Source organism: Nelumbo lutea, chromosome 3 (genome assembly GCF_056320005.1).
Source record: "Nelumbo lutea isolate HS-2025 chromosome 3, American lotus-T2T, whole genome shotgun sequence".
NCBI classification, from domain to species: domain Eukaryota; kingdom Viridiplantae; phylum Streptophyta; class Magnoliopsida; order Proteales; family Nelumbonaceae; genus Nelumbo; species Nelumbo lutea.
In genome coordinates, this window is record NC_142686.1 from 115690748 (window position 1) to 115828587 (window position 137840).

General features: G+C 38.9%; 6 protein-coding genes across 11 annotated transcripts; 3 read left to right on the forward strand and 3 right to left on the reverse strand.

Annotated features, from left to right (window-relative positions):
* Positions 1–8040: 8040 nt before the first annotated feature.
* LOC148867858 (uncharacterized) lies at positions 8041–20612 on the forward strand. Its single transcript, XM_088978992.1, has 8 exons — positions 8041–8390; positions 8495–8666; positions 9246–9548; positions 17425–17633; positions 17732–17780; positions 17868–17957; positions 18134–18196; positions 18418–20612. Exons 2-8 carry the CDS (start codon positions 8499–8501, stop codon positions 20179–20181), a joined length of 2646 nt encoding a protein of 881 aa, XP_088835118.1. The 5' UTR covers positions 8041–8390; positions 8495–8498; the 3' UTR covers positions 20182–20612.
* Positions 20613–25469: 4857 nt separating this feature from the next.
* Positions 25470–41224, reverse strand: LOC148867859 (autophagy-related protein 8i-like). Its single transcript, XM_088978123.1, has 5 exons — positions 40855–41224; positions 40715–40770; positions 39814–39866; positions 25857–25975; positions 25470–25735 (listed from the first exon to the last, which is right to left on the reverse strand). The coding sequence occupies exons 1-5, from the start codon at positions 40892–40894 to the stop codon at positions 25608–25610; spliced, it is 396 nt and encodes a 131-aa protein (XP_088834249.1). The 5' UTR covers positions 40895–41224; the 3' UTR covers positions 25470–25607.
* A 2631-nt stretch (positions 41225–43855) lies between these two features.
* Positions 43856–45717, reverse strand: LOC148867860 (peroxidase 5-like). Its single transcript, XM_088978124.1, has 2 exons — positions 45508–45717; positions 43856–44690 (listed from the first exon to the last, which is right to left on the reverse strand). Exons 1-2 carry the CDS (start codon positions 45715–45717, stop codon positions 43863–43865), a joined length of 1038 nt encoding a protein of 345 aa, XP_088834250.1. The 3' UTR covers positions 43856–43862.
* A 9102-nt stretch (positions 45718–54819) lies between these two features.
* On the forward strand, positions 54820–97016 carry LOC148867861 (Transducin family protein / WD-40 repeat family protein). Of its 5 annotated transcripts, none has more exons than XM_088981670.1 (20): positions 54820–55063; positions 61863–62155; positions 62270–62387; positions 63636–63718; positions 65935–66158; positions 66269–66401; positions 70181–70263; positions 79444–79656; positions 80495–80851; positions 81607–81778; positions 89508–89699; positions 91685–91894; positions 91985–92077; positions 92463–92674; positions 92884–93408; positions 93523–93603; positions 93781–93866; positions 94735–95478; positions 96275–96428; positions 96538–96929. In XM_088981670.1, the coding sequence occupies exons 1-20, from the start codon at positions 54943–54945 to the stop codon at positions 96641–96643; spliced, it is 4200 nt and encodes a 1399-aa protein (XP_088837796.1). In that variant the 5' UTR covers positions 54820–54942; the 3' UTR covers positions 96644–96929. The 5 variants fall into 5 exon arrangements, 4 of the variants coding, with proteins under 4 accessions (XP_088837796.1, XP_088837795.1, XP_088837797.1 ...); XR_016110930.1 differs by having other exon boundaries at positions 54825–55063; positions 80483–80851; positions 94739–95478; positions 96538–97016; XM_088981669.1 differs by having other exon boundaries at positions 54828–55063; positions 80483–80851.
* Positions 97017–110926: 13910 nt separating this feature from the next.
* Positions 110927–114309, forward strand: LOC148867862 (S-adenosylmethionine synthase 5-like). Of its 2 annotated transcripts, none has more exons than XM_088977189.1 (2): positions 110927–111028; positions 112715–114309. In XM_088977189.1, exon 2 carries the CDS (start codon positions 112723–112725, stop codon positions 113902–113904), a length of 1182 nt encoding a protein of 393 aa, XP_088833315.1. In that variant the 5' UTR covers positions 110927–111028; positions 112715–112722; the 3' UTR covers positions 113905–114309. The 2 variants fall into 2 exon arrangements, with proteins under 2 accessions (XP_088833315.1, XP_088833316.1); XM_088977190.1 differs by having other exon boundaries at positions 112720–114309.
* Positions 114310–114881: 572 nt separating this feature from the next.
* CAF2 (RNA-binding CRS1 / YhbY (CRM) domain-containing protein) lies at positions 114882–126377 on the reverse strand. Its single transcript, XM_088977188.1, has 6 exons — positions 125427–126377; positions 125151–125278; positions 123889–124114; positions 122628–122755; positions 116071–116200; positions 114882–115504 (listed from the first exon to the last, which is right to left on the reverse strand). Exons 1-6 carry the CDS (start codon positions 126097–126099, stop codon positions 115143–115145), a joined length of 1647 nt encoding a protein of 548 aa, XP_088833314.1. The 5' UTR covers positions 126100–126377; the 3' UTR covers positions 114882–115142.
* Positions 126378–137840: the final 11463 nt, after the last annotated feature.

A 137840-nucleotide genomic window follows, 5' to 3' on the forward strand; every position in this document is an offset into this window, starting at 1 on the left:
CGCAAAGAAACGCAACCAAGGGTTGTGGTGGAATAAGGTCAATCAATGTATATTTTCACTCTTCGGTGTAGGGTATGATGTCCTATTGTGTCTAGGCCGATCTTGGATAAAGAAAAACATTTTAGGCCATTGGCCAGTGGCATTAATTGGTTTTCAAGGCTGTGTTTGGAAAGTTGGATTAGTTTTGTATTGACAAATTTACTTTATCCAACAACTTTCAGTTGTAATGAATGCAAATACAAATTCGGATAAAGTAATATTCCTTTTCTAACAAAAGCCTACTTTCAATGCAAATTTACTTCTTTTTTATTGATGTAAAAATAACATCTCATGTTCCATGTAAACATGGCAGTTGAGAATGTCAGCCTGGGCCATGATTTTTGCATCGGAACTCTAGATTTAACCATGCATGGTTTTTCATGGACTTTAAAATTATTTATTGAATCAATAGTAACCACGATGAGCTTGTCCAATTTGATTGCAACCTAGTTATAACCAATTCGAATCAGATAGGCACAACGTTGTAAGCACGTTCAATGAATACTTGAAATTTTGTTGACACCTGCCCCTTAAAATACCTTCACCCCACTCTTGAAAAAGATTAAAACCCACTTTTAATAGTTGTTAAAATACTTATCAAATGCTCATTTAACGTCTCTACTTTTGTTGTGCCTACTAGATCCGGTCCCAGTTATAACCAACATAGGATCATCAAATTTATGAAGTATAATGAATCCTTGTTCTCTCTCTCTCTCTCTCTCTCTCTCTCTCACACACACACACACACATCTTCTTTAAAACCTCTACTTTGACTCAAACGATTCATTCTGTAAAGAACCATTGGTGATTCAACCTTAGAGCTTAAGTTATTAGGTGAGGTCCTTAAATAGTTTTTTTTCCCTAACACCTCTTTCACATAAAGGCTTATTGCACTTGAAGCATTGACAATTTCAAACCCATTCATATGCCTTGTGCTAAATTTAATTAATCATAATGGCAATGTCAATGATCAAACACTAGACCAACTATAACTACACTCTAATACCATGTCAATTAGGAATTGTTCAATATGTTTTTAATTATCTAACAAACCTCCCAGCGTAAGAGTTATGAAACTAGAATCTACCATGACAAGCTATATTGATAGATGGTCTTCTCAGTTTTTGTATAGCCGAAAGATGGAAGTTTCTAAAAAAACATGGGTAGTGGTTCTAGTTTTCTAATTCAAAATGACACTGACTTTTTTTAAAAGTTAGTTACGTTGTGGCTCTTGTAAGGTGATATTGGCCGAATATGCTGAAACTTTTACTATTAAATCTTGTTGTTTTACTACTAAGGTGGTTGGTATTGGGAATCTGTTAGTCCTAAGTGATTCTCTTACCTTGATTAAAGCTCTTGCCTCTCAATCTTTGATTGTCAACCTACTGGTTGGCCTATTTTATCTAGAATTAATGCATATCTAATCTTGATGGAATTATTCTGAAACTTTGATTTGTTAAAAGAAAGTTTATTTCACAAGCTCACTCCTTGCTTCAAGTTTGAACAACAAAATAATTAAGAATTAATAGAAACAAAATTGAATATGAATTAGTTGATAATACATCAACCGTGAGTTTGCTTTGTACTTATAGTAGTCTAAGACTTTGAGTCATAGAATGAGTCAATATATAGAGTTTAGGATAAACATGAACACTACCAAGATTATCTACAAGGATAAGCTTATAGAGATAAGTTTATCAAGATGAATTCAGAATTCTTATCATAAATCAGATCTGGATACGTATGTTCTATCAGCCCCCTAAGTTGAGTGTGGTAACATGAAGCTTCGACCGAAGAGTGGTGAACCGAGCAGAGGAGAGGGATTTAGTAAAAATGTCAGCAATTGTATCTATTGAGGGAATACATCAGATGAATAATTTCTTGCTAAGAGAGAGATCTTGAAGAAAATGAAAGTCAACCTCAACGTGCTTCGTTTGAGTGTGAAAAACCGGAGTAGAAGCTAAGTAAGTTGCACCAATATTGTCGCACCAGAGAACTAGAGGGGGAGAGGCATAGCCGAAATCTTTGAGAAGAGATTGTAGCCAGAGTAATTTAGTGACAGTATTGGCAAGAGAGCGAAACTCCGACTTAGTACTTAAACGAGCAACCGTTGGTTGTTTGTTGGAGCTCTAGGAGATGAGGTTGGGGCCTAGATGAATGGCATAACCGCTAGTGGAGCACCTATCATTTGGGTAGTTGGCCCAGTTAGCATCAGTGTAGCCAGTGAACCGAAGAGATGGTGATGAGGAGAAACAAAGACCATGAGTAATTGTAGACTTCAAGTACCATAGGATGCACTTAATGATAGACCAGTGTTCATCAATTGGTGAATGTAGAAACTGGCAGACCTTATTCACTATAAAGGAAATGTCAGGGTGTGTAATGGTGACATACTGTTAGGCACCAACAATGCTCCTGTGTTCTAAAGGGTCAGACAATGGAGTACTAGAGGTATGAGACAACTTCAAAGAAGCAGCCATAGGAGAGGAGACCGGTTTAGCACCATCAAGCTTGGTACTAGTGAGCAGATCCAAGATGTATCGTTCCTAAGAAAGAACTAAGCAGTTGGCAGTAGAACATGCTTTGATCCCGAAAAAATTATGAAGGAACCCCAAATCTTTAAGTGGAAAGATTGAGGACAAAGATGCGAGAAGTTGATCAATAGGCGCCTTTGAGTTTCCTGTTACCAAGATATCATCCACGTAGATAAGCATGAAGAGAGTCACTATGTCATTGTGAAGATGAAAAGAGATGGATCAACAGTCGAATTCCGAAAACCAAGACCAAGAAGAACAACAATAAGTAGTGAATACCAGGCTCGATGAGCTTGGTGTAAGCCATATAAAGCCTTCCAGAGACAACAAACATGGTGAGGACAAGATGGCTCTTCAAAACCCTTGGGTTGTTTAACATAGATGTCTTCATCAATAGAGCCATGAAGAAAGTCATTGCTGATGTCTAGTTGCCAAATGGGCCAGGATTGAGAGACTGCCAAGGCAAGGATAGTGAGTACAATTACAGGTTTGATAATGAGACTGTAAATGTCAAAGAAATCCAACCTGGGTATTTGATGAAAACCATGTGCAACCAAACATGCTTTATAGCAGGCTAGAATACCATCAACCTTTGTTTTGACTTTGTATACCCATTTCATCCCAATGACATTTTTGCTTCCATGAACATATGAGGTTCAGTCTTATCATTAGAGAGCAAAAAAAAAAAAAAGAAGAGTAGATGGGAGAGGATACCGAATTGCAGTAAGAGACCTCGAAGGAAGAGTACTATCCATGGATCTTGTTCGTATGGAGTGTGTACAAATAACTGGAGGTGGCACAACCAGTGCACGAGCAAGAACATCTTCAATACTACGATATCGTGTAGGAGGCAGAGATGATTCAGATAAGGAGGTGGCCATCATAGCTGGTTCACAAGTGGAGGAAACTGAAGGAAGAGGTGAAGATGGTGCGGATTCCTATTGTTGTGATGTCTTAGAGATATAAACCCTTGGCTAGGTAGGTATGGATACATAGAGCCCTAAGGATGGTGGTGATGCCACTGATGAAGGTGTGGGAATCGCAAGAAATAGTCCTTCATCAAATACAACATGTTGAGCAACAAAGATTTTGCTAGTGGGAGCATGTAGGCATTTATAACCTTTGTGCATATTGTTGTACCTAATGAATATGCAGCGAGATGAGCGAAATGTGAGCTTGTTCCTGTTGTACAAGCGAAGTAGCGGGTAACAAGCACAACCAAAGCAGTGGAGCATGGAGTAGTCAGGACTTCTATGAAAGAGCTTTTCATAAGGCGACACACCATTGAGTGTGAGAGTTGGAAGTCGATTAATAAGTATACCACAGTTTCTACTGCATCTATCCAGAAGGATAGGGGGAGATTCGAGCTGGTTAGTAGAGATAAGCTGATTTGATGACATGTTTGTGCTTCCATTCAATAGAGCCATTCTGTTCATGTGTGTGAGGGCATGCAAGATGATGAATAATTCCTTGAGAGTCAAAGTAGTTGGATAGCTTCTGATATTCGCCTCCCCAGTCAGATTGGAAGCAACAAATTTTGGCATTAAAGAGAACTTTAACACGTCTCTTAAATATATATATATATATATATATATATATATATATATATATATATATATTTATATCAAAGGCTTATAATTTTTGTGTCATAGTATACAACCAAGAGAATTTTGAGAAATCGTCCATAAATAAAATATAATAAAAATGACCACTATTAGATTTAACCGATATTGGACCCCATACATCAAAATAAATTAATTCTATAGGACTCTTTGACTGAAAAGAAGATGAAGATAAAGACAATCTATGACTCATTTCCATTTGACACGACTCACAAACTAATTGACTAGACTTATTAGAAGTATATGGGAGACCATAGTGAGAGAGAACTTATTGCACGATGTGAAACGTTGCATGCCTAAGACGTAAATGCCAACCATTAACGGATGTCCGTTCACCAACAAGAGCTTTTGGAGTTGAAGATATTGATGCCAAAGACGAGAAGCAATACAATCAATTTCTATTGACCCCTCGTAGAACTATTCTTCCCGAGTAATCATTCACAAAGCAACAATCATGATGGAATTCAAAAAACACATCATTATCATGTGTAAAGTGACCGACACATAATAAATTATTGCAAATAGATGGAACATGGCAAATATCTTTTAATGTAAAAGCATATTGATCAAATAAAAGAGAAGATGAACCAATGTGATGTATGCGCAAACCTTGCCCGTTACCGATTTTACCTTGATATGATCCTCCATACTCAGATTGATTCTATAAATTGTCCAATTCTAGTGTCATGTGATGAGTGACACCCGAGTCCAGATACAATGTTGGATCAAATGCAGGAGTATTGCCAAAATTGGAATTCCCAAATTGCATTGGAGGAGAGCTAACACCTCCATGAAAAGCTATTGATTCACTATAGGAATCATTATGAAAATTGAAAACATAGCGTACATGACGGCAGTGAAGGGCACTATGGCCTACCTTGTTACAAATTTGACAAATAATGCTAGAGTTCTTACCTCCACGACCTCCTCCATTAAACTATTGTTGTTGATTAGGAAAATTATTTTGAAAAATATTCTAAAAGAATTGGGGATTGTATTGAGGATTGTACTGACCGTTGCCGTGTCCACGACCATGACCATGATTACCCCCATTATTAGGGTAAAATTGTTGTTGTTGTTGTTTATTGTGTCAAGAATTGTTATTTCCTTTGCCTTTAACTCCAACAAAGTTAGCATTAGGAGATTCAGAGGATTGAGCCTGATCTTCAAGCCATGATTCATTATTAAGTAAAGAGCCAAGCACCTCTGAGATGGTGAGATCAACCGCATCTGGATGGTTGGTGAGAAAAGTCACTATTGATTCATACTCGCTTCCCAAGCTAGAAAGGATATAGAGAACAAGCTCAGAGCTTGAAACTGGTTCTGAGATGGTGTAGAGACTGTCCGCAATGGATTTATCATGTTGGGTGTAGTCTAAAATAGACAACAATCTCTTCTTAAGATTTTGGAATTGCCTCTTCATTTGAAGTACTCTTGACTGAGAGTGGGTTGAGTAAATCTGAGTCAAGGCACACCAAACTTCTGCTGATGATGTTAGACCTACAATTTGTCCCATTACACTTTCGGTGAGAGAGAAGTTTAACCAGATAAGAACAAGTTGATCAAGGTCCATCCACTTATCGAATTATAGGTTTTGAATGCTCCTTGAACTAGTGGGATTAGGAAGTTCCGCTAGTGGTGGTTTCATTTTGCCTTCACGAATTTAACCAGGTGATGATGACGAAGAATAGGTAAGACTTGTGCCTTCCATAGTAGATAGTTGTCTGCTGTCAACTTGATTGGCAGGTAGTGCATTACGTTCTGTATAGTTGGTACCGAACTCATCGGAGAACTGAATTCCCGGCCTTGAGCATTTGAAGACGTGTGTAGAGTTGTTGTTGTTCAAACTAGTCAACATGGCTCTGATACAAAGTTTGAACAGCAAAATAATTAAGAAATAACATAAACAAAATTGAAAATGAATTGGTTGATAATACATCAATCGTGAGTTTGCTTTGTATTTATAGTTGTCTAATTGAATCATACAATGAGTCAATATACAGAGTTTAGGATAAGCATGAACACTGCCAAGATTATCTACAAGGATAAGCTTATAGAGATAATCTTATTAAGATGAAATCGGAATTCTTATCATGATCCAGAATCAGATCTGGATACATATGTTCTTTCACTTCAAAAGGTTCAGCTGGTTTAGTATCTTCTTGGTTATCTCCTCCAGTATGGTTGGTGGAGGCTGAGTATGCTTTATTAGGCTCTGGGTTTGATAGAGCCCCATAGTTTGCTTTTCATGTTTTCTTTGGTAGTGTTCCCTTACTTTTTTTTTATGTTGTTTTTTTTCTCTGTTTACCAAAAAAAAAAAGACAAATTCTGGCACCGGTCTTCTCTATAAGACTATATAATAAGAAGGGAGTTTAGTCTTACCACAAGCTATATATACCTAGGGTTTACAGCACCGCTCTCTCAGAGAGGAAAAGCTATACATAGGGTTTAATTAAGCCTCACAACCCTTTAGCTATATATTGGGAAATAAAAGATACAAATATGGAAATGGACGGCTAAAAAGGATGTAAGGACGGTATGAGCAAAGTTTTGTGAGGACTAAATCTGTCTCATTTCTAATGAAGGGTGACGTGGCATCGATACATGATATAGACTCTTTCACGTGAGTTCAGATTGGCTCTCTTTTGAGTGCACCTACAACACACCTAAGTGTGCATTGGGAACACCTAACATACTCATGGAGGGATAGTTGTTCACAATACACTATTGAAATGTATTAGTACTATGCGGTGCTACGTGGGGAACCAATGCAAATTCATTTCATGCACTTGGCCTGAGTATTATTCTTAGACAAACTCGGATTTAGGCCTAACAAAATCATTCTCACAACCTTTTTATAGTTGTGCATTAGGAATATCTTTGCACTTGTATATTTTTATTTATGGGGAGATATTCCGTGCACTACTGTAAGGACCTGTGAGAATGTCGTGACTTGTGATGATGATGCTGTGAGGAACAGGTGAACAGCCCCCTTATATATAAAAGGTAGTATTTTCCAATTTATATGAAATATTTAGAAATTGACGATACCAATTACCATCGTAGGCCATGTTTGGGAGTGCTTAAAAATAAGTGCTCATTCAAAATATGTGCTTATTTAGGTCGGGACCACACCATTAAGTGCTAGTTTAAAAATAAGGGCTTATTTTTTAGGCCCAAATTTCCAACTTTGTATAAGCACTTATTAATTTTTTTTCAAAATTATCCCTAGTCGATTTTTATAAAAGTGCTTTTATAAAAGTACTTTCGTGAAAGTGTTTATTAAAATGCTTTCATAAAAGTGATTTCATAAAAGCACTTTCATAAAAACTTTCATAAATATTCTTTTATTAAAATACTTTTATAAAAACATTTTAAAAAAAGTGCAAAGTACAATTTTAAATGCTTTTATAAAATTTGAAAGAAAATGAAGGACAAAATAATCACAAAGCTTATTTAAGTGCTTATTGAAAAAAAAAAAAACTACCAACAAATGCCCAATATAACATAAACACTTAAAAAAATTAGGTGCCAAACACAAATAAATTACTTATTTATTCGAATAAGCACTTATTTTTTTAACATAAATAATCCCGTAGTATCAACTGTAGCATCCCCCTTCAAAGGTGTTGGAATCGTATTTCTGTGCTTTGTTAGACCTGTGAGCTCGATTGCAATTGTTGGACCTTGCTGGAAACAAAATTATCACTAACACGGGCCAAACTGAGTAATGGGCCCATTTTGGCCCATTGGATTGTGTACGCATTGTTCTTCTGTCTTCACGTCCACTGGTCTGTGAAGTTTCCATCGAGATTATAATCTGATATTGTACGATCCTTTGACGTGGGATCATATCATTGGTTGGTATTAGGAAAGACTCGTATAGTTGTTTGAGCTAAAGAGAACCTAGCGAGAAGCGACTGGGGCCGTGGGGCGTCCTTCCTAACCTCCGGAATTTGTTAAATTCCATTTCTCTCCAAAAGAAGAAAGGAGGAAGGAAAGAACTCAAAGAAGAACGCTCAATTTTTTGGTTTTTGACAGGCACCATCAAAATTATTTGACCGATCGAATTCAAAAGAGAAAAAAAAAAGAGAAAGAAACCAGAATCCTTTTTATCACTTCCGCAGTTATCTTTGAATTCAATTTCTCCCATAAAGCCTTGCATCTCAAGTTCGACAAACCCTAGCATCACCAGGTGATCTAACTTATATTGTTTTCGTTCTCTGAAACCCTAGATCTTCTTCATCTTCAGCCTCTGGTTTGGGATTTTGGTGTTGATTTGATTTCTTCGTGTTCCAGAGAGATGGATGACAGCTGTGCCGTCTGCGCTGAACACCTCGAATGGGTTGCGTACGGACCATGCGGCCACCGCGAGGTCTGCTCAACCTGCGTCGCTCGTCTACGTTTCATCTGCGACGATAACCGTTGCTGCATCTGCAAAACCGAGTCCAAAGTCGTCTTCGTCACGAAGGTTTGGGGGTTTGATCTTTATTTGTTTTCATGGCTGCGGATGCTTCTTTTTCGTCTTATTGGAGTTTAGGGGCTTATTGTGTCTGTAGTTGTTTCCTCTTATATATGAACTTTTGGTGAGTGTTCTTTGTTTATGCAGTTGTTTCTTTCGACGCTACGTTTGGATTAATGGTGTGATAGTTTCGATTTCGATATTATTGATTTTACATCAAATGTCGCTTAACGGTGATTGGAAAATTGAAGATTGTTCTAAAACAATAATCAGGGAGTTATTTATTTATCAAAAAAAAAAAGACAATAATCAGGGAGTTCTTAGCTTTATTTTGATCCTTTAACCTCACCACTCTTTGTGCTATTGTCTATTTGAGGACGGTTTTAACTGCTCCTTGGCAGGGTTGAGAGTAAGACTTGGTACTTTGCATGCCACTGCACATAGTTAAATTTCTTTAACTGCAAATGTCCATTCTTATTCTTAACGTTTTTTATACATGTTAGTGTTGTTAACGTTGTTGTTGTTGTTTAGATTACATAGTTTTTTGTTGGTTTCTTAGCACGTGTGGCTCTTTCTTGGTTTTCTCAGGCTTTGGGAGACTATACAAGGCTGATAAATGACTTTTCAGTCTTTCCGTCCAATTCAACAGAGGGTCAAGTTGGGTCGTTCTGGTACCATGAGGACACACAAGCTTACTTTGATGATATAGACCACTATAAGATGATCAAAGCAATGTGTAGGCTTTCGTGTAGTGTCTGTGATAAGATGGAGAATCAAGGAAATGATGGCTCTAAACGAAGAGGGAAATTTAAGAGCATTGAGCAGTTGAAGGGTCATTTGTACCACCAGCATAGATTATTCATGTGTAATCTGTGTTTAGAAGGAAGGAAGGTAAGATTTGTTTACTTTCAAAAATGAAAAAGACCATTGGCTTATTTGTGCTTTTCTTTCTCTCACTCTGATTTTGAAAACATTAACTTGGATGCAAGAGCAATGAGTGTTTATTGTTTTTCTATCTTCAGTCATCTGTTTATTGATCTTCTTTCCATTTCATATGCAAGAAAAGTGGAAAAACTTATTTGCTGCAAGATAAATGGCTAATCGGGTCATACTTCATACTATATTTCTTCCCTAGGATAGGACATTTTACTTGCGTCTATACCTCATGGTTTTTTTTTTTATCGCAACATTAGGTCAATAATACTAAGTACTACAGGTTGTTTTAATAAAATTTCTTTTATTTTATCTTAAGATAATTCTTTTTTTTTCTTTTTCTTGTGTTGAAGATTAATACAATAAGCTACATGGTTTAAGATAAGAATGCTAGACTTTGAGGTATTGCAAACTAAGAAATTATTGTTTGAGAAATGGTGAAGATTTCATTAATGATCATGAAGAGCATGCTGTTGATGGAGAGGTTTCCTCAACAGCTACAAAGCAAGAAAGAAAAACTCCGAGATAAACAGAAACATAACTAAATCATCATCCCACAATATATTGCTCCATTGATTGTTAAACTGCCGGAATTGCACACCACGAAAAAAGGCTACTAACTGAAGCCCACTTGACAGAATTCTTTCAAACTTTTCACACAATTTTCAGCAGATAAAGATAGATCTTCAAACAGTCACCCGTTACTTTCTTTCCAGAGACACTGGCAGACCACCTGTGTAGTTACATTCCTAAGAAAAGAATGCCCCTTTTACTGAAAGCCTTCAGACACCAAGAAGAAATCAGGGAAGCCAAGTCTGGAGGGGTTACTCAATTCATTCAAACAACTTTAGTGCATGAGACCACATGGCCACTGAGAAAACACAGTGAATTAAGAGATGTTGAATCATGCCCTTTCTTCTCAGCACGTCAATGGTGGAAATCCTGCCTTTGATTGCGACCCACACAGAAAACACCACTTTGATTGCAAACTAAGTGATTTTTTGATGTAAACTTACTATATGCCATAAAATTGCATGTTATACCATCTAATGCATGAAAGCATGAATTACATTTTTAACAATGCCTTCTAAGAGACAAGGTTCTGTTTTTCATGATTAAGGCATGCCAGCACCAGATGCTAGCATGTTCTCCTTCTGCACATATTTTTAGCAGATATTTGCATTGAATAGTCATCTATTCTTTTAGATCGAAGCTGAGTGCAACCCTTCTTAACTCTGTTGTTGGTTGCTGTGAAATACATTTTTGTGCCTAAAAGACCAAACAAGGCTGTACAGCCTGTAATAATGCTGAATGCATGGATAGCTATGATACTTGTATATGTAAAATGGTGTGCATTAACAAATTATACCGTAAAAAGATCTGTACATGTTAAAATTTTAATTAAATTTGGCAAGACACAAGTCTTGAACATGACATGTATCTGTAATCTGCATAAAATAGATACAAACACATGTTATGATCATATTACATGGGATATCTGTAACTGTATTTGTATGTATTTTAGGAAATAGAAAATATTATCCCGATTTGTCATATACGGTCTGTAATTGTATCCATATATGGGCATCATAGATTGCTATAATAAGAAATCGAAATTTGTATTTGCACTTTAAACTGTGGAGCTTGCTCCCTTTTGCATTAGTTTTCTATTTTAAGGGAAGCTCTCCCTCAGTTTTTCCTTTATTAATACAATATCGTAATTCATAAAAAAACAGAAATGAATCATTTAATTTCAACTCAAGTAGAACACTGAGTTGTGATGTACAAGAAAACAATTGAAATTTTCTCCTCATATTCAATCAATAATATAATGAGGAATTGAATGAGGTAGTGGAGACTTCTACAATTAAAACCTTAAAGCTTAACCTTGATGACAGCAGCTTGGGAAACCCGGGGCAATCCAAATTCTGAGGAGTCGGTATCTATTTATGCCTAATTGCTCCAGATATAGTCCCTCGAACCGCATTTTCTAAACGAACCAGAGCCAATCCGAATTGAAATAAATTCAAATTAAATTAAATTTAAATAGAGTAGAGTAGGGTTCTGTTGTTCCAGAAATGTCTGCGATCGAGTAAATAGCTCTACGAACGAATGGATCGGATCGAATTGGGAGTGGGAGGGGATTTCAGAGAGGAGAAGGGTAATGTAGTTGCTATGTATTCAGGGCTGATTGGGGCTGGGGACTCATTGAGGGCAGAAGTGATGGCTGTAGTGGGAGGGGATTCAAAGGTGTCAATAAGATGATTCTAAGTTATAACTATGTTGAAGCTCTATGGACATTTAGAAATGAAATGAAAGGCATTAAATGGCTGACAAGGTGTATGACAATAGAAGTATAGTGGGTGCAAAGATCAGCTAATCATTTGGCTGATACTTTAGCCAAGCAATGGACTATGAGATATCAATGTTTTTAGGCTATCTTGTGATATAAATGAAAATGTGTGTGGAGAGGTTTAAGCCTCTTTAAAAACAGAATATAAATTTGTACATTAAGTTTACATATTAATGAAATTCCTGTTACTTGTGAAAAAAGGAAGGGTTTGACTATGATACCGGAAAAACTTATAGCCAATCAACTGGTCTCATAAAAGAGTTGACTAATCAGGTGGTATTCCTCGAAATTCATGGCTCGTGCTTTGATTGGTCAAAGTTCTTCCAGTACCATGTCTTTATGGTATCATGGATTTTCCCAAAAAATAATATGTTATTCGTTAAAAAAGGAGTTACCATAAAAATTTACATGCTCTTTATCAATAACCACATGATCAAATAAGGATAGTATTAATTATAAAAAGGAGAGAGAACCCTGTTGTTAGGTCTAACAAACAGGGGCTAGATGAAGTAATACAATAAAAACAGCAAAGTGCTGACCCAAGCCATAGATGGAAAGGAACGATTAAATGAAAATAAATGTATAACTATAAATTTGATGACTTAGCCTTCCTGATTCATACCTGGGCCTGGTACCCCTCAACCCCAAGTAAAAGTTGTCATTTGATGGAGAAAATAATTACATAATACAATATTCAATAATTAAATAAAAGTTGTCATTCAGTTCAGCCATTTCAGCTGTTATAAATGTCCCCTAAGGGCATATTTGGTAATGGATGAAGTTGCTAAACTTAGCAACCTATTTCTTTGCCTTTTACTGTATAAAATAATTAAATAATAAAATGTTAAAAGGTGAGGCTGTTGATGAGGGGGGTGCCTTGTCGCCTAGCCACCTAGGTGGGCGGCTAGGTGCTTACTAGGCAATGGATGTTTTTTTAGACCATGAATCCTAGGGTAATTTCCTAGGTTCCATAGCAACCAGCAATCATCTTTTACTAGTAATTATCTATAATCTTCATAAAAAAAGTATAAACTTCATATTAAAACATAGAAAATGAACATATTCATGAGAAGAAAGAAAAGAAACTTAGAAACTGGGAGAAGAAGAAGAAATCGAGAATTAATTATTTGTCCCTAGAAGGAAGAATCATGTTAACCAAATCTACTTCGGCCAACTTATCTCTTTACTACTTGCCAATGTTTAGAATACCAATTGGGGTAAGTAGAAGCATGGAGAATTCGTCAAAAAAAAGTAGAAGCATGGAGAAGTCGATGAGGGATTTTTTTTTTTTTTGTGGGAGCAAGGGGAGGAAAAGAAGGATCACAATGTAAGTTGGGAGGTGGTTTGTAGAAGTAAGAAAGTCGAGGGTTAGGGCTTGGGAACATCCAAGAAAGGAACATGTCACTATTGGGGAAATGGTTGTGGAGATTGCATGTGGATAGGGATAAGTTGCGGGCAAGGTTGATAGTTTGCATTCTTGGTCTTGTAGTTGATGGTTGGTCGGGGTTTTGGAACTGTGGCTAGGCCACTAGGGCTACTAGAGTTTCTCCTTGGAAGTCCATTTGTGATATTCTACCTTTCCTCGTGTTTTAAAAAGTGCAAGGCGCAAGGGCCAATTTGCGCTCAAGATGCAAGGCACAAGGCAAGGCGTGCACCTTTTTGAAGCAAGGCGCAAAAATTCCAAAAAAAAGCTAAAAAATAAAAAAAAATGTCAGAAAATTCAAAAAAGCCAAAAAAAATAAAAAATGTAAATAAAATATTAAACATAATAATAAAAAAATATAAACTTAAATTTTAAAGTTAATGTTAAAAAAAACTATTATCTAAAATTGAAATACATAAACATGTAAAGAGTGTTCAAATGAAGATTTAAAAATAAAATCAAACATATAAAACATTTTCAAGCATGTAAACCCACAATCTCTTTTTTCCCTCAATTGCATTACTTCAAGTAGCTAATGTGATGTAAAACATATTACATTCTTGATTCTACGAGCCGCCTTTGTGCCATGTCCCTTGAGGCAAGCCCGAACAAGTCCATGTTAGGTCAGGGTCAAATTCTTAGTTCTCACACAAAAAATATTGATTTTATAATTTTAATTGCTGTTTAAGAAGATGTTTTATTAGGATGAATGAATGAGCAACATTGGCAAATAGGGGGTCCTCGGGGCTTTGGTGAGCAAGTGAAGGGAGCGAAATAAATAGTGTGATAAACCTATTACAAACATCGGAAAGGGTGTGTCTGGAAGTTGGTAAAGGGGATGGGAGAATTTGGACCATGTCTCCCTCAGGTACCTTCACATGTGGCTCCTTTTTTTCAGCCCTCATTCAACCGAGTGAAATCCAGGGGTTTTCCTTTCCATTTGGGGAGATTTGGAGTAAACCTGTGCTGCTTAGGGTGGGTAGTTTGTGTGTATTTGGAAAGAATTAATACTTGTGAGCTACTCCAAAGATAGAAGACCTAATTGGTGCCTTTTTCCCCACCGGTGCTTCATCTGCAAGGTTAATGGTGCCTTTTCTTTGTTCGGGTGCAGGTGGAGCCCTCATGTACAAAACTTATTTGCCACTACCTTCATAAGTTGGTCAAAGAAGAGGGGAAGACTGCTATGGAAGTAAATAAGGGCAGCGGTGTGTTGGACAATTTGGGAAGAGGAACTAGAGAATTTTTCTTGGAAAAGAAAGAAGCAGAGAAACTATCGCTGAAGCTATTACCATCAAGGTGGTTGGTTCACTGGGTTAAGTCATTGGATCTCTTTAAGGATATTCCTAGCAATGAGGTGGTTTATTGAAGGGAACTCAAAGATTGTTGTAAACTGGCTGAAGAAGGGGGAAGGAGAAATACGGAAGCTAAGGAATGAGCTCAGGTGCTTCAAGCAGATATCTAAAGACATGTTGATTCAAATTAGATGGGTTTGGAGATAAGCTAACAGCATGGCTGATGGACTAGCTAAACAAGGGGTTCAAAGACAACCTATGTTCTTGGCTGGTTTGTAATTAGTGTTTTTTTTTTTTTTTCCTTTTGGGCTTCTTTTTCAAAATGAGGTGATGAGAAAGTCGAGAGAGGATGCTGCTTCTGTCTCCCATATGGAGGTGGTTAGGCCTGTTTGGTCCCCACCCTCTAGAGGTCTTATTAATCTCAACTTTGATGTTAGTAGTGAAGGAAATTTGGGTCCGTCTTCCATAGGAGTAGTTTTCAGGGATAGGGAGGGGAATGCCATTGTATTATACTCGGGTCCAATTGGAATTGGGGACTCATTATGGGCTGAAATTAAGGCTGTTATAGAAGGGATTCAAAAGTAAGCTGAATCCAAAAAGAGGACAAGGCTGGATGATGGTGCTATATATATGAAAAGAGGAAAGCAATCAAACTGCTACAAGGGATAGAGGTGACTTGTAATTGGGTCAGAAGAGACGCAAATGCCTTTGCTGATACACTTGCTAAGCAAGGGGTGACAAGGAATATTGTACTGAATTTCTTCTTAATTAATGGAACTGATTATGTTATTGATCCAAAAAAAAAAAAGAAAAAGAAATCGAGGGTTCAAGATAGCATACACCAACATGTGTGTTGACCGAATCCTAACAAATAAGAAAATAATAAAAAGAAACTAGTATATAAACCTATAAAAAGAGTAATTTAGTTCAACAATACTTGTAAAAAAAGGTTTAACAATGTCTGTTTTATTATTATATCTAAAAAAGAATATAAAATTATTTCTTGGTACCATGTGTTGAATAGCTAGATGCTCAAGTGAGGCACTCTCCATGGATGCCTTTAGGGATGCTATTGGATTGGATTCAGATTTAATCCCCATCCAACTTATTGTGCTTAAAATGACGAAGAAAAAGTAAAAAAAAACTGCTTACTTTTACCTTATATATGTATAATAAATTATATAATATAAAGATTAAATTTAACAGCTGTAAACTTATTATTATTGTATATAATAGCTATATATATACACATAGTTATACTACATATATACATTAAATGATAATAGTTAATCAGATATGATTTTAATAGGATCAAATGGAGTTAACTCCACATCTGATCCAATTATTAATCGAATGTCAGTTCTAACATCTAAATCTGGGATAACCAAATGGGTTAATTACTTATATATACCCTGAACTTTTAAAAACAGCTTATATGTACCTTATTAACCTTTCCAAGGTTAAGTATAACAGATAAAATTGGACCAAAATACCGTTAAGTGTTCATTAAAATTTCAAAATATGTCATTTTTTTATTAAATCTTCAAAATGTACCATCCCTCTCAAAGTTTATGATTTCACCACGGAGGCAAAAAAACAGAGGAACATAGGAAGAATATGTAGAAGAAGAAACAATGCCTCTGGTTCGGCGCCAAGTGAGGAATGACCGCACGAGTATGGTTTGGGCACTCTAGAGCTCTACAAGGGTGCAAACAAGAACGATCCAAATACTATTCTTGATGTGGTAGCAGTTTCAGGACTTGTTGGGATCTTAAGACAACTGGTGATCTGCCTTTTCTTGCAGCGCTGATGAACCGAATTTCACCATTCAACATGTTCTCAACAAGCTCATGCACACACTCGAGAGAATACCATAGATGAGAAATGGCCAATATTCTCTGTAACTCATGTCTAAATTAAGGTAACAACTAGCAACGGTCAACAGAAATGGAGGATTTCAACTCTCAGCAAAGCAAATGGAGCTAAGCAATTTATGAATCTTAATTGTTTTCAGTCTTAGGGAACTTGGAAAAGTCATTGAATTCTTGCAAATCTTGAGTTTTCCTCTTTGGAAGTTTTAACTTTTGCTGTTTTGTCAGATGCTCTGTATGGCTTCCGTTATCTGTGAAGCAAAACTGGAACTTTAGTTTAGCTTCAACCCTCAAATTCATCTGCAGCTTAAATTCTTTAGTGATCAGAGAGAGAGAGAGAGAGAGAGAGTTAGCGGTGCATTAATGGTGGCCCTATAGACTTTTGGAGTTCATTGACAGCCCCTTGGCACCATGTCACATCAGTTTTATGTGACAGCTATGTCTACCCAAATTCAGTTTAAGCCATTAAGGAGCCTACAACCTCTAAAAACTTATTCATCAAGAGACAAAGCAGTAAAACTTCGTGTGGGTAGGATACTAGCCTACAAAAAAGGGTTGCCTTGCACATTTATGATGTACAATATTCTTTTGAAGTTCTAATAAAATCTTGATTGTTCATGGAAAAAACATGACAAATCTATAAAATTTTCAGTTTGACCACTTCAGCTGTTATCAAACCACTCCTAAGCTTCAGTTCAGCCCTATTTTTTTCAGCTATTTTTCTGATTCTGGGTTTTACATATTACCTGCTTAGTGTTGGAGTTTTGTTTTATTTTCAAGGGCTTAGGGCCCACTATGCCCTAAGACGAATTCCTCCCTTTTAATATTTCAACATTTTTTTGTTGGCTTAATGAGCATAATGATGTTACTGACGTTAGTTGAGATTTTGAACCAGATATTTATTTGTGAACAAAAGCTATATACTAGAGCACAGTTAAATCAACATACAAACACAGGTGATTCAGAGGTGGATGGTAGTGAGAGTGAAAGAGGTGGCTTCATGGGTCATCCTATGTGTGAATTCTGCAGAACTCCATTTTATGGAGATAATGAGCTCTACTCACATATGTCTACTGAACATTATACCTGTCATATATGCCAAAGGTAGACTCTGTTTTCTATTATTATGACATAATGCTGGTGGTCTTGCAATTCAAAATAACCAAACCATGCATTGGACCATTATATTCTGTTCAATGCAGGCAGCATCCAGGACAATATGAATACTACAAAGATTATGATGACTTGGAGGTGATATCTCATAACTTGTAATACATTACACTTTCCGATTTCCATGCTTTCTTAGGATTTTGTTTATGTTAAGTTTCTCTTTTACAGATCCATTTCCGCCGAGAGCATTTCCTATGTGAGGATGAGGCCTGCCTTGCTAAAAAATTCATTGTTTTTGCATCCGAATCCAATTTGAAGGTGACTTTATTATGTGAACCTGTACTTGGCAAATGTGTTCTTTACTGTGACATTTTTCTGATTCACATCATGGATTTCTTGAATGCTGTTTTATATCTGACTTCTAGCTCTTTCATATGCTACTCCCCTCTACATGTTCCAGTATTTCTGACTATATATCCTTCATGTTATTATAGAGGCATGATGCTATTGAACATGGGGGACACATGTCTCGTTCTCAGCGGAATGCTGCACTTAGGGTATGTGAAATATCTTTCTAATTTCTCCCTGTGGTATGCTGTTCTTATCTTTGTGCAGTATCGTTCTGTCTACGATTTCCTTTATTTGGTAAAGACCAAGGAGGTAGATGATGACCATTTTTCTTGCATAAAAGAAAGCTCTGTTTGGTTGTGCATCTCATGGTTCTATGCATGTTTATTGTTGTGATTATTTCATGATATTTGTTCCTTTTGTGTACCAGATACCGATTAGTTTTCGATACCGGCGAAACAATGAACAAGAGTTTCGCTGTGGAAGGGGAAGGGGACGAGGGCGTGGACGAGGATTTCGTCTTGATTCCTCAGAAGATCAACTCTCACTGGCCATTCAAGCCAGTTTTGAAACGGCCAATGCAGAAATGTCAGCCCATGATCCATCCTCCAGTGGGCAAGATATTTCTGATCGTAGAGAGAGGATTGAAATGGATGCCATTGTTGAGCCATTTGAATTAATAACTACAATTGAATCTGAGCCATCTTCAAGATACCTCCAGGCACTTGGCCAAAGCTCTAGGAACACAGCTCTGGAAGAATCCTCCTTTCCTCCTCTTTCCACAGCACCAGGAAGTAGTCACCAGACACTAGGACAGACCTCTAGGAATGCAGCTATGGAAGAATCCTCCTTTCCTCCACTTTCTGTGGCACCAGTAAGTAGTCAGCAGAAAGTCAGACATGAATCAGAAGGATTAGCCAACACCACCATGGCTGCACGCCTCCGTCGCCGTAGTAATGGAACTGTGACTGTTCTCAATTCACCTCAAGTTCGGCCACCGACTAGTCGTGGTCCTGCAACATCATCTAGTAGTTATGTGCAATCTAGATCTACAAATTATGTAGTTGCATCATCTTCTGGTTCTACCAGTTCTACCCAGAATAAGCAGGTGATGGCTAATGGGACAACGGTACCTAGTTACGCAAGCTTTGCTCAGTCCAGGCCAGCAACGGTTCACGGACTTGCTTCAACTAGTTCTGCTAGTTCTTCATGGAACTCAAGTAGTGCAAGTAGGGTCAGCCATTCTTCTTCATCCCCTAATCTTGTGGGGACAGCATCTCTGGACTCTTCTATGTCTGATTTTCCTCCTGTTTCTGCAACACAGAAGCCCAAGCTTGCTTCAAATTCCCAGTCCTTACCTAATGTGGAAGATGTTCATACTGCAAACAAGACTTTGGTTGAAAGGATCCGTTCTGCTTTAGAATTTGACGAGAACAAGTATGCTTCTTTTAAAGAGATATCTGCAGAGTATCGTCAAGGTGTAATTGGCACAGGTGAATATCTGTCTTACACTGAGCAGTTTGGCCTGTCACATCTTGTTCCTGAGCTAGCAAGACTCTGCCCTGATGCCCAGAAGCAGAAAGAGTTGTTTGACACTTACAATGCCAATTTGTTGAGTTCTATAGGGGAGAATGCTCGAGGCAAAAGCAGAACTCGTTCAAAAGATTGTAATGAAGCCGGTAAAGGTAAAGGGAAATGCAAGGATGATGCTGATATTAGCCCGAAAGAAACCTTGGCAGATAGTATCATTAGCACTGTTAGGAAGCTTCAGCTAAATTCTAAGCCTTCAGAAGAACAGGTGGAGGTATTGACAAAGGATGGGTATCGAGCTTCAAAAGGAAAATCAAAGGTATCAGTTGATAATCAGGTAGGGTTGAGTTCTGCCAATTGGCAGCCTTCTGATTCAAGAGGCCAGAATGGTTCTCAATCAGCTCCTGGTACCAACCAAAACTTGGGGGGTGGAGGCGGCAATAAGCAACGGAAGAAAACTTCAAAATTCCATAGGGTCCGTCTAGGTGATGGCTCAGCAGCATCAATTTTGGGCCTTAGAAATCCTGATCCCGGACCGGACCAGGAGGAAGAAACAACAGAAGATGGGAAGAACCCTTTGGAAGGTATGCCAGTTCGTGGTGTATGGCGGAAGGGTGGAGGTCAGAGACTGGTAGCAATGACTCAGAGAGACCCAACAAAGTGACAATTTTGTCCGCGGATCTGTTGGATGGTGCTAGGTTTTTGGGTAGCCGCAATCCATAGAATTGATATATAGTGGAGCTAATTTCTTTTTTGCCCCATGAACATGTTTATATTTTGGGATTAGTTCCCATGCAACCGGCCACCGGGTTTACTAGTATAATTTGATGGGTATAGACGTATAGTCGTATCACTGGAGAAAAAAAATGTAGATTTGAGGTTTTCAACTTTTGGGCTGTATTTGCTTCGTCATGAATTCGATTTGTCTGGTTTTGGATTTTGTTTTAATGGATTTCTGCACTTGGAGTCAGGCGTACATGTAGAAGTGCCTGACAAATTCTGTTCTTGGTGGTTATTGGTTAATGGTTATACATTGTTTTGGGCGGAAAGTCGGAAACTACTGTTATATACAATTTCCCATTTTTTTCAGGTAAATGCTTGTGTCATTGTTATCATTTATCCATTTATCCTTGCTGTGTGCTGCGTAGCCTTGCTAATGTATTACTACATGCGATTTGACATGTGCATTTCAATTTGGGTATTTACACACAAGGTTCAAAGCATCCGGTATCGGGGTACCGTATCTAGACCCACGGGTGCAAGTCGGGCGGCTAGGCTGGGTTTTTGTTTAATCCAGGTCCTATCCTAAGAATTCTGTCATATTTCAATGGCCAATCCCAAATTATTCAACTTGGCCCAGCCTGCACCGAAATTCTTTGATATAAACGTATATTTATATGTATGCATGAATGCGTATACGTATATAGTCTGGTTGGGCTTGGCTCTGGTTCGAATTATCTAAAGATTAGGTCTAGTCCTAGCTTGAGCACCAAAAACCCAAACCCTGCCAATGAAAAATTGTGGGCTATGTTGGTTTGAGCTTGGGTTGGGCATCCCAAGTTGCACCTCCATCTAGACCTATGCTATGCATGGGCTGGGCCTTACCAATTTTAATCAAAAGGATAATGTTGGGCCTGGTTTGAGCAATCTAAAGGTTAGGCCTGGACCCTGGCCAGAAAAAAAAAAAAAAAAAAAATCTTTTGGACCCATGCCTACTCTGAGAATAAAAAAAACCCAGTTCTAGCTTGTGTGAAATTGCGGTAAAAAAAACCCAGTTCTAGCTTGTGTAAAATTGCGGTCTAAGTTGGTCCGGGCTTGAGTTGGGCCTACCCAATTTACACCCCTATGTAGATCTATGCATCGATTGGGTTAGGGCTGGGCTTTACCAGTTATTAATAAAAAAAAAAAAAAAAAGTCCAGGCTCAAGCCTAAGCCTGGTTTGATCATCAAGCCTATTCTTCGACCCGAGCTCAATTCTAATATAAAGCCCAAAGTGTGCGATATGCATTATGCAATATCTTTGTTCTATCTTCTATTTCATATATTTTAACTTATTCCAATCCAATCACATTTTGCACATCAACAACATTGCTGCCAAGGTAGAATTATACAGCTAAGTTTAAATAAAAAAAATCACACAAAATACAAATAACAAATTAAATACATATATATATATTACAATATTATTGGGTTGACCTTCGGTTTGAGTTGAGCTTATTTAAAATGTCCAAGCCTTGTCTGAAAAATAATAAGGCCTTATACTTATAGCTCGACCCCGAGCCATCGGACCTAGAATAAGTTAGACAAGCCCGCCATGCTACCTGACATAGGAGCAGGTCTAATCGTGTCGATAAGCTTGTGTATAGATTTGTATCACAACATGCTTTGGATGCATATAAATACATTGGGCAAATTCTTACAAATACATCTATAACAATAAATCTAAAGTTGAAATGACTATTAATTAGATAAAACACATAAAAATGCGAATTTTGATAGCTTATATGAAGAGATACATTACAATTAATAATAACGGGAGTTTAGAATACATACAAATCATATAATAACTTCATTAATTATACATCAAAAAATGTTTGAGCCTCCAATATATATACACTAAAATACCTCATCTCTAAGATTTGAATTAGAGAAGGAGCAATGGTAAATATGTAGTTTTCTTTTCTCATTTAATGCTTATTACTAAAACGACACAAAACTCCATTCTTTTTGTTCATGATTAAACAAATCAATGGCAAAAATGTTATTTAGCACTCCCATTTAATGCTTGTTAAATGGTAATTGTTGAAACCATGGTAATTGCTGAAACCTCCCTTGAAGTTTTGACCATTGTCCAAACCTCCCCTAAAGTTTGATAATTGCAATCACCTCCCCTAAACTTCTTGACACAGTTGCAAGTAGGCCCCCTTTATAAAATCCTCTAATAAGAGGCATGACAATGTCTACAATACCTATGTAATTATTATTAAGGTCGGTTTATACATAAAAAACAATATAAATGTTATGAACAACAAAAAATGAGTTTAAAGTTGCAATTTTACCTTTGAATAATTGATATGAAGGGCAAATTTGGAAAATAAATCAATTCCGAAGAAAAGATCAGAAGGGATTGAGGTAGTAATTGATATGAAGAAAAAAATTAGAAAATAAACATTTTGGTCAAAAGTAACTACATGGGTATTTTGGACATTTTTGTGCTTTTTGTTAGAAGATTCTAATAGAGGGTCTATTTGCAATTATGTCAAAAAGTTTATGGGAGGTGATTGCATTTACCAAACTTTAGGAGGGGCATTCAGCAATGATCAACAATTTTACAAGAGCTTTTAGCAATTTTCTCTTTCATTTATTTAAATTAAAAAAAAAAAACTTAAAATACATCTTATGTTCTCAATAGCCAATGTTGGGCCACATTAACCATCATGAAGAGATTTTCAACTTGCAAATGGACGATCAATTTATTCTTTAAACTATTTATTGTTTTTTTAAATATTTTTACCCAGTCTTCATTGGTCCAATTCTTGATCATTAAGGTAGCATATGATTTTCTCTTCTTTATTCCCATTATATGGTGGGTTAATTTTTCATTTCCATTATCTTAAAGCCCACATCATTGGATGACAAATATCTAATTGAGTAAGTGATATTTTTATAGTAGTTAATTGTAAGGTTTTCAACAGTTGAAGGTACCGTAGGGGTGAGCATTATTCGGTTAAAACTGAATTATCGAATCGAAAATTTTGGTTTCGGTTTTTTCAGTTTTTGGGTAATTCGGTTCGGTTAATTCAGTTTTTAGTAATTTCGATTTTGGTTTTCAAATTTAGAAATTTGGTTAACCAAAAAAAACCAAATTAATTAAAATTCATTATATAATATATAATATATAATTTATAATATATAATATTTAATATATTAATTAAATTCAATTTTTAACCAAAATAACCAAAAACCAAACCAAAAATTTTGATTCAGTTTTTTCAGTTTTTTGTAATTCGGTTTCGGTTTTCAATTTTTTAGTTCGATTTTAAAAATTTTGGTTTATTCGGTTCTGTTTTTAACCGAATAAACCGAATGCTCACCCCTAGTTGAAGGGGATAAAGTTGGATTTGTCATATAGAAGTTAATTCTTGCAAAGGTAATGAGAATTCAAATGAAATTTTGACAAAGGTAACTAATAAAAAATATTAATTTTATTAATGAACCATAATAAATGAGAATAATAAGAATTTTATTAGTGATAAATAAGAATAATAAGAATTTTATTAAGTCTCATTACCTTTGCAAGAATTTTATTTGGACATATCCTTATATAAATGAACCATAATAAATGTGATAAATAAAAATAATTTTTATAGATGTAGAAATATATAAAAAAATTGCAAAAAAATGGAAATATATTATATATTATCATCATCACAAAATTTGTAATGTTTATACAAATACTAGTACTATTAAAAGTGTGAGTAATATTGTAAAACATTTTTTTGACTAAAATACCCCAACTTTTGAATTTAGTCCTCTAATTATAAGGATAGAAATATAATTTGAATGGAAATGATTTGGTTTGTCGCTCAAGTTCATGGGTGAAGGAGGAATTGAAATTCACTATAGAAAACAACAATGGAAATTACAAAGTTCTATAAACACTCTCTCACAGAAACCCTAAACCCCAATACACCTAATCTATCATGCTCACTTCTTTTCCAAGCCAAAATATACAAGGAAAGGAAAACCTCCAAACAAAACAACGTAACACATCTGATTTGGACCCATAAGTTGAAAATGGATAGGATTGATACAGTTGTGAAGGTTTTATCCCTACACCTACGACACAAGCCCTATACTTCCACCACAAATTACTATAAAATTTTGCCTTCAGGTTTTTGTTTTTTCAACTTAATTCCAGGTAGGTCATTAGGCAAGTTGCATTAAAGAATTCAAGGCACAAAATGCATCAATGCTGCTAACCTACTATAACCTAAGGATTCCTTCTTTATGTTTGGACCTCCAACATAAAAACATTGGTGGATGCTGAGAATTTATAGTTGTCCCTAATTGAAGATTCAAGGAGTCATTAAAAGAATGACAACAACAAATGTAGGTTGTGTTTGATACCTTTTTTATATGCCAAAAAAAACATTGTGTTTGATACCATTACTACTTTGCAATGTTTGAAGTTAAATACAAATTTTTAACAAATTGTCTAGTCACATCACACCAGATAATCAATTCCACTAAAAAATATGGGCATTGGATTTGGTGTTACCACTTATAGTAAAAACATCAGTGGTACCAAATGTTGTAATTTGTATTGATAACTCAAATCATGTTACGGTAAAAAAAAATTATATTCTCATAAAATTTATATTAACCAACTTAAAATGTTAAAAGTAAAAGTGGCAATGGTACCAAACATAACCGTATAGTCTACATTCTGATATTGGCCATTGTCCTCTCCAAAGAATATTTACAGCATCTTTGAGTGCTACCTGCAATGAAATATTTTGTGTTGTTTTTCTTTGTCCTATTGCTCTATTTGTATTTGTACTTCTTCCAGACCAAAGTTTTTAAAACCAAACTAGACAACGAACCATTCAGGAGTCAAGTTCACAGGTTGAATGGTTCAACCATTAAAACCGAACAAATAGCTCATTTTAACAATAAAATTCAAAGAAAAATGGCCAAAAACCATTGGACAATTCAACTACCCAGGTCAACGGTTTGTTGACCAAATCAACGGTTTTTTACCAAAAGACAATTATGGGATAAAGTGGAACCAGTTAGGTGATCGGTTCCCAATTTTTCTGGTCCGGCCCGGTCCGGTCTGGTTTTGAAAACATTGTTCCAAACTGAGCTGAAGTGAAAATTAATCCATTTTAGATCAAAATGTCGTGGGTGACGGGGATTTGAAGTCATGACAAAAATAGAATGAAATCATTTGAGCAACATTGGAATATATTTGCTGACTTGTTGTCTTGTCAAGTTTTAAGCATTATCACATCTAAAATTTCATATCGATAAATGCTAGTTTATACAGATCTTGATTCATTTACAGGAATGACTTTACAGCAACATCTATGTCCCGATTTTACATTCACGGAACATATCGCTGAACTGACCAAAAGTTTTCTCGCTGCTGTAGCACATGTATAGAAACCCATCCTCATCCTTAAAAGATTCATAGACAGAGTCCATGAGATTGGCTGTCGATAATGAGCAAAAAGGACACGTTAGCAGATTCCTCCATGATTAGACAAAGATGTGCAGCAAGAGTAGCTTTTCAAAACATGAGATGCTTGTGTGCTAATAGTATGTTAACTATACCTGTCTGAGGTAAGGTATTTTTCACAAATACAAAGAGCGCTTTTCCAGGAGGCAGATGCAGCCTGATGCTCAATATGTGGATAAACTGTCCAATGGACATGTCTCGGGGAACCAGGTATCTGTAGTAGGAATAAAAAGGAACATAAATAAAAATATGTTCAAATTAATTGGTCACTTTCTAAAAAAAAACAAAATAAAAATAAAAATAATTGGAAATAATGAAATAAAATCTAATGAAGCCAGTGCAACTGAAGATCTATCATCCATAAAGACTGCCCTATGTTCACTTAAGAGAAACAAAATCAAATATTTGGTTTCTTTCTACAAAAATAAAAATTTAACTGGAAACAGAGAAACAAAATCAACTGAAGCCAGTGCGACTGAAAATCTATCCATCATAGAGACTGTCATATCTTCACTTTAGAAAATACAATGGAATAACATACCTGGGGGAGGGAGCAGGTAGGATTTTCCATCCGTCTATTGAAGTGTCAACACAAAAAGGGATACAAATCAACTTGTACCAGAGCAAAAATCACTTACCAATTTTGCCTCAAAATTTGTACTATAAATGACCAAGTAAAGCAAATATTTCTCTTTATAATTTGAAGGTTCTTACAAGTAATGTTCAATGAATTCTACCAGCATTTTGGATTGCTTATCGAGAAGTTCATTTTTCTTTCTTTCACCGATCAAGCATGTGGAAAAAGTAGGCAGATCTATAGATAAGTTAATTTTTAATCCTTCAAGAAGACCTGCCTCTCTGTTTAACCAACCAATCCACTATGAACTCCATCTACTGGAGGATGGTCAAAATTCTTGAAAGCTAATGTCAAAGAAAATGCCAAGCATACATTGCTTGCAAATCAATGTACACGGAAAATATTTTGTTCCAAAAGTCCATATTTACCAAAGTCACACCAGGACATCTCTTCTTGATGATAACTGAACAAGCACATATTCCATTCCAAAAATTTCATCTCTTCAAACATCTTCAAGAATATGAATGGAGTAAGCACAAGAATCATGAGCTTTTTGTTTTGCAGATTCTGCAAACAAGGTTTCCAGTAAGATACATCCATACTAGTCCCCACAAATATTTCCTCAAATGCAAGTAATACCAGATTGCACAAGGTGCAACTTCCTGGTTGGTAAGGTCTCCTGCTGGTTGTAGCAGAGACTTGGGATTGAACCCCACCTGCATCAGGGTTGGGGGGGGGGTATGGGTCTTGGGGATGGGTACCCCCTGTGCGTAGCCCCTTGGAGTAGAAAAAAAAAAAAGTAATACCAAATCTATGTGAAGGGAGACTGAAACACCAAGAGCCCAATTACCTTTCTGGAGTTCTCATCTCTTTAGGCAATATACTTCAAGAAATCTGTTTATGGGTTTATTTTGATAAGCAAATCAAGATTTACCTCATCCCACACCACAAAATCTACATCATCATGGATGCCATCTGTTGCTGGAACAAGTTCATTTCTTGCTTTTAAACAGTTTAATGCAACTCCTGACATGCTTGGGAGTCATTAAGCACTCTACCTGATGATTCCAGAGTTTTACCTTTCTCAATGTTCATGTGCACCAAATTTTAAGCACATTCCACCTTGGTCGTTCATTTTACTGACTCTACTCTCCATGCAGGTCCAAAACATTGGCTAGATCAAAGCATATTTCCTAATTGAGAACCATGTGCATTGCCACACAGAGTGATAACATGTGGAGGCAGTTGTTTCATACTTGTTGGTGTTATCCATCTTAACCATTCAATTTATGAATTTGACTTCTCCGTTGACGTTTAGTAAGTTTAGGGTCACCTGAAGTATGTCCTTGATGTTTACAGAAAATGAAAACTGCTTCTAATTTGACTAACATAATGATACTAATGAAGTATTTGTTTATAATCAAATCTCTAAGATGATTTGATTAGACTGGAATATTTTAGCAAGATCGTCTACTTCATCACCTACCATACAAGCAGTTTGGTCCCCTCCTTTGCAGTGTCATGTCAAACTGAACTTTGATGGCAGCTCTATTGGGAACCCCGGACCTTCTGGAATAGGGGGTGTGTTTAGAGATGCAGAAGGAAAAATCCTAGCTCTGTATTCTGGCCCAATAGGTGTGGGGGACTCGCTTAGAGCTGAAGTTTTGGCTCTCCTCCAGGGGCTCAGATGGGCCAAGAAATTGGGTTTCCAACAGTTGGAAGTGGAGGGGGATTCAAAATTAGTAGTAGGATGACTGCAATCAAACAGTTTGGGAACGTGGTCCCTTAGACAACAGGTAATTATTGAGCCTCACAAGGGAGCTGGATGCAAAAGTGTATTGGTCTAGGAGGTCAGCAAATTCTTTAGCTGACTACCTAGCAAAACAGGGGGTGAATCGGGAGTTTTTGTTTTGTGCAGTGTTGTAAGATTTTTGTTATTCAGGGGTCACCTTTTACTTTGGAAGGTGACAGTTGTTTCTTATGGTTTTATCTAATGAAAGTTACCGTTTCCTATATATATATGATCCTTTGGTGAACCATATTATAGTTCATTTTTTTACTAATACCTAAATGAAGAACATTTTTCAATAGTCAAAAGGTGATGATCAATTGCTCTGCAACCCCAGCTTATGTATTAACCTTGTTGATGGTTTTATGTGTCTTCAGACTCTTCACCAACATCTAGACCATTAACTAACATTCATTATATCAATATATAAATTAAAGTTTCCTTGATGTTTACAGAAACTTAAAACTGCTTGTAATTTAACTAATATAATGATACTAAATTTGGATTTTTTTTCTTACCTATTAACATCATCCTGTGGTGAACCATTTGGCAGAAAGCATAGTTGATTTTTTTTTTCACTCACGACTAAATGAATTTTCAATAATCAAAGGTGATGTTCACTTGCTCTTGCAACCCCAGCTTCTGTATAAACCTTGTTGGTGGATTTGTGTCTTCACCAACATCTTGACCATTAACTAACATTCATTAGATCAATATATAGACTAAGGTTTCTGATGGAGCACGATCCGGCCGGTCTTAGCTGTCCGCTGCCTTGCTTCCGAACAGGGTAGCAGGGAACCTGAAACGGAGGAGATGGGAAAGCTCCGGGGGGAACCCGGTGTAGAGGCTCCGAAGCTCAAGTTAGAATCTTTCAAAAGCAAGGTAATACCAAATAGCGCAAAGTTTGCATACCTCCGTTGTCGGGGGGCAGGGGGCTCTTATAGTCACTTCGTGTACTCGTCCCGAGGTCCTTGTCAGATCGGGTATGATTACCCTTGCGCTTGTCAACTCGGCCGTCGTCCCTTCTGTTGAGACAGAACCGTCACTGCCTAACCGTCTAACTGGAGATGGCGGCGTCAGTGGCGGTGGCAGGTGGCCGTTTAGAGTGCTGCTGCCAAACGTCAGATCCCAAGTCAGTCAGGCGTGGCGTCCTCGGGCACAGACTTCCCTGGTGTCAGGCATGGTACGACTTGTTTGGCTTTGGTGCCTAGAAGATGATGCGAAGTGCTAAGCGAGGCGGTCTTGAGCTCGGAGGTATCCCGAACTGTTACAAGGTGGGTCAGTTCGGCAAAGTGTCCCGAACTGTTACAAGGTGGGTCAGTTCGGCGAAGTGTCCCGAGCTGTTACAAGGTGGGTCAGTTCGGCGAAGTGTCCCGAGCTGTTACAAGGTGGGTCAGTTCGGCGAAGTGTCCCGAGCTGTTACAAGGTGGGTCAGTTCGGCGAAGTGTCCCGAGCTGTTACAAGGTGGGTCAGTTCGGCGAAGTGTCCCGAGCTGTTTACAAGGTGGGTCAGTTCGGCGGAGTGTATCCCGAGCTGTTACAAGGTGGGTCAGTTCGGCAAAGTCTATCCCGAGCTGTTACAAGGTCAGTTCGGCAAAGTCTATCCCGAGCTGTTACAAGGTGGGTCAGTTCGGCGGTGTGTCCCCTTGTCCCCGCCTAGGCTTGGCCCCTTCTGCCGAGCTGTCGTTTCTGCCACGTGTCACATAATGAAGAGGTCGGGCCAAATCTTCCTTCATCAATTGCCCCCCACTCCTTGCGCCAAGGGTCTTGCCATGGTGCGGGGAGTTTTCGCGAGGTAGCTGGTGGATTTGTCCCGTCCTTCAAACCTTCACTGTACGAGACGCTTTTGCTAGGGTTCTTTCGGTTTCCGAGGAGGCTGGGAACGTGCTTACTCAAGAACGCCGGTGGTTGTGACCGCGCGTTTTAAATTTCAAACCAACTCGCGCCGCTGGGACGTGACAGCGGGTCATTTCAAAAAGGCACGCCACTGCTGTACGTGTGCGGTCGACAGTCAGGGAGACGTGCGGCGCGTCAGTTTCGAAAAGACGCGTGTCGAAGCGACGTCGGTTTCAAAAGGACGCGCTGACGTTTTGCTTTTTTCGGAAAGACGTGCACCAATCACGTCTCGACCTTAAGGGTTGTGCGGCCGGTAAGAACGTGGGCCGTCGGATCGTCTTCGGTCTGCACGGTCGATTCTTGGTTACTGTATCTATAAATAGTGGGGGACCCCGGTTGTTTGTCACTTCTGCGGTTTGTCTACTGAGCTCGCGTCCAACCTTTCAGCTTACGTCCAAGTCTTTTCCAGCTCGCGTCAAGGCTGTTTACACAGTTCACGGTTCTTTAGTTTTTCTTCAAACTTTCCGGTGAGTACTTTCTTGAATTCATCTTTTCCCCAATGTCTAGCTTTGATAGCTCAGACGACTCTTCGAGTAGGGCCGATGTAGGTTCCACCAACCGAGCCGTATCCCCAGACTGCCTCAGTGATCCTGAGGTGGAGTTTGAGGACTACGAACCAGTAGGTCGAGTCGCTTCAGGCAGTTTGGCGTCTACCTCCCGCCGAGGTCGGATGCTAGACCGGTTTGGCCCTTCGACCATGACGCCTGAGGGGCTTCAATCCATACTTCTGTCTTATAATCTTCCCGGGGGGTACACATACGCCAGAGGATCTGCCCAGGGAGCCCGAAGTGACTCCATCGGTGCACGAGACTGCCGAGGCGCCTTTCGCTGAAACCATTCATACGGGCGCTCCTGCGTACTCAAGTGCTCCTGCTCACTCCGGGTCTGCTCATACGCGGGCTGGGCCCTCAGGCTCGGGAGCTCAAGGGGAGTTTAGGAGCGTGTTGATGCCGAACTACGCTCTTCAGAAGAGTAGGGACGCTACTTTACCCGAGGAGGTCGCGGTGTGGACCGATCTTCCCTTGAATCAGGTCGCTTGTCGTGCCGTAACGCATGCCATGGTGGTAAGTTAGATTCTGTGTCCCTTTTTTATTCTGTTGCTTCTGCTGTCATTTTGCTCACTTGTTTCTTTTGGTAGGTGAATTCTTCGATTCATGCCTCGGCGGCCCAAGTGGAGAGGAGCTCGCGACAGGCGCGAGCTGCTGAGGCTGCCGCTCATGCTGCTGAAGAAGCCTTCCGTGCTACAGAGGCAAATATCCAGGCTGCTGAGGCGGCTGCTTATGCTGCTGAAAAGGCTGCTCGCATCGCGATGGCCAGACAGGCGAGGTCTCAGCGTGACGCCGAGGCCATGGGGGTAGTTGTCAAGCATATGGCGGACTTGAAGTTGGATTTGCAGCATCGAGTCGAGTATCTTCAGGAGGACATTAGGGAGAGAACACAGATTTTTTCCCAAGGCATTGAAGACGCCAAGAAGAAGGCAGTTGAAGACTACATTGCCTCCCCGCGTTTTGACGATCTGATGGTGGACTCTTACAGGAGGGGGTTCAAGTTGAGCCGGTGGATGATTCGGAATACATACCCCGACCTCGATGTAAGTGCCATAACCACTTCGCGCATAACTCAGGAGATGGCCAATGCTGCCGATGGCGAGCCGGACTCTGAAGGAGAGGCAGGGCCTTCGGGTGTTGTTGAAGTGCCTTCCGATGGCGAAGAAGTGGCTCCGGGCATGTAAATATTTTTTTTTTGCCAGTGTATTGTTTCTTGCAATGGAGTGTCTTTTTCCTCTTGCTCATCTTCCCCGAGCTGTTTCTTTGTCGGGTTTTTAAATTTCCGTGGCCTTTTATGCCGCGAACTGATTTTTGCCGAGCTGATAATGTGTTGAAGTTCCTCGGCTTGCCTTGTGGCACATGGCTTGATTTCGTCCACTTCGCTAGGTGGTTTATAGGTAGTATCGCCTCAAGTTCACGATGTTCCACGTTCGGGGTACTCGTTTGCCCTCCAAGGTTTCGAGTTCGTATGCGCCCCCGAGCGCTGTTTTTACTTTATAGGGCCCTTCCCAATTAGGTCCAAGCTTGCCGACGCCGGGTTCGGGCACCATAATCTTACGGAGGACCAGGTCGCCGACTCGGAAGCTTCGTTGCTTTACTCTGCTATTGTAGTAGCGAGCTACCTGCTGCTGGTATGCCGCTGTTCGGATGTGCGCGAGGTCCCTTACCTCGTCCAGTAGGTCAAGGTTGGTGCGTAACTCGTCTCCGTTGGTCCGATCGTCATATGTTTCTAATCGCAACGTCGGTATTTCGATTTCCGTCGGGATCACCGCTTCAGTGCCGTAGGTGAGGTTGAAGGGGGTTTCTCCCGTATCTGCTTTTTCGGTCATTCGGTGAGCCCATAAGACACTTGGTAGCTCTTCGGCCCACAATCCCTTAGCACGATCCAGACGTGCTTTCAGTCCGCGCAGGATGGCTCTGTTCATCACTTCCGTCTGGCCGTTTGCCTGTGGGTGCGCGACTGACGTGAAATTTTGCCGAATCCCCATGTCTTGGCACCACTCTCGGAACTTGATATCCTCGAATTGTTTGCCGTTGTCGGAGATTAGAACCCGAGGTAATCCAAACCGACATACTATGTTCTTCCAAAAGAAGTTCTGTATGTTTCGGGCCATAACAGTTGCCAGAGGTTCGGCTTCTATCCACTTCGTAAAGTAATCTACTGCAACTAAGAATTTTCTTCCGCCTGTTGCTGGTGGGAATGGCCCTAGGAGGTCGATGCCCCATTGTGCAAAGGGCCACGGGCTGGCGAGGTATTTGAGGTCGGAGGCAGGTTGATGGTGGATGTTAGCGTGCTTCTGACACTTGTCGCATTTTCTGATGAGCTCGACAGCTTCTGCCTTCATCGTTGGCCAGTAGTATCCTTGTCGAAGTGCCTTTTGGGCGAGTGCTCTGCCCCCCAAGTGTCCGCCGCACAGGCCTTCATGAGTGTCGCGGAGTACAAACTCGGCTTCGGTAGGTCGCAGGCACCGCAAATGGGGGAGCGTGTACGACCGTCGGTATAACCATTCGTCTATTATGACATATTTGGCCGCCTGGCGCTGCACCCTCTTGGTCGCATTGCGTTCTGCAGGGAGGGTTCCGTCTATTAGGAACCTTGCGAGTGGATCGATCCAGCTCGGCTCTGCTTCTAAGATGGGAGCGACCTCCTCTGTCCCCCCGAGAATGCTAGGCCGAGGTAAGTCCTCTATGTACACAGTTCTCATATTGTTGTGACTCGTGCTGGCTAACCGGGACAGGGCGTCGGCCTCAGTGTTTTCGGACCTCGGGATTTGCCTGATGATGTGTGACCGGAAGTTGAGCAGGGCTTCTTTTACTTTGGCCAAATATGCAATCATGGAGAGATTGCGTGCTTCGTATTCGCCGGTAACTTGGTTTACCACGAGCTGAGAATCGCTGCAGATGACCAAGTGTTTCGCCTTAACCTTTCGCGCTAGGTCCAGCCCGACGATCAGTGCTTCGTACTCTGCCTCGTTGTTGGATGCTGCGAACTCAAAGCGTAGTGCGTACTCTACTTTTGTGCCGCTCGGGCCGCACAAGACTATTCCAGCTCCGCTGCCCTGCCGGTTCGAGGAACCATCCACGTGAAGGATCCAGGGCTCCTCATTCCAATTCGCTCTTCGCCTGATCAGGAGAGATGCCACACTGGGTGCTACTTCACGGGGTTCGAACTCTATGGGCTCAGGAGCTCCGGGTTCGCCGCAAATGGAGACCTCGGGCTTGACCTGTGGAGCTTCGTGGCTGAAAGTGCACTCGGCGATAAAATCTGCCAAAGCTTGGGCCTTGATAGCGGTTCTCGGTTTGTACTGGAGGTCGTACTCGCTGAGTTCGATGGCCCATTTCGTCAGTCGACCGGAGACTTCGGGTTTGAGTAAAACTTGTCTAAGAGGTTTGTCAGTTAGGACAATGACGGTGTGAGCCTGGAAGTACGGGCAGAGTTTCCGAGCTGCTATTACTAGGGCGTATGCCAGTTTTTCTATCTCCGGGTACCTTGCCTCTGCTCCCTGCAAAATTTTACTAACATAATATATGCGTCGTTGGACCCGGTCTGTTTCCTTTATTAGTACCGAACTGACCGCCTCGTCGCTCGCCGAGAGGTACAGTTGTAAGACCTCGCCCACCTCGGGCCGGGCTAAGGTTGGCACACTAGCGAGGTAACCTTTTAGTTCGTCGAACGCGAACTGGCAGTCCTGGGTCCATTCGAACCCTTTGCCTTTGACTGCCTTGAAGAAGGGTAGGCAACGGTCTGCTGACTTAGATAAGAAGCGGCTTAGAGCGGCTATGCGGCCGTTTAGCCTCTGAACCTCTTTTACTTTCCGAGGAGGTTTCATATCTAGAATGGCTTTTATTTTGTCCGGGTTGGCCTCAATACCGCACCGATTGACAATGTAGCCTAGGAACTTGCCCGAGGTGACGCCGAAGACACACTTGTTGGGATTCAACTTCATGCTAAACTGACGCAGGATTTGGAAAACAGAATCTAAGTCTTGTATTAACTCTTGTGAAAACTGAGTCTTGACGACCATGTCGTCTACATAGCACTCTATCTTCATGCCAATCAGGGGCCGAAATAGCTTATTTACAAGTCTTTGGAAAGTTGCCCCGGCATTTTTTAGTCCGAAGGGCATGACTTTGTAGCAATACAGGCCGAACTCGGTAATGAAGTTGGTTTTTTCCTCATCGGATGGGTCCATCCTAACTTGGTTGTAGCCCGAGTAGGCGTCCAAGAAGCTTAGTAACTCGTTTCCCAAGGTCGCGTCCACTAGGCGGTCAATTCTGGGGAGGGGGAAGCAATCTTTCGGGCAAGCTCGGTTCAGGTCGGTATAGTCGACGCACATGCGCCACTTGCCGCTTGCCTATTTTACCAACACCGGGTTGGCCACCCAGCTCGGGTAGTGGACTTCCCTTATGAAGTTTGTTGCGATGAGCTTCTCAACCTCCTCGTCGACCGCTCTCCAGCGTTCTGGGGCTAGGTTGCATTTCTTCTGTCTAACGGGTCTGACTACAGGGTCAGTATTAAGTTTGTGAGTTATCAGTCTAGGGCTAATGCTGGGGATGTCGGCCGCGGACCAGGCAAAAATATCTAAATTTTGAATTAAAAAACTCACAAGTTCGGCTCGTAGGGGGTCTTCGATGGAAGCTCCGATGCTTAGTGTGCGAGCTGGGTCCGTAGCTGAAGTCGGGATTGCGACTGTTTCCCCCGAGGGCGAAGCTCGCTCCTCACCTTGCTCCGCCGGCCGCTCCAGCTCGAGGTCGTCGGCCGCCTTGGTTTTTCCCTTTAGGGCGGCAACGTAGCACTTGCGGGACTCGAGCTGGTCGCCCTGCGCTACCCCTATACCGAAGTCCATAGGGAACTTCATGGCCAAATAGTAGGTGGAGACCGCCGCCCGTAGGACATGCGTGACCGGCCGCCCTATTATGGCATTGTATGGGGAGGGGGTCGCGACTACCAGGAAATCATGGTTGAGTCTGACCGCACAAGGCCATGTGCCGACTTCCACAGGGACAGCTACTTTTCCGAGGGGCCTAACTTCCTCTCCGCTGAAACCTGCCATGGGAGTGTTCGCGGGCTTCAGCTCGCTCCTCTTTAACTGCAGCTGGTCAAATGCCGATTTGAAGAGGATGTCCGCTGAGCTGCCCGAATCTACGAGTACGCGCCTGACCTCGAAGTCGCTGATCCTTAGCTTAATGACAAGCGCGCCATCATGGGGGTAGTGCACTCCTCGCGCGTCATCCTCCGTGAAAAAAATTGGTTCTTCGGTCTTTGGTCTCTTTGGGGGGTTCCTTTCTTCGAGGGCTGCTTCGCGAACTGAAGTCCGGGCTGCTGCCGAGGTACACCCCGCTACCACGGATCCTCCCACTATTACATGGATGGTTCCCCGAACTGGCCTCTCTTCCGGAGGCTGCTTCTGCAACGGTTCGGCAGGTCTGTTGCTAGACTCAGATGCATCATTTTCTTGCTCCCCTTGCCGACCTGCTTTATTGTTATTGTTGTGTTGTACAAAATTTCTCAAGTATCCGCGACGGATGAGTCCCTCTATCTCGTCCCGGAGGTTATTACACTGTTCGATGCTATGACCATGGTCTCTATGGAAACTACAATACAAATTCTTGTTTCTATCGTTCGGATTTCCCTTCAGGCGAGGTGGCCACTTAACGTACGGAGCATCTTTGATCGTCATTAAGATCTCTATCCGCCTCGTGTTTAAGGCGTGTAGTCCGTCCGAACTGCTAGGGGGGCCCGGAAGGACTGGTTCGGCTTCGGCTCCCGGGTCGGGTTTTTTCTATTCACCGGGTTGGAGAGGTCGCCTTCTCTCTTTCTTTTCTCATTCCCGCCTTCGGTTCGTTGGTTGATTTCTTCCTCTGTCCTCATGAACTTATCCGGGAGTTTGAGGAATTCGGCCATGGTCGCGGGCTGGTTGGCCACCATGTGCCACTTGAACTCTTTGTGCGTCACCCCTCTTTTGGCCGCCGCGAGCTGCACTGCGGGGTCCAACCGCGGTATTTGCAAGCATGCTTCGTTGAACCGCTTGATGTAGCCTCGAATAGATTCTCCTTCTCTTTGGACCACTCCGAAGATGCTTTCCTCTGTTTTGGGGCACCGTTGGCTGGTGACGAAGTGTGTGGTGAAGACTTGCACGAACTGAGCCCAGCACTTTATCGACCCGGGGGCCAGGTTCCTGTACCAAGTGCGGGCTACCCCCCTGAGGGTGGTGGTAAAGGCCACGCACATGCACGATTCGCTGGCCCTGGCGAGGTGCATTTGCGACTGAAAGGCGTCAACGTGGTCGTTGGGGTCGAAGGACCCGTCGTACTTGTCCAGAGGTGGGAGCTTGAAGTCTCTGGGTAAGGGGACCGCCAGGAGTTCCGATGCGAGGGGGGAAGGAACGGAGAGAGCCGGGGTAGCCCCTACCTCGTCCGAGCTCGTGGCTTTGCCTCTGAATTCCGACAAGGCGCAGGTGGCGGTTTGGCGACTTCGCCGTTGAGCGGGCCTTGTGCTGGCGCTGCTGGCCTCCGTGTTATCGAGCTCGATGGGCCCGGAGTGCTGGTGGTCTGCCGCCAGGGCGCTGAATCGGTTTTCGGTGAGCAAGAGATCGAGCTGGGAGCGCCGGAGTGCCGACCTCACGGGCGAGGTTCTCGACCCGCCTGCGGGTTGCGAGGCGGGGATGACACTCTTCTCTCTTCGGCCTGGGGACGAGGCCTGGTTGTTGGGGTGGTTCTGGGGCCAGGAGGCCTTCGCCTGGCGGGGGCGCCCATCCTGCGGGGAGGCCTTGACCGGCCTCGGAGCGGGGTGGCGAGGTGGAAGTAGTGGTTGGTTCAGTGGCAGTTGGGGGAACTGCTGTTGATAGTGATACTGGGAGATGTTGTGCAGCACTTGGTGCTGGTGAAGCTGGTGTTGTTGGAACTGTTGCATTTGGGCTTGCATTGCCCACATGCACTGCATCAGGTCCTCCAATCGGTCTTGGCTAGCTGCCAGGGGGACGGCAGTTGGTTCAGTGAAGGTTGTCTCAATGGGGAGAGGAAAGGGGACGTTTGTGGTAGGAGGGTTTACGGGTGCCACTGCCTGTGGCGTGTTCAGGATGGGGATCCCATCCGCCGAAAGGGGGATGGTGAACTGTCCAACGCACACTACGGGGACCTGAAGTTGCTCCCCGGTGGCATTTGTCTCCGTGCCACGTCCGATGTTGCTGGAGGAGGCCATGAGTGTTGGGTTTTTTGAAGAAAAAAGGGGGTATCGAAGTTTGGAGGGAGGCTTTTTGAAGCGTTTCCCACAGACGGCGCCAATTGATGGAGCGCGATCCGGCCGGTCTTAGCTGTCCGCTGCCTTGCTTCCGAACGGAGTAGCAGGGAACCTGAAACGGAGGAGATGGGAAAGCTCCGGGGGGAACCCGGTGTAGAGGCTCCGAAGCTCAAGTTAGAATCTTTCAAAAGCAAGGTAATACCAGATAGCGCAAAGTTTGCATACCTCCGTTCTCGGGGGGCAGGGGGCTCTTATAGTCACTTCGTGTACTCGTCCCGAGGCCCTTGTCAGATTGGGTATGATTACCCTTGCGCTTGTCAACTCGGCCGTCGTCCCTTCTGTTGAGACAGAACCGTCACTGCCTAACCGTCTAACTGGAGATGGCGGCGTCAGTGGCGGTGGCAGGTGGCCGTTTAGAGTGTTGCTGCCAAACGTCAGATCCCAAGTCAGTCAGGCGTGGCGTCCTCGGGCACGGACTTCCCTGGTGTCAGGCATGGTACGACTTGTTTGGCTTTGGTGCCTAGAAGATGATGTGAAGTGCTGAGCGAGGCGGTCTTGAGCTCGGAGGTATCCCGAACTGTTACAAGGTGGGTCAGTTCGGCGAAGTGTCCCGAACTGTTACAAGGTGGGTCAGTTCGGCGAAGTGTCCCGAGCTGTTTACAAGGTGGGTCAGTTCGGCGGAGTGTATCCCGAGCTGTTACAAGGTGGGTCAGTTCAGCGAAGTCTATCCCGAGCTGTTATAAGGTTGGTCAGTTCGGCGGTGTGTCCCCTTGTCCCCGCGTAGGCTTGGCCCCTTCTGCCGAGCTGTCGTTTCTGCCACGTGTCACATAATGAAGAGGTCGGGCCAAATCTTCCTTCATCAGTTTCCTTGACAACTCTGTCTTGCCAAGATAAACATCCCAGTTGGTTACCTTATCTATTCCTTTCTAGAGGTCTGGAGTATACTGATATACGTAACAGAAACCAAATATCATTACAATATAGAGATAATTCATGAAAGCTTCGATTTGACATGTTTATTTCTAATAAAAAATGGCCATATATTCCATCAAGCCTTTAGATGAATATGCTTCTTAAAATACAGTGATCTAGATATATGGAGTAACAAGGTTTTTTATAACTAGTTTATTTGCATTTTATTGATCTTTTACATTTTAACCTGTTCTAGTTAAAAATGGGTATATATTCACAGTTTTAAATCCTACCTTTTGGGATCATCAACCATATCTTTGTAGCTGTCCTTTTCTAACCAGTTAACCACCACAACAGCACAACCATTTCCACTATGATACAATTGTTTATGGTACCATTCAAATCCCAACAGCTTCAAATATAATCTAAGACTCCCTGTTCTCCACTTAATAAAATCAAGTAAAAGAAAGAAAAAGCTTTGAAAGAATATTGTAACAAAAGAATTTGGTGGGATTCTGGCGAATTTTTACACTCAGTACCATATTTTTAATATTTACCAACCAGAACATGTCCTACAATAGAAGCTTGTAGTTAGAAAGGAGCATTCCTTGATGTAATCTATTAGAAAATTTGTAAGCTCTCTGGCTCCTTTGGTGGAGCAAAGTTGATAGTTATATAATTTCTAATATGCAAATACAATATCACCAAGAAAACAAGACTATGTTAGAAACTAAATTTTAAGACTCCAGAGATTTAGAAAAAAATTCAAAGATATACCCCCTCTTTCTTTGAGGAAGACAATATAAGTTGAATCAGAAGATTGTACAAAAAAATCAACTCAGAAAACATGGCAAAATTTTCAAGAGAAAACAACTCACTTTCAGGATATCTACATATATGCAAGCATATACAGGGAATGCAAGGAATGTCACAGTGATTCACCACAAATTGATCTGAGCTTCAAAATCCAATCTCAGATGCATCAACAAATAACCAATTTCATTGTAAACGTCAATTTATTATTGTGCTTTAAAGATACAACAAAAAAAGTACCAATTTTCTGGAGACCCAAAGTCGAGGCTTAAACTTACTTTTTCTTTTCCATCTCTGGAAGATCAGCCTTTGAATATCTTTCAACAACCACCTATAAAAGTACCAATTTGCCTGTAATAAGCACACTTTCACACTCCTTAAATAAATTGTCTTTTGGTCATCGTAGTTCAATTATAGATGCGTTTCTTTTTTGTTGGCAAATGCACGAAATTATGCTAATACAGTAGCAAAGATGTCTACTGTGTCCAATGAGGAGAACCAGCTATGAGTTCCTAAGTCATAACGTTCATTACATCATTGAGGGAATTTTAAATACCGAATCTAAAGCCTGCAGTTGTCCAATTTTAGAAATGAACATAACTTAGATAGGCATATAAATAAAAAATCAGACTACAAAACATAGAATAGTTATCATCCTTCAGTGACTGCCCATATGTCTTGTGAAATTTCTTGTTTAGGTTCAGCCAATAAAGAACTGGATAGTTTATTTATAGTACCTTCCAACCGTGATGGAGAACCCAGGATGCTAGTAAACAGTGATATGGTCGACATAAAATTAAAGCCGAAGCTCCCTTTTCCTCACTTTTAGGGTGAAAGTAAAAAAAAAAAAAAAAAAAAATCGCCCTAGAAATTTCTCGTCCAAGTTCCAACAACTTTCAGGGCTTCCACGAGCCATGGCGGACAAATAGAGAAATCAGAACTTTCATCTTGAAAGTGAATTCTCTTTAGAAATCCACGATAATTGGGTATCAAAAGATAAAATCAAAAAGAAAAGGAAGGGAAGAAATTCTCTAATTCCCACCCAAGCTGAGTTTCGATTTGCTTCTCCCCAAAATGTTCTCAACTATACCAAATAAAGTTCAATTCACACCCGTAAACTCATGAAAGGGATAATTACATCTGAAGTAAAAAAAGAGGAACAGAAAATGGTAAACTTACAGGCACTCGATCAGGATATTTGGCGAGGATGTCCCGTGATTCCTGAAATCTCTCATCTGCAGCAAATCGAACAGATAAAACGAAATTGTAAAGGAAAAGAAAGGACTAAGGGTGAATGAAAACAAAGGATAGAAACGAACCGAATGTAAATTCATCTCTAAAAGATCTGATCTTCCCCATGAATGTTCTTACAGAAAGAAACAAATGCGAAAATGATCAAAGAATTTCTGTTTGCTTGCTTAAAACTGAAAACTTGTACGAGAACGGGATGTTTACTTGTTCTTGCTATTAACACAAACGGCCAACGTTACACCGCTTCTTCTCTTTTCTGGTGGGCCTACATTACCAGTTAGACAGATTTCGATGAAAAAGATGGTCATTTAGATTACGTGAACGACTCGCGATTTGGACCATGATATCAGGTCGAGCTTGCATATTACACTATAGCGTATAGGATCAATTTTGTCCACCGACTAAACGGTCCTGATGAAATTATGGGTTGTGAACTCCAGTCGTCTTCTCTAGCCCAACTCGAGAAAAGCCCAAAGCGTATAGGATCAATTTGGTTCCGTGGATGTTTTCTGAGAGGCGTTTTTTTTTTTATATGAAAAACGCTACTTGTGTTTGGTTACGTGGGCGCCACTTCAGCACTTCACCTTTTATTTTTTAAAGATTCTACAAACGGTTAAGTTGATATGGAGCTTAATTATCATAAATGGTTGTAATTATTATCTTTTTCAATTTTGTAAGCAAATAAAATACAAACATTAAATGAAAAATTGTAAACTAAACCAAACACATACTACATGTTTTTTGTTTTTTCTATTTGATTAGATGTTTTATAGGCATTTCAAGTAACACACTATCAAGTTGCTTTCCATCTTAGATAAAGTGCACCATATCAGCATTTCATTTCAAGAAATGCCCAGGTATTGGGGGAAACATGAATTTAATGTTTCCCCAAATGCCCCATGCACATAATCAAATCATTTTAGTTTTATAAACGGTGAAACCAAATAGTAGTTTCATATGTAGTAAACACCAACACCTATGCAGATGTGGTGGCGTTTTTTCAATAAATGCCCACAAACCAAACATAGTATAATTAGTTGGATTTTTGAGTTTGTAGTGGAATAATTTTCAAAATTAACTAAGTTTGAAGGCCCGGCCCACAATTTACCAGGCATGGATGTCCCCTATGGCTCTTATATTGTTAGTTCTTATCAAAACTAGCCCCTGTGTTCAAATTTCCTACGCATTAACTCTTCCCACATCCCTTGTTATTTATAAGGAGATGTTTTCAATAGACGTTATAGTGGGTAAGGATGTGGGAAAAGTTTGTGGAGAGGCAAGAGTGCTGAATCTAAGTTGTCCAACCCTTACCAACATGAAATTTGAAAACCATCTTTAAAATCCATTCGTTGGACAATAAGTTACTTACATGAGTAAATGCATTTACTTGGATAAGTATTATTTGAAAAAATGTTATTTGAGTAAATACATTTATACATGTTATTTTATATGGGTAAGTGAGCGAATTTCTTAAAGGATCTTTTGTCTTTTGTTTTTTGTTTTTCCCTTTTTTTTTTATAGGGATATTTTAGTTTTATATAGTTTGGCCAATTTCCCCTCTCCATGGGTAAATAGCTTAACTCATTGGTGAGCAATTAAAACTTTCCTTAATAAATTACCAAAAACTTGTGCTAAGAGGAAAACTTTGTTTTCATGGGACCTATATTTCACTAATAAAAGAATATAGGAAAGTTGGTCAATCTCCCAACTCTCCAAAGTTGCCTCCAAATAAACAAGGCCGAAGAATTATTTGCTATAGTAGTTGCAGGTTTCAAGCCTTGGCATCACTTGTTTTTGTGTTTCCAATATTATTATCAAGGATTTTAACATAATATATAGTAATATACAATATCATAAAGTATTGGTAAATCTGCCAAACCCCAAATAAGGAGTGTTTTGGATTTTGACCAGTTTTAGGGGTACCCCAAAGAAATTTTGGGGAAAAAAACTAAAAAGAGAGTTATTAGGTACTGAAACATCTGATATGGGGTATATTATTAGTTTGTTTGGAATATAAATGTAAATATATATGATTCAGTTTTGAAAATGTATAAATACAAATACAGGTTTGGAAATACAAAATACAAAGCTTTGCATTACACATTTTCTCTTTGCAACCTGAGTAACACATTGCCCCTCCTAGTTCATTAATACAAAATTCAGGGTTGAAAACCCAATTTGTATTCTTGTTTGTTTCCTATTCATACAAAAATAAATGCATTTTTGCAAACATTCAAAAGTTTGCATCGGTGCAAACATTAATACCCACATGTGCTCCGCAAGGCCATAGTTAAAATTGTTCATGAGTTGGGTCGGGCCGGGCTTTCATTCTGCATTAACAGATTTTTTTAAGGCTTGAACCTGAATCCGACCCAACCATCGGATCTATAATTTAGGCTATTTTGAACCTGAGGTCAGGCCCACGAACCTAATTACATGTCCAAGCCCGACTGAAATGCGGGCCGAGCCAGACAGGGCCGTCGGGCTACTTGGCCCATGATATCCAGTAGCCACAGCTAGTTGCCGTTGTATAGGATATGGATATTTCCACTCACACGTATGTTCTACTCACTTTCTTTACCCACGCCCTATTCATGGTGATACACTTAGTCGCACATCTAACATGGCGATGTGCGGCTGCAACCTGCAATTCAAGGTTGCGGGCAGGAAATACAGATTGAAAAGAAAGTGCACGGAAAAGTGAAGGGGAAGAAATTAATATGAGAGATCCGAGTTCAGATCTCTTATCCATACAAATCCACCTCGACCCACATAACATCAGGATAGTAGTGTTGTGGTTAAACGATGAACAGAGTTCTGGTGGGAGGTGAACCGGAGTCGGGAGATCCGGAGGCCAACGTCATATCATCATCATCGATGATCGATTTAATTCAGTTTTAATTTATTTCATTAATTTTTATAGCCCAAAGTCCAAATTAATATGAATTTGCAACCAACACCCGGACTAGAAAATGCAGCCTAATAGACTAAAAAGACTATATACATTAGTAGTTATAAGTTTCAATAATATATAACATTATGGCCATATTACTTCACTATCTACTCAGAACCCATCTTAGCTTAGACATGCAGAATCTGGAAAGAGTTTATCGGGGAAAAGTTCAGAGTCGTCACCACCATTAACGACCCTGCAGTTCTTCCTTATCTCTCCGTCGCTGCCAGTCAAGACCTCGATGCCTCCCATTTTAACCATGGCTTTAGCAAATTTCCAGTCCCAAACTTTTCCGTAGTAAGCATTCAAATCAACCAAATCCTTAAGGGAAGTCTCCGTGAGCAAAGCCTGATCCGAGGTTAGCAGTCCACGGTTTAGTTGAAGCCCCACGTAGTACATATTGTCGAGTACTGCAGGCGTTAAGGAGTCGAGTAAAACCACAGTTGGGTCCGTAGATGTGACGTTCGAAGGACACTTGCTCCTGAGGATGCTGGCGTAGATTGGGTCGAGAGTTGGATCTATGTCATCGGTGTCACTGAAGTTGTATAGCCTGTTGATGAATGAGCTGCAGTGCGCCACTCCGACGGAATGCGCCCCAGAAAGTGTAACCATATCCGCTGTAGTTAGGTTCTTGGCTGCAAAGCTGCCGACGAGCTCCGTGGCATTGAGTAATGGAGAGGGGATGTTGGTAATTACCTCGCTCTCTATGGAAACTAGGCCATCCCTTCGTCCAGCCGGGACTCGGTAGTGTATTTTCCCGGCGAGGGTCGCACTGTCTCGGGCGGCAAAGGCGAGGATATCGGCACAGGATACAACACCTGGACACTGAGCTTCCACCATGGCCTTTGCGTCGTCGATCACTTGGAAACCGTGCAGGCTTCTGTTGGGCTCTGCCTCTTTTTCTGAGGAATTTCCCAGAGTGGAGTCCAGTAGCACAGATCCATCACAACCCTGTGATGTGAATAAAATGATCAGCTTCTTCAAATCCTTGGTAATTAGTGATTGAAACTATTTGATCATGTTAAAAAATGTGGACCGAAAGTCTTTATAACGATTTTTTTTATCTGAATTAAGAAATTGAATTACAAAGATTAATCTGGATTTGAAATGGGTAGTTTTATTTTTAAAGTTAATTATCATTTTTTAGAGTGAATAGTTACTCTTAATATTCTTTTTTGAGAAAGGTAGGTTTATACTCTCTTAATATCTATCTTCTAGAAAAAGAGTATTAAGAGAATAACTATTTTACTCTCAAATTAAGCTGCATTTTTCCCTGACATATGTATATAATCCCTTAAAAAAAAGTGAGATAGCAATTAATTCCACTCTAAAAAATGATAATTAATTACTCTAAATATGTTGGTACCTAGCTATCAAATAAAAGTACTACCCACTTCAAAAGATGTATAATTAATCCATATTAATCTTTTTAATTTAAATAAAATAACTTATTATAAATACTTTTAATGATATCGATCCCATTCTTTTAGATGAAATGAATTGTAAATTACAAAATAGACTCAAATTCAACATACCAGATAAGTGGTGAATCTCAAATAAAATAGATTATTGTTTACAAATAAAATCTAAATTAATCTCTTAACTGAAATGAAAAAACTATATATATAAAGATTTCTTGTTTGTAACATACTTCATGCCGACACTGAAGCGCATTTTTAACCGTATATCAAACTGTTAAATAATGGTAGAAAATTTTATGATAACTAAACAATGGTATAGAAATTTGGGGTACCAAAGTTTTACGTACCCTTACAAAGCAATCATGAAAATGCATGCGGATGAGTCCAGGGGCTATTCTCGGGTCGCTGGCATATGCACCGGCCACTACCTGCCGAACGGTTTCTTCAGCGGACGGACACGACTTATCGTAAAAGCCAATCTCCAAGTCCACACCATGAGCCATCTGCAGCAGAATGGCAACCAAATACATGACCACAGCCTTCACCTCATTAGGCATGGTGCCAGCAGCTAGCAGCTACCGCCGGCCGATAGCAAATTATCTGTTGCAGAGGCCAGAGGGTTCTTATTTGGAAACTCTCTGCATGGAATATATGGATGAGAACCTAATTAATTTGCTTATATAGAGAGAACTAACGGTGCCATATGCACAAGATTTGTTAAGCCAAAGCTAAATAATAAAAATCATCATTTGCTAAAATACTCTTTATAGTTTCATGAATTTACTAAAATCCACCATATAGTTAGTATTTTATTAAAGCACCACTTTTAATTTGCAATGGATTTAGTCAATCTTTCATTAAATGAAATTGAAAAAGTGGGAAACTTCTCATATTTCTTAGTCTAAAATGTTTTATATCATAAATCTAATTTTTAAATTTATTTTTTTAATAATTGCACTATAATTTTTAAAATTAAATTAAATTTTTAAGTTTAAATTTTTTGGACCAACTGACCAAAACAAAAAAGTTTACCCAAACCGATACAACTTGAGTGGGTCAGTTTTCACAAAAGGTCAATCGGTTTAATTGACCAATTCCCCAACCTGACTAGGTTAGTTTGGTTGGCCAAATAGCCTATAACCGAACCGAACCAGCTCATGAACACTCATAATTTCTGATAAATTAATAGTCTCATCTCTAATAAATAACAATAGTTTAATCTCCAATAATTATTGAAAATTTATAGCGAAAACACACAATTATTAAAAATATATTAATAATATATATATATATATATATATATATATATATAATTACAAAAAATATGATATGTACTAAAAATATATTAACTTTCTCAATAAATAGTATAATCTCAAATAATAGTTTAATCTCTAATAAATAATAATCAATAAGTTATAACAAAAATGCAATAAATACAATAAATTAAATTTAAAATTTAAATAATAGTAGTTTATTCTCCAATAATTATTGAAAGTTTTCTATTAAATAACAAAACAAAATAAGTTTATACATAATCATTCAAAATACATTTTAAAATTATTATTAATAAATATTAATTTTTTTGAAAGTCATTTTCTTGAGTTATTACTTGATATAAGTGAAATTAGTTATTTACAATATTATGTAAAAATATTAAATTATTATTAATTTCTATATTATGTTATAATTATTTTTCTACTTTTCATATTTTTTTAAATTTATTACATAATTTCTTTATTTTAACTATTTAAAATCTAGTTATGTTAAATAGTTAAATATTTTAACAATTTAAAATATTTAGTTATTTAAATACTTAAATAATATGTAAAATATTTAAATTTTCAATGTTATTTTGTATTGAATTTAATTATCTATAAAATCCTAATTTATATTATTATTACACAATTTCATCATTAATTTTGTAATATATTAAATTATTCTTAATGTCAATATTATGTTATAATTATTTTTCTACTTTGAATAAATTTTTTAAATTTATTACATAATTTCGTTATTTTAACTATTTAAAATCTAATTATGATAAATATTTAATTATTTAAATATTTAAATAATCTATAACATATTAATTTTTTTTTGTTATTTGAATTATATTTATTTAAAGCTATTACATATTATTAAATATTTTAAAAACATTTAAATTGGTAATCTAGAAAAACGTAATTTAAATTGTTAGTACATAATTTTGTGATATATTTTGTATAAATTTAAAATTATTTTTTGTATTTTTAATAAATATTTTAAATTTATTACATAATTTTGTTAGAATATTTAAATAATTATTAATTTTTTAATCCAAATTATTTAGATAGATATAAATAGAAAGTAGGGGACACTATAAATTGGAATTAGAGATAATTTAGGAAAGAAACTCTCTGCTAAATTAGAGATCATTTTGGAGATAAATAGGAATTAGAGTTAATTTAGAAGATAAATAGGAATTAGATATAATTTTGGAGAAAGTGGGGAAGGTAGTTTAGGAGAAATTTTAAGAGAAGAGATTATTTAGGGTATTTGGAAAGTGCATCTCATTGGTCCTTTAAAAAATGACATGGAATAATAAAAAATAAAAAATGAGAAAAAATGAGAAAATTTCTTGACTGCTTTGTTTTAATAAATAGATAGATAGATAGATGGCTTGTAGCAAGGGGTTATCATTTCAACCCGGGCCCACATCAGGCCCGTAAATTTTAAGTCTGGGCTTGGGCTTAATACTTTAAGCCCTGACCTGCATATATTTAAACTTACACATTTTTTGTATTATGTATGCATATGTGTAAATGTTATTTTACATTAGATTATATATTTTATATATAAATATTATAGCATGATTGTATAATTTATATTATGTGTAATATTTTATATTATATAATGTATAAAACAATTTTATATGCATGTTATGTCATTTAATATAAAATATTATAGATATGTAATGTTTTATATAAGAAAGACATTGGCCCAAAATCAGGCCCGGCCCGGCTCAGGCCCATATAGACCTGGGCTAGGGCTTATGTTTCAAGCCCAGAACCCCGGACCTGGGCCTAAGCTATAGCCCTTACCATAAGTGCAAAGCCCGGCCCGTGATCACTCATACTTATAGCATGGTTTTAAAGACCAGGTTAGATGGTCATACTGGTTTACCTAGGAACCAGTCATGTAACTAGTTTTGTTTCATCCTAAAACTACTCTTATGAACCAAAAACCGTTGATATGGTCAATGACCCACTAATTCAAGTGATTGAAACATCAACCCATCGATCCAAGCAACAGTTTTTTATTTATTTATTTTAAATAAGAACAAATTATCCAATTGAACTGAATAGTCAAACCATTTGACCTACAACTAGTGGCTAAAGCGGTTACGTATCCGATCCAAATTTTAAAAATTAGCATCAATTCTGACACCTATCCAATTCTGACACCTATCCAACTATAATTTACGCCATTAAATTCTGGAACGTCATTTTCCCAATTTTAAAACCTTCGGTTGTAGGTTTGACCGGTAGGAATCCGAATTCACTCTCCTTGTGTTAATTTGCATCTCCATCACACCAACAATAACACCATCTAATACTGGGATTCCGTTTCCCTGATGCTTTTGTCAGAATAGTGCAGTCGGAGGTAATGAAAGCTCATTATTTGTACTCACTTTATAATAAAATAAATGATAGTTAATCTTAGCCGACAAGGCAATAGGATATAGATCATACGGAAGTAGCTAAAACAGTAATGATTTCCATGAATGAAGGGCTAAGCTCGTACCGGGAAAGAGTTATTGGGCACCTCGTTTTGGTATATATATATATATATATATATTTATTTTGTATGTAGCATCGCTGGTTAACATATTCTGGAAAAGAATAGGAGAATGAAGCAACCATTTTACCAGCTTGAAAGTAATAGATATTGCAGAAAAAAGTGTTAGATATATTGCCATGGTTAATTAATGAGTCTAACCCAGATTAGGTTTGGATAGAATAATGGCTAATGTCAAAAAAAAAAAAAAAAACTGGCCCGTGTTCTTAGACCCAAGCTTTTGCCTTTGAAATTTTTGCATTTTAGGCTGTGTTTGGAAGGACTACAAATATAAATATGTACAACATAAATATATACAAAATACAAGATTTTATATTATTTTGTATGTATTTGTATTGTACATATTTGCATTTATACTCTTTTCAAATTGAGCCTTAGATTTCCATTTATTTGCAGTGTGATTTTCATAATATAGAATATGATTTATACTTAATATGACAAGTAAGGCTCAAAGTATTGGAAACACAAAAACAAAGTATCATAAAAAGAAGTTTTAACAGATGCACTGATATGCTTTTGAATATGTATGAAAGGGCAGAAATTGTAATTAAAATAATACTATTAAGTGCATTCAATTATCTCTCATTATGCCTCACATTTAAGTTATTAAATAAATCACATTCTCTCTCATTAAATCCAACATTTATACTTTTGTTTATCATCATTAAATTCCACCAATAAATCCATACACAATAATTATTAATAGAATGAAACTTTATATTTTTAAAATAAACATAGAAATGAAAACATATTTTTCATCTAGGTGGTGGGTAATTAGTTCAGCCATTTGGGTCAAATGGATAATTCCATGATGTCATAAATAAATAATACAACTTTAGAAATATAAAAAATACTTTTGTTTATCATCATTAAATTCCACTAATAAATCTATACACAATAATTATTAATAGAGTGAAGTTTTATATTTTAAAATAAATCTAGAAATTAAATCATATTTTCCATTTAGGTCATGGGTAAGTACTTCAACCATTTGTGTCAATTGGATAATTTCATGATGTCATAAATAAACAATACAATTTAAAAAATAGAAAAAAATATAGAAAAAATACATTTTGAAAAAAAAATGGACGTGTTGCTATTATTATATATTTGTAATATTAAAAAATAACTATGATAAAATAGACATAATTTTATTAATGATGGACATCAAATATACAACTTAAAACCGATGGGAAATAAAACCATCTTCCTTTCTAGGGGGTGGGTTAGCGATTCAACCTTTCAGTTCAAATAGGCTAACCCATGATGTATAATTAAAAGTAATTTTTTTAAAATAGGATAGTACAAAAAAATATGAAACAATTTTGTGCACAACTATAATATTATAAACAAAAAAGTATGATAAATAATAATTATTTTATCAATGATATAAATGAAATGCAAAATTTAAAACAACTTTGAAAATGAAACAATTTCCATATCTAGATGGTAGGTAGGTCAATGATCTAACATTCCGAGTCAAATGGGTAAATCTATGATGCATAACCTCAAAAAAATATAAGCTTTGCATAAAGCATTTTGATACAATTCTATTGTTATATATTCATCATATTAAACAAAAAAAATATAAAAATAACAATTACTTTTATCGATGATACAAATGGAATTCATGATTTAAAATTAACCAAAAAAAAAGCAAAATGGTTTTTCAATCCAAGTGGTGGGTTAGTGGTTAAACTATCAATGTCAAATGGATTTTATTATTAAATAATAAAATACATAAAATTATAGAGAATGTATAAATTTTTCGGTAATTTTGGGTACATTCTATAATATTATATATTCATCATATAAAAAAGTGTGATTAATGATAATTATTTTTATTAATGTAGAAGTAGTGGGATAAAAATTAGGTAAAAAATAAAGAGCATTAATATCTAACACATGACCCGACTAACCATTTCAGATCAGATTTGAATTAGGGTATATTCAAATATGATCTAATCCAAAGATTCGACCGGGTTTCATAAATATTGATTTGAATCCAAATCCAATCAAGATGTCAAATATTCAAATATGATACAATCTAATTTATTTTTTAAGTAATAAATTATTAAAAGAAAAATAAAAATATAATAGTTGAAATAAAAAAACAAAAAAAAAAGTATTTTTTCAACTATTTTCATCATATAAAAAGTTTACAAAAATGCAATATAAATAACACATTTATAAAAAAATAATAAATAACATATATATTATATATAAATAATATATACTATATATATAAATAATTGATTTGACCACAATATTAAAAACCAATGTTCAAACAATATATTGGAATTGCATTTCCTCTTGGTAGATAAGTAATTTTTATTGTCTCATAAATTAAATAATAAAAAATAAAAATATAGAATTTTTTTATAAATTTTATAAAAAATCTAAACATACATTAATATTATATATTCTTCGTATTAAACAAAAATATGCTTGAAAAAATGAGAATTATTATTAGTAAAAATAGAAGTGGCTAAAATACAAAGAAAATAATTAATTAAATGTCTTAATCATAGTCTATTTTCTTGGTTAAATAGGTTAATGGTTTAACTAATAAGTTCATTTGGTTGCTGATTATTATCATCATCATTATTTGATATTGCCACGTGCAAAAATAAATGCGAAAATAAGGTTTACTTTTATTGATAATGAAAATGTAATACATGATTTAAAATCAACCGAAAAAGAAAAATTGGTTTTTCCATCCAAATGGTGGGTTAGTAGTTCAAGTATCAATGTTAAATGGATCAACACATGATATTATTATTAAATAATAAAATACATAAAATTTTAGAAAATGTATAAATTTGTAGATAATTGTGGATACATTATATAATATTATATATTCATCATATAAAAAAGTTTGATTAATGAGATTTATTTTCATTAATGATAGAAATGGGATAAAAATTATGATAAAAAATACAAAGCATTAATGTCTAACACATGACCTCACTAACCATGTCAAATGGACCAATGATTTAATTAGATAGATCATTGTAGGCAAATGGTTTGGTAGGGATGCAAACAAATCGGATTTGAATCAGGGTATATTCAAATTCGATTCAATTCAAAGATTTGATCAGATCTCATAAATATTGATTTGAATCTGAATCCGATCAAGATGTTGGATATTTGAATATGATACAATCCAATTTAATTTTAAAAAATAAATTATTAAAAGGAAAAGAAAGTATAATAGTTAAAATAAATAAAAACAAAAATATAAGTATTTTTTTCAACTATTTTCATCATATAAAAAGTTTACAAAATGTAGTATAAATAACATATTTATAAATAAATAATAAATAACAAATATATTATATATAAATAATTGACTTGACCACAACACTAAAAACTAATATTCAAACAACATATTGAAATTGCATTTCCTCTTGGTAAATAAGTAATTTTTATTATCTCATAAATTAAATAATAATTAATAATTAATAAAAAAATATATTTTTTATAAATTTGATAGAAAATTTGGAATATGAATTAATATTATATATTCTTTATATTAAACAAAAATATGTTTGAAAGATAATAATTATTGTTAGTAAAGATAGCAATGGCTAAAATACAAATAAAAAATGAATTAATGTATTAATCATAGTCCATTTTCTTGGTTAAATAGGTTAATGGTTCAACCAGTAAGGTCATTTTGTTGCTAATTATTATCATCACCATCATTTGATATTGTCATGTGTAACATGTGTACACTTTTACTAGTAAATATAAAGTTGTATATACTTTGGACTGTTTGGCTCATAAACCGTCTATATGTATGCAACATTTACATATATACACATATATATGTATAAATGTATATAATTGGGCCAAGCTCGGGTCGGGTTCAGGCTACTTAAGGGCTAGGCCCGCCCAAGCTCGGCCTGGAAAAAAAAATAAAAACTGACTTCTTGGGCTCGAGCCCAACACGAGGACAAAAAATCCAAGCCCAGCCCATGTAAAATTTCGGGTTGGGCTGGTTCGGGCTCAGGGTGGGCTTGCCCAAGATGCACCCATACCAAAAACCATTGAATTGGTCAGTGACCGGCTGACTTGGGTGGTCAATGGACCTGTTCATGGGCCGGGCCGGTCTCGGGTTGGGCTTTCACTCAATATTAACAAATTTTTCTAAGGCCCGAGCTCGAGCCTGACCCGACCATCGAGCCTACAACTTGGGCTCGAGCCCGACCCTCATAAAAAGCCCGAAGCCCGATCCTGGGCCCGAGCTCGAAATTTAGCCCATACTGTTACTATTGCTGAAGTGACTGAATAGAGAGAGAGAGAGAGAGAGAGAGAGAGAGAGAGAGAGAGAGAGAGAGAGAGAGAGAGAGAGAGAGAGAGATTATAAAGAAAAGAATAAAAAATGTATATATTAAATTATAAATATATATTTCAATAAATATTATATTATTTATATATTATATATTTTATAGAATATATAATGCTGAGTCGGGCTGGGCCAGGCTCGGGTCAAGATTTTTTGACAAATACCGAGCCTGGCCCAAAACACAGTTGGGCTTACTGTGTTAGGCCTGAGGTCAAGCCTGCGGCTCTAATTACATGACCAAGCCCGACCGAGGTGCAGGCCGGGCCATCGGGCTACCCGGCCCATGAACAGGTCTAGTGGTCAAACCGTTAACCTGTTTAATGGTTTTGGTCATTTTTTATTTTTTATTTTTTTGTTTCATTGGAATGGACCATATGTTCGAACTGAATGGTAAACCATCAACCCGAAAAATCAGTGGCCTAAACGGTTCCGATTCTGGATTGGTTTTTTAAGCCTTGTGATTTATGAATGTTGAAAAATGATACAAGAACTGAAATATGAATTAATATAGGTTGTGTTAGTATTTATAGATTTTACTAAGTCAATTTTTTATGTTTAGCGACAAAAATTTATTAGGAAGAGAAAAACCAAAAAATTCCCAATATAATGCGTAAGTGTAGGAGATCCAAACTTACTTTCCTCAATTTGCACACATAGTTGATGGATTAAAATTCCGTTTGGGGATCCAAGTTTTCTTGAAGCAGGATCTTAGGGGGCATTGGGGGGGGGGGGGCATTTGTAAGCCTCGAACAAATAAGCTAATTGGAGAGCTTTTGCTATATTTCTAAACAATAAAGCAGGAAATATTGTACAGACCAATAAGGATATCTCATCCAGTACTTATCATTATCATTTGAACTTTTCCTAACTATATTAGTTGGCTATATGATTCTTGTTTGGCCATTCCATTTTTGTTTAGTGCCATGTTAATTGCTATTTTTTGGTATTTTATTCATTATTAAATTAATTCTTATTATTTTTACCCAAGTCCTTAATTTGTCTCTAGCTCCTCTACTTTTTTAGGCCTTGTATTTAGATAAATGCATTTATTCGAGTAAATTTAACTTCAAAAAATGTTATCCGATTAATTACATTTGCCCATACCTCCGTGAACCTCTCTTTCATCGGATCTTCAAGTGAACCCGGTTCATTATTTACAACAAAACAAAATTTAAGGGGTGAAAATTAAAGTTTTTTCCTGCAAAATTTCAGTTTAAAAAATTTTACGTCTTTTTGGTGAAAGAAACGCAGCCTAAGGTTTTGTATGGATTGATGGTAAATAAGAAAGAAATGGACGGTTGAGAGGAAGTTATTAAGAAAGTTGAAAAAAATTCCTTTGTCTTCCATCAATTTTCTGTATCTCTTTTATTTTCTTTCAAACCAAACATAACTGTGGGGGCTAAGCCCGCCTGCTTGCCTGGGCTTCTCAATTGTTAAAAACCACCATGGGCTTGAATTGGGCTTATTAGGGATACTGGGAGCCACTGAGTCAGAGGGAGAGTCTGATTTATGAAGGCAAATCAACCTACTAATTTAACTCAAACGCAAAACAGCGGAGACATCAGACAGACACGGAGACGGAGTCGGAGACGAAGCCATGGCGGAGCAGGAGCTGAGTAAATGGCGTCTGGAGAGCCGCCAATACCTGGGAGAGATTTCAGCTCTCTGTTTTCTCCACCTACCTCCCCAACTCTGTTCCCTTCCTTTTATTCTCGCTGGTAAGGAGTATTATCCCGTCAGTAGCCCCTCTGTCCCCCCCTCTTCACTTGATACTGCAGCAGGAATTTTTATTTCGAATTAGCTGAGTATGTTTATTTTCCTGGATTTGCTTTCGTTTACTTTTCTCCTTAATATGCTTCCTTCCTTTCCTCATGGTCTCCTGAATTCGAGAATGGAACTTGTGGAGATGCAAATACGAATATATCTGTGTATCATAACACTAGTGATATGATTATAGGTTATAAAGGACATAATTTTAATCAGGCAGACCAAGAGTGACGAAGGGACGCGCTAAATGTGCTCCATGCTTTTAGTTAACTCCTCTGCCTTCAGAAGGTGGGCCGGGTACCGTCCCTATTATCAATGGTGGCACCAAATTGGCGTCCTTCAATAGCATTTTTCAGGAGTTTGCTACTCATTGATCTCGCAATGAATTGAGCAAACCATTTTTTATTTTTTATTTTTTGGGAACTAGAACTTGGTAGCTAGCATTATTGGACTTCATGAAGTGAAAGAGAATTTAATCATAGTTAATTTCAACAAGAATTCAAATGGAAGTTGTTGGTTTCTATGAAAAAATGGTCCATGTTCATATTTTCAAATTAGGGAGCAGACTACTATAAGACAATGCTTAGATCAGAAAAAGTACCATTACAGTCATGGAGTCGTGGCACATTAAGTTATTGAAAACAATGTTTATCCTGTTATTTATATCCTGTCTTTTTCCTCCAGAAGATTTGTTGGGAATGTGGAGGATATAAGGAGAATTGCTTAGTTACACAATGGTTGTACATACATATGTGGTTGCAAACGCTATGCTGACAAAGAGGGGAACAAATATAACAAGAATACAGCATTGAATTGTTGAAGAATATCAAGAACATTGGCTAGGTAAATGGTTTGTGTCGTTGCTGCAAACTGGTTGATGGTATATTCAATGAGAGAGAGTTCTGCTGTTTTGAAAATACTCTGAGGTTAATCAGAAGGTCAGAACTTTAGGCAAGGAAAAAGATAAAAAAAGAGTGGAAAAAATCACTATAAAATATTTGCCTCAAACTGGTCTGCTAACCATAAAGTGAAAGAAAATACTGTATATTGTATAAAAAACATGAAGAAACATTTTGACAAATAACTGGTGGTGGTCTAGTGGAATCATGTCAATGAAGGTCTCCTTTTCTTTATGTAGCCGTGCTACAATTTAGTTGAAGACTTGAAGTTTTGTCAAATTTAGGATCCTACCAAGCAGTTTCTTCAAAGCAGATCTGAATTGGAAAGTCCTAAGGGGTAGGATTTAAATCGAATCAGGATTCAAGCCGTAAATCATAAGATTCAATCTAAGTCTTTGAATGAATTATTAAAATATTATAAAAGACATAAAATTAAAAATAGAATAATCAATTATACAATGAGTTTCACGGATAATCATTAAGTAATAATAAAATAAGGAGCATTTCCACTCTACATGTCTGTGCCAAATCAAGAAAAATGATGTCGTTGCCAAATTCAGTTATTCTTATTCATATCATGTATCATAATGTGAAGTCATAGATAAAAAAATCATTACTAATGACCCAAAAAATCAACCTAAGCTTGAAAAAACTAATGACCTAAAAAAAGTAGCCATGAATTCTGTATATTGCTCAATGCCCATGACCAACCTAAGCTTTACAAAAATAAATTCTGACCTAAAAAAGATTGGTCATGAGTTCTGTATATTGCTCAATGCCCATGAAACTGAAATTCAACTTTGATAGGTGCACTGTTGGCAACCTGGGTCCATCGGGTATAGGCGGTGTGGTAAGAGACCATCTGGGGAATCTTATAATGAGCTTTGTAGGACTAATTGGTGTAGAGAACTCTTTAAAGGCTGAGATCATTGCCTTATAAAAGGATTAAACTTAGCGCAATCTCAAGGATGGTCAGATCTGATGATTGAAGGAGGCTGTAAGGTGGTCCTGGGGTACCTGGAGAACTAAGATGAGGAGCCTTGGGGGCTGCTGCAGATGATCAGAGGAGCCATTCTTTGGCAGCCAATCTGAGTTGTTTGTTCAGATGGATCCCTTTTTCAACTAACTCTGTAGTTGATGCTTTAATTAAATCTGGAGTGAATAGGGAACAATTTTTTGTAGGGAATTCTAGGGCCTGGTATTGATGTAAATCTGTCTTAAATGGTTTCTGCTTATTGACAGCATATGCTGCTTGTACAGTTTCTGTGTGTCCTTTTGGATACTCTATTTTTTAATGCAAATTTTCATTCTTGATCATAAAAAAATTATATTGCTCAATGTCTAACCTGAAATATGGACAAGCTCATGTATACAAATCAAAATGCAAAGTGGTAAACACCAAGACTCACTCAAGTCTTCTTCTTCACCCAAAGTCATTCTCATTATTATTATTATTATTTTTTAATTTCAAGGGGAAAATCTTCTTCTCCTTCACTCTTTGATGATGATATGGAAATGTATTGTCGTATTCCTCTTTAAGAGGTAAAACAAGTTCTTTTCTAAATTAACTACTTAATTAAAACATTAATGAAATAAAAGGGGACTCCTAACATACACTGCTGTTTCTTCAGATTTTTTTTTGATGCCTAAACCTTCAACATATTGGAAGCACTCATTTAGATCAAGTCATGCTGCATCCTCAGGAAAAACTGGATATTCCTCTCTATGGTCCATTTATCATCAAACTCCATAAACATATCAGACCATATGTCTTATTCATTCTTTTCTTATGTCATTGCTTGAGTTGTAAGCTGTATTGGACACAGACAAGATTGTTAAACCTCTTTTGCTTCAACCTATTCCTTTTCTTTGAGTGTATCTAATTACAAGTATATATTTCTATCAATTACTATGTCCCTACTTTTGTAGTTAACATTTTGTAAATCAAGATTAAAAAGCATAATTAAAACATGCTCCAGTTACGCTCATATCAAGAAGAGCTACATGTGAGGCTTAATATCCATATTGAATAGCTCTGAAAATTTAGAACACCATCCCTATAGGTATCCCGCTAAAAGGTATAGTGCAATGTGTACTTGTAATGATGGGCAAATCAATTTAATATGACAACTTAAATATCAAAGAAAAAATTAGGATTTAAAATTAATAATTGGTTACCGAGCTGTTTCGTTTTCCTTGTTATCTTTGTTGTACCCCATCCAATAAGCCTCCTCTTTTGAACAAGGCCATTTGCTCACATTCTTCACCTTATCTTTTGAAGATAGCACCATACTCTCAAAACAGTCCAACAGTCAGTCCTTTTTTTACTTAAATGTCAGCCTTGAAATTGTGATCATATTGAATGTATGGGTTCAATAAATAACCCACCACATGTAGAGTCATATGTAATTTAAGTTCCAGATAGGGCGGTCATTGGGTCAGATTTGGGTTTGATCCAGCCACATTTGAGTTCAACCTGACTATCAAGCCTTATACATATAGAGCAATTACTCTTTGACTTGTTGGATAAATTTATCATTATCATCATCATCATCATGATCTAAGCCTTGTGCCAACCATATTGGGTCAACTACATGAATCCTGTTTTGCCGTAGTTCTGTTCAGTGCCATATCTACTTTTAGATTATGATCCCTTAAATCATTTCTTATTACCTCAATTTTTCCCATAAATCTTCTACCTAGAGTTGTAAATTGGGCTGTGCTGCCCACGGCTCAACGCGATTTTGTATTGGCATGGCACAACAGCATGTGGGCCATGCCAGGCACGGTATGATCATGTGGTCCGTGCTGGGCCAGGGGTTTCAATTCCATGGTCCAGCATTGCACGACACGATTGTGCGTGTTGTGCCACCTGTTGCCCATGTGCCGGCACGACCCAACCCGCAGCACAACACAGAATGGCCTGATCCGTAGGCCCGCAATGGGCCAAGTGCAGTTTGTTTGAGAAAACTAGCCATTAGGGCTGGCCCTTGGGGGACCCCCAAATGGCTACTTTAATATTTTTAGGGGTTTTTATAGAAATACCCCTCAATCAACAACTATAAGCCTATAAATAGCTTTATAGGTGGTATTTTGGCTTTAGGGGGAAGAAAAAGACAATAATGCCTCTCCAACAACTATATCCTATACAACTACTTTGGGACTTTGGGGGCATTCGGGTAAAGTGATAAATGACTTTATAATAAATACCCCTCCCAACAATTAAAAAACAACTAGTTTTTAGGGTATTTTGGGCAAATGAATTATTTTCAATTCCTATAAATAGCCTTATCCTCCACCATTCTCATCACACCAATTTAACAATTCTGAATTCTCTTCTCAATTCTTTATTCTCATTATCTCATACTCTCTTAACCTCTCATCTCATACTATCATAGTGTCATACACTTAGCAATTTAAGAGGCTCTGGCCTTTTGAGGCTTCCACTGTTAAAATCAAGTTGAGATTCTGAACTAGTAATCCAACCACAACCATCTGGGTAAGTGCAATTAAATTAATTTTTAGTTTTTTAGAATTAAAAAAAGGCCGACTCCTCCTCCTGAAACCAATTCCCCAATAGTAAGTTCCCTAGCTCAATTTGGAAAGTATTTAAAATAGAGGAGGTTGAGGGGAAGGGAAAAAGAGTCGTTTGTCAAAAATGTAGGATTGACTTTAGCTTTAGTAGCAAGGGTGGTATTGGCCACTTGGGCAGACATTTTCTCTTCCATGAGAAACAAGAAAAAGATATCTACTTTAAAGATTTGCTGGATGTTGAGGATAAATTACAAGACAAAGAAGGGCATAACACTACCACACCTGATGAAGCAGATGATTGAAGTCAAGGAAATGGAGTAGTTTTTTAAATTTTATTTAAATTATTTGTTATTTTTTCAACAATGTAATTTTTATATTTTAAATGAAATAAAATTTCTATTTTTCCCAATTTGTTGTCCATTTTGTATTTTGGTAAGTATTTTTTTTCATTTATTTGTTAGAATTTTTTTTTCAATTTGTTTCCAAAGGAAAATCAAGCATTTTAGTTTTACTTAGCAAAAACTTAAAAAAATTAAAATGTCAAAAAAAACAACAAAAAAGGTTTGGGCCTTTTTGGTCCGATTCGACCTAGGCCCAAGGCCCAACCCAAGTCCACAACACAACTTGCAACCCGCCTGGCCCAGACTTGCAGCATGGCTCAGGCCCGCGCGGGCTCAGGCCATGGGCCATGCCAGGTCAACCCCCCAAAATATCCTAGGGGAGGGAGGCATGGCCTGCGGGTTGGCACCACACGGCCCACACTTTGCGCAGGCCACAAATGGGCCATGTCGGTTCAGCACGGCCCGTTTTACAGCTCTACTTCTACCCCCTTCAACTTGTAATACATCACTTCTTATGGGTGCTGTAGATGGTCTTCTCTAAATATGAAACACTGAATTTATTAATTATTAAACTTTATATGTATACATATATATTTTAATATTACATAAAATTTATTCGGACTTGGAATTTAATTGGATTGGATCTCAGAACTGGTATTGAACTTTCAGAGTCCATTGACAACTCTTGATCCAAATGAACATCAATTATCTTCCAATCTGGCATATATTTCATCTTTACATTGTTCGGTTGTTTTGGCAATGACATGGCTTCTTTTGCTTTATTCATTGTTTCATAAATTCCCCATGGGGGTTTTTCCTCATAATCAACCAAGCAAAGGACCTTAGTTAACATTGATATATTGATAAAAACTATTTGATTTCTTTCTAAAATCTATCATTATCCAAAACAATATACTTGACTTTTGCTCTATCATACTTCTTTGTCATTCTTTAGAAGAAAACATGGTTATACTAGAAGCTAATTTGTAAGAAAACTCTTCATTGTCAAGAAGCAAGTATCAAATCTATAATAGTTGGTTGTAGCAATTCATGTCCCTTAGCATATATCAAGCATTAAACCAAGACAATGGGTTGAACAAAATGACTTAAATAATTTAATTCTCTTTTCCATCAATATTTTTCCAACATTAACATATGCTTGGACCACTCAACAACTGAACCAATAAACTCAAAAAGTCTCAACAGGCAACCTTTTGACCAAGAATTTGACCAGTGTCCTACTGCATATATTAATCCAACCATCTATCATAGTTCTAAATCTTGTCTTAACCTGTTTTTCTTTAAGCTCCTTGGTCATATTTTTTTTTGGATAGGTAACCATAAAGTTCTATTAATTATGAAAAAGATGTACAAGATGTACATACAGCCATTACATCAGGTGGTTACTACCACCTTTCCCATACTATTTAATTTACACTTCATCCAACAACATCTGATTTCTGCCCACCCCTTGTTTTTTGTTTTTTTAATTCATCATCCAAAGAGTTAGCTGATCATTGTACCCATTGAAGTTATTGAAAGTTTCTGATCAACCATCTAAACCTTTTAATTTCATTCCCATAGTTCCACACAACTCCCTCATTATTCAGCAACCACATTATCACCACCTTTGAATCACCTCCAATGATTAATTTATTCCAGTTGAGATCTTTTTCCCTCTGCACACCGCTAACATTTCTTCCTTTAGAGAGTCACTCCAATTGGGCCAGAAAAAATAGCAACAACTTGACCATCTTTATTCCTAATGAGTAATAACACCTCCCACTCCCGAAGGCCTTGGATTTCCCTTGCTGCTTCCATCAAAGTTGAGTTTTATGAAACCGTTTCTCGTTGTGCCCAATTTATTTGAGTTTTGAGTTTCTGAAATCATTTTAAAATGGAAAGTTTTCCAAACTTTAACCTTTTGATATTCAAAGCTTCTACTACTTTCTCATGGTCTTGATCCATGCAAACAGGAACTGGGTCGCAAATACTGCTATATAGTATGGAAGCAGGAAAGCTATTGAATTCATTTAATGTATTTGAAGGTATCCGTGTGCATGGAATTTCCTGTAGCATTCATGATTCTACAGAAGATGGGCCATCCTCAAGACTTGCTTTCAATATTGCTGTATTTGGAGAGAAGAGGATTAAACTATTTAACTTGTTCATTCAGATAGCATCAGTAGAACAATGCCAGTCAGAATTGATTTTAATTCATGTAATGCCAAAATTTAGTCACTGGATTTTGGACATTTGCTTCTTGAAGGTACAAAATTTTTAATACTGCCTTTCCCCTTTTTGGTTGTTATTTAATTATATACTCTGATTACATTCCTTTTCCATAATATTTTGTTCTTTATTGGTGGTGGGTTGTTAGTAGGACAGTATGCTTTCTCAGCATGGTGGTGACAGTCATCTTGCTATAGGACTCGGTGACAATTCTATCTGTATATGGGATATTGCAAATTCCAATGTGGTCCTTGAAGTAAAATGTCCAGGTTTGTTCCACTGAGTCTTAAACAAGAATCTATTTTTCTTTGTTCCAATTGTTTAAGGTCCAGCATCACAAATAAAGCTGAAAAACCAGGCACTGAGTCTGCAAAGGGTAGAATGTAGAATTCCCTTTTACTTCCTAATGCAAATAATTTGTGTCCATAAATGGGAGCCAAACTTCTACTTAAAATATTTGGATGTAAGGTCTTTCTCATAGTACTATTAAAACAATAATGAGTTTCGAGCCGTGTAACAAGGGAAGTGACACAGATATGACATATGAGTTGTTTGAGACAGTTTCTTTGTAACATTTCCACTCATAGCATGCCTGTCAGTAGACTATAAATGGGTCGGATTTGATTGGATTCAACTACATCCAAGTCTGATCCAATTAATGAAAATCTAAATCCAAATTTGATCTGAAATCGGATCTTGTCTAAGGTTTCAGATCCTATCAGATGTTCAGATTAAACTGAGTCTGTTTCACCATCTTTATAATATTATCATGACCATCATCTAAGCCTTGTCCTAACCAAGGTCCAAAATATCAATACACCCCAATACGCTGAAATGTGTGTATCGGGGGGTTGACCAATGTGTGTGCTTCCTTTTAGTCTTTTTTTTTTATAAATTTTACAGGGGGAGGGTGGGGTGGTCTTAGCAAGGCCTACCCCCTGAAAACATTAAATTTTAAAATATTTAATATTTCACGTATTGGGGTGGGGCTGGTATGATACTATCCGATACACCCCAATATGTGATGAAAATTTGAACCTTGGTCTTAACTATATGTGGTCATCTACATGTGTCCTGCTTTTCCATTTCATTCTGTTCAGTGCCATATCCATCATCAAATTTTGGGTGCTTAAATCATTTCTTACTACTTTCATCAAATTCCTTTTTGATTAAGGGAGAGCTAAGAGAGTTTATCTTTCCCTATCTTCATCCTGTACTTCCTTGCTTTCAAATTTATTGACATTATTTCAGTTATTGATAAAAAATGGATGCAATTTTAAAATCTGGATCTGATCTGTTTATGTAAAGGGATCAATCTTCAGAAAATGTGATTCATTGATAGCCCTATCCTTCAGCCAATTTTCAGAAAATGTGTTTCTTTGTTAAATAAGCATTGAGTTTCAATTTGGTTTTTTGCCTCCTGAAATATTTCCAGGCTTAAATAAAAGCATTTACCTAATGTTCTCTTTTTTGCTATATTATCTTCTTCTGACATTTGAATTGTTTTTCAATTGTAGAGAGGTGCCTTCTGTATTCAATGCGTTTATGGGGCAGCAAGCTAGATGCTCTTCATGTGGCATGTGGTACTATATATAATGAGGTGACCTATCTCTTCCTTTGGTTCCTATTTGGAGTTTTCACCTTTCCTGTATTTCTGCAAACTTAGAAGTTTTCACCTTCTATCTAGCTCTGATTAAAAACCATCTGGGGGAAGAGAGTTGTAAGGGTGTGTGGGGTAATCCTGTTCCACCTAGGGTCGAGGCATCTGTGTGGTTGGTGGCTATGGATAGTGTTCTTACTACTAACCATCTGAAGTCAAGAGGCTTTCACATGGCAAACATTTGCCATATGTGCAAAGAAAGTGAGGAAACAGTACTTCATTTGTCCTTGTGCTCAATGGCTGAGGCGTGCTGGAGGTTATTATTCAGAGCTGTTTGGCATGCAGCTGTTCCTCCCTGAGTCTCCGGCGGGAATCTTTTCCAAATGGCCCTCCTACAAGGGCAGCAAAAAATCCAGAATTGTGTGGAGCTGTATTCCTTTTGCTGTGTGTTGGTGAATTTGGAGAGAAAGGAACAGAAGAGTATTGGAGGATAGTCAACGAGAGTTAGAGAAGGTGGTGGAGTCTATTGGAAGGGCTATCTATGGCTGGGTGCTCATCCTTTCAGATTTTGCTCAAAACTCTGTATCAGATTTTGGGTCCTCCTTTTGGAATGCTCTTGAGATCCAAGAATGTTATCTGGATTAGCTTTTTGTAATGCCTGATGGTGTAACCTCTACACCTTGATGTAATTTGTGGTTTTTCTTAATAAATCTTTCTTTTACGTTACTATAAAAAAACTTCATTTTTCCTTATTCACTCAAATCAGCCTTTTTGGTAAAAGAGTTGAACCTCATTTCCAATTTTTAGAAAATGTTTACTTTTATTCAACAAGTGAAGGATGTACAAAAGTAGCCCAGGCTCTAAAAGGCAAATAAGAGAAAAAAGAGCCCACCCAAGAATTACGAAGGCAAAGAGCTAGTGCTATAAAAAAATTCCCTTCCTGATCCAGATTTGGCTAAATAATCTGCAGATTGGTTCAATTCCTTAGAGATCCATCTGAAAGTAGAATGCTGAGTTGCGGGAACCTCTTTTATCTCATTTAGAAGGTTAGCAAGCCTCCATGGACGAGACTCTGCTCTAGATATCCACCCAAACTTGTTCTTAGGTTCACTTTCCACCATGATTGAACTGATCTGAGTGGACTTGGCAATAATTAAGCCCTAAAGAACAGCAGGAACCTCTGCTTCTGAAGCAGTTGTAGCAATAATTGGTTCACTGTAGGCTCAAACTAGAGACCCCTCAAAGGTCAAAACAGCACCCTCAATCCTTACAACCAAGGGCTGATCAGGATTTCTTCTGAAACTACCATCAAACTGCAGAATGAAGGCTGCCTTTGGAATGGGTATGAACGTGGGTCTGAGACAAGGAACATTGGGTGAGAAGTATATGATCTCCAAGAGACTTCTGTCAAGGTCCCCATCACCAAGGGCCTAAATGGATTGGATTCAAATTCGGATTCGGATCCAAATATAAATGAATCAAATTTGGATATGCCTATATCTGATTTGATCCAACCTGTTTGCAGCCCCAAGGGACCAACAACCAGTTGTTGGAAGTAGGATTTTGGTAGTGAAATGCTATTAGGAATGAGAGGCCAGATTTGTTTGTGATATAACAAATTGATATGCTTTCAGAATAGAATCTATACTAGAACCTTGGTGGTCTGTTTGGATGACAAGCAGGGACTGGTATACAACATTTTGTGAGTCCTCTAAGAATGGCTACACAGTAAAAGTCTAATGGGATGGATGGTATTATTCATGTTTATCATTCAATTTCTCCTTTTCTTCTTAGGGTGGGTGGAGCATTCTCATCTTTATTCTTATGAGAAAAATAGATTTTTTTTTTGATAACTGAAAATGATTTCATTAATCAAGAGTAATAAAACTTATGAGAAAAATAGAATTAACCTGTTAGTTAGAGGCATGAATTTGAGCCTACTGGGTGAGGCCATGTAAAACACCCACCACTGCACGAAATCTGTGTCTATGCCATTTATGTACTGTTTTGCAATCTACCTGGTGCTATTTTACATTGTCTTTATTTTTAATCATATTACTAACCATTGCGATATTTACTCATAATGTTGTTTCTGTTTTGCATTTACAGTTGCTTGTGTAATATATCCTAGTGTTAAACCAGGATCTGTTGCATTGAACTTCCAATTTTGATTATTTTAACTATATGATTTATTGAAGCTGAACTGCATTTGGCAGATTATTGTTTGGAAGGTGGTTCCTCAGAACAATGTACCACCATCAAGAAGGTCAATAAAAGATCCCAATGGTTTATGTGGTTCTTTCTGCAATAATGTCCAGCTTCATGATCGACAATATGAAGCTATTTATTTGCATAGACTCACTGGACATGAAGGTTCAATCTTCCACATAGCATGGTCCTCTGATGGATCAAAACTGATATCTGTTTCTGATGATCGTAGGTGGATAATCTGCTTGGCTATTTGTATTTTTGTTATTTTTTTTTTATAAATTTTAAAGAAAGCCAGAGCTTGTTCTATGTAATGTTGTTTTGCTTTTCTAAATGCTGCAGTGCTCGTGTCTGGACACTTAATGCTGAGAGAAAAGATTCCACTGGTACAAGGGGGGTTGGAGATCCCACTTCTACTGATCTCTCACTATTTGGCCACAATGCAAGGGTTTGGGATTGCCATATCTCTGATTCTGTAAGCTTTGATCTCCATTGGAAATTGAAAGTATTTTTTCAACTATACTTCTAATTTGTCTATATATTTCCCAACATTGTTGAAATTTGAGTGTTCATTATTCTTTTTGAAGATTTCTTGAAAATAAGCTGGTAAAGTTGCATAAAATTATATGGTGATATCTTTTTCTGTTCTTTTTTTTCTCTTTTGCCATAATTTGTCTGCATATATACATGCTTTTCTCTTGTGCAAAAAATCAAAATCAGGCATTCCTTCACCATGATATCAATGGATGCTTTTCATTTCATATATGCAGAGATTGGGTTAGCATCAAATGCTTCTCACATTTAGGGCATATGGTCCAAAGCAAAGATGGTAAATTTGCAAAGATATAAGCTCCATATGATTCTACCTAGGTAAATTATTAAGGAGTAATTTAATGAGTAAGATTGAGGTTCACTTATTATCCATTTGGTATTTGTCTCTGTTTGTCTGCAGTGGGTAAATTACAACCGGAGAATGTGTCTGTACGTGGGCCCTACTTGTTTATCCCATATGTGGGTCCCATGTGTTCTGGAGTTAGTATAATATTTATTTGATGAATTCTTTTTGGAAAGTCCTGAGCAATTCTTTCACTTAGTTTAAGTAAAATGGTGGTCCCACATGTAAACTCTATCCAAATAGCGCCTAATCATGCTGGCCTGCAAAATTTTAGAAGGTATCAATTATGGTTACAGGAACCTCATTGGAGACCTTTTGGAGATCCTCCAATCTTTACATTTTGTGCCCCACACAGGATCAACCATTAATCCCTGTCCTCACATTAATTCAAACTTCAGTTTGATGGTAGCTGCATGGGGATACCAAGTTCCATAAGTGCAGCAGGTATTGGTGGAATCATCTTCAAGTTAGAAGGTGAAATCGTTGAGCTTACAGTGAGCCAATAGGACATGCTGATTTACAGAAGCAGTTCTGCCTGTGGGTATCCAAATGACTTCCTTCTAGTTAAGGAGACTCAAGAAATGTTATTTTATGGTTTCGATGTTCAGGCAATGGTCCTTGGAATGATCTTATTTTCACAGTGGAATTAGAAAAATCTCTACAAGCTGAATAGCTAGATTAGATGGATTGCAAGGGAATTAAATTATATGGCCAATGGATCAACTGAGGCAGGTAAGGAAGGGCATATTTGTAAAGCAGAAACACTTTGACCATGTAAATTTTGTTTGGGCTGTATTTTTTTTTTTCTTTTTTTCCTTTTGTCTTGACTGTACATCCTCTCATGTATGTTCCTTTTCCCTTGGTTTTAAATGAAATTTACTCTTAAAAAAAAAGTAATACTCTTCATGCTATACCTAGTAAAGTGTTGAACAAAATGATGCAACTGGATTGGAGGTAAATGTGCATTTCCCTCCATTTTTCTTAAAAATAAATTGAGCTATAATTTTGAACAAGGAAACCTTTTCCATGTTAACTGAGTGTTGATACATGTTGATTTGCACAGCTGTAAATAGGTGATAAATTATTAGTAAACATGTTGCTTTCTGTTGTTGCCAATGAAGAAAGAAGCTGTTGGTAATGACCATATTATGTTTTGCATACATATAATTACCCATAGTGGAATTTTGGTTGTTGCTCAGTGTTTGTTGGGTGAGTTTGGATCTGCTGACCACAACACATTGCTGGCCATGTTCACCCAGCCACACATTGGGAACATCTCTTGTACTTTATATCACTGATATTCCCAATGTGTGGCTGGGTGAACGTGGCCAGAAGATCTGGACTCTTGTTGGGTAAGGTGGGTCCTTTTGTGTTATTTATCAAAGAAAAAGATGGGTCCTTTTGTGTAGAGTGGGGTAGGTGGTATGCGCCTTCTACTGCTCTGCAGCACTTTTTTTTTCTTGGGGTGGGGGGTGTTGGGTGGTTGAATCTTTTGTATATCCTTGAATTATAGGTCTTTCTTTGGGTGGACGAATTAAGGGGTCTTTTTATCTTTTTCCTTGCCCCTGTACCCAGTGTATATTTACCCTTTCTTTATAGTTTGTTTAATGTTACTCTTTAGTGGTAATGAATTGGCAGTTTCCTCTATGCTTTGGAGTTATGACTGACATTAACTACAGGGGGCTCTGTGGCAGTCAACTGAAACTTTATTCTAAATGCAACTCCATGCAACTCCAATGTTTTACAACAACTTTCGTTGTGCTTTAGTGCAAGATGGGCTTGGAATTTTTTTGTGATGAGGATGGTTGTGACCTGTTCTGATGCTGGACACCTGGACCAGTTGCTTTTTAAATTTTAGGGCCTGTTTGTTTTTTGGATTTTGAGAGGGGGAAAGTTGGTCAATGAGATTTTGGTTCCCATTGACCAAGATACCTATGTTCTTTTTCAGATTTATGTGGGGTTCATGGAAAATTTATTTTCCCTGGGTATCACGTACTTGGGTAAGTGATACCCATCTCCTAGGTGGGTAAGTAACTTTCCCACCTAGGGGAAAGTTGCCAACACTTGGATGGGACAAAATTGCCCCTTTTAATAATGGCTTTTTATGGCTAAAATGGTCATTGTCTTATTTAATTGGGAAATAAAAGAACATGGGTAAATGCACTCACCCGGGTAAGTATTTCCGGGAAACACTTACCCAAGTAAGTGCATTTACCTGGGTAAGTAACTTCCTGAAAAGCAAACAGGGCCTTAATGGCCAAATAGAAGTGCTATTACCTGTGATACAGCCATACAGGTTGTTTACACTGGATACATTTGTGTAGTAGATAGAGGATATGATCTTCAAGGGGCTATTACTTTGTGTAATGGTAAAGCCTCAGACTGGCAAGTGTGGAGAATGTGGGTTTGAGTCTGAGAGGCCATTTTGTGCAAAAAAATGCCAAAGGTTAGGACTATATCCAGTCTACCCCTCCCATGACTCCAGATAGCTAGGACCAACATTGGGATTGGGTAATGGCCTTCTCTATAGAGGACAAGATCTTCATATTATGAGCTGGTGTTAATCCAATTTCCACCATTTTGAGAGGCATGGATTACCATACAAGTTGAGGGGTTATCGCAGGTGCAGAATTTCAAATACACCCTTACTGATTTACATCTAGTGCTGTCAATTGGTTGGGTCTAGTCTGGGTTAGGTAGACCTCGGCCTGGCCTAATAAGTAAATGTGCAAAACCTGTTCCGGTAATTGGGACTATTGGATCTGTTAGAGAATAAAAACCTATTCAGGGACCTAACAACTTAAGCTTTTAGGTTGAAAGATTCCTTGAGAGGATCTCACCCAATAAGACCTAATTATAATTGTCTGCTATGCTTTTAACCTCTAGTTTGACAACAAACCTACTTATTTGTTAAAATGACACATTTGAACATCAGGATATGATAATATTACAAGTATATCATGGGAAAATGTTTATGCTTTATGGTGAAAGAGAAAAATAAGTATATAACATATATATATATATATATATATATATATATATATATATAATAAGTATAATATAATACTTGTATGTATCTATGTTGGTTTGGAACAGCCAAAACGGATTCCAACCCTATCATAATTGGAACGCATAATACCGACCCAGATCCTATATAAGTGGATCAGTTCAATTGGGGCCTGTCTGGTCTGCTCAGCCCATTGACAAACCTATTTACATCATTCTTCCAAAGATGATTTCAGAATTAATGCATAATTTTCTGCTATTTCATGCCTTAAGTTCTGTCATTTGTTTACTTTGTCACAGATGGATACCTTCTTCTGAAAATGACTTGTCTTTTCATATGATGTCCCTTTTAGTTAATTGTCACTGCTGGTGAGGATTGTAGCTGCCACGTGTGGGGAATAGATGGGAGCCAACTTAAGGTGATCAAGGAACATACGTAAGTTGTGAATCGAAGTTCCATGTTGTTTAAATTCAGGAAATTTGCTGTCTTTGCTGCTCACATAACTTTTGTTCCATAAGTATGGCACTTAATGGTTGAACTCTGTCTGGTAATGACTATTTTTATTCTAGAGGGGTATGCGTACATGGCATGACATATACTGCATACCCATGTGGTTCTACTAATCATTCTAGAAAACCTTGTCTGTCCTGTTCTTTATATCTGTTAACCACTTATACTGTAGACCTTTGAAACATCGATGCTCAAATATGTATTACTGATTCTTATTATTACTTTATATTCTACATCCATTTGAAAGAGTGCAAATGTGTAGGAGTTGGAAACTGGTCTATCAAAATGCCACTGTTCTGTCTATTTTGCACAATTATGTCATTCACATGTGGCATTTTCTCATAAGTTGAAATTTCAGATACAGATGCACTATTCTAGGTCTTGTGGGACTCATGTAATTGACAATCCAGCCTGGAAGATAAACATGGTATAATATTGCAAAAGTTCTACATACATGCAGTAATTGCCGAGTAGAGTTTGAGCAATCTAATGGATGAGCTTGTCATGGAAAAGAATACTCTGGTTTTTCAATCTTATATTCCAAATTCTATAGCATAGCAACCACACAAGATTGGGATAGGGGATATGCTAGTTGATTGGATTGGCTTGGAACAATAAGAATGTATTCTGTTGCTCTTGCAGGTTGGAACTTTATTCAGCTTGAGAACAGTCTTGAAATCTGGTTGAGCTGTAGTATTGGAAGATGGGAAGGAAATGTCTAGACTTATTAGAGGCTTGATTGGTTGGTAGGTTTATATAATCTCTCCTGGAAAAGAGAGGTTGCTGAATAGGCAACAAAGGAATGACAAGCCTCTCAACCAGTAGAGGTTAGACTGCTGGTAGGGTATTTTTCTCTGTGTTCTTCCAAAAGAGAGGAAGCAGAAATTATTCTGCAATTGGAATCATTAGTCGTTTTCAATCCTGAGCTTTGACTAGATTGATAGAATTCTTTGGTGGTTAGTTTGTGTTATGTGTATTCCAATTGATGCCTGGAGTTTGCCTACTGTTAGAAGTTTAATCTGTTATTCTGTCTTTTATTTATGCTTTGTATTGGATTTATAGGGGCAAAGTTGTCTATTCAGTTTTGTTTCTTGGTGGGGGAATTGTTTTTTATTCAATTTATTACTTAAGTAGGGGGTGTCATTGTAACTTTTTTCTATTAAGAAATTATTTTATCAAAAGGCTTGGCAGATTGGCTATTTATTCTGAGAGGGTACAGCCATATAGAATTTTTTTGCATTTGAGCAGTACTATTCTGAGATGATGGGTTTATATGAAAAGCTTAATATCTATCAGCCAATTACTTCTGATACATAAATTTTTTGCATTTGGCACTGCATGGGGTAAATTTATCTTTAATTGGATCAGAGAAATATTACTTTGCAAATTTTGCAGGTCAACTGTACAAGATGAGGGTCATTAGTGAAGGAGATATTTGCTTATTAAAAACCACTCACAAGTTCAACACCATATCCAAGTATAAAGTGAGGGAGATTATAGAGACCATTGATAAGAATCTGGTTTTGGTAGAAACCCAAAAGGTAGAAGATGATGGAGTGGAAGGGAGGTAGTTTGGTTTTTCGATTCAAAAAATAAAGACATGAGTCGAAGGGGTAAAGAATCTGGTTCAGAATAGTAGGGTCCGCATGTTTGAATTGGAACCGTTTTATGAATAAATAAAGGGGTATAAAGGACTTGGAAAATGAAAATTGGAGGTCCAACAGATTTATTTGATGGACCTGGTGGAGTTTAATTTTCCAATGCCCTCTTGATATGAGAATCAGGAAATTAAGAAGGAACTCTGGTTTTAGAGGGGCTGAAGGACAATTTGGGATTATAAATGGGGAAGTTAGACTTGCTAATAAGGGATTAAAGGGTGTGAATTATGATGGACATCATATGGCTAAATGTTGGTATTTTATTATCTTTGTGAGTCTGAAAAGTTGAAGAGGACAAGTTTGGATTCTTTTAATTTTTTTTTTGAGGATGGTGAGGGTGTTGAATTTTGGCTGGAATTGAAAGGGGTTCATGGAAGTTTTGGGGTTACCTTGGTATTTAGGGAATTTTAATGTGATAAGAAGGCTTGGCAAGATGAAAGGATGTCAAGATAAAGAATTCACAGCTGAAGGGGTCTAATTTTCTTGGTTCAGCACGTGGCTTTTCAGACATCAGCTAAGGGAAATCTCAAGCTTAGCAAGGGAGATTGGGGTGAGGTTTATTTGGGCAAGAAGATCAGATAATGGTATGGCTGATGCTTTAGCAAAGCAAGGAGTCAATAGGCAAGAGTTGTTTTGGGCCTGTTTATGAGACAGTTTGTATCAAAGGGTTCTCCATCTGGCCCTTGGATGGTGGCAGTTGTAATTTTTATCCATTATATTAATGAAAGTTACCGCTTCCCATAAAAAAATGCTGAAGAGATTGGATGGTCCTCAAATTCATGCAAAGAGAGTCAACCAGATACAATCCAGGATCTTTTGATGAGTGCAGTGGTGAATTGAAGCATGTTTAGTTGTATGGATGTTCAGTTATTAGTTTGTAGAGTTCTTGTTGTTTACTTTTTTCCTTCTTTGGTTCTTGTTGGTGAAATCTCTTCACTTGGTCTTATAATTCCTTTTTTCCTTCAGTGAAAAGTTTCCCTATTATATAAAATAATTCTTGTTGCCATGCATGACGTCCCTATATGTAGCATATACTGTTTATTAGTTCTAGTATTCTTTTTTCTTTTGTCATCTAGTACAGCTGGCAGTGTCACCTTACCAAATGGTGAAATATTCTAGGGAACAACCATGTAATAGATCTATTACAAAAATATTACTATATATATATATTTAACGATGGGAAATTTGGAAAGCCAAGTGCCAGAACATCATATGGAGGCATCACTGCTTATGTGGCCTCTAGAAGTCACAACTACCAAGTGTTGACATCTTTTGTTGAAATCAGTTTAGAGCATCATAAGCATGTTCTGAGGACTGCCATGCCATGGTACTATGTTCTGCATGGCTAGAACATTAGAAACTTTTGTTTTCCAACTGTCATGGTAACACTGATATGGGACTGTGGATGATAGATTTAGATGTAGTAGAAGATCAAGACTGTAATCAGTCTTGAATCCTAATAGGTTTTAGGTTTACAAAACAGAAGAAAAGTGAGAGAAAGGAGAAGGAATAGAAGAGAAACAGGAGAACACAAGGGATTGAAAGGAGGGACATATTCTAACAGATCTGCCGCCGCTACTCTCTTATTATTTATAGGTTATGTTCAGTATATAATGGAAAGGACACATCTGCCCTTAGTACTTACATGATAAATAAAGTAAATAAAAACTGAATAAATAACAACTGAATTAACAAACTGACTCAAACTGACACTACTATAACTGAAACAAATAACTACACATGCTGTCCTACAAACACAGTGGGGACCACTGCTGTGGGGCCCACATCAGTGTTCCCTACACTCCCCCTCAAGTTGGGAGTAGATATCTATCATTCCCAACTTGGATAGGTCTGTCTCTAACTTCTTCCTTGGTACAACCTTGGTGAGGATATCCGCGAGCTGCATATTAGATGTGATATACGGAAGACACTTCTTGTGATGTGACCCTCTCTCGCACAAAATGTTGATCAACTTCGATATGTTTAGTTCTGTCATGCTGCACTGGGTTGTGGGCTATATTAATAGCTGCCTGATGATCACAATACAACATTAAGGGCTTTTCATAGTCAATACCCAACTCTTCAAGTAGTGACCTCAGCCATAAGATTTCAGCCACTCCGTTAGCCATTGACCTGTATTCCGCTTAAGCACTGGAGCGGGAAACAACACTCTGCTTCTTACTCCTCCAAGAGACAAGGTTACCTCCCACAAGGGCACAATATCCAGAGGTAGACTTTCTGTCATCAACACTCCCAGCCCAATCGGCATCTGTATAGACTTCTACCCTCATGTGATTATTGTTCTTGAGCAATATACCTCTACCCGAGCATCTCTTCAAGTATGCTAATATTCTCTCTACCGAAAGAAGATGAGAAGTTCTAGGGGAGTGCATGTACTGGCTAACAACACTAACTGCATAGCTGATATCTGGCCGAGTGAGGCAGAGATATAGGAGCTTTCCAACCAACCGTTGGAACATAACTTTGTCTTCAAGAGGCTCCCCGCCCTCTGCACTAATCTTGTGATTTTGTTCGATGGATGTATCGGCCGGATTAACACCCAACTTTCCAGTTTTCGCCAACAGATCTAGAACATATTTTCTCTGAGAGATAAAAATCCTCTGCTTGGATCTAGCAACCTCAATACCCAAAAAGTACCGTAGTGCACCAAGATCTTTCACCTCAAACCTTTGATGAAGGAGCTGTTTGAGGGACTCAATCTCATGGCTGTCATTTCCTGTCACCACAATATCATCAACATATACTGCAAGTAGTGTCAGAGAGGACTCCACCCTCTTGATGAATAGTGTATGATCTGATTGGGCCTGTACATAACCAAACTTTCCAAGGGCTAATCTGAACCAATCAAACTAGGTTCTAGGTGACTGCTTCAAACCATACGATGCCTTATTCAGTTGGCAAACCTTCTTACCTGTCTCCGTATCATATAATCCAGGAGGCAACTGCATGTAGACCTCTTCCTGTAAGTCTCCATTCAGAAAGACATTTTTAACATCCATCTGAAACAAGGGCCAAGAATGATTTGCTGCAAGGGATAACAAAAATCGAATGGTGGTCATCTTGGCTATTGGGGCAAAGGTCTCCAAGTAGTCTATACTATAAGTCTGAGTGAACCCATTTGCAACCAGCCGGGCTTTGTACCTTTCAATAGAGCCATCGACATTATGCTTCACAGTGAACACCCATCTGCATCCCACCGATTTCTTTCCTTTTGGTGGGTCAACCAGTGCCCAAGTATCATTATTCTTCAACGGGGCATCCATTCTGGAACTGATAAGGCTTCTTGCACTGTTCTTGGAATAGGGAAATCGACAATGGAAGTGAGATAGGACCGGCAAGATGGAGATAGATGATCATAGGATAAGAACTGTGAGATGTTGTGAGTTGTAGAAGTGGTGCAATGTCGTTTCCCTTTGCGAATGGCAATAGGGAGATCAAGGTCATCCACAAGAGGGGAAGTGGCAACAGTGGGAGGTGTCTCAGTAGACTTTGGATCTGGAGCCGCAAAAGGAACTGGAGCTGGCTGGGACTGTCGATGACTAGGATCAACCTGCTTGCATCGCCTGTGATAGACTCTCAACTCCGGCTCCCTCTGACCACCCTCACCACTACAACCTTCATTACCCAGTGGAATAGGTAAAGGAACAACCCCACTCAAAACAGCCCCACTTCCACCAGCCCCACTTCCACTCTCACTGCTCTCCCCCTGAGGAGAAACCCTAGGATAATAGGGTGTCTCCTCAAAGAAGGTGACATCCATGGAGACAAACCTTTTCCCTAAAACCGGATCATAGCAACGATAACCCTTTTGAGTTTGTGCATAACCAAGGAAAATGCATTTGGAGGCCTTAGGTTCAAACTTGGAATGATGAGGCCCAAGAAGCTGAACGAAACAGGTACAACCAAAGGTTTTAAGGGGAACAATGAACAACTCCTCGTCTGGGTATAAAAGGGAAAAAGGGGTTTTCATATCAAGAACCCGGGAAGGAACTCGATTAATGAGCTAAACTGTCGTGAGGATAGCATCACCCCAGAAGCGAATAGGTACATTGGAGGTAAACATAATGCTTCTAGCCACCTTCAAGATATGCCTATTCTTCCTTTCGGCAACGCTGTTCTGCTGTGGTGTATAAGAGCAAGTGCTCCGGTGAATAACTCCATGGCTAAGAAGGTAGGAGGTCAATGGCTGAGCAAAGTATTCATTTGCATTATCAGATCTAAGGACTTTGATTTTGGCCCCAAACTGAGTAAGAATCATCTGATGGAAGTTTTGGGTCAGAGTAGGAACCTCATCCCAAGAACGCATAAGATAGATCCGAGAAAAGCAGGTATGGTCATCAACAAACAGTAGAAAATATCTGTACCCACCCATAGAAGAAATATGATATGGCCCCCAAACATTAGTATGCACAATATCAAAAGAGGAATTACTCCTTTTACTACTTAAAGAATAAGAGGTTCTACAATGTTTGGCAAAGTCACAACTCTCACACCTCAACTTTGATAACTCAACAAACTCAAATAAAGCAGGAAACAGACTCTTCAAAGACTTAAAAAGACAAATGACCTAATTGGTTATGCCAAAGCATAACCAAACTCACAGACTGGGAAACAAAAGACTTCTTATCCACTGACTCCTGACGAGAACTCTCTCCAAGCAGATAGATCCCGTTCGTCTCACGGCCAGTCCCAATCACCTTCCTCGTCTCCAAATCCTGAAAAACACATCGGTCAAGGAAAAAGGTTACTGAACAGTTCATGTGTTTGGTAATACTACTAACTGAAAGCATGTTAGTATCAAGCTTAGGAACATGCAAGACAGAAGATAAAGAGATAGTATCCGATAGCTTGATATCCCCCTTGCCCGAAATGGGAACAAGAGAGCCATCAACAATGGATATTCTATCTCGGCCAGAGGACAGGTGATAAGAAGTGAACAATGATGGCAAGCTAGTCATATGGTCGGATGCACCTGAATCTATTACCCAACAGTGGTCAGTATTACCTGGAGCTGAAGCATGGTAAACTGAGGCTCGAGTAACTAAATGTGCAAATGCAGATGTGGCAGGAGCTGATGGTGACTGAGATGGTTGAGCTGAACTCCCAACTTCCTTTTCCAACTGTATGAGGGCAGCCCGAACAGCAACTAAAGTCTCTAGGGATGTGCCTGATGAGGATGCTGAATTAGTGTTCACGGCCACATGAGCATTACCCTTCTTATTTCTTAGTTTTGCTAGGACCAAGTGAGGATGTAGCTTCCAACAAGTATCTTTTGTGTGCTTGGGTTTCTTGCAATGTTCACATGCCAGATCCCGTTTATCTTCCTTCTTTCGGTCCCTTTCTGGATCACCCCCTGGCTTAGGTTTAATAGCTATCAAGGCTGGGAAAGAGGGCTGAGCCTGCATCATGACTTTCCTCCTGGTCTCTTCACTATGCACCGGGGAGTATGCTTGAGAAAGGGTCACACTATCTCTTGTTAATATCTGTTGTCGCACAATGTCATATTCTGAATTCAATCCAGCAAGAAACTCAAATACCTTATTCGTCTCGACTTGTTTTGTGCGAGTCTGTGCATCTTTGGGATTCTCCCACTCAAGGGTCTCTAGATGGTCAATCTCATGCCACAAGGATTTCAAGGTAGAGAAGTAGACAGAAACTGGCTTCTCTCCTTGTTTAAGGCTGTTCACCTCACACTTCAGCTCATAGGCTCTGGCAACATTAAGGGGTTGGGAATAGGTTTCTTTCACAACATCCCATATCTCTTTGGCTGTCTTTGCCCACAAATAATTTTGGCTGATATGTGGCTGCATAGAATTACACAGCCATGCCATAACGAAATAGTTCTCTTGAACCCACTTGGTGTATGTTGGGTCCTCCTTGGAAGGTTCTTTCACATTTCCCAAGAGGTAACCCGGTTTTCCCCTTCCTTCAATAGCCATCATGGCTGATTGAGCCCACTCCAAGTAATTTGACCCATCAAATCTCATGGTTGTAATCTGAAACCCGGTTTCAGATACACTACCATAACTGTTGTTTCCAAAACTACTTTCTCCCTGACCCTTAAACTCCATCTTTCATCAAGAATCAGTGGCTACAAACTGTTAGAGCCACTATACCAGAAAATAGAGTAAAAACAAGCAGGTCTGAAATCTGATATGAAACCAACACAAATCTGATCTGATCTGATCCGAAATCTGATCTGAAACCAACCCAAATCTGATCTGAAATCAATCGCCTATCACAGTATATGCAAGAAATCAACTCAAATCTGATCTGAAATCAATCGGCATGCACAGTACCAGGCAACCTGTCAATCTGAGATGCTATTTTCTGAAATCACTACTGTGGGGCCCACTGCTGCGAGAGCAAAATTAGGGTTTCAACTGTAGGTCTGAAATAAGTGCTCAGCTGCACTCTCCAAGCAGTCCGCACAAGTGGGACTTGTCGTAGGGCAATATGAAACCCTAAAACTGATCACCTCTGAGAGGGGGGGTGTTTCGGCCCAACAGTCAAACCCTAGAAACAAACTTAAAAACAGTTCGGCCTCTCCTTCTAGATAGATCCAACCTATCTCGACTGATTGCAGTCTTTGAAACTCAATAAAAAAAAACTTACTTATGGATTTCGGTTTCCTGCCTTCCAAGGTTACCTGAACCCTAACCTTCGATGCTTCTTCCTGATTACCAACTCTCTGAAAGCCGCGACAAGTCTTCAACTGCTGCAAATCTCTCCTGGTAATCTCCAAGATTCAGCCACCGAATACTTCTTCATAAGCTTCCAGCCCTAGCTAGTCCTCATGTGGTCGGCTGGACTAGACACACATGAGAAGCCCTAGATAGGCTCTGATACCAAGTAGAAGATCAAGACTGTAATCAGTTTTGAATCCTAATAGGTTTTAGGTTTACAAAACAGAAGAAAAGTGAGAGAAAGGAGAAGGAATAGAAGAGAAACAGGAGAACACAAGGGATTGAAAGGAGGGACAGATTCTAACAGATCTGCCCCCGCCACTCTCTTATTATTTATAGGCTATGTTCAGTACATAATGGAAATGACACATCTGCCCTTAGTACTTACATGATAAATAAAGTAAATAAAAACTGAATTAACAAACTGACTCAAACTGACACTACTATAACTGAAACAAATAACTACACATGCTGTCCTACGAACACAGTGGGGACCACTGCTGTGGGGCCCACATCAGTGTTCCCTACAGATGTTAAGGTATGGGTGACTTTGTTGCTCAATCCCCAAGTTTCAGCATGATGGGGAAAGCTATATTGTTAGTAATATATTTGAATAGTTCTGATATTTTAGCTTTCTAAAATCAATCAAAAATTTATTTTAGTTTTTCAAAATTTAATTCTTAAATGCTATAGAACATCTTGCTTACTTGATATGTTGTTATCTTTTTGAAATTGTACAGAGGAAGGGGCATATGGCGATGTTTGTATGATGAAGACTCTTCTCTGCTCGTTACTGCTGGCTTTGATTCTGCAATCAAAGTACACCAGGTTCATACTTCCTTGTCCAGGAGCTCAGTGGAACAGACATGGAAAGTCAAGGAGTTTAGAGACATGACCAATGTCTTTACTATTTGTACCCCAAAATTGTCGGAAAAGCTTGGACTCATGGACAGGTAATTCTGTTCTAAAGCTGTCCATTTTTTTTTCTGGTACAAAAATTTTATTTTAATTTCTGAAGTGAAAAAAAGACTATTGTGTTCATTTTTAGAGGATATATTGGCTCCATATTCGTTTAGAGGGATGAAAATCCATGCTACCCATTTCACAGAAACATTAATCTATCAGATGATAAAAAGGGGTTGCCAGATGATTATGATTGCTTTTTTATAGGGAACAAGATTTCATTAAAATTTAAAACAAGATGTAAACAAGAAAACAAAAGTAAGAGAGAAATGAAAAGAAGCTATAGGTTCTCACAAATAAATAAATAAATAAAAACTAGGTTCCCAGGACTAGAATGAACCCCTATACAAAAAGAAAGCCCAACTGCTAAATGCTGGATCATATATTCTCCCAATCGCTTGACACATACGAAGCCAAAAAAAGGAATGAATCACCCCAAGAACATTACCTGCAGCTGCTACCACCCGATATCTAACCAAACCAAGGCCACCTGCCACCCCATCTCAATGCCAACAAAATAGAAGGATGATCATAGCAATTTTTTGTCTTTCTGTGCTCATACTAGGGCAATCTCCAGAAACAACGCATTGCACCCTAACTGGAGTGTAGTGTAGGATCATTCATTTGGATATATTACTTGGTTATAGCATTGTACTTTACCTTCAAAAGGGTTTAAAAAAATGCTGGGATATCTCAGAGATGTGCAATTTAATTTTAACCAATAGAAACTTTAATTTGGTTTCCTTGAACTATGATGCACACAACACAGTTTCTTGAAGGTTTCATTGTTAACCACTGATTCTGTTTTATGGCTAGTACTTGTCACAGCAAAAGTGAATATGTACGTTGCTTGCGATTCACACGAGAGGATACCCTTTATATTGCCACTAACCATGGACTTTTGTACCATGTTAATATATCTGACCCTGGAGATGTAAAATGGACTGAGCTTGTCCGAGTCTCTGAAGAAGTTCCAATTGTCTGTATGGATTTATTATCTATAAGCTCATCAGATTTCTCAAGAGATGATGAGGATTGGATTGCAGTTGGTGATGGTAAAGGAAATGCGACAGTTGTTAGGGTTTCTGATGGTGTATGCACTGATAGTGGCCCATCCTTTACATGGACAGCAGGATTAGAGAGACAACTCTTGGGAATTTATTGGTGCAAGTCATTGGGGTGTAGGTAATAAAATTTCATACTCCCTGTTTATGGGCATATCTGAATCACTCATTGGGTATAGACCATAAGGATGGTTTATCAATGTCCTCGTGGTACAGGTGGACTAGGACCTATTGTGCATGCCCTGCCAACTTGGGGATGTTAGAAAAAGGAAGTTGGCTTAATTGATGGCTATTGTTTGGTAGCTATCCAATTCCAATCTAGAACTTCTGTAAATAGTGCTTCACAATTTACTGTTAAATTTATTCCTGTCCAGAAGCATTAGGTGGCTATGGACCTTATGGCCATCCAATTGTTTCACTTGGCATTGAAAATCTTCATGGGATCCCTCAAACATTCTGTCAATTGATTTCATGTTGCTACCTCCTTCTCATACCATAAGAAGGTAGGTATGGCATTGCAAGAGATATGATTGATGTCATTTGTGTATGTCCTACATGTGGTCATGCCTTTTTATTGTGTATATTTGAGCCAAAGTCATATTGAACTCGTAATAATCCCTGGTTTTTAGACCCCTTACGTGTTTTGGTCTTGTCCTTTTTCCTTTGATGTCTTGAGGCAGTATTGTTTTGAACTTGGGTGTCCTTCGTATTTTCCTAATAACCCCTAATGATGGGTCCTTCTGTGCATGTGGACAACGTTTTCTATCATTCCAAAGGCAGGCACATTCTTTATTGTATACTTGAGAGGTATCTAAACATTTCCTTTTATGGTGGGCTATTATCTTTTCATTAATCTCTAGTGTTTCTATTATGCAGCCATATTTTCACTGCTGATCCTAGAGGGATTTTGAAACTGTGGAGAATCTTTGATCCCTTGCAATCTTGTACTAATAGATCTATACAGAATTATGAAGCATCTCTGGTTGCAGAATTCACATCATGTTTCGGGGCACGCATAATGTGCTTGGATGCATCATTTGATGAGGAGGTAATTGTGTTTCATCTTCCCTTCTTTGGTTTACTTTCTCTTGAATTAGCCTGCTCATTTCTATGTTGAATTCAATCATACGGAGTTAAGATGGGCTTTGGTTTACTTCATTTGTAGTCAAGTGAACATGGTAGGACTTAGTAAAATGAATTGCAACATGATGTTAGCCATTATTGTTTGCTAAAGTAGTTATAAACTTATAATTTCTCCTTATTTTGCAATAAATTCCTTCACCTCTTTCACAAAAACATAATAAATTCTGACTTTTATTTTTCAAGAGGAAGATATTTCTGTGGAGAGAGAAAAGAAGAAATAAAAACACCTGCCTTCCCTCTTATTCTTTTGGAATGAATAATAAAAAGATGTCAAATTACATAGGAAAAGTATATCTAAAACCATTGGCCTTAAGATCTATGAATCCTGATAACAATGTTGTAAGACTGGAACCAGACCGGATGGCTGAACCGTGAAAGTTGGAAAGTGGTTTCGGTTCCAGTTTTTCAAATTTCTGAAAAAAATGGCTGAATCACCAGAAACCCACGAGAACCATTGAAAACTAGCCAGGTTTTAACAACCCGTCCAGTTTTCAACAACGGACCTGGGTCACTGATTTATTACACAGCAAAGGGGTGGAGCTATATGCATTTGAGTGGGGTGGATTGACCCCACTGAAGTTAAAAAAAAGCTGGTTTTCAGCGACGGGCCTGGGTCACTGATTTATTACAAAGCACAATGGCAAAGCTATATGCATTTGAGTGGGGTGGATTGACCCCACTGAAGTTCAAAAAGAAGCATTAAATTATTGTATAATGTCAGGCTTTTCAGCCCACTTTTCCATATTGACCCTCATAAAGTTAAATGAAAATATAAGTGTGGGGTCAATTTAGGCATTTTATTGGACTTTAGACTAATTGATTTTTAGACTATGTATATAAAAGAACCTGTTTGGGAGAGCTTCTACAGTGATTGAGCTGTGTTGACAGAGCCACTTCCAAGAAGCTACCTACTATTAGCTTCACTGGGAAGTTGCCCATGAAGCCTATTTTTGGCTTTCCAGATTTTTTCCAAACAAGGTTTCATGACTTATAGGTTTCTAGGTTTTTGATAAAAAAAAGGTTTCTTGGCTGAAACATTGCCAGAAGTCGCTGCGTTAAAACCCTCCAAACACGCACAAAGGCCTCCATGATCTACGATTTGGGTGATTAATAATGCAAAAAAAAAAATAGTACTTTTTGACATTTATAAAACTTTAAGTTATTTATGACCCCACTAGAAAAATTCCTGGCTACATCATTGACAAATCATAAATTCGAAATGGTGAAATTGAGTTTGTGACCTCTCCCTTGCATAGATTAACACGATACCATTTATCCATTATAGCATTTTCACCTATTTTTGTCTCTTTAATATCTATATTAATCAAATATCTATATAAGTCTTTGAAATTTGAATAAAGTGTGAGTTAAAAGACTTGAACCCCAGAAACTTGTATCGAGAACGAAGACAAAAACCATCTGACGACAACTTATACATATATCATGTTTTCTTTCTAGAAGAGAGAGAGGAGAGAGAGGAGAGGAGAGAAGAGAGAAAAGAAGAGAAGAGGAGAGGAAGAAAAGTGTTTGAGAGTCAAGAGGTTGGGCTGGCGATGCCTAGATTTCTATTTATATTAGCATGATGTAAAATAAAAGAAAAGAGAGATTACAAATATGCTGGTAGCACACCCTAATAATAAGAACTTAAAACAAAGAAGAGGATAACAGCACTCTAACAGCAGAAATAAAAACTAAGTCTAACAACATTCCCCCTCAGGTTGGGCTGAATATATCTATCATGTCCAACTTATCACACAACTCATTATGCTGCAAGTATGGAAGCCCTTTTGTGAGAATATCGGCTAGTTGCTCCTTGGAGTTGACATAAGGAGTACAAATTTCTCCCTTTTCCAATTTTTCTCTTATGAAGTGTTTATCCACTTCAATGTGCTTTGTCCTATCATGTAGGACAGGATTGCTAACAATATTTATAGCTGCCTTATTGTCACAATAAAGAGACCATAGGATTGTGAACTGTAACCCCAAGTTCCCCTAGAAGATTCCTCACCCAAAGTACTTCAGCCACCTCATGTGCCATAGCCCTATACTCCGCTTCAGCACTTGACCTTGCAACTACACTTTGTTTTTTATTTCTCCAGGTCACTAGATTTCCTCCCACAAATGTGTAGTACCCACTTGTGGACTTTCTATCATCCACAAGACTTGTCCAATCAGCATTTGTATAGACTTCCACCTTCAGATGATTATGTTTGTTGAATAGCAAACCTATTCTTGGATACTTCTTCAAATACCTGAGAATCCTCTTTGTTGCCTTCATGTGTGGTCTCTTAGGGGAATGCATGAATTGGCTCAGGACCCCAACTAAATAAGAAAAATTTGGACGTGTCATGGACAAATAAAGCAACCTTCCCACTAACGTTTGAAATTGTTTCGCATCTTCTAGAGGTTCACCATCACAATCACTCAGTTTATGATCAATGTCCATAGGAGTGTCTGTTGGCTTTGCACCTAACTTGCCTGCGTCTTGTAACAGATCAAGGATATGCTTCCTTTGAGAAATGAAAATGTCTCTTTTTGAGCGGGCAACTTCAATTCCAAGAAAGTACTTTAGTGAACCCAAATCTTTCACTACAAATTGGGAGGCTAGGAACTCCTTCAACCTTTGTATTTCTGAGCTCCAGTTTCTTGTAATGATGATATCATCCATATACACTATCAACACAGTAACATGTTCCTGACATCTCTTCGCAAAGAGAGTGTGGTTAGATTGACATTGTTTGAATCCTACTTGCTGGACCGCTATATGAAACTTACTGAACCATGCTCTGGGAGATTGTTTTAAGCCATAGAGGGACTTTCTTAGTTTGCACACCTTATTTTCACTGCCTTTGGCACAGAAACCTGGGGGCTGAACCATGTACACCTTCTCCAGGTCACCATTTAAAAAGGGATTCTTTATATCCAGTTGATGCAATTCCAATCAAAGTTTGCAACCAATGATAAAAGGACACGAATTGAGTTCATCTAAGCTACTTGAACAAACCTCTCATCATAGTTAACACCATAGACTTGAGTGTACCCTTTTGCTACAAGCCTTGCTTTGTACCTTTCAATTGTCCCATCCGCCTTATGTTTCACTTTAAATACCCACTTACAGTCCACTGGGTCTTTCCCTCTTGAAAGATCTACCAACTTCCAAGTCTGATTCTTATGGAGGGCATTAATCTCCTCCTTCATAGCATCTATCCATTAATGGTATTTTAAGGCTTTTGCAACTAGGGGTGAGCAAAAAAAAACTGAAAAACCGAACCAATCAAAACTGAACCGAAAAATTAGTTATCGGTTTGGTGTTTTTAAAAAACTGAAGGTACTGGTTCGGTTTCGGTTAACCAATATAGAAAACCGGCGGTTAACCGAACCGACTGGTATACCTATATTTCTATATATTTTATATATATTTATGTATATTATATATTTTTACATAGTTGTCAAGGCGACAGGGTGCCCTTTGAAGCTCGCCTCGCCTAATCGCTAAGCATTTTTCTATTTCCTACTATAAAATACTTTTTTATTCATTCTTTTTTGAAACTATAATTATAAAATAGACATCGTTAAACTAAAATAATCATTTTGTGTGTTTATATACTAATTTCTTTTTATTATTTTCTTATTTCTTAGGGTTTTAATCAACACGAACATTGCTAAATGCTGTATTGAACCCTCAAAGACTTAAAAACCTGAACCAATAAGTAAGGAAGAACTTAAAATTTTATCTAATCAGCATATTTTCTTCTTCCTTATATTCTTCTTCTAGTTCTACTTCGTCTTCTTCTTCTTCTGCTACTACTACTACTACTACCAATACTTTTTATTTTCTTCTTTTCCTATAACAAAAATAAGGGTTCAGCCCCTATATTTTTTGAATTTTATTTTCCTTCTTCATTTTCTTCTCATGAATATGTTGATTTTCTATACTTTAATATGAAATTTATACTTTTCTTATGAAAATCATGAATAATTATTAAAGAAATATGGTTATGGTACCTAGGGAACTACCCTAAGGTCTATGTTTTTAACATAAAAAAATCCATCGCCTAGGCGACTAGGCAACAAGGCACCCCCCAGTTGCCTAGCCTTGCCTTGGTGCCTTGAATACTATGTATATTTTATATATTATAAATAAATAAATATGCATTATATATAAGTATATATTTATAATATATGATATATGATATATGATATATTATTTATTATTTCAAATATAATACTATATATTTATAATTTTTATTATATATTCATATATATTTTTTTATAATATATATTGTAAAAATTAAAAAACCGAAAAACCGAACCGGCGGTTAACTGATTGGCTTCGGTTCGGTTTCGGTTACTGGTTTTCCAAAAATCGGTAGTACCGGTTTGGTTACAAAAAAAGGCCCACGGTTCGGTTAACCGAACTGTGAGCACCCCTATCTACAACATTTCTATGTATTGGGGATGATGCTATCAACTACAGATAAAAAGGCACAGTGAGGTGGGGAAATGTGATCATAGGAGACATACTAGGTAGTGGGATGTTTGGTAGTGCATGACCTGACTCCCTTTCTTTTAGCAATAGGAACGTCAAGGTCATCCACAATAGAAGTGGGAGCTGGGGATAATTTGGGGGGTCGGCCTAGCATGGCCCAAGCTCATGTGGGCCCGTGCCATGTTGCGGGCTTGGGCCGGGTGGGCTGCAAGTTGTGCCGTGGGCCTGGGCCGTGCCAAGCTGGGCCACAGGTCGAGCCTTGGGCATGGGCCAAACTGGGCCAGATTGTTTTTCTTTTTTTGTTTTTTTGACATTTTTTATTTTTTTGCTAGGTAAAACTAAAATATTTAACTTTCCTTTGGGAGCTATTTGAAAAAATAAGAAATCTAACAAAGAAGTCAAAGAGACAAATACTCAAAGTGAATAATAAATTGGAGGAAAAATAGGAATTTTATTTCATTTAAATTTGAATGATACAAAGCATACAATGGTTGGATGAATGAAATATGAAAATTGGAAAATGGAATAAATTAATAAAATATAAAAATACAATATAGTTACAAATTGAAAATAAAAAATTACGTTATTAAAATATCAAGTAAATTAAATAAAATTAAAACAAAATTTGCAATATTTTGAAAAAATGCTATACAACTATTTAGTATACAAAAATATTGACTTCATCGTTTTCTCCTATTGTTCTTGACTTTGATCATTGTAGGAATTGAAAATGGTTGAGGATAAGGCTATTTATAGGAATTGTTGAATTGGTGTGAAAAGAATGGTGGAGGATAAGGATATTTATAGGAATTGAAAATAATTCAATTGCCCAAAATACCCTAAAAACTAACTATTTTTTAGTTGTTAGGAGGGGTATTTTGGTCATTGTAAGGTTATTTATCACTTTACTCGAAATGCCCCCCTAAACTAGTTATATTATATAGCTGTTAGGGGGCATTTTTGTCATTCTTTCTCCCCCAAAACCAAAATACATAAATACCCGCCTATATTGCTGTTTATAGCTGTTGGGGGGTATTTCTATAAACCCCCTACAAAAAGCTGAAACTAGCCATTGGGGACCCCCCAACAGCTAGTTCATTGTGCAGGACAAGCGCAGCCCGCTACGGGTGCTATGCCACGGGTGGGTCGTGCTGGCATGTGGTCCATGGGCGACACGACATGCATGGTCGTGCCGTACCATGCCGGTCCGTGGACTTGGAACCCTAGGCCCAGTACTGCCCAGACCATTGTGTTGGGCCTGGCACGCCATCGTGTTGTGCTGTGCCAGGCCATGCCAGGCCGTGCCAGGCCATGCCAGGCCATGGGCGGCATAGCTCGATTTACACTTCTACCCCTGTTTACAGGTTGAGGATTCAGCTTGTACCTGGTAAATCTTGGTATAGTGCCTTTGCTCAAAATAGGTGGTTTTGGCCTGTTCTCATATCTCACTAGCAGTGTCTGCCCACATAAAGTTCTTCACATCAGGTTTCATAGTTGCAAGAAGCCAAGACATCACCATTACTGTTTTCTTGGTCCCACCTATCATGTTAAGCTGTTACAGGTTGAGGATTCAGCTTGTACCTGGTAAATCTTGGCATAGTGCCTTTGCTCAGAATAGGTGGTTTTGGCCTGTTCTCATATCTCACTAGCAGTGTCTGCCCACATAAAGTTCTTCACATCAGGTTTCATGGTTGCAAGAAGCCAGGACATCACCATTACTGTTCTCTTGGTCCCACCTATCATGTTAAGCTGTCCCATCCTTGGGTTTTTTCACTCTTCCATTTATGTAGCCAGCTTTTCCCCTTGCTGTTACCTAAATTTTACACCTTTAGCCCACTCTAGGTAGTTCAGGCCATTTAAAGGGGTAATTGGCATGGGAAACATCATATTTTCTGCTCCCATACCAGCTCTACTATGGGTTGATGTAACCCCAGATGAGGCAAAATTCATCATTTGCCATTGACAGAAACAAAGGTTACATGACCACACTCAATCCACCGGTCCACAAGACCAGTCCCCACACAACTACTACCTCTCCAAGTCATAATTAGGGCACTAAACACCAAAAGATCTGCTTCTGAAATAAAGAACCCAATGCTGAAACCTACTGGCAGCACTTGAACAGTTCAAAAAACCAGTCCAAAAATAACAAACCATACTGCTGAAATCCTCTAGCATCAATTAAACCATCCAGGGAATTCATCCAAAAAAACAAAAAAGAAATAAACCATCCAGGGACAGTACAAAAATTAGAGTTCAGTCACCATTGGTCTATGCGCAACACACGCCAACCAATCACAGTACATACCTGTGACGAAAGGGGATCACACACCCCTTACAGCACATGTACGAAGGTGCAGGTCCAAGATCAAGTCTTCACAGCATTGGCCAAAGGAAAGAGAGCCTTCACAGCATCGGTCCCCTCCTACTAGGGTTACCTTGGTGCTACGACCAAGGAAGAACCCAGAAAAAACAGCGACAGTTGGTTCTGATCAGTCCGATTAGGGTTTTGTCTTCATTGTCCAAGAATCAGAGAAACTGGGTGGAATGAATGTGATTCAGAGGAGAAAAGAGCCTCCTATCGCCCAGTTATGCTCTGATACCATGTTTTCTTTCTAGAAGAGAGAGAGAAGAGAGAAAAGAAGAGAAGAGGAAGAAAGTGTTTGAGAGTCAAAATGTTGGGCTGGCGGTGCCCAGCTTTCTATTTATATTAACATGATGTAAAATAAAAGAAAAGAGAGATTACAAATATGCCCCTGGTGGCACACCTTAATAATAACAACTTAAAACAAGGAAAAGAACACTCTGACAGCATCCTAGGCTGAAGCACTCTAACAGCAGAAATAAAAACTAAGTCTAACAACATATCACAACATGAATAATATTTTTATATCGTATAAATATGACGTCAGGTGGGTTTACCCAGTGGTCGGACCATCTGATTGACCTAGCAGCCTTTACTGTTTTGTATATGGTCTGAGACTCTGAGTCTTATAACAATGCTCTAAAATGACTGGGAAATACCAAATTTTAGGAATCTTCTTGGTAGCTACTTATTTCTTCAGAAAAACGTTTATTGTAGTTTTGGTTTTTATTTGCATCTCAAGTACTACTCTGAACAGACTATTTGCTCAACTTCTTGTAGGTTCTAGTTTGTGGGGATCAACGTGGAAATTTAACTGTGTTCCCTCTGTCAAAGAACCTCTTACAGGCGACTTCCATTGCACCAGGAGTGAAGATCCCTCCATTAAACTATTTCAAAGGAGCTCATGGCATATCAAGCATTGCCAGCATTTCAATAGCTCAATTCTGTGTTAATCAAGTTGATATACGCTCAGTAAGGCCTGACCTAAGCTGATAGAGATGCCAAGCAATTTATCTTATGACTGTAAATCTGGTTTGTTTAAGTGTTTTACCATGGAATCAACAGTTTGTGGACACTCTAAAACTTTGATAACCAAAACTTGAAAAGGTTATTGACTTGGTTGTTAGATTATGAACATCAATATATGCCAGAAAATCCATGATATATTTGTAAAACAATATGAAATTTCTAGTGATAACCTAGAGTTTTTGTAATGTAGGACAGGGTAGGGGTCCTATCTGGTGGGCTTTGTGGGATAGAGGGGCTTGGATGGTAAAGAATGAAGAATAGGGATGAGGAAGCAACTAAACAGCTTACTGTTCACCAAAGAATGAGCAAAAAATTAGAAAGACGGCCTCTTGCTGTTATGGTAAACAGCAAAGAGAGAGATTTTTTTTTTTGAAAAGGTAAGGTAAATTTATTAGATTAAAATTTTAAGAGTACAAAACAGAACCTGCCAACAAGGCAAGCCTGAGAACCCCCCATTACAAGCACCAAATTGACTGATTTCTCAGTAACTGAGCTACATTTATATGTTTGAATTCTGGGGTGACTGAAATCCAGGATATCAGTTTACCAACAGCCATCTGACAAATTTCCTCAGGCCCTCTCACTCTTTGTTTAAAAATTCTGTTGTTTCTCTCAGACCAAATAGCCCAAATCACTGCTTCCGGGATGGAGGTCCTGACCAGTTTCCCTCTTTTCTTCAAATTACTGATCTTCCAGCTACAGAGCAAATCCTTAACAGATTTTGGCATGACCCAACATATCCCCACAGCCTTCAAGTGGTACCACACCTGGGCAGCAAATGGGCAGTGAATGCAGAGATGATCCGTAGACGAAGGATGATCATCACAAAGGGCACAAGACTTATCCGGGATCTGCAAGCCTCTTCTTTCAAGATTAGTTCTGGACAGACATTTATTTAAGGCCATTGTCCAGACAAAGAAATTATCTTTTGATGGGCTAACTGAATTCCAAACTTGCTCAGCAGGAAAGTCCTCCACTGCCACTCTACTACTGAGTCTACTGGCCATAGATTTTAAAGAGATAGATCACTTAGAAGAAGTGGGTGAGGTGGGAAAAAGAGAAAAATTCCTGACATCAAAATTTACCAAACCAAACTTTATTTCATCAAATCAATCCTTAATTGCAATTACAATGACCCTATTTGTAGACTCAATTTATGGACTGAGATGTCCCTTTACAGACTCCAATTTGGAGTAGAAAACTAACACAAATCAACTTCTAATTGCTTTAAAGCTAAGGAAAATCCATAGATATCCTATAGGGATACTCAAATGAGGAATGCAATTCCTAAACAACTATAATAATACTTCCTAATCCTACTAGAACTAATTTAATGTAAAGACACCAGACATCATAAAAAATGGAAAATCTTGAATTTACCATAAATAGTAATTATGGGAATCATTATAAATAGTAAGTATGAAAATTACCTCAAATAGTAGTTCCTAGTTCTCCATTTGTTTATAATGCAATTTCATTTGCACTAAGCCCAAATGCATTGGAGTATAAATGTGAAGAGTGTAAATTCTGGTTCAGTTTTGCTTTGAATTTTACATTGCTTTGCTTTAGGTTTTGTTTTCCTTCATTTACACTGCAAACAAAAATTGCATTGAAAAAAAAACTAGGCCTAAATAACAGTAAATTTCTGGAAAACATAAAACCCTATTCTTAACTCTCAAGGCACCTACAACTAGAAAATAAATTAAAAAAACTCAAACAATGCTGATATCCCAGCAGCCAAAATTTTTGAAATAAAAAACTCATATTTCTCAATGGATTCCTTGCTTCCATATCTGCATAATTTCAGGATTCTGTTAAATCTAAGGGAATATCTTTGAATATCAAACTTATAAGATGCCTTTAACACAACTTGGAAAGAGAACTTTGATACATTAGTTCAGTTGATTACCTGTTTTTGTCTTGTCCAGACTGGAGCAGATGGCTGTGTATGCTACTTTAAATATGACAGGGATTGGAAAAGTTTGGAATTTACAGGAATGAAGCAAGTGAAAGAACTAAGTTTGATCCATTCTGTTTCCAGTGATGCCAACACTGATGAAGACCTGGCATGCGGTAACTATGCAATAGGTTTTGCTTCAGCAGATTTTATAATGTGGAACTTAACAAATGAAACAAAGGTATTCCCTCTTGTTCTCTTCCAAGTTACGGTATATGTTTCATTCTCTATTATTTGTCTTTGTGGATACAAAAGGATGAATGTTGTATAGGTGGTAGAAATTCCATGTGGTGGATGGCGGCGTCCTTATTCTTATTATCTTGGTGATGCACCCGATATCCAAAACTGCTTTGCCTTTGTCAAGGTTTGAATCTACCTTCTTTTTTGAGGAAATTTTTGGTATAACTCTAAATCATATAGATTGTAAGGATGGTGAACTGATGGAATGAGGCACATTGTTTATATGGACCCATCTGGAAGTTCTAATCAAAATTTGACCTAATGTTATTATCCTACTTTATTCTCTTGGAAATCAGCATACATGTTATGAAAAATGGACAATCTTGCAGTCAGGATCATTTGATTCTGGGCTTAGAAACATGCAGAGAGGGACCTTGAGGAGTGGTATTATCTGATTCACAGGATATACGAGGATATCCTTCATGATCTTACTTGAGTAACAGAAAAGAAGTTATATTTGCGTCATTATTTATTTCACATTTCTTGTCATTTTACCTTCCGATGTTCAGGATCATGCTGTTCATATCCATAGACTCTGGGAACCAGCAAGTGAGAAGAAGTCCATTCCTCGTGTTCTGCACATGCAAACCCATGGAAGAGAGATACACTCGTTGTGTTTTGTCTCTGAAGGTACACAATTTGCAGACAGAAGCAGCAATCACTTTACTAGGTCAAGCTGGATCGCAACAGGAAGTGAGGATGGAAGTGTGAGACTGACAAGGTATGACAGTATCAAAAAATTTCTATTTAGAGATCTGACATAAGAAAATAATGAAGCAATTATACATACGACAAACACACACATCTACATACATAATTCTTGTTCATCTGTTTGCTGCTTTTTTTTTTCGTTTTTCATTTTTGGCTTGTGAGCATTGAAATGACACTGCAATTGAAGGAAGTAAGTTAACATCAGGATTCATGATATAGGTATTCTTCTGAAACTAAGGGTTGGTCTACATCCAAGTTGCTGGGGGAACATGTTGGTGGATCAGCTGTGCGATCAATTTGCTTTGTGTCAAAAACACACACAACTTTAGAATATAAATCCTACATCTCTAATGACAAGAATGGAAACAAGGTGATGCCAGATAACAGAGACAATCAGTTACTCATTTCTGTTGGGGCAAAGAGGGTCTTAACTTCCTGGCTTCTCCGAAATAGGAGGCTGGGCAATAAGGAAGAGACATTTGGTGATCCACCCATTAATAGCTTTACTCCCTCAAATAATAATTCATCAATGTCATTCCAATGGCTTTCCACTGACATGCCATCAAAGTTCTCTAGTACTCATAAAAGGGTAGAAAACACTTCTAATATGACAACAAATTCAAAATATAGATCACATACTGAAGATGGGAGGATGGAGTTGGAGTGTAAGGTTAGTGAAAAAAATGAAGATGACTGGAGATATTTGGCCGTTACTGCATTTCTTGTTAAAGGCACTGATTGCAGGTATGATGTGACAACTCCAGCCGTCTTCATTTTAATTTACTCTTTCTGTTAATTTCTCAGTTTTGACCTCCAATCTCAAATGGGTTAACAAGTTCTTCCATTGTTCCCTATCAGGTTGACAGTCTGTTTCGTTGTTGTTTCTTGTTCGGACGCCACACTTGTATTACGAGCTCTCCTTCTCCCCTATCGGCTCTGGTGCGTTTACATCAACCATTTGTTTTTTAAACATGTCCCATGGTTCGTGTTGTTTGTTTTACGCTTCATCCTTACCACCTGAGTGATGAATTCTCTTTTCACTTGTCTTATGCGGTGATTTTCTTCTTTTTTTTTTTTTTTTTTTTTTTTTTTTTTTTTTTTTTTTTTAACTTTCAGGTTTGATGTGGCTCTACTAGTTCCCTTATCATCTCCTGTTCTGTCACTGCAGCATGCGGTTATTCCTATATATGCCCCTCCTAAAGGTAAGTTTTATTTACGTTTGATTTTTCAGAGCAGGTCTATAGTGTTGAACAAGTATTGGAGTTTTCTAATAATTTTGCCCAATAAATAATCCAAATGATCGTAGTCTTATCCCAACTATATGGGGTCGGCTACATGAATCCTGCTTTGCCATCATTTTGTTTAAAGCCATATCCAGCAATAAATAGTCTAAATATGAACGATTATTTCTTTTTTAAGGATCCAATTGATTGGATGGACATTTTTAAATGGGCCCGGTGACTTCTGCAGTCTTAGTAGTCTAATTCTAAGTTTTTAACATGAAGTGACACATCAGAGATGATGCATTTCTTTATGTTATTTATGTTTTTGACGTACCATAGTACACAATAGGGATATAGCATGGATCATTTTTCATTATTTTATTATTTTATTATTTTATTTTCTTATTCTTCTTAGGTGTATTTATGTAATTGGCCATGCTTAGAAAAAAATATAATATGCAATTATATATATATAACCAAAAATATCTTTGTGTTTTTACGAGAAATAATCTGTTTTCAAAGCAGATGGTTTTGATTTACTTTTGGAACTGGCAACAAGAAAAACACTCCATGTTGGAGAACGCCCCCAAAGTCTAAGGTGTTTTCTTTATATATAAAAAATAATATTAAATCTGAAACATATTTAAATGTGTAACTTTATCCATGAGCTCCTCTCTGAGACCGGGTGCTTTTGTAATGAGAGCCTTGGGGAATTTGCCAATATTGAGAGAAATTTCTCTACATCAAATTTCCTTTTCAACCATTAGTTGTCATTTGCAGTTAGATTTTTAGCATCCTAATTGTTCTACTTTTTCAGCTTTACTGGAATTAACTTATCTATTCACAGGTAGGATTCAAATTGGAAGTGCATATATTGTTGTTGGTGGGTCCACTGATGGAAGCATTAGCTTCTGGGATCTGACTAAAAGTGTTAATGGTTTAATGCAACAAATCTCGATCCTCCAACCAGAAAAGGTCATTGACTGTCAGAAGAGGCCCAGAACAGGAAGAGGAAGCCAGGGTGGACGGTGGTGGAGATCATCAAGTAATCAGCCCTCCAAAGCAAAAAAGAGAGTTACCGTGGACGTGAATAAAAGAGGGGATACCAATGGTCATTTAGTTGATTCTGAAGGATGTGGAAGCTCATCCGACTTGAGTAATCCAAACAAATGCACTATAGATTACCCTCAAACTATTGATCCTGCCAATTCGTCTGAGTCAGATATGCACACAGATAAATCGCCATTCGAAACTTGTGAAGTGCACCCCTTGCATGTTCTGAAACATATCCACCAATCTGGTGTCAATTGTATTCATGTTTCAAATATTAGGGACTGGAGAGATGATCGGTTTGGATATGTTTACTATGTATTAAGTGGGGGAGACGACCAAGCAGTTCACTGTCTTACCTTTGACTTGGTTCTACAGCCAACAAGCCATGACGCTGAAAACAAGAAAGTTGATGATACTGCAAATCAGACAGCAGAATTATGTGACATGGGGAAGTCTTCTTTTTATGGAGAAAAGGAGTATGGGTTGAGGCTCTTATATCATGAAAGAATTGCTTCAGCTCACAGCTCTGCTGTAAAAGGTAAAAGATAGTTATTCTTGACAAATTTTATCTCAGCACTAGTTTTGCAGTAGGCAAAAGGTATTCTGTGTTGTATAGTGTGTTCTCATCAGCCTTCAGCCCCATAGACCTCCATGGTCATAAGATACCCAAATATAGCAAAGACATGCCTGGACCAGGTGTCAAACATGTAATTTACATAAAAAATTGCTTTGTTCCACCTATGGACAGTTATCCTGGTATCATGTCTGTACGCTAATAATAAAAAACATCTAAACTTTCAACTTTGACTTAGAAGATACTCAATTATTCATAAAACAAGGAGCTTATATTAGACATAATTTTTTGCGCCGAAACTTATTCTATGAATAAGGGCAAGGAGATGACCATAAAAAAGGGTTAAAGAAGGGAGAGTTTGCCAAGTGGAAGATTCCTAGGTCGCTTAATTTTCCTCTAAGGCTATGTTTAGTTTGAAGGAAGAAGTAGGGAAGCCTATACAAGGTTTGTAAAGGTTTCCCTACATTTCCCTTCCTTTCCCTACTTTTTCCTTCAAACCAAACACAGCCTAAAGGTCCCAATCAGCAAACCTGTCTCCATCTCATTTTCAAAAGAATATTTATAAAACAGGCAAAGCTTTGTCTACCTTTGTATATGTTTTCTAGATTGCTTTCACTCCTCTTGAAAGACGCTGCTTTCAAAAACCCTAGGAAAATCCACCGTATATATATGTATAACATAAATATAATATGATATAATGAGATTTGTAACCATGAAATTGGATGGAATGTGGGTTTTCACTAAAATATTCTTCGTGAAGGTGTCTGGACAGATGGGATTTGGGCGTTTTCTACCGGTCTTGATCAACGAGTTAGATGTTGGCATGTTGAGGAACATGGTGAGCTTACCGAGCATTCACATTTGATCATTAGTGTGCCAGAGCCAGAGACCATAGATGCTAGAGCCTGTGGCAGGTGAGCCAGCAGCTATCTTAATTTCCGCCCATTGGCAATTTGTGGTGACTGCTAACTGGTAACAAAGAAAGTGCTAACATAAACGATTTTTCTTGTTGATCAATTTCAGCAACCGATACTGGATTGCAGTAGGTGGAAGAGGGATACAAATGGTTGAGTTCTATTCATCAGGTGATGGTGATAAAGAACGAAATGATCCACATCTATATATCTGACACTCTGGGTGTTGACAACGTGGTACGTTATTGTTCAACCACTTGTTAATTTCTCCACATTTTTTATGAACATTGATTGATTTTCACTTATCAGTGGGAGAGTAGTAGATGGGACAGGGTGACCCGGTGAGCTCTCCGGGTCCCTGTTGTTTGAATGATTTAATCCGCCTGTTGACCCATAAAACCATGACCCAGGGAGTTTTGAAGTTCTCTGGTTTTCTATCTAGTCCGAGTCTGACAATACTGTATAAATTGACTGTAATCCATAAGTTTTTTTTTCCCTACATTTAGATGACCATTTTATTTTATTGTTTATTATCGTCATCCAACTGAAAAAGAAAAATAAAAACAAAGTACTTAGTACTGGCTACCACCACCTTGAAGTGGATAAGTGCAAATGATGATGCAGTGCACGCCTTTGGAAGCTGTAATGTAAGTCTAATATTTTAATCATCGTGTTAAAGTAATCAAGTGTTCCTCGAAAATACAAATACCAAATGATCCTATGAATGCTTAAGAATTTAAAATTAATTTTCAGCACATAATTTTATAATTTCTATCTGTAACTTAAAGTTGATCCGAGTGTTACTCCCGTCTGAGGGTTCTTCAACTTTGATGTTTTAGACCTGGATATCCTTGCAATAGCTTGCACGTTCAAACTACTTTAGCATAGATATTCTTTTAATTCATAAAATAATCTGGAATAACATGTTTGTTTCGAGCCTCCAGAGGGAAACAATATTGGTATCTCAATTGAGTTCGGATCTAGTCCCAACAACCATTGTAGCCATCCATTGGGAATATCTCCTTTGTCTTTTATAATGAGAAGTTCCCGATGTAACTATTGGGACAAGATTCGAACTTATCTTAATTGGCTTCGGTAGAACAAAAAGCAGTGGCAGCATCTTATATTGGGATTTGCTCTTCATAGAATGGTCCTTACAGCCACATCCCACTGTGCATTAAGAATATCTCCTATGACTAATAACATACAAGTATGTGAAATGTTTTTGATGTGTGTTGGGACATGCTGTAAGGTTTTGAGGAGCAATATGTGAGGGGCGGATCCAGACACCAGCTACCTATGGATGTATCATTTTTGTTCTAGTGTCAAATGGGTCATCTGTCAAAGGTACTTGCTTTAAAAGAACCGTAAGAAGGCTTTAGGCTAATTGCAGCAGACTTGGGATTGAATCCTCTCTTCATTAGTTTGGGAATTTAGGCTGATTGTAGCAGACTTGGGATTGAATCCTCTTCATTGGTTGGGAAGAGGCTGGGGTGCTTAGCCCCATTAAATGAAAACATAAGATTTTTTTTTTTGTTTAGAAAATGAAAAAGAAAAACATAAGAAAAATTGTTTGTTTGAAAAACATAACGCTGTGTTTGGTTGCGGTGCAATTTTATTTGTAATTTTGTACTATTTCAAATGCATAGGAGTGCAAATGAAAAAAATGCAAATTCTTATTTAATTTTATTTTGAGTTTTTATGTTAATTTGCTTCATTTTTTAATTACTTCATTTGTATTGTAATCGAACAAAAATAAGTCAAAATTTACACTTAAATCATTTGCATTTCCACAATTTTGCATCAGTACAAATTTATTTACATTGCAATCAAAGACAGCCTAACAAATTTTTTTTTTCTTGATAGGTGAAAAAGCGTAAGCTTTCAGTCCATCCATTTATAGTGTATGGTACAATATACAATGGTTTTTTTCGCATGCTGATTTGTTAAATAATAAGTAATAAATATCTAGCATTTAAATAATGGTAAAAGGGATTAAATACACGCGGCCTGAATAAGTGAATAGTATTTATGAAAAAAAATATATATTAAGCATATCGATGACTTTACTCTTACACGTAGACGTAGATAGAGAGATGGATGGTTATACATACAAATACAAATGGATGGTGGTGGTGGATAACTACTGGGAGGGAAAGTCTGGATTTGCTCCGCGTAGAGTGTGCCTCACACCAACCTCATAACACTTGTTCTGAGGAATATCTGAATTCTGGAAGGAATCTTAAAATCATTTTAAAAACATAAACAGAGGAGAGGTTGAAGTATTTGTTAGAAACCTCAAGAGTGGGTGAAATGGTTTTCCAAAATCCATATCTACCAGCTCACCTTGACTCTTATTATTAAAATGTTAATGGTAACGGTTGCGGTTTGATTCACTACCTCATTGGAAAATGGGAAGTACAAAACCTTTTAGAAACATGGATGCGTGGTCTTATATCATCTTTTATGATAGGGGGAAAAGTTTTTCAATTGACTCTAATATCTATAGCCTTAGGATGGATGTAGGATGTAGTAGGAGATCTCACATCCTTTGTCACAGGGCTCTTTCTGGTTTCTGCGTGACACATCAATATGACTCCATGCAACAACAGTAATGGAAATTGGAAACATGGTGATTGACAAATTAACCACGTGGAACGAGGCTGTAGCCAGCTTACGTATGAGAGAGAAAAAGAGAGTCAAAGCTTTTAATTTAGCACTAGCTACTAGCTATACATTTTGCATGGGTTTGAACAGTTATTGTCAATCTATCTACCTTCTTCCTTCTTCCCTGCTGCCTACACTCAGACCCGGCCCACGTGATTTACGCCCCCCCCAAAATGAATAGCTTACCCACGCGAGATGCAACCATGCCAATTGCATTGTCATACCAAACGCTTATGAGCCCCACAATCTCTCTCTCTCTCTCACAGCGCACCTCTGAGTGATATTTGTCATTTTGTTGTGCTGATTTACTTCAAAGTGGGATGTGATAAGGTGATAGTATCATTATAGTATATATAACTGTCTTTATCATACTTTCCCATTTTCCTTTCTGAAATAAGCATAAGCATAGCATGTGAAATTTGGGAATCCATTCCAACCCCACAAAATAATTCTACGTCTCAACCAGTGTTCTCAAAATCGGATTGGACTGGATGGTAGGATTGGAAAAATCGGGAATTAGTCATTTTCGTTTTACTTTAAAAGCCTATTTTAATAAAAAAACCATTGATTTAATCAACAAATCGCTGACCTAAGCGATTGAACTGTTAACCTGAACAATGCCTTTTAACCATTTCTTTTAATCTTTTTGTCAGAACAGACTGTCTGTTCAGACCAGAAAATTGGATCGCTCCACCCAGGAACCAAAGCCCAAAACAGTTCCCTCTCCCATCCGGTTTTAAAAACCTTGATCTCACCTCTTCTTCGTATGTATTTATATTCACATTGAGAGACGGAGACGGATAGAGTATTCTTACTCTATACATCATTAATAATCTAGGTTTGTGCTGCTTCAATTTTTTTTTTCTCATGGTAGGTTATTCTACTCTACCATTGTTTTTCTTTCGTATTTGCATAACAAAATTCGCCACTATCAACTTTTCTATAATCGGAGTTTTTGGGTTATCAAATAAAAACAAGTTTATAAAAAAAAAAAAATCCTTGTGATTTACTATTATTTTTTAATCCTAGCTTAATTTCCAGGTATGGTGGGGAGTTTGGTTGGGTGAGAACTGACAACTTGTCTTTTAGCAAGAGCATGAAGAGGGCCATTTGCAGTTGGGGGTGGCACATGCCTACATCTTCTTAATTAATTATTATTTCTTATTATATGTATATATAGAGAGTAGAGAGTCAACTAACTATTCATAAAACTCCAAACTTGGCCTCTATGTTAATGTTAATTGCTCTAATACATACAATTAATATACCTACCTATATATAAGAGATACAAATCATCCATCATCTATTCAATCATTCCTTCTTTTAATGAAAAACATGAGTACTTACCATTACTTAAACAAAATTATATCATGGTTCTTCCTTTTCCCCTTGTCTTATACTATATTTAACGTGGAATCCAACATCACATGAACGTGGGATGCACCCATTCATCATACCTTCTAAACGAAAATGTCTAAGCATGATTAATTTGTTAATGTATTAGCCAATAATCATCTCTTTTTTGATAAAAGATTTCCTAAGACTCTTAAGTTATATTTGATTTGAAAGAAAAGGTAGATAAACTTATACAAAGTTTGTAAAAGTTTTTTTTTTTTTGTTTTTTCCTTCGTTTTCCTACTTTTTCCTTCAAATCAAACACGGTTTTAGTGAAATTGAACATTGGCACTGTTTTTAACCAAACACCAGATGTGATATTTTGTTTGTTACCTTCAAACACTAAGTATGTTTATATCTTATTGAGGAATTCGGATCCACAATACATTGTTAGTGGCATTGGCTCCAACTAGATAATATTAAGATAATATTAAGAACATCAATTATACTTTATATCACTAATATTCCTAATGTGCGGTTAGTAACATGTTATGGTCAGCAGATCCAAAGTCTTTATTGAGCGGTTTTCGGATTGTTGCATGATAGCAGGAAATATGATGTCATCTTTTTTATTTAAAAAGTTATATATCCATAAAAAAAAAGGTTAAAGAAACCTGTCACTATAAGCTACCAACACCCATGACTCGCCGACTTACACGTCGATATTGGAAATGGCTCAAGTTTGAACGGGAAAGCCGGGAGGGCTTCACCTTTTAATCGGCTATCGTCACCATTATTCACCAACCACGGGCAACCGAAACGTGTAGGTGGCCCAACCTTTTCGGAGCCCTGTGCCCATTGCTTGCTTTCTAGGAACACCACTTGCTTTTGAATTTTGTCCTGATCCAACAACTTCCCCCACTTTCTCCCAAGGGGCCACCTGCTAGATTCTAACGTCACCGCGGTAGCTGAGCCGTCGGCTCTGGGAATTCTCGGCTTCCGCTTATAGAGCTTTTAGTTGGGAAAATGCCTACAGCATACTCCCTCAGCCTCAGCTGGCTCGTCTGATTAGAAAATTATAAAATGGTTTGGTTGGTAAACAAACCCCCTTACCTTTCATATTCTTATCTCATTTAATTTCTATGTACATTGACCGGAGAAGGGTAACTGTATGAATTCAACACAGCCTTCCTTGATACCGACTTGTAGCAGTGGAGAGTGGAGGGACGACCATCTCAATCCTTCTCCTCCACCCAGGACCTACCTACCAAATACCAACGCCGCAGCAAGGATATCAACAACTTAAATGAATACAACCTTGATTCTGGCTAGATTAATCGTCAATGTCACCATCGAGAGAGAGAGAGATGGTCCAACCTTTACCAAATTCCAATCCCCAGAGAAAACAGGTATGTAGCGCGTTAGCTCAGAAGCTTTAGTAAATGAACGAAACCAAAGGAGGAGCTAACTACCGACCAACCATCCATTGAACCCATGCTTGCTTTCTACTGTTATCATGTTATCGATTGGCCGATGAAATTGTTTAGTTTAGAGTATAGATGATAATGTGGCAGGTTGGATAGAGAAAATATATCTGCTGCAATTCTGATCACATGCGACTCCAATGAAATGTGTACACACAGACACCAGATCATACACTGAACTCACATATGCTTCTTTAAATGCAGGTGTATTTGTTTTTCATGGCATAGCATGCGACCATGAATCTCTCAGCTGGATAGTAGAAAAATCAAGTCCCGAGGCGCAAGCTAATTAATTAACAGAATTTGTATGCATTAATTAAGGAGAAGTAAAAGCTATGAGACTATAACGTCATCAACTCACATTTGTGTCCAAGCAGCAGGAAACAACAAAATCAAAGCCTTCGAGTTGTGAACCATAGTTAAATGAATTAATATTTTAGTGGTAGGGGTGGTCACAACTCACAAGCCGAGCTTTTTATGATATTGAGATCGGTTCATGAAAAGCTCGCATTTGATTAATTGAACCGAGTTCAAGCTCAATAAAACACGTCTGATGAGGTCCGTGACCCTAATCAAGATTCTTTCTCTCTCTATATATATATATATATAATTTTTAATTTTTTATATTTCAAATAAAAGATAATTTTTTTTATATGTATAATTTTTACTTTTATAAAACGTTTAGTTTACAATCCAGTTCAAACTTGCAAGTATTTTTATTCAAGATGAATTCTAACTCAAGTCTCTAATTTGAATCGATCTTGAATTTTAATTCAAGTTTTATAGTTTATTTGACGAGCCAAGCTTGAATAGTTAGATGTTTGACTTGAATCCACCTCTACTTAGGTGGGATCACAGCTTAGTACTGTTATAAAAAAATGAACTCGATTCAAGTGGAATTCACCCCTACTTGGTGGGATCACAGCTTAGTACTGTTATAAAAAAATGAACTCGACTCAAGTCGAATTCACCCCTACTTAGTGGGATCACAACTCGATACTGTTACTGCAAAATGTACCTGACTTGGCTCAAATCCATCCCTATTTGGTGGGATTACAGCTAGATACTGTTATAGAAAAATGAACTCTAATGTGATTTAGGATCCATTTGGTTTGCAGTCGGAATTGGAATTCTCTGAAATCAGAATCAGAATGGTCAATTCCAATAATATGTTTGGTTAGATAAGAGTGAGAATAGAAATTGGAATCAATAGGAAAATGATTTCATTCCCAAGGGAAGGGTTGAGAATGACCAAAAAGGAAATGGGATTTCGACTCCACCCAACCAAATAGTTGGAATTAGAATAATCCATTCAAGACCTCTATTCCCATTAACCAAACAGAGCCTTAGTGAAAGAGGAAGTTGAGGATGAGCTGTGGAACTTGGACTGATTTTGTTTGATGAGGCAACGTCTACGGGCATTAGAATTGAATTGTATGTATGGCTTTATGGCTTTTATTTGTTTATAGAGGTTGGCTTTACGGCTTTTCTTTTCTTTTATTTCCTAGTGTAATAATGATAAAAGAGAAAGGTCATAGCTGAGCTGGGTTAGGGTGGATACAGCCAGTGAGCAATAGCAAAGCTGAGACAAACTAGGGAGTCGGGGACCACCCCGTTACAGGGCCCTGAGTCAGACACGTGGGGATGGGGGTCAGTCATTGTCCTCACTCTCGCACTCCAGCGGCCAAGGCCAGCCTCGGTCACCGCTCCGCCCAATTGACCTCTAAACAAAATTATCCACCCCTTACTATTCTACAGATCCACTCTTCTTTTTTGTTTTGATGCATAAAAATAAAAATTATCCACTGCATATAACTTAAGAAGGTCTGTTAGGGTGCCCAAGGAAGAATCTGATATACATGAAGTGATGCTGGACATTTGGATGTGCTCCTATTTCTATTTTTGTTTGTTCTTTTAATTGCTTTAGAATGGGTTAATAACTGGTTGGAGAATATTTAGGCCAAATAGTTTGTTATTTGGTTGGAGAATATCTTGGCCAAGTAGTTTGTTATTCTGTTAGTTTGTTAATTCCTTATTTAGGGGATATTGTTGTTAGTTTGTTAATCCCTTAATTAGGGGCTTACTTTTTGGTAGGCAGTTATGATTTCCTTATATTTAAACACCACCCAACCAGTTGGGAGGGGGCGTTGAAGTTGAATAAAAAATCATGTGGTTTATTCTCACCCAAAGAAGAGCATTTACACGTAGCTGCTGATTGGGACCTATCATTGCCTTGCCCAATGATGAATCATTCGGTTTGCAATAGATATATGAAAATCCTGTCCTAATATATCCGTTGATTAGGGCGGTGTTTGTGCCTAAAATTCTTTATAGGAATTTATTTTGAAAACTGAGAAAAAATACTTTTTTTCTAAATTTTTTATAACAATTAGGCATCACATAAGCCAAAAATTGTCATTTTGATATCTTTCTAATAAACATTATTTTACGGAATCCAAGACATTCATTTTTCTTAATAAACGGATAAACCAAACAAAAAATGAAACAGTGTTATAAGAAATGCTTATTTGGTATAGTTGAAGCCATTTTCCTGATAAATGACAATGATACTAAACACCACTTGTTTGGGATAGAATTATTTTATCTTCAGTTTGCATTTATTTTCGATATAAATATGAATCAGTATAAAACTCCATTCCTGTTTCATATTTTCATGCATTTGATTGGAGTGTAAGTTTTACATCTACTTATATATGATTGAGTTTTACATCGATATAAATACTCCATCAATTTTATTGATGTATTTTTACTTAATTATCACAGTTTAAAAAGTTCCAACAGTCACTTATTTTAAATCCATTGGCGTTGAACTCCATCTATGTACTTTTGCATCGATGACAATTCACACCAAAAACTCCAATGGTCACTCGTTTTAAACCCATCGGTGGATGATTATACCAAGTTGATGGTTGTGTTATGTAATGGTGAATCACAATAGCAATATAACCAACTAAACTAATTAAAATTTTCCAATAAAAGGATACATAGGAGCACCTATCCAATTGAGATCTCCTACCCATAAGAATCTTAACACAAGACATTACAACCATACACAAGGAACATCTCCAATCTATGATAACATGTAAATATAGGAAATATTCTTAATATCCAACTATAATGATGTGATTGTAGGCATGGAAGGGTTTGTGGGTAGGAGATCCAAACACCCCAATATCAATAACCCGAGACGGGATCTGCTCCTCACACATGGGCACCTCATAGGTACATCTACTGTGCATTGAGAATATCTCCCATGAATAATAATTTATAAATACGAGAAATGTTCCCAATGCATGGTAGGATGTGCGTGTGAGATCGGTATGAGGAGCAGATCCGGTCTCCAATAACCCACATACCTCTTTTACTTCACAACCACTTGTATAGTTGTACATTGAAAATATCTCTCCATAAATAATATATACAAATACGAAAATATCCCCCACACACGGTTGCAATTGATTGTGATTACATTGTAAACATGATCACGTGAGGAGTGAATCCGATCTCTTCCAATTCTTCTCTTTAATAATAAAAGAGGATGTTGATGAGGGCGGATTTGGCCCTCCAATGATAATATGACACGTGGCACCTCGGAACAACTAGGTGGCACCCATAACCACTTAGGCAACAATTTGCCTTAGCCAAGTTGATGATGTCCAACCTAGAGGCCTAGCACTGGCGTGACCTGGCCCTGGCGTGACCTGGCAGCCTAACACGGGTGTGACTTGGCGGCCTGGCCTTGGCGCAAGCTGGCAGCTTGGCACAGGCGCGACTTGGCGGCTTGGCACAGGCACCGACCTGGCGGCCTGGCCTAGGCGTGACTTGGCAGCCTGGCACAGGTGCGACCTGGCGGCCCAGCACAGGCACTGACCTGGCGGCCTGGCCCAGGCGTGACCTGGTGACCTAGCACATGCGCCGACCTGGCGACTTGCAAGACGTGCTCGCTGACGAATTCGGCATGCATATCCAAACACTCCCACGATCCTTGGAAGTTGGCCCACGTGCCGAACGATCTGGAGGGTGTCCACGTGCATGGCGGTTACCTCCAGGATTCTTGAACCACTTAGACGACCTCGTAGAAATCTCGGATATGGTGCGTGAAGCCCACGCCAAACCATGCCTATATAAAGGCACCAACCCCAATGACATGAGGGGGGCAAGTAAGTATATTCTAGCTCTCATACTTTGTGATTTTTAGCTCGCAGTCTACTATGAGAGTACTGACTTAAGCATCGAAGCAACTTCGCCGGGTTAGCCACCCCGGGTCCTCTGACATTTGGTTCCTTGCAAGTCTCTAAAGAGCAACGAAGCTCATAAATCCAGCTCGGCACTTCATAGGCAGCAGTACTTGGTCAGCCCGGCACCTCACAGGCAGCCCGACACCTCACATGCAACTCAACACCTCATAGGCAGCTCGGCACTATAGCCAGCTCGCCACCTAGTCTGCCTAGCTCGACTCAGCTCGGCAGCCAAAGTTCTCCACTTCGACCTGAGTCATCGGCCACTTGGAAGCAGACCAAATGACGATGTACTTAGCACAAAAAATTGGCGATCACCCAAAAATCGATAGATATATGAAAATGAACTCAAGTCTCTAATTTGAATTCAAATTTTATAGTTTTTTATTCGAGATGAATTCAAACTCAAGTCTCTAATTTGAATCAATCTTGAATTTTAGTTCAAGCTTTATAGTTTATTTGACAAGCCAAGTTGAATAGTTAGATGTTTGACTCAAATCCACCTCTACTTGGTGGGATCACAGCTTAACACTATTATAAAAAAATGAACACAACTCAAGTCGAATTCACCTCTACTTGGTGGGATCACAACTCGATATTGTTATAGCAAAATGTACTTGACTTGGCTCAAATCCATCCCTATTTGGTGGGATCACAGCTCGATATTGTTATAGAAAAATGAACTCTAACATGATTTAGGATCCGTTTGGTTTGCAATTGGAATTCTCTGAAATCAGAATCAGAATGGTCCATTCCAATAGTATGTTTGGTTTAGATAAGAATGAGAATAGAAATTGAAATCAATAGGAATAGAATTTCATTCTCAAGGGAAGAGTTAGGAATGACCAAAATGGAAATGGGATTTTGACTCCACTCAACCAAATAGTTGGAATTAGAATAGCCCATTCCAATGCCAATTAAAGACCTCTATTCCTATGAACCAAACAGGGCCTTAGTGGAAGAGGAAGTTGAGGATGAGCTGTGGAACGTGGACTGATTTTGTTTGATGACGACAACGTCTACGTGCATTAGAATTGAATTGTATGTATGGCTTTATGGCTTTTATTTGTTTATGGAGGTTGGCTTTAGGGCTTTTCTTTTCTTTTCTTTGTAATAATGATAAAAGAGAAAGGTCACAGCTGAGCTGGGTTAGGGTGGATACAGCCAGTGAGCCATAGCAAAGCTGAGACACATTAGGGAGTGGGGGACCACCCCGTTACAGGGCCCTGAGTCAGACACGTGGGGATGGGGGGTCAGTCATTGTCCTCACTCTCGCACTCCAACGGCCAAGGCCAGCCTCGGTCACCGCTCGGCCCAATTGACCTCTAAACAAAATTATCCATCCCTTACTATTCTACAAATCCACTCTTCTTTTTTGTTTTGATGCATAAAAATTATCCACACTGCTCTGCCCAATGATGAATCATTCGGTTTGCGATAGATATGAAAATCCCGTTCTAATATATCCGTTGATTAGGGCGGTGTTTGGTATTATTGCCTAAAATTCTTTATAGGAATTTATTTCTAAAACTCATAAAAAAATTACTTTTTTTCTAATTTTTTTATAACAATTATGCATCACATAAGCCAAAAAATGTCATTTTGATATCTTTCTAAAAAACATTTTTTTATGGAATCCAAGACATTCATTTTTCTTAATAAACGGCTACACCAAAGAAAAAATGAAACAGTGTTATAAGAAATGCTTATTTGGTATAATTGAAGCCATTTTCCTGATAAATGACAATGATACTAAACACCACTTGTTTGGCATAATATAGATCAGTATAAAACTCCATTCCTGTTTCATATTTTCATGCGTTTGATTGGAGTGTAAGTTCCAACAGTCACTTGTTTTAAATCCATTGGCGTTGAACTCCATCTATATACTTTTGCATCGATGACAATTCACACCAAAAACTCCAACGGTCACTCGTTTTAAACCCATCGGTGGATGATTATGCCAAGCTGATGGTTGTGTTATGTAATGCTGAATCACAATAGCAATATAACCAACTAAATTAATTAAATTTGTCCAATAAAGGGATACATAGGAGCACCTATCCAATTGAGATCTCCTACCCATAAGAATCTTAACACAAGACGTTACAACCATACACTAGGAACATCTCCAATCTATGATAACATGTAAATACAGGAAATATTCTTAATATCCAACTATAATGATGTGATTGTAGGCGTGGAAGGGTTTGTGAGTATGAGATCCAAACACCCCAATATCAATAACCCGAGACGGGATCTGCTCCTCACACATGGGTACCTCACAGACACATTCACTGTGCATTGGGAATATCTGCCATTAATAATAATTTATAAATATGAGAGATGTTCCCAATGCATGGTAAGATGTGCGTGTGAAATCGGTATGAGGAGCAGATCCGGTCTCCAATAACCCACGTACCTCTTTTACTTCACAGCCACTTATACAGCTGTAAATTGAAAATATCTCTCCATAAATAATATATACAAATACGAAAATATTCTCCATACACGGTTGCAATTGACTGTGATTACATTGTAAACATGATCACGTGAGGAGTGAATCCGATCTCGTCCAATTCTTCTCTTTAATTATGAAAGAGGATGTTATGACATATCAATGACTATTTATGTGGGATCTAAAATTCTAAATCTAATTATTGTTCATATATATAATTTAGTTACTCTTTCTGCCGTTAATGCTATCTTCTTGTTAACCGTTGGATCGGCTGTAAAAGCTGGATTCATGTCCATACAAGATCAGATGATCAGCTGCCGATCGGTGAATTTGGTATTGATGCTTGACGGAAAGGCTGGGAACTTGATCTCTACATAGAAAACGACTACCACATGTCTAAAAAACTTTAAATTTTAAATCATAGGATATGTACTTAACTTATCACTCAAATTTCTTGAATACTAATAAAACTGTTGAATTTTAGTCTAATTAGAGGTTAAATTTAATGGGTTTGATTGATCAATTACATGAAAAAATATGTCTATACACGTCTTGAAAAATAGTTTTTTTTTATTAAAATTAATTTTTAATTTGTCCTACATTGAAAAATTATGAGAATTGCTTTGGGTTTTTTAATAAGAACTGATTTACACTCTTAGATATAAAGAGAGTATGGAGGCTTGTTACCGTGTAACGTGTGTATACGCATGTATGTGATGCAATGACATGCTTTAGAAGAGCACTTTGCTCACACCCGTATGGCTCACGAATGATAGCTTTGGCTTTTGGTGCAAGGCTGATCGTTGATGTGATTAATGGTTGTAATTCAATCAGGTGTGATCAAGAAACACCATTCAAAGTTAACAATTATTAATTGTTAACTACCTTTTAACATTCACAATTTTTGAAATTGTGACTGTTCAAGGAATCTTTTTTGAATTAACACATTTTCTATGTTCTATGATTCTTCAAAAATTATTTAAGAAGCATTAATCAAGCATTTGCTATTGTCTCACAGAATGTTTATTCAGAGATTATTCAATTTTGCCATTTGTAGATTCTCGTCCAAGTCTTGCTGTATCTTGAAACGAATTTGTCTGTAACCCAACAACAAACTCAATAAAACTAAATAGAAATAAATAATGTTACAATGTTTCAAACATGCCTCAAGCCTTCTCCTTAAAATTTTAGTGACCCTATTTCCCAACAAAAGCTCGGAAACTATAATTATTGTGTGTGGACAAACAAGCTGAAAGCTGGTATATATCATGTTCTTGCTCCTCCTTTACTTTTTTTTTTTTTTCAAAAAAATCCGAACTATAAAATTCGATTAATCGAATTGATTGGTTTGGTTTTCAGTTAAATTAAAAACCCAACAGTTAACTGATATATATATATATATATATATATATATATATTATTTAAAATTATCTATAATATATTATATTACTTATTTTTTACTATTTATAATATAATGTATGATATATATTTTATACATTTATTTATAAAATATATATAAATATAAAAATTCGAGAAACTGAAGAACTGAAACCAGTCAACTAATTATTCGGTTCAGAGATTTAAAAAAATCGGTAATATTGATTGGTTTCAAAAAATATATCTCACAGTTCGAATACCCCCTAGTGAGCAGTTGTGCAGGTTTGATTTCCTACTCACTTTTTCTACCCATACACTATCGATCCTAATTTGCAGCGACACACCTCGCAATTGAAAAGGCGACATGTGGCTGCAATTCACGGCGGATAGAGAATAGTGTGCAGGAAATCCGGTTTAGATCGTGCCGCCCATACTGTAGCAGGTCATGCTGGCACGGGCTGGGCCAGCAGAGGCCCATATAAGCCTTAGCCGTATCGGTTCATGGACGGCCCGACCCGTTTTACACCCAAACCGATGGGGTATAATTGGATAAAAAATTGAACGGACAGGTAAACATCAATTCTTAAATGTAGTTAAATCGAATATGAAGGAGACAAAGCCAAGCCAAGCCGAATAAGCCGGATTCGGGGTTGGTGGATTTACCGAAGCTCTCTCTGATGAGTCTCGACTCTCGACTACCTCGATGGTTCGTGGACAGTCATTCTCGCCCACCGAATCCGGATAATCCTGGCCGCAAGATTTCTCCTACCCAACGGTTTGGATTTGTTAGTGTAATAAATAACAACCGTTGGATCTGGATTCCACTCAGCATTGCAGCAATGAGCAATCCCGTCCAACTACACGGACTCCTGAGACCGCTCCTCTATAAATATAGGACCAAGGCCTTCGGTAAGAGTCGTGTTGAGTTCCGCGAAAGAAGGCCGAGGTGTCCTCTTTCCACAACCCAGATCAGATCTGCGCTAGTAACAGCTTTAGGACTCTACTCGCTTCTCGGCTCAGGTACCTACGTTTTTTTCACTTTTCCTATATCGTAGATCTTCTGCTACGACGGGCTTCGAGTTGTTTTTCTCACTCGAAACTCGCCGGATCTACTTTGGTTCTATGGTTTACGGTACTTTTGGATTGATTTCTTGGAATAATCTGTAAAACCCGTTTTCAGACTCACTATTAGACTTTTGCTCAAGTATAGTTACTAATGCTGTGCTGGGAGCAAGCATTTAGGTTTTGCACGGTTTCTCTTAAAAAATTGTAAGATCCGGTGGTTAATATGGGGTTTGTCTTCAAAGATGCATTTAACAAAGAGTTTTGTACTCGCTACAGTGTTCTATCCTGAATTTCTGTCTGTTTTCTGCTTTTGTAAGTCGATCTGGGGTAAATCTTATGCGAAATTCAGCTTTCGCTTGATTTTTTTTAGCTGATAACTGTTTTGTGTAGGATCTTTTGTTTTGCTGCCCTTTATTTGAACCAATTGATCAACAAATTCGTTCGCTTGATTTTCATTTCTGGGGTCCTTCCTGAGAGAACATTGTTTCCGATCTCACTAAAATGCTCATTGAAAAGGGGATCTGATTTGTCTGTTGCTCAGTTTGGAAAGAGTACAAATACAAATATGTACAGTGCAAATAAATACAAAATACAGGGTCTTGCACTCTACATATTTGTATTTATATTCCTTCCAAACTGAATGTTTCCCTTCCAACATATTTATTGTTCCGGATTACTCTTAGGGGTCTGAAATCCTAAATAAATTGCTTCTTCCAACCCTTGCGTCTCCTTCCCGTAATTAAATGCCTCTTATTTCACAGCTTGTTGCAATAGCTTAGAAATGCTTCAGTAGCTTAAATAGTACCTTCATTTTCTAGTTGCTTTTGTGATTTCTTCATTGTGGTTGGTCCAATTATGTTCGAAGCCTGTTGTTTCGACAAAATTTTCGCCGTCCATGTTTGACAGATTGTGCTGTCCACAGGCTCTCTCCATGTGACATGTTAAGCCCATACACAGCTATACCTCCAGCTCTGTAATGAATTCTTATGGACTAAGTGTCACGCTGGGAGAGCCCTGTGAATAGTCTGTCGAACGCAGACAGCTAATTTTTTTCCTTTTCCAGTCATTCTCCGCAAATTTCTGGCAATAATTGTCGGTCTCTTTCCTAGATCTACTCAAGAAAAGATTTTCTTCTGAAAAGATTCTGACCTGATTTCCCACCGGATTTTTGGTGGTTGGATCTAACTTAAACCATGTGTCTTCGGATCTAGTTCATGCCCATCGTCAAGATGTGCCTAGGAGGTGTGTTAGCGTGCTCCGATTCTGCGAATATTTTTCTTTTTCCAGTTTTCTGTTTTGAGATTCCCTCCAACTGCTTTTCCGAAATCATGCCGGATAGAATCCAGACTTTTTCTTTCTCTTATTTTATTCTCTGGGAACATACGCTCTCTTGTGCTTTTGGTGAGATTCAAATAATCTGGTCTATGACTATGTCTATGACTATGTGTCTAGTTTTACTTTGACTTTAAATTGTATTAAAGTTAAACTAGTCAACCAATTTCTGTTGTCGAATAATGTGTGGGGCCTGTGGCCTAGGCTACAGGCTACTCATGGGGGATCTCATTTTCTTTGAATAAGAATTGCTGAATCGGTGCGTTTGTTCTGGTGCATTAACTTAACATACGAAAAATTTTGCCGCAGTTTAGACAATGGAGACATTTCTGTTCACATCCGAATCCGTGAACGAGGGCCACCCCGACAAGCTTTGCGACCAGATCTCTGATGCGGTGCTCGACGCCTGCCTTGCACAAGACCCTGACAGTAAGGTGGCATGCGAGACCTGCACCAAGACCAACATGGTTATGGTGTTCGGGGAGATCACAACCAAGGCGAACGTAGACTACGAGAAGATTGTGCGTGACACCTGCCGTTCGATTGGGTTCGTTTCTGATGATGTGGGTCTTGATGCTGACAACTGCAAGGTCTTGGTCAACATTGAGCAGCAGAGTCCAGATATTGCACAGGGCGTCCATGGTCATCTCACCAAGCGCCCCGAAGAGATCGGTGCTGGTGACCAGGGCCACATGTTTGGTTATGCCACCGACGAGACCCTTGAGTTGATGCCCCTTAGCCACGTTCTTGCCACCAAGTTGGGTGCCCGCCTCACCGAGGTGCGCAAGAACGGTACCTGCCCCTGGCTAAGACCCGATGGTAAGACCCAGGTTACAGTTGAGTACCACAACGATAATGGTGCCATGGTTCCCATCCGCGTCCACACCGTCCTCATCTCCACTCAACACGACGAGACCGTCACCAATGATGAGATTGCAGCTGACCTCAAGGAGCACGTAATTAAGCCAGTCATTCCCGACAAGTACCTGGATGAGAAGACCATCTTCCACCTCAACCCATCAGGACGATTCGTTATTGGTGGGCCTCATGGTGATGCTGGTCTCACCGGAAGGAAGATCATCATTGACACCTATGGTGGATGGGGAGCACACGGTGGTGGTGCCTTCTCTGGCAAGGACCCAACCAAGGTGGACAGGAGTGGAGCTTACATTGTGAGGCAGGCTGCCAAGAGTATTGTGGCCAATGGGCTTGCCAGGAGGTGCATCGTGCAGGTGTCATATGCCATTGGTGTTCCGGAGCCCTTGTCCGTCTTCGTTGATACTTACGGAACTGGAAAGATTCCTGACAAGGAGATTCTTAACATTGTGAAGGAGAACTTCGACTTCAGGCCTGGAATGATTGCCATTAACCTGGACCTCAAGAGGGGTGGCAATGGCAGGTTCTTGAAGACAGCGGCTTACGGTCACTTTGGAAGAGACGACCCTGACTTCACATGGGAGGTGGTGAAGTCCCTCAAGTGGGATAAGCCCCAAGATTAATGGTCCACTATGTTTTTGTGCTCCTATTCCTGGCTCCTGCCCTGTCTCTGTCCTCTCTTCTTGCGTCGTCTTACTAGCCCCCTCTCCAGTAATCTTAATTTGCTCCATCTCCATCAACACCTGTGATAAATAATATACTTGGCTGCTCTCAATTCTGTAGACCCATGTTTTACTTTTACTATGATTGTGATTTGCTCTGCTTTGTTTTTCCTTTTTTTTTCTTTTTTGCATTTCTTCGTTTTGGTCTCGGTCTTGTGGAAAAATATGGATTTTTGGCTGAATTGAAAGAAAAAAGGAATAAAAAAAACCCGTCGCCTCCATTCCAATACCTGCATAACGAACGGCATCTTTTAAACGTTCAAGTGCGGATTAAGGGACGCGGCTGTATGGCAGTAAATTTATTTACTCGAATTCTTTGAAACTTAAAAGGATCGTAGTTACTAAGATGGTTGGTGGTAAAACTTGAGATGACCATCAGGGAATGCGTATCATAGTTCTTTGCGTTTGGCTGCATGATACGCATTTCTACCAGTTTCCACTCTCATCCCTAGGGAATTTCTTTTCATGTTTTGTTTCCCAAACATATACATATATTTACGTGTTTCAGCCAAGTAAAGCCGCGCATCTGATAGTGTAAGATGTTTCCATGGAATCACGAGTGGATTTTCTGCACAACATTTAGGCCTTAACCACATTGCCAAAGCCAAAAGAAGAAACCAGGCAGCTTCAATCCACCAGAAAAAGAGATGCGTAAACGAGACTATGCAATTCTGAAAGAGTAGATTTAACCCACCCCCCTCTTTTTCACCGTCAACATCAATGTACGCATCGATATACTAAAAACTCAAAAAAAGTCAATAATATATAAATTTTAGATTATTATAAATAAATAATAAAATAAGTTGAGTTTTAGGCTAGTCATTCCACCCTTAATAATACCTACCAGCGCGCATACGCATCCATATTCACTAGGTCAGTTTGGGAAGAGTACAAATATGTACAGTGTGTATATTGCATTTCCAAACCTTACATTTGTATTTATAATCACAATAAACATGTCACAACGCAACCCACCCACCCAAACTCGTATTTATCATTTTGTACAACTCTATTCCAATTTCCAAGATCTTAGCAAAAAGCATGCTAAACATACATGATGCACAAGCAAAAAGAAAACTTTATTTGCACATTTAATCATCAAAGGAATCGCTCAGTAATTGAATCAACATGTAATGATCCTAAAGGAATGGATTCCTCTTCAAACGAGCACTAAAATAATCCTCGTCTTCTCCCTCACCACCAAAGTTATCCTCGTCAAAATCATCACTTCTGATAGAATCTGCCTCTACTCCATCTGCATTTGCTGCTTCCATGCCACTAGTATCTCCAGTAGAAAAAACCAATGCTGAATATGAGTGTTCTGTGGCCTGTGAGGTGCAAGAAAATGCCTCAACTTTGTCCAGAAGAGCATCGGGACCAACATCAATATCATCCAGCATAATTGCCTTCCCTGACTCTATTGCCTGCTTCCACAAGGACATCATTCTATGGCTTGATATCTCTGTTTTACGATCAACTGGTCTTGCATCCTCCACCTTGCCTGGAAAGCCCAGAATTAAAAAAAAAAAAACAAAACAAAAAGAAAAACGAAAGAAAGAACAGACGTCAGAGGTATTTCATTAATATCTGATAGTAGATAACATGTACGTTATCTCGATGGACAAAAAGGTGCTGCGGCCATTACTTAAACCAAAAAAGGAAAACACAGCCAAGATAATATCAGGCTCAGGTCCATGGACTAGAAAATAGGGCAAAAATGCCTTTTATGGCTGCCTTGCTGGTCCCAATTACTAGTGCAGAAATAGGGTGGGTATTTCCCCTCATTACTTTCCAAATTGACCAAGGAAGAGAATCAATTGATGATTGTTTTATGCCAACAAATTCATAAAATCTAAGGTTCAAGTTACCTATCCACCTGGGTGTTGGGATAATAATTGGGCTTTACCCAGATTTCTCAGGGTAGGATCATGTGCTAATGTAGATGACGCATCATTGGTGCCAGAAGTATCAATTGACTTGTTGATATCTACAATTTGTTTACATCGCTGTTGGCATAAATGCAGATGTGTGCAAAATAATTTATCCTTCGTCTCTTTTGACACCTACCAGTACAATCCAAACCAGATGAGATACCACTGCCAGTGTTGTGATCTGCAGACATTGATTTCCAATATCTGCCCCTCCACATCAAAACCTGCTCATCATCGAAGGACAGTAGAACACAAGGAACCAATTCCTGTAAACTGACAAAATGCGGTGAGATAAATAATAAGAAAAAATAATAGAACTGCATCAGTTTTATTTACTCCATTCTAAAGAAGGGATTATTCCTGTTCATGTGGAGGCAACTGGGTATCTAGTTCTACAGGGCACAACCATACAAGGTATTGGTCTTAGCTTTAGTCAATTCCATGTGTTTTTTTTCTTTATTAAGAACATGTCCACTGAATCACATTAAATTATTTTGTGCTTCATCACATGCCAAGAAAGAATCTCTTCTTTTTCTTTTTCTTCCATATTTTCTCTTCTTTATTTCCACAGGGGGGGGGGGGGGGTTCAGGTCATTCCCTGATCATGGACCAAAATTTCTCAACTGGACTAATTCAAAATTCAGCTCTGAATTCAATAAAGCATCAACTAGATAGCTTGTCTTTTACAAATAAAAAGAAAAGGAAATAGAGGTGAGGAATTAATCTTACAGCTGCTCTAGGTTATAGAAGTGTTCTATAGATTGAAAGGCTTAGAGATGTTGAAAAGAAAAGTGTTGAGAATGCTTGGTGTGTTACTGTTCACACCAAGGGACTTTTCATTTTACTTCACAAGCAAAATTACAAAGGTGCCCTTGAATAAGCACCCAAATACAAATATTCATAAAAGGACAGTAATGCCCTCACACTCTCAACACTTCCCCTCAAGCTGAGCATAGATATTCATGCCCAATCAGTGTTTTAAAAGTGCAAGGTGCAGGGGTCAATCTGTGCCTGAGGCGCAAGGCGAGGCGCGCACTTTTTGAAGCAAAGCACAAAAATACAAGAAAAAAAAAAGCTAAAAAATAAAAAAAAAATGTCAGAAAATTCAAAAAAAAAAGCCAAAAAATTAAAGCACTGCATAAGGTAGACAAATCTCTCCACTCGCAACTCTTTCTCTAATGAAATGTTGATCAACCTCTATATGCTTTGTATGATCATATTGTACAGGGTTGTGGGCCATGTTTATGGCAGCTTGATTGTCAGAATATAATATCATTGAAGTATCAATCTGCACTCCATTTCTATCAACAAGTTCTTTAGCCACAACAATTCTGAGACCTCGTGCATCATAGTTCTATACTCTGCCTCTGCACTAGATCGAGCCACAATTGATTGCTTCCTGCTTCTCCAAGATACAACATTACCACCCACCAAGGTACAATAGCGAGAAGTAGACCACCTATCATCAATAGAACCTGCTCAATCGGCATCAGAATAGACCTATATCTTCAAATGCCCATGATTAGAATACATCTCTTTTCCTGGACATCCCTTCAAATAGACAAGTATTCTATTCAATGCTTGCATATGAGATGATTTAGGCTTGTGCATGTATTGGCTAACCACACTTACAGCATATGATATATTTGGTCTAGTCAAACACAAGTAGAAAAGGTGACCGACAAATCTCTGATACACATCTTTGCCAGGAAGGACATCTCCATCATCAATTCCCAACTTATGATTGGGATCAATTGGAGTTTTAGCTGGTTTACAATCCATTTTTCCTACCTCCTAAAGCAAATCAAGGACATATTTCCTCTAAGAAATATAAATGCCCCTCTTTGATCTTGCAATCCCAATCCCTAGGAAATACCTGAGATTTCCAAGATCCTTAATTTCGAATTCAGTAACAAGGAAAGACTTCAATTTAGCAATCCCAAAGATCTCATCCCTTGTAGTAACAACATCACCAACATAGTTATTTTTCCATTTTCTCTCCTAACAAACAGGGTATGCTCAGCTTGTGATTGTGAGAAGCCAATTTTTAAGATGGCTTTTCTGAATCTGTCAAACCAAGCTCTAAGGGACTGTTTAAGGCCATAAATGGATTTCTTCAAACTACAAACTTTTCCTTCACTCTTAGGGATGTTCACTCCTAGAGGAAGTTCCATGTAAACTTCTTCCTGAAGGTCTCCATTAAGGTAGGTGTTCTCAACATCCATTTGATACAAGGGCCAAGAGTAGTCGGCAACAAAAAACATGATATTTCGAATTGAATTCATCTTGGCTACTGGAGCAAACATTTCCTAGTAATCAATGATGTAAGACAGAGTGTACCCTTTTGCCACAAGTCAAACTTTAAACCTTTCAATTGAGTCATTAGCTTTATGCTTCATTGTGTAAACCCACTTGCATCCAACATGAACTTTGCCTTCTGGAAGAGAAACAATTTCCCATGTCTGGTTTTTTTCAAATGCCTCTATTTCCTGGTTTATAGCATCCTTCCAATGAGGGGACTGCACTGCCTCAATAACATTGTGAGGGATAAAAGCATAAACAATAGAAGAGATATGGGCACAAGGCACAATAAGAGGGTGATAAAGTATCATAAGAGACAGTTTGAAATAGGATACTTAGCACATGTCTGTCTTGTTTTATGAATTGCTATAGGAAGGTTAAGGTTAGAATCTATAAGAGGAGGCTCAACAACAGATTCAACACAGGCATTAGAAATAGGAAGAGGTTTAGAATCCAAATGAACTAAGCCTGGGAGGTCAGATTGCAATGGACATTCAATATCTGGAGTCATTCTCTTTTTTCGTTTGACGAACCACTAATGCCAAGAGTGAGGAATAGGAGAAGGCAAAGGAGGACTATTACCACCACAAGGAGGAGGAGAAGAAGGATTGACAATATCAGTTGCAGGAATTGGCATACAAAAGGGAGTTCGATCTTCCTTAATATTCTCCCCTTGAAGAGAAGGACGAGAAACGGAGAAGAAGGGAGTGTGATACCTTTGGACACATACCTTTTTCTAGAACAAGGGTCGTAACAACGATACCCCTTTTAGACTAAAAAAATGTCCCAATAAGACACTTGATAAACTTTTGATCAAATTTCAGCCTAAAAGGACTCATGTCATAGACGAAGCAGACACACTCAAAAACCTTGGGAGGAAGATGGAATGTATCCTCATCAAGAAAAAAGAAGTTGACGAGGAGATTGGAGATGAAGGGTCCACGAGGGAAGTTTGTTAATAAGATGTACAACTGTTTAAACTGATCAGAAAAAAAAAAAAAGATATACAGTCGTTTAAGCATCCCCCCAAAACCAAGTTGGAACATGCATCTGGAATAACAAGGATTTGGAAACTTTAATCACATGTCTATTTTTCCTCTCAGATACCCCATTTTGTTGGGGAGTATTGAGGGCAAGAACTCTGGTGAACCACTCATTTTTCTACAAGGAAGGTTTGTAAGTGCTTTTCAAAATACTCCTTTGCATTATCAGATCTAATAATCTTGATCTTCTCAAACTGTGTCTTCACCATATTGAAGAAGCCTTTCACAATTGAAGGAACTTCATCTCGGCTCTTCATCAAATACAACTAAGTATACCGCGAGTAGTCATCAACAAAGAGAATGAAATATTTATAATCATTCATACATGGAATAGAATAAGGTCCCCAAGCATCAATATGTATTAAATGAAAAGCAACATTACTTCTTTTGTTACTTGCAAAAAAGGTGGTTCTACATTGCTTTGATAGTTGGCAGACTTCACATTGCATACCAAAACTAGATTACTAGACAAGGGACTCGAACACAAAAACTTCAAGGAACCAAAAGAAACATGCCCAAGACGGTGATACCACAATTTCAATTGACTTAGCTTCTCATCATGACAAGACTCAAACTGACACATCAACCCTAACATTGGAGACTGACCAAGAAGATAAACTCCATCAACTTCATGTCCACTGCCAATCGCCTTCCCCATACTCAGGTTTTAAAAGACACAATGAGATGGAAAGAAGGTTATAAAGCAATTATGAGACTTCGTAAGAGAACGAGTAGATAAGAGATTTTTATGCAATTGTGGATATGGAGTACAAAGTTTAGAGATTTCTATGCAGTTGGGGTCTGGGATCCATTGGCAATGGTAATCTTGCCTTTCCCTGAAAAAAGTCTATAAGTGGTAAAGTAGGAAGGCATACCAATCATATGATCACTAGCTCCTGTGTCAATTATCCAAGAGCTAGAGGATGGGGTATGACACGCAAGTGCAATAGCGGGTTGCACCAGTAGGTATAGGCAACCCGCTCTTTTCAATATAGAGTAAGATGCCTCTCAAATTTTCCATCACATCAGAGGTGTCATGAGTAGATGCCGGAGCAGGAGGATTTCCCTCAAGCATGCGAGTCTGAGAATCATGACTTGCAAGTTGCAGTAGCTACATAAGCATTTACTTTCTTTCCAGTTTTAAACTTCTTAAGTTTCAAGTGGGATTTAGTTTCCAGCATCAATCCTTGGTATGCTTCGGCTTCTTACAATATTTACAAAATACCTCTTCAGGTTTACCAAAACTTTGCTTAGGCTTTGTGGACACAAGAGTAGTGTGCTCGCCTACAGACGCTTGCATCATAACATTCCTCCTACTCTCTTCATTCTACACAAGAGAATATGCTATGGAGAGTGACAAAATATCAGTACTAAGGATATGTTGCCTAGTGAAGTCATAATCAGCATTCAGTCCAACAAGAAAATAAAAAACTTGGCTTCTTTCAATGTACTTTCTGAACTGTTCAGCATCAATAGGATCCTTCCACTTCGAAGCCTCAAGATTTCTCCCCCTGTCGCATATACATGCTTCTCTTCGCAACTGATAGATTCTAGCAGTGTTTTTCGCTTAAGAATAGTTAGCCTGTCCCAAATATCTTTAGTTGTTGAAACATATAGTTACGGGTGATGTGTGGCTACATAGAGCATACAAGCCATGACATAACTAGCAGATTATCCTGCTCCCATTTGGAATAGTTTGGATCTTCAGGCTTCGGCTTAGCTTCCTTACCGGTGATAAATTCAAGCTTACTTCTTCCATCAATTGTAAGCTTGGTTGATTGAGACCATTCAAGAAAATTTGTTCCATCAAGTTTTACAGTAGTAATCCGCCCTCCAGCATTGTCATTGCTTCCCGGGAGAACATAGGTAGGTAACTAGGTACAAGGACGTCTTTGTGTGAGTCCATCGGTCACAACCTCTCCAAAAAAAAATATTTCTTACCAGCATCACAATATTCCAACACTAGTTGAACTCCCAAACACCTTTCCCACAAGGTTAGATACGAGTTACAACTAAAAATCTAGGAAAAGTAGGCGGTGACGGCAAAACATGAGAAGAAAGAAAGTTCCCAAAAAAAGTTTTAGGGCTCCAAAAAATTTAGGACTACCTGCAGACCTAGGGGTTTACCATGACTCAAACACAAGAGGTTTTAGCAGCAACCACCGACCATACGAGCATGCAGTCCCTAAACTCTAGATCTAGATTTTTCGCCAATTTTCATCCGAAAAATCTAAAACAACTTCAAACCACCATGATACTTGTACCAAAATTCCCCTAAAATCAGGGCAAACCAATGACCATCAAAAACCCATGAGGATGCTGCCGACTGTAAAGATTGCTGATATCAACCGATGGCATGCTAACGTCAGAAGGTCTGTCTATGTGTCACGACCAGTAGCAGATAGTTTCCTTGGTCGTGCGGTGCTTTGACACCAAGTTGAAAGAAGAAGAAGAAGAAAAAGAAGAAGGAAATTACAAAGGTGCCAAGAGACTTTTCATTTTACTTCACAAGAAAAATTACAAAGGTGCCTTTGAATAGGTGCCCAAATACAAGTATTCATAAAAGGACAGAAATGCCCTCACTCTTAACATATAGAAGGAATTCTAACAGGCTGAAAAGCACAAACAGGTTTACCAACAAAGGTTCAAACTATGGAGTATAAACAAAAAGCAACCAGAAATTTAAGAAGGAAAACTAGATAATTAGAGAAGAATTAAAGAAGAAACAAGAAGAGCTCTTGTATCAATTATATCCACTGAACCAGTAGTGGAGCATTTGAAGAAATGGATGAAAAAGATGAAATTTCTGGTTGGTTTAACATTGGTGCAATCAACAACAACCAGAAACTCAATGACTTATACAGATCTGAAATTAGCAACAGAGACAAAGCCGAGTAGCATCCAGTCAACAGGTAAAATACCTGTTATAGAAAATAGACACCCTAATGAATTAGTGCCATTTCAAGTTTTATTCTTCATTTGTAATGGAAAGTACGTCCAAGTGTTTATGAAAATAAAACATGTTTTCCTTTTGATGGGAAAATATGTTTATTGATATTTACCATATGTTGCTTTCCTAGACATGTAAATAAGAAAATAAAACTAAAATTATTATAAGGGAATATATCTGAACTTGTAAAATACAGTTAATCAACAATCCTTGACTCTCAATAATTTAGCCAACTTCAAAAATATTAGAATATATATATATATATATATATATATATATATATATATATATATATATATATAATATATATATATATATATATGTGTGTGTGTGTGTGTGTGTGTGTGTGTGCCCAGTATGACCATGACAACTAATTGGGGGAAAAAAAGCTACACAAACCTTAAGTTTGGCGCCTATCTTTTTATAATCACTTGTATGCATTCCTGTACAATCGATCTTAACCAAAGTGCTTTCTTCAAAAGCATTTCTAACATCCTTTACAAGGTTAATGTACACTCCATTTTTTGCTGCATTGAGAAAGAACAGATTTTAGTTATAACAAATGATGTTGTACCAACTCTAGGGAGAAAAAGAGAAAAAAGTGAAACAAGAGAAATCTCTTGATTATTAAAAGCATAAAATCAGTAATTTATTTGGAAATTAAGCATAAATAAGTACTCAAGGACCACCATGGATTCAAAGCATCCAATCTAACCAGCTGAGATGCAAACAACTAACAGTATCTGAAAAAAAATAATTACCCACTTTGTACTTGAGACTTTGTAAAAAAAGATTCATTCGATACAAGCATAATTAGAAAGATGTTGACAGCTAGGCTTATTGAATATCCAACAACTAAATGGTAGGCAGCTTATTTTGAAATATCCAAATATAAAGCTATAACTTCTATCTATGTCCAAGATGTAAAGGCACTGCCAGCCATAATACAAACAACAAAATTATTTTCTGAAACATTAGATCCCTTGATTGAATTCTACTCTGTATAATGGCTAGGTAAGTGGGAAAAGTAGAAAAGATAGGGTCACCAGTAAGAAGTAATTTGTTGCAAGTTGAAGAATCTAGAAGAGCTAGGAGCAAACCAAAAAGGATATTGGTTGAAGTAGTTGGGACAATGCTTTGTTAAATTAAGTTGAGTTTAGAGGGGCCAGATGAGAGGTAAGATTGGGATAAAAGAACTTGAAATAAACGCATCCAAGAAAACTTTAAAAATAGCCTCAGTAGGTGACAAGGAGGAAAAGTCAACTAAAATGGTTTAGTGATGTCAAGAAGACCCATGGCTGCACTATTGCGGAGTGACTTGGCACAAATAGAAAGCTCTAAATGAGCAAAGGAGGTCATAGAGGACATGAAATGAGGTAGCAAGAAATGGTCTAAAGTCATATTATTTGACTGTGAAAATGTCTCTTCATAGAGTGCAATGGCAGAACAGGATTCATGTAGGCAGACCTTAAATAGTAGGGGCAACTGATAAGGCTCTGCTGAGTTGGGTTGAGAGATGTTTTCCCATTTAATTCCAATACAGGTCTTCCATTACAATATCAAAACTAAGTTCACAACTCAAACATGGTAACCATGCTTTCTTACACAAAAATAAATAAATAAATAATATCAAGCCAGAAACAAGTCATTTGTGTTTTACCTAGTTTACATATTGGCAGAAGACTCTTTCCTTTTGCTCGCAAGTCATCTGCTTCCAGTTTTGTCAGTCCTTCTGGAGCTTCCTGGATAAGTTTTGGATAAACAGGAGTAGCTGGCTTCCAAAGCATTATTGGGTATCTTGGACGAGTTCGATGGTCATAATTTCTACCACGAAAAAGATAAATGACACCACCAACTTGATGTATGATCTTGCCCCCAGTTTTTTCCTGCCATTGCAAATAAAATTTAAGCAGAATGAATGCAGGAATCTTCCCTGTGAATATGATGAAATAAGTAGATCCAATTCCTTTTTATGATTAATCATCATTAAATTGAGGCTTTATCAAGTATGCAAGGAATAGGCATCTTAGAATATGCCTTTTTCCTTCTCTTTCTCATGGGGGAAGGGTTGAGTGTTCAAAATGGGATAGGAACCAGGAACTAATGGTTGCAAGGGTAAAAGTCAAATGGTTTGTCTTCCTTTCTAGCAAAACTGTTGCTATTGTGGAAAAAAAAAGTCAGAACAGGAGAAATGATAGAAACAAAAAAAATGTCCGAAATGAAAACTTGAGTTTATCTTCTAAACAAGAAGTACAGAAATACCAGCTGGATGGATTAATCATCCATACCTGAGCAATTATTGCCCAGCATTGAGATTGAGAAAGCATTAGAAATTAGATGCTGATCCAAAAACAAACCACAAAACTCTTCTTAAGAGCAAGAAGATGGAAGTAGAAACTAAACAAGTACCATATTTATAGTCTCAAAAAGGAGAAAAAGTGTCAAAAGCAGGACTGAGAAAGACCTATCAGAAAAAAATAGGACTAAGAACAGGAAAATTTTACAATTATGATATCATCATTCCCCATGTGCAGTAATCATATTGAGCAATGGTTTAACCCTTGATCTATACCCATTTGTTCTTGTCATTCTAATTCACCATCTACTACATAAATGAAGTTCTTATTGATGTTTTTGATATATTAGTTGTATTGGAAACACAGATTAAATATCATGGTAGGTTACTAATCAAAAGAAATATCACGGTAACCTTAGAAGTCAGATTTCAACTAGGAAGACTATCTCAAAGGAATCAACATGACCCCATCAAAAATAACATAGGGGAAAGAAGACAAATGTAGATTAAATATGAATTAAACACGTAATGAGAAATCTCTGTAAACCACAAATCAACTGAGTCATATGTCAAGGAATTGGAACTAAAATCACAGATAAGAATCGCATTTATGTGTTGAAAAAAACCTCAAGATGGTGGCAAACGTTCCGCATATCAATAGTCGGAACACCTCTGCATCTGACCTTACAAACAGGCTGCCGCCGCCAATGGGAATGAATCAACTCTAACATGTTATGGGTTAACCCATCTCTTCCTACAGCAGTGGTAAAAAAAATGGCTTCAACCCAATTCACGAAATAATTAGCATGAAACAATAGTCTCCATTATACTGAGGCGGGAGTGGAAATATCAGACGTTACAAACTTCTAAGCTCGAAACACCCAGAGGCCAGAGCTTCTTACCAAGATTGACTTGGCGATTATGAGACAATAGAGGCTTAACAAGTGCTCGAACCTCCGCTTTGGTTAGAGGCTTCCCTAGTATCTCCTCCCTCGTTTTCCCTTCTTTTGGAAACTCTCCGAGAACAAAAGGCCTCGGCATTTCTAGATGCTTCACCCCCTTCGTTTCCGGGGGTGGTGGATTAAATGCATCAAACAGTGGGATTTTCTTCTTCTTTTCCTTCAATGGAGCCTTTCCGGTCCACGGCCTTGGCATAGTTTGAGGAGCAAATGGTAAGAAAGCAGGTTCTCGGATGGCCAAGGGCTTAACCTTGGGCGTCTCTGAGTAGCTGAATTGAAACTCGAATGGAGCTCCTGGGAGGAGATAAGATACTCCAGACTCTCCAACGACAACGGCGCGATCACCGTCTGATGCAATTACTCCGTCAGAGACGGGCTTGTGATACTTTGTCCGTCGATGAACGGATTTGAAAGCAGGATTTGAAGAATTATGTAAAGGCTGTTCGGATTGGGAAAGTGTTTTCAGCGTTCTTCGGGATTTTACGACTTTGGGGTATTTAGGGATTGGAATTGGAAGGGATGGAGGTATTGAGGCATTGGGCTCATTAATGCCAGGGTTTGAAGGCATTGAAGAGAAACGATTGAATAATCCTGGTAAGGTTGCCAGAATCGACATTCCTAATCTCAGAAAAAATGAGTGCAGGAGAGAGAGAGAGAGAGAGAGAGTGAAGTTCCGTCACTCCGTTGCGGCTCTTTGGGCTGTGGGATATTTTTGCGGGCGACGGTTATCTTCTGACTTCTCGTGTTCCTTTTAATATCTGGCTAATTCGCAGGCTCAGGGACATCCATCCGGGCGTTGCCACGTCGGGTCTCTGGTTCGGGATAGAGTGGATCAGTCGAGACCGTATCTTCTTCTCACAGAGGGCGCCTCACATGCATTTCCCACCATGCATCGGTACTTTTAACTTGTTATTCACGGGAAATGCTTCTAATGCACACGGTGAATGTGCATGTGAGTCGCGCAAGTGTGATGAGCAGATCCCATCGATTATTAGTCCATTCGGGATATGCTCCTCACCTTGCTGCGTGTAAAAAATTCTAATAACCAATCACGATGAAATTGGATTAAGTTAAACAAAAACTAAAAAAGCAAACCAAACCGATGAGATCAAATCGAAGGTTCTAGTTAATTGAATTAATTGGTTCGATTTTGGTTTGACATTTTTAAGAAATCTGTTTGGTTTCGGGTAACTAATATAAAAAACTGAGGGTGATTTGGCCTGACCTAGTAAAGAGGGGACACGTGGACATGACCTGATTCAGATAACAACTCAGCCTGATATGATCAGTTCGCAATAGATCGAGCTTGGACATTCAACCACTTTGGAACAAGGTCACCTCGAGACAAAGTTACCTTGGGACGAGATCACCTCGGTACAAGATCGCGACAGGATCACCTCGACCCCAAGGCACTTCGACATTCAACCCAGTTCGGAACTTAAAAGCATCAGCTCGGGGATACCGACTCAGACCACTGTGATGATCTCGGAAATCCCTCCAACGGATTCCAAACCTCACAGGATCACGCCGCGTAACGGCCAGCCTTATCTCCTCCCCGCCCGGTTCGAGAGGAATTGATAAGTCGTATCAGTTGATAACGTTATCCCCCAATTAAAGCGGAAACGGATCTCATCGTGATGAAGATCCCAGAACCGATCCGCAAAACCCGCGAGGACTAAACTATATATAGGCTCCACCCCCGATGGTTCAAGGTACGCGTGATTTCTCTGCTCTTTAGCTCTCTACATTCTCAAAGCAATTTTAGCTTGCAATAGCTTACTAACTTAAGCATCGGAGCAACCTCGCCAAGTTAGCCACCCCGGGTTCTCTGATCTTATTTTGCAGATCCGCTTAGCTTGCCGTCCGACTGGAAGCCAGATCATCCTCCAACAAGGAGCAGTCAGATCGCACTACACCAATTGGCGTCGTATGTGGGAAACGCTACAGAAAACCTTCTCCACACTCAACTCATCTGAATTCAATGGCATCCTCCAGTCACGCCGGACATAGCACTGAAAAGAACGTCTTTGGGGGGCAACCTCAACTTCCTTCTGTCTGCATCGGTCAGTTTACCATACCGCACACTGCGGATGGGGTTCCAACATTGACCATGCTGCAAGCTTCTACGGGGTAAACACACCACTCCCCCCTGTAGTGGGTGCAACCTTCGCTGAACCATCTGTGGTTCCCCCTAGAGTTGGGCAATGCCAGTTCGACGACCTGGTACACTGTGTGCAGGCCATTCAAGTCCAAATGCAACAGGTCCATCAATTTCAACAATACCAGCAACAAGTCTTCTTTCAGTTCTACCAGCAGCAGTTCCCTCCATTATAGCAAAGCCAATAGCCGATTCCACCTCGGCATCCAACGATTCAGCAGAATCGGTCTCGTGTACAGAACACTCGATCTCCCCACCGAGGCGAGGAGACTTCCCAGGTTCCACTTCCTCTTGTGAGCCAAGTCTCACCTCGCAGTAGGAGAGACGGGCAGGTCACTCCGCCCGCTTCACGGGGCAACATCGGAAACAAGTCCGGAGACACCCAGCTTGCCAGAGCCATTCTTCCTCGGTGATCGCATCAAGAAGGTTCGCTCACAGGTAACTGGTTCGGGGTTCTAGCCATGAACTCAAGGCAAGGCCCTTCCATCCATGGCAGTCAGCCTCAACATCTAGAGAATCAAGAGCCACCTCACACCAGAATAGTACCAAACCACACAGAGGTTAGTAGCACCAATGCGGAGTCGACGAAGAGACAACAATGAATGTGTCGCAGCTCGCAAGGCCTAACCAGTAGGAACAAGTAAAAGGTAAAGAGGAGGCGAGCTCCGCAGCCACAAAGACCACTCCTCTCCTCTCCAGGTCGTCCCCTCTGTCCTCCGAGCTATTGGCGACCCCGATGCCCAAGGACTTCAAAATGCCTCTCCTCGACAAGCATGCCAGATCTTTTGATCCTAGCGGCCATGTAGACTCCTTTCAGTCCCAGATGCACCTAGTTGGAGCTGATGAGTCATGCATGTGCATGGCTTTCTCCACCACATTTAAAGGAGTAGCTCGCACATGGTACCGGAACCTCGCGCCAGGAACAATCAAGAGTTGGGTGCAGTTCATGGAGTTGTTCACCTCGCACTTCATTACCAGCAAGAAGTGCTTGAGGTCTCAAGAAAGCCTCCTCAATGTAGTTCAAAGAGAATGGGAGTCCACTAGAAGCTATATCAAGCGCTTCAATGACACCTGCCTGTAGATCCCCGATCTAGATCCAGCGTGAGGCTCACGACAACGAAGAAGGGTATAACTCATAGGGAGTTCAAGTGGCATGTGGTGGCCAACAAGCCAAAAGACATCACAGAATTCCTCAAGCTCGCTGATCAATTCATTGGGACCGAGGAAGAGATGAATCAGAGGACTGATAATCCAGTAGAAAAGAGAAAAAGAGAAGGTGACAGCACAGGAAATGACGGGAACAAGAGAAGAAAGAGTAAGTCCCCGACCAGAGGAGGAAACAAGTCTGGGAGCCAGTCTCCTTCACGATCTTGCAAGTCAGGTCAGCGTTCCAGAACTCCGCCCGTTGAAAGGATGAGCTATATGCCCCTCAATGCGAAGCGAGGAGAAATCTTGATGGCAATCAAAGACTCCTCCTATATGAAGGGGCCACCTCGGTTGAGGGGAGATCCCGCCACCAGGAACAGGAATGTTTATTGTCACTTCCACAAAGACCACAGACACAGTACAGAGAATTGTAGGAACCTCTGCGACGAGATCGAAGAGCTCATCTGTCGCGGGCACCTAAAAAATTTCATACAAAGAGAAGACAAAAACCAAGCAGATCGCCAAATAGACCGGCAGGGGGACCAAAGAAGAAGTGCTCCCGAGTCCATCAGCAGGCAGAGTGAGCATCCACCACGGCAGTTGCCCGAAGAAAGACCAATCCGCAGAGTAATCAACATGATTACTAGCGGGTCTATCATCACGGGCTGCACTTCGACAGCAAGTCGAGCTTTAGTTTGTGAACTAGAAAACGAAGAGCAGAACCCGTCGAATCAACGCAAGCTCGAAGACCCCATCTACTTCACGGAAGATGATACGCGCGGGATCCAATATCCTCACGATGACACTCTGGTGATAAAGCTGAGGATAAATGATTTCAAAGTCAAGCGCGTCCTAGTGGATTTGGGTAGCTCGATCGATATTCTGTTCAAAGACGCCTTCGACAAGTTGCAGCTCCAAACAAGCGATCTAAAGCCGATGGATGCTCCCCTAGTAGGCTTCAACGGCGAGGAGGTCAGACCTCTAGGGCGAGTCTCAGTACCCGTAGAGGTCGGCACGTGGCCAAATATTGCAAGGTTCGAGCACACATTCTTAGTGGTCGCAACTCCCTCCCCGTACAATGCCATAGTAGGTCGGCCTATTACGTATGCACTACGTGCGGTAGTATCCACCTACTACTTGGCAATGAAGTTCCCTACGGACTATGGAGTAGGGGTGGTGCGAGGTGACCAGCTTGAATCTCGCAAATGCTACACCGTCGCCCTCAAGGGGAAAGTCAAGCTAGCGGCTGACGTTGAGCTCGAGCGACCTACAGAGTATGCCGAGGAGCGAGCTACACCGATAGAGGAGACGGTTCACATCCTAGTCTCAACAGATGATCCAACTCAAACCCTCCAGATCGGCACTTCGATCGAGGAACCACTCCGCTCTCAGCTGGTAAGTTTTTTACTTGAAAATGTAGTTGTGTTTGCTTGGTCCATGGCAGAAATGCCCGGAATAGATTCTAAAGTCCTAACTCACAAATTAAATATCGATCCCTTAGTCAGGCTCGTTATACAGAAAAAACACAACCTCGCCCCTGAGCGCTGGAGGATAGTCGACGAAGAGGTCAGGAAGCTCTTAGTGGCGGACTTCATCAAGGAGGTCCATTACCCGAGTTAGGTAGCTAACCCAGTTCTGGTAAAAAAGGCCAACGGTAAATGACGGATGTGCATCGATTATACTGACCTAAATAGAGCCTACCCAAAGGACTGCTTTCCGCTGCCCAAGATCGACTTCCTAGTGGATACGACCTCAAGGCATGGGTTGTTGAGCTTTCCGGATGCATACTCGGGTTACAACCAGATCAAAATGGACTCTACCAATGATGAAAAAATGGCCTTCATAACCGAGCTCGGACTCTACTGCTATAAGGTTATGCCCTTCAGAATAAAAAATGTTGGGGAACCTTTCAAAGACTTGTAAATAGGATTTTGAGCCGTTAATCGACAATAAAGTTGAATGCTATGTAGATGATATGGTCGTTAGGACCCAATTTTCAATATTTTTATTGAATGGTTTGCAAAACGTTTTTGAAATTTTACGAAAGTACAATATAAAGTTAAATCCCAACAAATGTGTCTTCGGCGTCACCTCGGATAAATTCCTGGGCTACATAGTCAACTGACGTGGCACCGAAGCCAACCCGAAAAAGATAAAGGTCATCTTAGATATGAGACCACCTCGCAAAATAAAAGAGGTTAAGAGGTTGAATGGCAGGATAGCCGCTCTAAGCCGTTTTATGTCTAAGTTGGCAGAGTGTTAGCTAGACCTGTTCATGGGTCGGGTGGCCCGGACCAGCCTGGCCCCTGGACGGGCTTGAACATGTTTATAGGCCCGCGGGCTTAAACTCGGGCCAAAAAGCCTGGCCCGCAATAAATTCGAGCTAGGCTTGGATTTTGTCAAAAAAGACCGGCCCGAGCCTGACCCGACCTGACCTAAAATTAGACTTAAAATGGGTTATGTGATTATGTTCATTTGAATAAATTTTTTGATTTAAGAATGTAAAACTGTGTTTTAAAACGTAAAAGAAAGGGAAAAAAAACCATCTTGTAAGCCCATTGTTCATTTAAATAGGAAAAAAAAACCATTTGAATTTTTAATTAAAATTTGAATAAGGAAAATTGTAATTTTTTTTATTAGGCTGGGATTCGGGCTCGGGCTCGGGCTTCGGGCTTTTTATCAGGGTCGGGCTTGGGCCCAAGTTATAGGCCCGTTGGTCGGGCCGGGCTCCGGCTCGGGCCTAGCGTATTTCCATTAATGATGAGTAAAAGCCCGGGCTGACCCGGCCCATGAACAGGTCTAGTGTCAGCTCGCCTTCGACGAGCTGAAAAAATACTTAGCTAGTATCCCGGTTCTAACCCGACCCGAGGAAGGGGATATTTTAAAGTTGTACCTCTCTTCGAATGACGAGGTGGTCAGCTCAATACTGATAAAAGAAGTAGATTGGCTCCAACGACCCATCTACTATGTTAGCAAGGTTTTGCAGGATGGTGAAATAAGGTATCTGGAGATCGAGAAACTAACGTATGCACTAGTCATCGCAGCTCGGAAGCTTTGTTCATACTTCCAAGCCCACATCGTCGTCGTCCTTACCAACAAGCCTCTGAGGCAGATCCTGCTCAAGCTTGAGGTATCTGGGAGATTAACGAAATGGGCTATCGAACTCAGTGAGTACGACATCTGGTACGAACCTCGGATGGCAATTAAGGCCCAAGCCTTGGTCGATTTCGTGGAAAAATGTACGTTTAGCACTGCAATCCCTGAACTGGCCAAGCTTGAGCACACGGAGGAAGCTTCAACCAGCGCGACACCAATCCCGGTTAGATTAGGTCCAACCTGGGATGAGGAGCCCTAGATCCTCTACGTTGATGGCTCATCCAACCAACAAGGAAGCGAGGCAGGCATAATTTTGTACGGTCCAAGTGGAGTGAAGCTAGAATACACGCTCCGGTTCAGGTTCGCAACATCAAACAACGAAGCAGAGTACGATGAATTAGTAGCCAGGCTCACTTTAGCGAAGGAAGTAAAGGCTAAACACCTTGTCATTTGCAACGACTCCTCGCTCGTGGTCAACCAAGTCAGCGGTGAGTATGAAGCCCGTGACCCCACCATGGCTGCTTATTTGGCCAAGGTTAGAGAGGTTCTACGATGCAGACCGTGTACATAGACGACCTACCTCGGCCTAGCATTATCGGGGGGGAGGGGCATGAGAGGTCGCTCCCGTAGCACAAGCAGAGCCGATCTGGATTGACCCACTCACGAACTATCTGCTTCATAGGACCCTCCCTGCAGATCGCAATGCAACCCAAAGGGTAGAGCGCCAGTTAGCTAAGTACGTCATTATAGATGACAACTGTACCAAAGATCTTTCATGCTCCCCTACTTGCGTTGCTTGCGACCCTCAGAAGCCGAGCTCGTTCTCCACAACACCCATCAAGGCATGTGTGGCAGACACTTGGGGGACAGGGCTCTCGCCTAGAAGGCACTATGGAAAGGTTACTACTGGCCCACAATGAAGGTAGACGCACTCGAGTTCATCAAGAAGTGTGACAAGTGTTAGAGGCACGCCAACATCCACCACCGACCTGCTACCGACCTCAAATACCTCACCAACCCATGGCCCTTTGCACAGTGGGGAATCGACACTCTTGGCCCATTCCCGCCAGCGACAACACATAGGAGGTTTCTAGTGGTAGCAGTGGATTATTTCACGAAGTGGGTGGAAGCGGAACCCCTAACGACAATCATAGCCCCCAACATATAAAATTTCTTCTAGAGGAATATATTATGTCGTTTCGGGCTACCTTGGGTACTCATCTCCGACAATGGAAAGCAGTTCGAGGGCATCAAGTTTTAGAGTTGGTGTGCCGAGATGGGAATATAGTAAAACTTCACATTGGTGGCACACCCCTAGGAAAACGGGCAAGCGGAAGTCACGGACTGAAATCTCGCTTAGCCCGAGCAAAAGGACTGTGGGTAGACGAACTGCCCAGTGTGTTATGGGCCTACCGGACTACCATTAAGACCACCACGGGTGAGACTCCCTTCAACCTCACTTACGGCACGAAAACGTTGATACTAGCAGAAATCGAGGTGTCGGCACTGCGTCTAGAGGCCTACGACGAGGAAACAAACAATGACGAGCTCCATACCAACCTTGACCTAGTGGAAGAAGTACGAGACCTGGCATACATCCGGACTGCAGCTTACCAGTAGAGAGTGGCTCAGTACTATAACGCCTGGGTCAAGAAACGACACTTCCGTGTCGGTGACCTGGTTCTTCGGAAGGTTATGGTACCTGAGCCCGGTGTTGGTAAGCTCGGACCGAATTGGGAAGGTCCGAACCGAGTAAGACGGGTATTCGGGGAAGGTATGCATGAGCTCGAGACCTTGGAAGGGAAACAAGTACCTCGAGCATGAAATATCGGCAATCTAAGAAGATACTACTTGTGATCACCGAACTGGAGAGAAGACTGTGAGTCACTCCCAGAAGCCTAAGGGCCATGATGTCGAGGTGACATAAGACCTCTGCACTACGATAAGTCCCAATCGCCTCTTCAGCATGAGCAAACCAGCCCTAGTCGCCTTTTCGGCTTGGGCAGACAAGCCCTAGTTGCCTCTTTGGCATAGGCAAACAAGTCTTAGTCACCTCTTCGGCATAAGAAAATTATCATGCCTAAGGCATAGACAGTTCGGGTGTAAACCCTATGATGTCTAGCCCAGTTTGGCATATAATAATAGGTTGGACCCACTAGCTCTAAGGGACAACCGACATCTAAGCGAGTAGCCCGTGTGTAGACAGGTCGGGTATGTAACCTACAATGTTTGCTCACCTTGGCGTACATTATGCGAAGTTATCCCTACTCCTAGCTTAGCTCGTTAGCTCGGTAGTTCAGGGTAGCCCACACTTAGAAAAAATTTATTTCGGTTATCCTTACATGTAGTCAAGCTCAGTAGCTCGACAGTTCAAGGTAACCTACACATTTCTACTTCTACTTAGTTAGTTTGCCAGTTTGGGAGTTATTTGCCCTTGGAACATTTTTTAACAAAAGTCAAAAGGTGCATTTCATTGATATAAGATTTCATTACAAAAAAAAAAGTTCACTATAGATCGAGCTCGGAGGCCCAGGGTATACAATATAAGAGAAAAGAAGCCTTTATTCATCTCGATGCTCTTCGCCCTTGTCTGATGCTTCAGTAGGAGGGTCCATACACTCATCAGCGTCGGTCTCCTCGACACCACCGAGCAGGTCGCTGTCACTTTCTGCCTTAGAGTCCAAATCTTTAGCAGCTTCAGCAACCATTTCCTCAGTGATCCTCGAAGTAGTAATAGCGCTAAGGTCGAGCTGAGGGAATTCACGTCGGGTCAGCCACCTACTAAGCTTGGTAGCTTTCTGTCCCCACCTCGACCAGTTCTCTTTGAAACTCCTCTGAGGCCTTGTATTCTTGGATGGCCTTGACCTTAGCCTCCTCCACTGCTTGAAGGAGTATCTCAGTCTGCTCCTTTACGAGGGCTTCGAGGTTCTCCACCTCCCTCTTTAGTGCCACTTTCTGCCCCGCGAGCTCCTCCTTCTCAGCCATTAGCAGAGTGATCAATTCCTTTTTAGTCCGCGTGTCTTTTTTCAACTAGTTAACTTTGTTGCAGGCCAGATTTAGCTCGATGTGAGCCTCGCGAGATGAAGACTCAGCTGCAAGAGCTCGCTTCAAGTGCACCTCGGATTGGTACGTTAGAGCATGTATAGTGGAGTTCACCTGCTAAGAGAAGGATACAAGAGTTAGTACAAGAAAAGTTGAAGTACAAAATTGAAGAAGTCAAGACATAACTTACCACCATGTAGTGGGTAGTTGCTCGTGCTCTGAGTTGAGCGACTAGCAGCTCGGCCCAGCTAGCGACCTCCTCGGCGTATATTGCGCTTTGGCTCTTGAGAAGGCTATACTTTGGAGTCAGTATGCTCCGAGCTACTTCATTGTTGCTTGAAGGAGCGATAGCTGCAGGGGCAGGCTCCGAAGATGTTGCCTCATCGGGCATGTGGAGCGGGGAGACCTTACTAGATTCCTCCTCGACCAAATCGATCATTGGAGGTTGCTCGGCGGATATGGGTTGCTCGGGCTCTGGAACGACAACTTATAGAGACTCAATGCGAGCTCTTTTGGAAGCTCGCTTCTTCTTTCCCTTCTTCATGCTACTGAAGAGTTCGGTCGCAGTGATCTTCATGGTTGCTACAACAAAAGAAAACTATCAAAAACAACATTGAAATGAAACAAAGGCAACATAACAAGTGACAACCTACCAAGACTTAGACTGGCCTGCACGAGCTTGTCTTCGGTCACATAGTCCATGAACTTGAGATCGAGCTCCACCCAAGATTGGAGCGCTTCCCTTGTCTTCAGGTCTAGCCTGACACCGGGATCCTGAATGGCCACCCTCTAGTGGGTCGAGAAGGGCCACCCCTCGGTGTTATGGACCACAAAGTAGCCCATTTTCCAGGCCAGGACCTTGTTTGGGAGCTCGTGTAAAAGTTTATAGCCCAGACGAGGGGATAGGTAGTAAGTTTTCCTGTGTTCGGGTAGAACATAGGAGGAGTTCTTCTTTATTGAGTGAATGGAAGAAAAAATGTCAAGGTCAAGAGGCAGGTTATAGTCGTGGAAGAGCGAGATGGTTCCTACTACATTGCAAATGGAGTTCGGTGCAGCTGATCTATGGTAATGTTAAAAAGTTTAATGACTTCGACGATCAATGGGTGAAGTGGAAGACGAAGACCAGTTGCGAGCTGCTCCTCGAAGATCACAATCCTGTCGTGACCGTGCTCCCAAGGAAAGTTACCTAGGGGGAGACTATAGACAAGGTTGTTCGGAAGCCTATACCGAGCTACTAAGGACTTGAGCCTGTCCGCCGTCATCGCCGACGGGCCAAAGTTATCTGGCTACCGACCTCGATGCGAGGTGGACGCCATATCACCTTAGGCCTCTCGCGCCTCCCGGGGTGATTCCACCTCAGGAGGACCGCGGACCCAACCTTGACCCGAAGTAGCTTCTTCGGTGTGGCGATCTACAACCTGACCCGAGGTACCCACCTCGGCCCTAGCGAACTCATCGCTCCCATCTAAGAGACTGTGAAAACTAAAGTTAGTCATGGAAAAGACACTGAATCAAAAAGGAGAGCTAGGGAAGACTCATCAAAGAGAGACCGAACTAAAGGAAGACATCGAGCTAAGGAACTTGAGTGCGACCTCAAACTGAAGGCTAGCGAATTTATGGCGAAACAAATGAGTCTTGGGCCCCCTATTTATAGCCGCTGTGTCCAAGAATCAATGGTTGAGATCGAAGCAATCCAACAGATCCTAGGAAAATCGGCTACGTGACCCCCGAGGTTGAAATTGGTTTAGCACGTTTTTTGACGTCCGCGGAGTTTATAGATCGCGTGATGTCCACGCGTAGACTAGACACGTTCTGGGTTATTCCTGGTTGTGCCGGGTAACTGAACAGGTCCGACTAGCGATTCGCCCAACAAGCCGCCTGAACCTCGGGCAAAATCCACTTGGACTCGTCATGAACTCTCCGCACCGGGTCGAGACCCTTGGCTCGGGGAGTGGGGGGCAATTGATGAAGGGTGATTTGGCCCGACCTAGTAAAGAGGGGACACGTTGACATGACCTGACTCAGATGACAACTCAGCCTGATATGACCAATGCGCAACAGATCGAGCTCGGAATTTCAACCACCTTGGGATGAGATCACCTCGGTACAAAATCGCGACAGGATCACCTCGACCCCAAGGCACTTCGGAATTCAACCCAGTTCGGAACTTAAAAGCATTAGCTCGGGGATATTGACTTAGACTACTGTGATGATCCCGGAAATCCCTCAAACTGATTTCGAACCTCACGGGATCACGCTGCATAACGGCCAGCCTTATCTCCTCCCCGCCCAATTCGGGCGGAATTGATAAGCCGTATCAGTTGATAACGTTATCCCCCAATTAAAGCGGAAATGGATCTCATCGTGATGAAGATCACGGAACCGATCCACAAAATCCGCGAGGACTAAACTATATAAAGGCTCCACTCCCGATGGTTCAAGGTATGCATGATTTCTCTGCTCTTTAGCTCTCTATATTCTCAAAACAATTTTAGCTCGCAACAACTTACTAACTTAAGCATCGAAGTGACCTCGCCGGATTAGCCACCCCGGGTTCTTTGATCTTATTTCGTAGATCCACTTAGCTCGCCGTCCGATTGGAAGCCAGATCATCCTCTAGCAGGGAGTAGTCAGATAACCCTCATTACGAATGTATACTATATTATTTATAATATAATTTTTATATGTATTTATAATACATCATTATATATTATTAGATCATTCTCTGATCTTATAATAATACATCATTATATATTATTAGTTATAATATATACTATATTATTTATAATATAATTTTTATATGTATTTATAAATTTTTATTATATATATTTATTTTTAATATATTTTATAAAATAAAAAACTGAAAACCAATAAATCAAATCGATAGTTAATCAAACCAATCTATCAGGTAATCA

Coding starts and splice junctions, on each gene's coding strand:
- LOC148867860 (XM_088978124.1), bottom strand. CDS start 45,717: ATGCCTAATGAGGTGAAGGCTGTGGTCATGTATTTGGTTGCCATTCTG. Junction 44,691..45,507: donor TTCATGATTGCTTTGTAAGG/GTACGTAAAACT, acceptor TTCACATCACAG/GGTTGTGATGGATCTGTGCT.
- LOC148867858 (XM_088978992.1), top strand. CDS start 8,499: ATGGATGACAGCTGTGCCGTCTGCGCTGAACACCTCGAATGGGTTGCG. Junction 17,781..17,867: donor AAGATTATGATGACTTGGAG/GTGATATCTCAT, acceptor TCTCTTTTACAG/ATCCATTTCCGCCGAGAGCA. Junction 18,197..18,417: donor AGCGGAATGCTGCACTTAGG/GTATGTGAAATA, acceptor TTTGTGTACCAG/ATACCGATTAGTTTTCGATA.
- LOC148867861 (XM_088981669.1), top strand. CDS start 54,943: ATGGCGGAGCAGGAGCTGAGTAAATGGCGTCTGGAGAGCCGCCAATAC. Junction 91,895..91,984: donor ACTTAACAAATGAAACAAAG/GTATTCCCTCTT, acceptor AATGTTGTATAG/GTGGTAGAAATTCCATGTGG. Junction 95,479..96,274: donor TCACAGCTCTGCTGTAAAAG/GTAAAAGATAGT, acceptor TTCTTCGTGAAG/GTGTCTGGACAGATGGGATT.
- LOC148867862 (XM_088977189.1), top strand. CDS start 112,723: ATGGAGACATTTCTGTTCACATCCGAATCCGTGAACGAGGGCCACCCC.
- LOC148867859 (XM_088978123.1), bottom strand. CDS start 40,894: ATGGGGAAGATCAGATCTTTTAGAGATGAATTTACATTCG. Junction 40,771..40,854: donor TAGAGATGAATTTACATTCG/GTTCGTTTCTAT, acceptor GATTTGCTGCAG/ATGAGAGATTTCAGGAATCA. Junction 39,867..40,714: donor AATATCCTGATCGAGTGCCT/GTAAGTTTACCA, acceptor GTACTTTTATAG/GTGGTTGTTGAAAGATATTC.
- CAF2 (XM_088977188.1), bottom strand. CDS start 126,099: ATGTCGATTCTGGCAACCTTACCAGGATTATTCAATCGTTTCTCTTCA. Junction 125,279..125,426: donor TAATCGCCAAGTCAATCTTG/GTAAGAAGCTCT, acceptor CCACTGCTGTAG/GAAGAGATGGGTTAACCCAT. Junction 116,201..122,627: donor AGATAGGCGCCAAACTTAAG/GTTTGTGTAGCT, acceptor GTCAGTTTACAG/GAATTGGTTCCTTGTGTTCT.